General features: G+C 39.5%; 1 protein-coding gene across 3 annotated transcripts; it reads left to right on the plus strand.

Moving 5' to 3' along the window:
* The first annotated feature begins 13,564 nt into the window (after positions 1-13,564).
* Positions 13,565-75,448, plus strand: FAR1 (fatty acyl-CoA reductase 1). 3 transcript variants are annotated; one of them, XM_004613583.3, is made up of 12 exons: positions 13,565-13,695; positions 38,477-38,672; positions 43,343-43,518; positions 49,985-50,164; positions 51,733-51,910; positions 54,105-54,149; positions 54,267-54,385; positions 55,756-55,823; positions 57,242-57,413; positions 65,991-66,120; positions 68,709-68,836; positions 71,751-75,448. In XM_004613583.3, exons 2-12 carry the CDS (start codon positions 38,484-38,486, stop codon positions 71,911-71,913), a joined length of 1,548 nt encoding a protein of 515 aa, XP_004613640.1. In that variant the 5' UTR covers positions 13,565-13,695; positions 38,477-38,483; the 3' UTR covers positions 71,914-75,448. The 3 variants fall into 3 exon arrangements, with proteins under 3 accessions (XP_004613640.1, XP_054997481.1, XP_054997483.1); XM_055141506.1 differs by lacking the exon at positions 57,242-57,413 and adding an exon at positions 57,689-57,860; XM_055141508.1 differs by lacking the exon at positions 13,565-13,695 and adding an exon at positions 15,784-15,876.
* Positions 75,449-144,179: the final 68,731 nt, after the last annotated feature.

A 144,179-nucleotide genomic window follows, 5' to 3' on the forward strand; every position in this document is an offset into this window, starting at 1 on the left:
TATAAAAATAATGCTCTGTATCACTTAAAATGGGGGAAATGCCAATCAAAATAACAATGAGATATCATCTCACATCAGTATGTCATCACATCATAAAGAACAAAAAACAACCTGTATTTGGCATGGATATGGGGAAAGAGAGATTCTTATTCACTGCTGGTGGGAATAACAACTAGCTCATCCCTTTTGGAAAGCAACTATGCCACTATAATCATGCTGGTTGAGCCCTTTTGGACATCAATATGGGCACTTGTCAAAAAACTGGGCATTGAGCTGTTAATTCCACTTCTTGTCATCTACCCCAAGGGCCCAAAAATTATAGTCAGAAAAATTATAGTCAGAAAAGACATTTGCACTCCTATGCTCATTGCAGCACTATTCAAAATAGCCAAAATCTGAAAACACAACTGTGCAGGAACAGATGACTGGATAAAGAAGATATGGCACTGAATATGAACCCTAATCTGAATTTGCAGGCTGTGAGCCAGAATTCATTTTGTTCATCCCCATCACCAGTTTCATATACATAATGGAATATTACTTGTCATTCAGGAAAGATGAAATCGTGCAACTTGCTGCTCTAGCTATATGGACAGATGTGTTAGAAGGAGAGGGTTAGGCACAGAATGATCTCTCTCATAAGTGGGACAAAAGGTAACAAAGTAGGGGTATAAAAACTTCCCAAAGGCAACAAAAGTTGAGAATTGATATTTAGTTTAGGAGTTTGTGGGGAGTTGTTTTTTCATTTGGGGGACAACACCCAGTGGTGCTCAGGGGTTATTCCTGGCTTTGTACTCAGGAATCACTCCTGGTGGGCTTGGGGAACCACATGAGATGCAGGAAATTGAGTCCAGGTTGACTGTGTGCAAGGCAAACACCCTATTTGCTGTATTAGCTCTCTGGTTTGAGAACTGGTATTTAGTAGGAAGGTTACCACAGGGAGAGTAGGTTTGTGAGAAACACTGGGACAGTGGTGGTGGGAAGTGAATATTGGGGGAGAGTGTGGTGCTAGAATCTTAAGTACATTAAACCCTATAATTAACAACATTGCAAGCCATGCTGCTTAAAATAAAATAAAATAAAATCATATTTTCCAGAAAACTATACATAATTAAAAGAGGTTGTGATATATATCTCTATCTATCTATCTATCTATCTATCCATCCATCCATCTATCTATCTATCTATCTATCTATCTATCTATCTATCTATCTATCTATCTACACACAATGGAATACTACTACTTGGCCTTAAGAAAAGATAAAATACTTTTTTTTTGCTTCAAGGTGAATAGAACTAGAGTGTGTTATGTTTAATGAAGTAAGTCAGAGGGAGGACAAATACTGGATAATATCACTCATATGTGTTATATAAACTATTTAGAAGCATGGGAATAAGGTTTCCAGATAATAAATCCTTGTTCTTTGATTACAGGCTGAAGTTACCAAGCACTAACCAAGCAGTGTGTCTGTGTGTATGTGGGTGGGGGGGTGTGGTGGGGGACTTTTGGAGGGCTTGGGATGGGAAAGAAGAGGTGGACTAGATAGAAGTGACATAATGACAGTAGTAGAGGATCTTTGGCACTGGTGGTATGAAGCTCAGTAATTTTATACATCAAAAACATAAACATGAACACTATCATAACAGTGGTACTTCAATTACAGTTTAAATTTTAATTATAAAAAAGGCAAGCATGTTGTAATTTTGATAATTTTGTAGGGCAGATGACCACAAAATTGACTGACTCTGGTTCAATCCTTGGTACCACATGTTCCCTCAAGCACCACCAGGACTCAAACTAGTAGTAGCTTGAGTACCACCTGGTTTATCCCCAGTCCCCCACCACTTACTGAGCCCCCCACCCTTGCCTCCATCTCCAGAAAAATAATTTTTTTTCAGGAAACTTCAGTCTATGCTTGTAAGGCTTTTGACTAGATTTGGTTCACTATAATATTATTGAAGATAAACTTACTCAGTCTACTTATTTAAATGTTAATTGCATGTAAATAAAGTGATAAAAATAGCTAGTGCTAGGCCCAAATAGCATCTCATGGAGTACTGAATCATCTAGACTGCTTGGCTGAGTAGCACTGGGAGTGGCCTCTAGACCTTCTGAACATTGTATGGCAAATGACCCGTCCTCCACTCCCCAAGTAGTTACTGTTGATTGTGTACTATATGAAAGGCACAGTGATAAACAATATACAAAACTATTTATTACTTTCAGTATCAGAAAGTGTTTCATTGGCAGTCAAGGGTAACTTGCCACTAATTAGGCAGTCATAGGAAAGTCACTTAAACGTCTTTTCATCTAAAAGTATTTATTTGTGAAAGGAGAGAGTGGGTGGGCAAATTATTGGGATCAGTTTTAAAATAGTGTGAATGTGGATAAATGTAAAGCATTTACAGCTGTTATTAAAACAATGGATGGATAAGAAATTTTAGAGGTCAATGATGTGCAATGTAAAGGTAAATGCTTTAGAATTAGACAAACTAGATTAGAATTTGCAACTCATGACTTAGTTATTTGCCTTTTGATAATTTAAAAAACTTCTTCTGTTAAAGTTCCTCATCTGTAAAATAGAGAACAGTATACCTGCCTAGTCATGAAGTTTAGAAATAATATCCATGAAATGTTTGACATATTAATACATCTTCACAAAATAGGTAGGTATTATTACTGATTATGGAAAATCTTTAATTAAATTATTACTATTTGGGTTTTGGGGCCATATGGCAGTGTTCAAGGCTTATTCCTGGCTCTGTGCTCAGGGATCACTTGTGGAGAGGTTCAGGGGATGACATGGGATGCTAGGGAACAGCCTCATGTAAACCTGGGTCAGCCTCATGCAAGGTAAGAATGCTACCCATTGTACTATCACTCTGGCCCCTCTTTCATTTTATTTTTTTCTCAAACTTTAACAAATACTTTACATGGTGTTTAACATGTCCCAGATATTGTTGTGCTTTAAAATCTTAACTGAGAGGCTGGAGAGATAGACCATTGGGTAGTGCTGACCCACATTACATTCCCGGCAGCACATTTGATCCCCCAAGCATTGCCAGGAGTAATTCCTGAATGAAGATTTTATTCTTGGGAAACTGAAGTACAGAGGTTAAATAACCTGTCACAATCATATACATAGTCTGTGGTGGTGGCCAGAATACTATATAGTTTAATTCTAGAGTTGGGGTTCCTAATCACTGTATTATATTCTCAAGCCAACCACTACCTATTTCATAAAGGAAAAAAACCTGTAACTGGCTGCTTGAAGAAATTTTCCAGAACAATCAAATGGCTCCGCACAGAGAGAAGCTAGTAGTATGTGTACTTTGCTCTAGAGAATGGAGACTGAGTCAACATAAGTTGTATTTCCTTAAAGAGCCATGCATTTATATATACTGTAAATATTTTATATGTGTAGGTGTGGTTTGCTATCTGAGGTCTTTACAAATGTTTCTAGGAGGAGGCCTTTTCCTAGAAGCCTAAGGGTGTTCTCAAAAAGCACTACCCAAAGAACAGGAAACAGATTAAGAAACAGTGGTTTTCATCTTGCTGGGTTAGAATGATAATGAACTAGTGATTATTTTGGGGGGCATCTGAAGCAATTCTATTATGAAAAAGGAGTAAATACCTAAGAAAGAAAAAAAGAAAGTTAATGAAGGACTGGAGCGATAGCACAGCGGATAGGGTGTTTGCCTTGCACACAGCCAATCTGGGTTCGATTCCTCTGTCCCTCTGGGAGACCCCGGCAAGCTACCGAGAGTGTCCTGCCTGCATGGCAGAGCCTGGACAGCTACCCATGGCGTATTCAATATGCCAAAAACAGTAACAAGTCTCACAATAGAGACGTTACTGGTGCCTGCTTGAGCAAATCAATGAATAACGGGATGACAGTGGTACAGTGCTACAATGAAGGAGGGGGGAGAGACTAATCTCCAAAGTTCTATGAGATATCCCTACCTAAAAATGAGACCCAAGCAACAATAATGTTACCCACACAAAAAAGGGCATAATGACCATTTATCTAGATGTGGGAAGAAATTGAACAATATGATGATTTGTCCATTTCACTATCATGCTTATAAAATTGACAACATAATATCTAAAGAAATGTTATAAACATATTCCCCTTCTTCCTATGAGCCAAGTAACACCAGGACATGTTTATCAGTCAACTATATTCTCAGTTGAAAATAGAGGGAAATAAAATATTACCTTTGTCTTCTAAGGGCTTGGGGACTGCATCCAAGTATTCAGTGGACACAGGCAGATTAACAGGAGAAAAACATACTAATTTATGTCAGCTTTATGTGACATGAGAGCTATTGAATGGAGGAGAAATGGAGGAGACATGAAGAAAGGGTAAACATACATATTTGGAGAGATATCACAGTAAGGAGCTTGCCTTGCATGTAGTTTACCAGTTTTGATCCTCAGAAATGCATATAGTACCCCGAGTGATCCTGGGCACCATGAGTAAGCCATGAGTAAGCCCTGAGTATTGCCAGGTGTGGCAAAAAACCAAAACAAACAAAAAAACTTCTAAAATAGGTTAAAAAAATAGGCAATTGTGGGAAAATAACTGAACTGTGTTGGGAGGCCAAGGGAAAATAATAATTATTCTTTTAAAAAGGTGATCCCCACAGGACTCACAGCAGACCTAGCCAGTCCTCAATCAGGCCTGTTTTGAGAGAGAATTCTGCCTATACCACACCAATCCTTCTGAGAAATCCTCACAAGGCATCTGTGGCTCCTTAAGTCAGTAAAGGCACTAGCCTGATAATGTGAACAGCAGCACCAGCTCCCTGAGACTACCCAGAACTTAGTGCTTAGCTTTCTTTGCTTAGCTTACCCTGAGTCCCATAAAGGACAGGAATATGGAAAAATGAAGGGAATTCAGATACATCACTGACTGTGGGCAAAAGTCCAGGAAAGTCCTTTAGCAAATCAGAATTTTTTTTTAACACTCTAAAGGATGAACTTTTAACTTTTTAACACTTTTAAGAACTTTTAAGGATTTCAGAGCAACAATGCTCTGATGCGCTTGATGAACTTTTAACACTTTTAACACCTTTTAGGATGATTTCAGAGCAACAATCTTCTTGATGCTAACAGGACAAAGTAAATTTTTGGAAGTAGATTCAATAAACTCAAATAAATATTAACTAAAAATAAAAATTCACTTAAATAGAATTGAAGTAGCTAAAGGATACAGTAGCAAGTCTCAGCAACAAAACAGAAGAAGCTGAAAATCAAATTGGTGACCTCTAAGACAAAGAACATCATCAATAAAGAAGAGATAATGAAAAAGAGATTCTTTAAAATGAAGAAAATTTAAGATACTCAATATGGAAAACAGCAAGAGGAACAACCTCTAAATTATAGAAATTCTAAAAGGAAAGAAAAGGGAGAAAGGAAAATGGCTGGTGGAAGAAATAAAAGCGGAAGAAAGAAAACCTTGTGTTACCAAAATTACAAGAACCAAAAAGAGAAATAGACAACCCGGCGAGAGAGGCTAAGCCTCAAATACAAGGGCAATAATATAAAATTAACATCATAATCCTCAAAGGAAACTCTATTAGCAAGATGGGAATATAATGTACTGAATGAAAATAATTCAATGTACTGAATGAAAATAATTTGCAACTAAGAATGGGAAAATATTACATGCTCATGTATTGAAAGAATTAATGTTGTTTAAATGACCATTCCACCCAAAGCAGTATACATATTTTATCCAATTCCCATCAAAATTCTGATACATTCTTTAAGGGCCTAGTACAAACACTATTAAAATTTGTATGGAATCATAAAGTCCCTAAAAAACCAAGTCATTCTGAAAAAAGTGAAGTTGGATGGTATTGCATTTCCTGACTTCAAATTATACTGTAATGTATTAGTAATAAAAATGGGGTAGCATATAAATAAAGATAGGCTTTCAGACCAATGGAACAGAAATGAGAGTCCAAAGATAAATGGTCAGATCTATGGACAATTAGTCTATGAAAAAGTGGTTAAGTATGTGAAGTGGAGCAATAAAAGAAAGACTTTAAAACGAATGATGTTGGGACTGGGAAAAAAGAGAGAGAAAGAAAGAAACTGGATCCATATCTCACACTATACATAAAATTTAAATCAAAATACATTAAAGACCTTGAGATTAGACTAGAAGTGATAAAATGTGTTGAGGAAAACAAAGGCAGAACTCTCAAGGAATAAGAGGTTAAATTAATAGTTATTAATGTTATCATAAAATGAAATATCCCTTTCAATTTATTTTATTAAATAGTTATGAAGACCTCTCAAGGTCTTCTGGACCTCGTTACTTATCATTAGTGATTTGATGTCATAGACAAAGACAAAAATAAACAAAAATAAACAAATAAACAAATACATCAAACTTAAGACTTTTTACATGGCAAATGAAAGTTGGGTTAAAATAAAAAGACAATTGAATAGAATATTGAACAGAATATTAAAATCCTATTGAATAGAATAAAATATTTGCACACTAGACATCAGATTAAGGGCTAATGTCTAAGATATATAAAACACAATCCTCAGCAAACAACAAAAATGCAAATAACCCCATCAAAAAATTGGGAGAGGAGATAAACAGACATTTCTATGAGAATATACAAAAGATAAGGCCAGTAGGCAATGAAAAAATATTTATTGCTATGTATTAGGGAGTTACAAATCAAAATGACGATGAGATATCATCTCAACACCAGTGAGAATGGCATATATTAAGAAGACTGAAAACAACCAAAGGGGCATAGTGAAACTGGGGCTCTGGTGAAAAAGGAACTCTCATCAACTGTTGGTTGAAATGTCATCTGGTTCAGTCTTTATGAAAAACAGTATAGAGATTTTTTTAAAACTGAAAATAGAGTCCCCACATGATACAGTAATTTCACTTATTAGCCTTTACTTCTCTAAACACAAACATAACGATTTGAAAAGTAATATGCACATCTATGCTTACTGTAGACCTTAATACAATAGCTAGGTTATGGAAACAACCAAAATGTGCAAAAAATTAAAGAAGTTAATGGTTGAAGACGTCGTGGTAAACACACACAATGAAATATACCCCAGCTACATAAAAAGACAAAATCTTACAGTTTGCTGCAAGTTGGATGAAAATGGAGGGTATAATGCTAAGCAAAATAAGTCAAAAGAAGAGGGGCAAATCCCAGTGGTTTGCATTCACCTGCGGCATACACAAACACAAGGTGAAGAAACAGCAGTATCTAATGATGACAAACCCATGGCCTTGAATTACAAAATTGAGATTACCAAGCAGAGAGGTGGGGAGAGGGTGGGTGTAGAAGAGAATGAAGAGGTAGACTGAAAGTAACATCAGGACACTGGTGCACTTTGGTGGCCTTGGCCACTTTGGTGGTTGGTGATGAGGTCCAATAATGGTATACATCAAAACCATAAATGTTATACCAGTACAAACATGTGGTCTAAACTATAAGTTAAAAATGGAAAAAATATTTTAACAAAGTCCTTCTGTACAGAATTATCTCAGCTTTGATTTGCCATTGAAGAAGTTTCTTTTCTCCTGATTCACATGGGAGTTTCTCTTTTTTTTTCCCTCCCCAGGAAGAAAAGAGAAGATAAGAATGCCTTTTGGGGGGACAGAGCAATAGTATAGCAGGTAGGGCACTTTCCCTGCATGCACTATTCCATATGGTTCTCCAAGCACCTCTAGGAGTAATTACTGAGTGCATTGCTAGGAGTAACCCCTGAGAACTACTGGATGTATCCCAAGAACCAAACACCAAAAGCAAGGAAGCAAGCAAACAAGCAAGCAAGCAAGCAAGCAAGTCTTTTCTGGCTTGCTCTTCAACTTCAAGTCCATGTTCTCCCTTGAACGTATTATATTGCTTGCTTGTCTCTCAAGGGTGTGAGGAGATATTTCACTGGTTTAGATTTGCATTCTACTAATAAGTGGTAGTGGGTGGACAATATTAGGAGGAAGATTTACTTGAGCTCTGAAGACAATGGAAGTTGAAACAACTAGAGCCCCTTGTGGTCTAGGATCTTTCATTAAGGTAGAATTCCTTGAGAGTTAGCAAGGTTGAACAAAGAGAATGCTGCAGGGTCACTTTGTGTATTTTATTTCTGGTCTGGTTACCTGACTGAAGCTAATGCTTTTATACCTGACTTTCAGAGAACAGAGAGGATATACTCACTGGTAACAAAGCTAAGTTTTCAAGACATAAAATAAATTGAAAGGGATATTTCATTTTATGATTTTTCTTCTTATAATAAATACAACAATAGACAGTGGCAAGAAAAAGTATAACACAACTTATGATCAACGACTACCCAACAAATTTACAAGAGCCATAATTCAAAGAACTAATTTGACAAACACTTTCTTGTCAATCTACATTCATAAATTGAAAATGATAAAACTTGTATTACTCCTTCTGCATCTGGCTTTCACAGGCAGAGATCTGAGAGACCAGAGTGATTTTTACCAGCTGACAAAAAGCTGGCTTATGTCCCAGAACCTCTTTATCTCAGCATTTGTCACAGATTTTAGTGGAGGCAAAATTTTGCCTTAAGGTTTTGATTGGGGGTGGGGGTTAAGAATTAAACTGGCAGTGTGGTAGTTAAACCAGTAGTTAAGAATTAAACTGGATGATAGTTCCAAGGGCTGGGACACAAGAGGCATTCATGAAGCCCTGAGCTGGGCCGTCACTCCATGATATGCCATCCTGAACACCACTGCATGTAACTCTGGAAGCCTCCAAGCACTGCCCTGGCATCCTTCAGCACCTCTGGACCAGAAGAGCACCACACAGGGCAGGCATTGAGTAGGAAGTAGATGGGGGGCATAAACATAGCTTGGGAGATCTACCACTCATCCACCAAAGAATTCAACTCAGGTAAGAAAGATTAACAGGAGAAAAATGCATAGATTATAATGTTTATATGACATGAGCACTCTTAGAAGATGGAGACACAAAGAAGTGGCACTTCGGTTTAGGGAAAACATCTCATGGAGTTTTATCTCCCCTTTCAGGGAAGAAAAGAGCAGATTTGAATGCACTTCTTGCATCTGCTCCCTTTTAAGTGTTTTAAGTACAAAATAAACTTTACGCCAAAACAGCAGATTTAGGAGTGGCCTATTCTACTATCTTTCAAGAACCAGAAGTCAGTGGTTAGCAAATCCAAGAACATAGTTCAATTTTTGTTCCACCTGGATTAAAACTGTTGAATAACTGAGTATCAGATGATTCACCTCCAAGTGAAAATCAACATTGCACAAATTTCTGAAGCACTCAGAAAAGTTTCTGGCGTTAGGTTTCACCTTCATTTTAGAGATTAGGCAATGAAGATACATGTGTGTACTTGCTCAAACTGTCAATTAGCTGATAGGCTACTGAAAATGTTAGAAAGTGAGAAGATTAAAAAAAAAGGTTTAAAGATATATTTAAAGCAGGTCAATTCTACTAATTCTGTATGTTATAATAGAGTATAGGGTAAGGTAGATATAACCAAACAAATTTCAGAGAATAACTGCCACTTGGATCTCTTGAACTGAGTTATCTGAAATTTCTATCCTGTAAAAGATAGCCTGTCTAATGCCTTTGAGATAGTTGTGATGGATTCTCCACAGAAACTACAAAGAAAGTTGTTTCCTGTAGTTTTGTCAAAACAAATGTAATGTGAAACAGTTCTTTTTAAATACTACACATTCTCCCTTGTCATGAAATCTATAAGGATAAAGCTCGTGAAAATTATTTCAAAAAAGGACATTCTGTGATAATTATTATGGGGAATATTAATAATTATAAAGGTAGGAAAAATGACTTGATAAGTATGTAAATAAATGTAGCATAGTAGAAAGAGTATGAAGCTTGTTATCAAATTCCGGACCTGGATTTCAATCTCACTTCTGCTTCTAAGAGCTATGTCACTTTAGCAAGCTGAATCTCAATAATATTCTTTTCTAAGAAACTAGAAAGAATAGATGAATACTTGCAGAGTTTCTGTGAAGACAGAATGAAGACTCTCATAAAAAACTGTTAAGATAGTGACAGAAAAAAATATATAAGTAGGAAAATAATGACATAGAAGTGTTTCTTCAGAGCAGAAAAGGATTTGCATAAACATAAATATTTGGCTGTACTTTTTTAGATAAATTAGAAAATTAAGGATTCACATATAACTGTAGCTACCCGTGTGCAGCATGTATTTTTGGTATTATTTATAGATATTTCTCATTAATATCAGGGATCTTTCTGTAAGCTGAAAGTTGTGCATTTTTTAATTTTAATTTTTTGGGGGGATGGCCACACCAGACATGCTCAGGGGTAACTCCTGCTTTTGCACTCAGGAATAATGCCTGATGGTGCTTAGGGAACCATATGGGATGCCAAGTGCCCTAATGCTCCAGCCCTTAATTGCACATTTTTTGACTTGGTATAATCTACCCTCATTATAGAACTATGCTTCTATGCAAGAAAAAAAATCATATCCAGGTGTTTCATATTTGAATAAAATTACAATATAGTTGATTTCAATACAGTCCATTTTTTAGGACTCTTGTTGATGACAGGAATGACATTTGAATGAAAAATTACTATTTTTGATGTTTATTAAATTTTATAGGTTAGACTTTTGACAAATTCTGTGGAGACTATTAAATCTCACTGTCATGTCATCCCGTTGCTCATCGATTTACTTGAGCGGGCGCCAGTAACGTCTCTCATTGTGAAACTTATTGGTACTGTGTTTGGCATGTCCAATATGCCACGGGTAGCTTGCCAGGCTCTGCCGTGCGGGCACAATACTCTTGGTAGCTTGCCAGGCTCTCCAAGAGAGGCAGAGGAATCGAACACAGGTTGGCCGCGTGAAAGGCGAATGCCCTACCACTGTGCTATCACTCCAGCCCATTAAATCTCACTTTTCTGTAATACTTGAACTCACTGAATTCACTTCAAGAATGATGGCACAGCACATGGGACTCAAGTCATTCAACAGGCCTTTTCCATGAGATTGTAACATACTGAAAATTGGATCTTTAATTTGTTTGTTTGCTTTTTGGGCTATACCCAGATATGCTAAGATCCTGACTTTGCACTTAGCCAGTTCAAGGAAACTTGTGTATGTGTGTGTGTTTCGGGGGGAAGGAGGTTTGGTTCTGGGGATTGAAATTGGGTTGGCTACATGACAGGCAAGTTCCTTATCCGTTGTTCTATTTCTCTGGCCCCATAATCTTTAATTTTAAGTCCTTCTCCTTAAGCTCACTATCTAGTGGATCTTTTCTAGAGATACAAGTTACATAGCCACTGTACTGAGTCAAATAAGGAGTCTTTATGCTCTAATTTCTAGTTTTGAAAATCATACTGTGCTCACTAGGCAATTATTTAATTTCTTCCTTTCTCTTCAGAAGTATTGATTTATGCTTTTATAGTTAAAAATCAAGATATTTAGACAATTGAAAGATCCCACAAAGAAAGTGTTCTTGATAAATAGTGCAAAATTGCATGTGAGATGCTTAGAATTCTTAGCAGTAGCTAACTTAAAGTTCCTGAGAAAAAGCCTCTAAATATAGGCTGAGCTAGAACCCTTTATTGTTTACCCTCATCTTGCATATTTGAAATTTGATTTGTGCTAGATTATCTACTACATGAGAGACTGTAGAAAACACCTCATTTATGTGCCTATTTCAGGGATAAATAAAGGCATTTATCTGAATTGGAACAATTATTTTAAGTTTTTTTTTTTGGTTATGGGCAACACCCAACAGGGCTCAAGGACTACTCAGGGCCAGCTCCTGGCAGTGCTGGATTGTGGTGGGTTGGGAATCACCTGGTGTAAAGGACTTAAGCCCAGGGCTCCTGTGTGCCAAGCATGTGTTCAGTCTGCTGAGCTAGCTCTCTGCCCAGTGAACAATTTAATGACTGAACTTAATGATTATGAATACTGTAATTTTTGTTTTACTGTTTGGAGCCCTTTCACGGGCTTGAATTTGGCAAAGAATTTGACAAGAATTTTATTGATTTATTTAGAAGTTTTTCATTTGATGCTGGCTATCTTAGAATTGTGTTACTAGACTGAGTTTCAGGAACACTCATTTTGCTTAACCTAGTGAAATGTGTCAACCCTCGGGGTAAGCAGCTGCGTGACCTTTTTGTTGTGTCCTCCTTGGGAAATGACTGTACTTGATCTTGGACTATGAGTTCCTCTGGGACGGAAACCATTATATTCAAAGGCAGGTCGCCTGGGTTCAGAATTGAGATGGCCACGTGTAGGAACCTAGGTACACTTCCGTAGTTTCCACTTGGGTGCAACATCAGCGGTGCTCTGGTGCTAGGCCCTGAGAGGTGACTGGCACAAAACAACGCCAGGCCCTGAAAGGAGCTTCAAGTTCCCAAAGAACAACCACAATGCCCATCTTCCTGACTCATCCTTAAAGCATCAGACCTATTCATGTATACAAGCCATCGTGCCAGGATGTTTCATTCTCTCACTTCTCCTCAATTCTCCCCCACTCCCATCAATTTTCTACAATTCATAGTCTTTGGCCATATCATAATAAAACTGAAGCCTGAGAACTTAGATCTAGACTCGTATCATTACAGAGGAATTCCCACAATCCTTGCATTATTTAGAAATGGGAGATCTTCTACACAAAGTACATTAAAAAGTGCACCTGGCTTGCTGGTGCGCTTTGACGACTCTATCTACATTTCGATACACAAGCCCCTGGAGCTACCACCCAAGTCCCCCCCTCCCACTTCCCCCCTCCCCCCAGTTCTCATCAGGGTTCCTTCGCGGGGCTTCAATCCCCACAGCGGTAATCATTACTCTTTCACCACGGGTTAAGTTTTGTACGGAGTTATTTTGGAGGGAGTGGGATTATTTAGCCGACAGTTCCTTGGGGGCGGGACAAGACGGCAGCACGGTTCCGTCCCTAAAGCGTTATCTCGGGGAGGTTCTGGGGTTCACAGAGCAACGGCTCCGTTCTCGCCGGCCCGAAGCAGCGTCGAAGCCGGGCCCGAGCAGGCCAAGTCGGAAACATGCCACAATGGCTGCCCCGCGGAGGGCCGCGCGGGTCTCAGACGTCCCATCTTCCTCACCTTTCCAGAGGACGCCCCAGCCGCGCGACTGGCAAGCCGGGCGTGGCGCTGGGCGCGGACCCGTCGGAACGCGAGCGGTCGTAGCGGCCAATGGGGGCGCTCCTGAGCGCAGGAGGGGGAGCGGGAGGGGAGGGGGGCCGCGAGTCATTTGGTTAAACTTTCCCCCGCGGGCCGGCCAGCCGCAGAGCCCACCCCCGCGATCCTCTCTCGGCCCTCCCATTGGCCGTTGGCGTCTCACCCGGCCCCGCTCCCGCCCGAATCGAGAAGCGGCGGTGCGGTGGGAGGCCGAAGCCGGGAGGAGGGCGAGAGCGGTCCTCGGGCAAGGGAGAGCGAGGCAGCCAATCAGAACAAGAGATAGAAAAGAGGCGCCACGCCAGCCAGTCATCTCCCTAGGTACGGGCCGGGGCCGGCTGACGTGAGTGTGGGCGGCAGCCAATGGGCGTGCCCCTGTCCCTCCGCTCTTCAGCAGCCGGTCGGGGGCGGTGGGAGAGCTAGTGAAGAGAGCGCGACGGCGGCGGCGGCGGCGGAGCCATCGCGGGACAGTGAGGGAGCCAGCGGGGCCGGAGCGTCTTCGTCTAGGTGAGAGGCGGCGGCTGTGTGACTGGGAGCGACGTGGGCCGCGACTGAGGGAAGTGGGGTTGGCCGGCGGGGCCGAGGCGGGGGCGACCCTCGCTGCCCCGCCCCCGCCCCCACCCTCGGCCTCCGGGAGCCGGGTGGTGCGCTTCAGCTCGGGGGCGTCTCGGAGCGGCCGGAGCGGGACGCAGTTGTCCCGAGGGCCCGCGAGCGCGCCCGGTAGGGTGGGGCCTGGTGTGTAGCCGCGGAGCCCGGGGGCGCCGCCCGGGGTGCGGAGGCCGCGGGAGTGGTGGCGAAGGTGGGGCGGGGTAGTTCGCCGCGGACCGGGCTCGGGTGCGCTTGAGGTTGGCAGCCCCCACCAGCCCCCGGCTGCCACGATTTGGGGGGTCTGGGGAGGAAGAAAGTGATGTTTGGGCCGAGGGTGATGCTGAGGAGAAAGGGGGTTGGGGCGCCGGTGCGGAGCCGGCGGAATGTTCCGATGGGCCTCGCGGATGGAGGTGGCGATCGGGAAAGGGTGGCAGGAAAGGGGCCGCGAGGGAAGGGCAGGACGGCAGGCTCGAGTTGGGAACGTTCCGCGGTGGGGGGCGACTGGGGACACACGGATCTGGGGCGGGGGGAGGCAGAAGAGGCACCTACGGAAACCGGAAGATGACTGAGTGGAGGTTCGGGGTGAGGTGTGGATGGAAGGCTGGCGGGCTCCGCGGGCGAGACGGGCGGCCAGGGAGCAGAAGCGGGCAGGGAGCGAACGGGTTTAGGTTCTTTTATGTGCGGTCGCAGAAGGGTGTGGATCTTTTATGAGTAATTAAGCAAGAGCCACTCTGTTCTGGTAGAGCCCGGAGAGTCGAATGTCTCCGCCAGCCAAGTTCACAGGCAGGTTTCCTGCTCGCTCGGGGCCGAACCCACAGCCTCGCCCCCTCTCTCTGTACCCCACTTGACAGCCACTTGTTTTGCCCCAGAAGTTGGCTTCTGATGGGGTGGCAGTTAACAACCGCTTAATTATTGAGCGTTTCAATAAAAAGGAAGGGCCAGGGATGTAGTTTGGTGGTCCAGTGTTTGCTTGCCTTGCATGTGTGAGGCCGTGGGTTCCATCCTGGAGTTTCTAACCACACACACACACACACACACACACACACACACACACACACACATTGGTGTTTAAACCACCGTCGGAAGATACTTTAGAAAATCTGCCCTACTAAACACACACACACACACACACACATTGGTGTTTAAACCAACGTCGGAAGGTACTTTAGAAAATCTGCCCTACTCAACACACACACACACACACACACACACACACACACATTGGTGTTTAAACCAACGTCGGAAGGTACTTTAGAAAATCTGCCCTACAGGGGAGTTTCTGGGCTGTGTAGTTCAGTATGTGTAATGTAGAATAAAGATGATGCAAGATGCAAGTAGCAGAAGTGAGCACTAATTCATAGTTGTACTCTTGCCATCCTTAGTTTCACCTATTTTGATAAAGAGTTTGTCCGCTATGCTTGGAAATTTTTTTTGATCTTGGATGGAGTTTTGTAGCTAAATAGATTGAGAGTTTCTCTTATGGGGAGGAGGGGGGGAAATGGGGCATGCTTGTATAACTGATACTACGTTTCTGTTTAAAGCTTTTGGGACATACCTAGGCTATATGCTCGGGGGTCACTCTTGGAGGTGCCACTGGAGAATCATGCATTGCCAGGGATGGGGAGGTGGGTGGCTTTTGCATTCCAAGTGTGAACTCTAATTCTTTGAACCATCTTCCTGGCTCTGAAGCTTTTGGAAGTTTTATTTATAGAGTTTCTATAGAGGTTGAGGTTGAGAAATGGAGTAGGAAAGAAAGAGACCCACTATCACATTGTCACTCTGAATTCTTAATTTCTGTTTGAGGATATGAGGAAAGGGAAGAGTTAAGCACTTCTGGACAAGGCGTAGAAAACAGGAACCAAAGAAGGCTTTTTGTTGTCTAGGATGTTTGTTATGAAGTCAACAAAGCGTGATAGTTAACAAACCATTTTTGAGGATGTAGAAATAATTCTGTGCAAGTAATTTCTTGGTAATGCATTTCACTGATCACATTTTACTCTTAGTATAGCAGAATATCAAGTGCCAAGGTGCTGAAGTGATTCAGAGCAGAGGAATAATCCAAGTTGTATGAAGTTAATCAGGAAAGGTTACCTAGAGAAGGTGAGTTTTGAGCTGTCTTTTGAACAAGGAGTGGGATATGGATTATTGAAAGTTATGATGATTGCATTCTAGGATTTGGACATGCTTTGGACAACTTTTTGCAAGAAGGATTAAAGATCTGGAGGAAGATTTGAAGCTATAGAAATCAAGTTTATTTGTAGCTTAGTTGTTAAATGATGGTTTTATATTGTGACTAGGAGAGAAGAATTTGAATAGTTGATGAATTAGAGACAGCTAGAGGAAAGAGTACAAACATAGTTATGAGAATACAGTGAAGGAAAGTTGGTAGGAGAGATAGATTTTGTGTTTATATATCAGAAATAGTTTTGACTTTTGATAGAGCAGAATTTACTGTATGCAACTTTGTGCCAGATACTGTCTTGAGCTTTCCAAGCTTTACAATCCTTTGATGTCCCTATTATACAGGAGAGAGAACTGATAATTACAGAGATTTTATTTGTTCAGGGTTCACATAGCTGGTAAGTTGTAGGTAAAAATAGGTTGAATCAGTAAATATTAAATGAGCTTTATGCTCTTTCTGCTAAATGTTGCAGATTCATATTTGATAAGATCCAGAGGCCCAACCTGAGCCAATTTTCAGAGATTATCAGGATTAACAGACAAGAGCCAGTGAATAAAGAAAGGAAGATTGGTCAGACTTTTGTAGACACTGAGGAATATACTGCTCGTCTAGGGTAGAAAGAGGAAGTGGTGAGCAGTCAAATATGTAGCTGAAATACAAGACCCAAAATTGAGAGGAAGCTTTTATGCTAAGTAAGAAAAGAATCATGTAAATTTAATTTCAACAACCCCAGAATAATGATATTGAAATATAGGGTGGTAGTTGTGTTTAATCACAAGTGTTCTTTACAAATAATTTTGGTACAATTACCAAATTGGTTAATTTTGTAATTGTATCTTTCTTTGTAATACTTTAAGCTTTGCTGGTAAGACATGGGTATTTTAAAATTGATTTGTACTATTTTTTTTTCACTTTTCCCAATTAAAAAGAAATATTATTACTTATTCTTAATAGAAAAAACAATTTAAATAAAATTAATAGGAAATATATAGGGGGATTAGTTTGAACTATGTTTGAGGTGAGAGAAAAGATGATCTTCCGGTGCCTCTTTGGTAGTCATGTTACTATCTTGGGTGAAATGTTACTATCACTGGTGAAATGTATAGAAATCACATACTGAAAAATGACATTTGTTAATCTTAGGGTTCAGGTTTGTTAAATTTCCCAGGATTATGGGCCTCTGAAATGCTGTTTTTTTAGAGTTTATTAAATAAAGATTGACAAAATTACTAATACAATTGATTGACTTTAACTTTTTCATTATAATCTTCCCTCTTCCCACTCATTGCTTCTGTAGTTCCTCTCTTCAGTGAGTCTGTAATGGGCTTTAGAGGCACAATAAGGAAATACAAAAGTGCTGATTTCATATTTAACTAATTTAACTTAAGCTTTTTATTTTGTGGTTCTGATTAGAAAAAAGAAAAGACAGATTTGAAGAAAATTAGCTTTATCAAATAACTATTCTGGGGCAAACAAGATTTGCTTAACAATAGTACAAATTTATCCCAGTCTTTAACATGGAGGGAAGAATCTTTTAAGTCAAGAAAGGACCTAGATTTTAGTTTAATTTTGTTTGATCCATAGGATCATGGGATGTGTTCTATTGTGTTCTTTAAACAAATGATCCCATTTAATTCTAATAATTTTCTGAGGTCGATATTCAGTTTAACAGATGAAGAGAATGAGCCTCAGAAATTAGTCGTTTTCCAGAATTGGTAGAGGTAGCTGCAAGCTGAGCTTCAAACCATGCTTTAGCGAATGCAAAAACTCATGCTTATGAGATAAATGACAAGAGATGTATTATATACAAGTTTTAGAAAATGCCATATACATAGCCTTAGGTAGATAATTATTTCATTAGATGATGGGACCTTTGTTCTCTGTATTTATACAATATGACACTTGAAAAGATAGTTCTTCAATGATAGTGATTTTTGTATGTCTTAGATAGGGGTGCACTATGTTATATTTTGAGTAGTGATTCCCAAAGTGGTGATAACACTGCAGGGGGTGAAAGGTGGGTAACCGGAATCATTTCGGGGACTTATGCAATGGGGGATACATTGTATTTGTTCAATTAAAGAAGGTAGGTTTCGAGGGCATTGAATATTTTTTCTTTCTTTTTTCTGTAAAGAGGGCAGTTGGCCAAATAAGTTTGAAAGCTCTGCTTTAGTAGAGGACATGTTTTCATAGTTTTTGTTTAGTTTTTTTTGGGGGGGGCATACCTGGCTGTGCTCAAGACTTATCCCTGCCTCTATGCTTAGAGATCACTTCTGGGGGGTGTTGGGGGTCAATATGGGTTTCCAGGGATTGAATTTGGGCTTTCTGCATGCAAGGCAAGTGCCCTATCTGCTGTGCTATCTTTTTAACCCCTATTATAATATTTTTTGTGACCAAGATGTATTTTATATTTATATTTTTAAATATTAATGAAATAGATGCTACATCTTAAAGCTGGTTATATCTCAGAATTGAGGAAAAGTAATCTTTATGTGAAACTATTATAACAGTTTCCTATGTGCATTTTTTTCCTTGCCTTTCTTTGCTTAGCCTGTTATTTTTTTTAGTATAGCATACAATTAAAATATACATTAATAATAGTCATTTTTCTACTTAGTGAATGTTATGAGAAGAAAATAATTTAATGTAGAAAATTTACAATATACTGTGATATCAGTAGATCTGGGTTTTAATTTTTGTTTTGTTAGTAATGTGTTGTATAACTTGAGGCAACTCACTTCCCTTTATGAGCTTTAGTTTCCTCAATTGTAAAATGGAGGATGAAGGAAACTTTTAGCTTTGTTTACCACTAACTAACTACATTTCCTTTCTCTTTCAAGATGTGGATGCCTTACCAAGGAAGTAGCTCAAAGGGTTGGTGTGCATTTTTTGCTGGGAGAAGCAGAGTTTTTAAAGCACGGTATTATGGAAAATTGCCACTATAAAATTGTGATATTAAATATATTAACTTTTTTTGAGGGGTCCCACTGCTTTCAGTGCTTAGGGACCCTGTGGCATCAGGGATTGAATCCTGGGCTCCTGCATGCTATGTATTGGCTCCAGCTTTTTGAAACACCCATATAGCATATCAGAACATTTTATGAACAAATTCATACTTGGCTAATACTAGTATCTTTATGTTTAGTCATGGTAATAACTAAAAAAAGTCTAGGTTTTTGCTTCAAAATATAAAAGAGGTAGCAGAATTAGAAATGAAACAAAACTGAGAAGTTGATAATCGGTAAAGTTGGTGATACAGGTACCAGGAAGGTGATACAAAAAGCTGGAGCCAGTATATAGCATGCAGGAGCCTCAGGATTTTATCCCTGACACCACAGGGTCCCCAAGCACTGAAAGCAGTGGGACCCCTCAAAAAAAAAAAGTTAATATATTTAATATCACACTTTTAGAGTGGCAATTTACTGTAGTGAAGGGACAGCAAAATTGAGACTGGATATATGTATACAGTGTAACAGTCTCAGATGATCTATTAAAATTGGCAAGAGAGATTCTATGCAGGAAATGACACTTCTGAATGAAAGTAGCATTTTAGGCAGTGATCATGTGTAGAAAACACAGGTAGAAAAATTACATTTAGCTTTATACAGAGGCTTTGTTGTTGAGGCTGCTTATCCAGTGATGCTTGGGGCTTTCTCCTGGCCCTGTTCTTGGGGATCACTCATTCTAGTTAGTGCTTTGGGAACGCTCTGTGTTGCTGGGCATAAAACCAAGTAAGGTTGTGTACTTGGCAAGTTTTTAACCCTTGTGGTCACTCCAGTGCCCGGAGTTTTATCTGAATATATCTTTAAACTGCTACCAGATATTATTGACATACAGATCTTGCATCAGTACTGAAAAATAAGCCAACTGCTGTATTAGATTTAGGACCCACACTTTGTGAATTTTATTACTGTGTATGGAAAATTATTTAACATAGTCCACTATAAAATCTTCTAAATATGTGTTTTAATGTGTCTGTTTTGTTTTGTGTGTGAGAGAGATATCAGCTTTCAAGAATAAGTCATGGGATTTTATTCATTTTGGTATGTGGGAGGGTGTTTTTTGTTGTTTTTGTTCATTTTGCTTTTGGGCTCACCTAGCAGTGCTCAGGGCTTACTCCTGGCTCTGCACTCAGGAATCATGCCTGGTGGACTTTGGGTACCATTTGAGGTATCAGGGATTGAACCTGGGTTGGTTGCTTGCAAGGCAAGTACCCTACAATTCTATGACTCATCACATATCCTTGGGGGTCTGTAGAGTCTAGTATGATAATCCATTAAATGTATAGGCAGAAAGCATATTGCTAAGATTCAATTCAAATTTTTATCTGTGTTTGCTGCTCATCTTTTATAAACAGGTGTTTCATTAAATGATAAAATTATAAAACTCAATGCTTTAAATGCTTAATTTGAAAAAAATAGCCTTAACTGTTGGATTCTTGGTGGTGTTGGGGGCATTGGTGGTGTCAGCCAGTTTAACAAATATGTAGGAATGATTTTACAAAAGATTTTAGAATATAGTACTTTACATAATGACTGTTCTATGCTCTGAATGGGCAGAAAGTAGATAGGACTTGAGAATAGGGGCTGGAGAGATAGTACAGGGGTTAAGGAGCTTGCCTTACATACAGCTGACCCTGGTTAGGTTAGACTCTTAGTCTCCCAAGTACTTCTGGGAATGAAACCTGAGTGCAGAGTACAGAGTAAGCCCTGAGTACTGTTGGCATATCCCCCAAAATAAAAAGTCACCCCTTAAAAACGAGTCATGCTTTGCATGCAGAGGCCCCAGATTCCATCCCTGGCACCATGTGATCCCTGGAACAGCCTTGAGTATTCCTAGTTCTGTCTCCTCTGACCCTAAAGGGAATAAATAACATTTTTCTCCAGAAATAAAGAAGCCTCTTTTATCTTGTCTTATCCATACATCACTAAAATATGTGAAGGAAGGAGCTGATAAAGTACTTTGAGATTCACATTTGTCTTAAAATAACTTCAAAAGATGCTGCAGTGACTTAGAGATGTGTATTAGGCTAACAAAGGTTTGATTCATAGTGGAATCCCTGAAATTGTGATTTTTCTTTTTCAATCATTCATCTAGTTTGAAACATAGTCCTAAATAAATTTCTAGGAAATAGGTGGAGTTGAAATATTGTTGATTGCATTTAAGATATAGTTATCAAAGTGGCAGAATAAATGATTTAGTTGCTAATAATGACATTTGACTGTGCAGAGCAGAGTACAGACTGAATAGGTTAATACTGGGAGAATTGCTTTAGAGTGATAACCTTTGTGACCTGTTGGAGTTAATAATTCTCTGAAGTGTCTTTTTTTTCTGGAGGGGGGCACAGTGTTAATGCTCAGGGGTTATTCCTGGCTCCACATTTAGGAATCACTCCTGTTGATGTTTAGGACCATATAGGATGCTAGGGATTGAACCCAGGTTGGCTGGGTGCAAGGCAAGCACCTTACGTGTATGTATGGCTCCAGCCCTAATTCTCTGCAGTATGCCACTTGGAAATAGCTTATTCAGATTAATCATAATAGGTATATTGATTTGAGAAGTAGAAGAGGATTTAGCCGTCAATGGATTGACTTCCCCTTTGTTTAATCTGCTAATGATTAGAGGAATTAATTGGCTGAAGATTAAGTGGTTAGAGGCATTATAGACAGTTTAGATAATCATTGCTTGGCTTGATTTTTAAATGTCCGTTGCTCTTATTTGTTTGGGCTCTTTTTTAATTCTGGGTCTCAGGCTTTTTGTTCTTGTGTTGGTACTAAGATTTGACAGGTGTAGAGCAAATGCTGTACTGCTGTATCCTGATTTGGATCTCAGTTTCTGGAGAAGGAAGTATCTTGACTGATTTTTTTTTTTTTTTTTTTTTTTGCTATATGACTTTGTTTCTCAATCAATGAATTAATAAAAAATTTCTTGAATTTGTATTCTGTGTTTCTTTACTGTATTCACTCTCACCCCATTGTTAGCACAATCAGCCTTTACCTGGATTATTGGGGTAAACTTGAGACTAATTTAAGTTAGTTTCACTTTGGAAAGATACTAAGAATCCAAAATAATCATTGGACATCATAACTAACTTTCTGAGCTGATTCCTATCAGACAACACTTAGTTGCAAGCTTTGTTTAGAGTATCGGCATTGTTTCAAAAAGAAATTAGTAAATTTATTTTGAGGCTTTTTAAAATAGCGTTTCAGCGTTTAGTTTGCTTACACATTAATGGGAGTGCTACATTCGAAACCAGAGACCCGAAGAATCAGTGATACCCACATGCAGAGAAGTTATTCAATAAAAGGCTTTGATTCTGAGATCTTAACCAACATTTCTGGTATGGGGCCAAGAAGACCTGCCCCTACATTAGTGATTCCAAATTTTGGTATAAGTCCTTAGAAGAGTGACACTCAGATCTGTTTTAAATCTTGCTTTTAACTGGATCATTCTTTAGTTCAATTTCCACTTTCTAGTAGAATAAGAACTGTGACGATATTAGTATTTGGGGGAGACAGATTTTGATTATGGATAGTTCCAACTTGAATTATAGGACAGAAAATACTTGTCTTAAAATTCTTGGATAGCTATAGGCCTCAGACCCTAGCAGTACAATTATACAAAGAATTCTACTGGTTAAGTAAAATGCTAAAATAATAAAGTTCCACTAATGGTGATTTTTTTTGGGGAGGCCAAAAAAATCAAGCAGTGCTAAGGAGGCCTGGATTGGGGTGGGATGGGGAGGCCCATTCAGACTGGGGAGATGCTTCAATCTGATGTTCTTAGTCTGTGGTGTCACAGATTATCAGGGTCACCCCTGTGGTGGTGTAATACCCAGCAATGCTTGGAGGACCATAGGTGCTGGAGATTGAACCAGGACTATGTTTGGGGTACCATAGGTTGTCTGGTATTGAGTTTACCTCACACATAGGTTGGGCTTTAACCCCTTAAATTTTAAGCTTCAACTCTCTGGTCCCCAACTAATGGTAATTTTAAATGGAAGAATAGTAGTGGGGTTGGAGTGATAGCACAGTGGGGAGGGCGTTTGCCTTGCATGTGGCCCACCCAGGTTCGAATCCCAGCATCCCATATGGTCCCCCGAGCACTGCCAGGGGGACTCATGCACTCAGTAATTCCTGAGTGCATGAGTCAGGAGTAACCCCAGTGCGTCACTGGGTGTGACCAAAAAGCAAAAAAAAAAAAGAGAGAGAGAAGAATAGTAGTAATAATTGAAAACCATGACTAGGTAAGACAACACAATTCACAGCAAGTGTCCCTCTGGAAAATTTACAGTATTCTAGTTTTTGAGCATGTTCATGGTAGAAACTTTGCAGCATTGATAGTTGCAGTTACTATTTATTATATATAAATTGGAATTTTGGGTCCATGTGAATAACATGCTCTTTTTTTGCTTTGTTTTAGTATTTGCACCATACCTATCAGTGTTCAAGAATAACTCCCAGTAGTGCTCAGGGGACTAAGTAGTGTTGGGGATCAAACCTGTTCCTCCTATATGGGCAGTAGCCCTTTGAGCTGTCTTTTCAGCCCTTATCTTTGCAATTCTTTAATAACTGGCTTAGTAGTTTATTTATAAGTAGTCATGCGGATTGAAGGAAGGTCATGCTTTCTAAACATTTGTAGTCTATGGGAGGTTTGCCCATTTTCTGAGAATTATTACCTTACAGGACTGATAAGGTGATCACTGAGCTTTTCAAGATTATTGCTTCTCTGGTTTAAATTGTGTAGAGCTGGACTTGAATTAGGTTCAGTGGGTTTCTTTACCACAGGACATTTTGTAGGCTTTGATATGTTAATATACTCTGTTAATCTCCTGATTGAGGATACAGTTTCCCAGCCTTATTTATCACTTTGAAAAATACCTTAGAGAACGGTAGTCTGTTTTCAGGGTTCACTGCTGAGAACAGATTCAGAAGGCTGTATAAGAAAGTGACCCAGGAGAAACAGAGGAAATACAGACTACAGCAGGAGCTCATATTTCTGTTGTTAAGAGCTTTTAGTTATTTGCTAAGTGTAGACTTTAAGAAGTCTACACTCTTTTAATTGTAGAACTGCATCTGCTTCTACAGTAGTGAAATGTTAAGTTAATTAATCTTCATTAATAGACTTTGGTAATTTTAAATTAGACTGCATGAATAGTAACTTTTTAAAGTCCTTTTTGGCTAAATCTTTGGTCTTCATTTGTTCAGTATAAAATTTTTTGTTGACATTGTTTTATTGCATAATTTTAAATATTTTTATATTAGTATTTAGGTATAGAGTCAGATGCACACATTTCATGATTTTTAAGCAAAACAAAATATTTCCATTTTCTCTATTATATTGGAAAAGTTTGAGAAACACTATCTTTGTAATATCCATGAAAATACTAGTATTGCTTTTGTATATTAATACTATATACTATATTTCACCTTCCTGAGATTGAAAGCATTTGGTTAAAAATTCATGTCTTAACTTGAAATATTTTAATTCAGGTATGTAGTAACTAGCACAGTAGTTTATGTATAGAAAAAAAATTACCTATGACTAATGAAACTTTAAAAAAAAAAACTGGTTTCCTCCAGAATAGAATTGAATACATGTTTTTGCAAGTAGTGAGATCAGTGTATTTGCTACCAACCCATGTTAATAAGAGCACTGCTCTTCTGTTGGCTTTATAGTTGAAGTTACCCCATTGACACAGGCCTTCAGAACAGAAACAAAGAAAAATTTCCTGAAAATTTAAAATTTTCTTGTTAAAAATATAATTTAAATATATTTAGTAATAAAATTAAATGATTTAAATAATGTGTTTAATGATAAAAGTTTTAAGTTTTAGAATTAATGTTTCCTTCCTAATGGATGAGAGTGTGACTTCTAACAATGTCTATTTGATTTTTTTAAGTAGTCAAAGGAATTATGAGTGTTTTTGTCTTAATATCTAGTATTTTCCAGGATAATGAGTTCTTTGGAGGCATTTAAACTCTATTACAGTGCTACACTTGTGGAGCATAACTATACAAAAATAGTTATGTAGGTCTTGAAAACAAGTGAATTCATTGAGATTTTTTACTACCAAGAAGTACCTTGGACATTGGGGAAAATAGGATACAGAGAGTTAAATATTGGTATATCAGTGTCTGTGTAGGCAAACAGAGTGGCCATTATGAGGCTTCAATGGGTGCTTATACCAGGGTTGGACACTGGCATCTTTTATTGAAAAAAAGAAATGTTAACCCAAGTAGCTGGCGTTATTCTTTTGTTTCTGGAAAAATGCCTTATAAGCCTTAATTTGCGAAAAGGGCAAAAAAGAATCCACTATTATTATCATCAATTGGCAACAGTAAATAATTTGTTCATTTAGAATTTGCATCTTGATCCTTTTGTTTATGATTTGCTTTTAGATTTGTCCTTTCATTTTGAGATTTAAAACATTAAATATTTCATTATTTTAAAGATATAGTAGCAAAAGAGTTTGGAAGACAGTTCAGAGTTTGGCATGCATGTTTTGCTTTTGGGAACCTAGGGCTTAATTCCCAGCATCTCATGTGCTCCATGAGAAACTTGCAAGCACCACCCAGTGTGGTTCGAAAAGGAGAAGAATTAGTAGAAAAGATACTAGCCCATTGGTTCCCAGTATGATACCTCTAGATGGGAATCTCTCAATACCTAAAAGGGATACATATCCACTCTTCTCTCTCTCTCTCTCTCTCTCTCTCTCTCTCTCTCTCTCTCTCTCTCTCTCTCAACCTATAAACTGAAGACTCTGTGATCTAATTAAAATGAATTAACCTACTTTGGTCGCTGTATCAAATTCAAGTGGTAACTGGTAAAAGTTTATAGTTAATTTGAACTAGGTAAGATGGCATTTTTATTCATCAAATAAGATTATTTGTGTGTAAAATATACCAAAGTTATGAGGCCCATGCTTTCCAAAGGAGTTTGAATGGCTAAGAATAGGTAGTAAGCAACTTTTTCTTGGCTCTGTGAAAAGGGTTCAACATGGATTCAATCATTAAAGTCTACTAAAGAATAATAAACAGTTACTTCACCATGTTCTTGTGGCAGATTGTGTTTTCTAAGGATTGCTGTAATATATGTATTTCCTGTTTCACATGTTCTTCCAGTGTTATCTTGACACTTCTCAATCTGAGATGGGGTTTATGCTTTGCCTCTCCTCTACCCTCCTTGCTTGAATTTGGGTGGTCTCAAACAGTAGAGTTCCACTATGTGAATTACAAGGAAAAGTTAGAAAAGATGAGGGAGTTACTAGCTTGCTAGAGTATTGGCCTTTTTCTTTTGTTTTGGCTACACCTAGCAGTTTTAGATGGCTCTTTTATTTCAGAGAATGAACTTAGTGCCCCCTACATTCAAAGCTTGTGCTCTAACCCTTTGTGCTTCAACTTGGTTCAGCCCTTCACAAATTCCTAATTTATTGTGAAGAATAAAATTATCATTATTTTAAGAACAAATTTCAGAGTGATTGTTTCATAATGATAATCAAAACACTACTTTTCTGAATCTGCTAATATATACTGAGATTTGACAGATTGTTTTGTCCTATTAATCTTTGGAAAAGCTGTTCTTAATTATTTAGTAGGTTGTATTTGATAACAAAACTGACTTGTGTGTTAGAGTTCATGATATACTTGCTATGGTACGAACCTTTGGGAAGCCTTTGTTCTGTATCTTAATTTTAGTTATTTTGATATTAAGCTTTCTCTTTATTTCCTTGGACTGCTATATCCAAGTACCACAAACTGACTTAATTTAGTAGAAATTTATTCTCTTGACAGTTTGGAGACAAGAAGCAGAAAAATCTAGGTGTCAGAAACACCATACTTCATTTAAAATCTGTCAGGAGGTTGCCTTTTATTTTTGTTTTGTTTGGGGTTGGTTTGGTTTGGTAAGCCGTAGCTGTGCTCAGGACCTGCTTCGGGCTCTGTACTCAGGGATCACTTCTGGCTGTGCTCATACCATAATGTGGGTCCTGGGGATCAAACTCTGCTTCTGGGGGTCATCTTTTATAGCTTTTTTCCCCTGGTACTTTTAGTGGTATTTGGTTTATAATTACATAACTTTAATATCTTGTTTTGTTGTCACATGGTGTTCTCCCTGTGGAACTTTCTTCTCATGGCCCTCTTAGGAGGATGCTCAGGATGTGGGATTAGAAAGCCAGCCTAATTCAGTGTGACATCATTTACATCATTTACCCTCTTCAGCTATCCTTTTTTTCCAAATAAGGCCACATTCAGAAGTTTTGAGAGTTAGGATTTCAACATATATTTTTAGGGAATAAGAATTCAATTCTTAACAAGCCCAAAGGGAGGTTAGTGTAATTATGTTTTAACCATTTGTGCATATTTTACTCCAGATTAGATGTGAATATGGTTTTTAATCAGTGCCCATGCTGCTGTATATTTTCATTGTTAATTCCCTTTCCCTCCAGTATACATGTATTTTATAATTTTATGAAAAATTATTTTTTTTTTCTGCATCACACCCGGTGATAATGCACTCAGAAATTACTCCTGTTGGTGCTTGGGGGACATACGGGATGCCTGGGATTGAACCCTGGTCAGCCACATACAAGGCAAACGCCCTACGTCCTGTGCTGTCAGTCCAGGCCAAAAGTTTTAATGATTTTAATTTTTAAAAAATTATTTGTTTAGGGGCTGGAGAGATAGCACAGCGGGTAGGGCGTTTGCCTTGCACGCGGCCGACCCGGGTTCAAATCCCAGCATCCCATATGGTCCCCTGAGCACAGCCAGGGGTAATTCCTGAGTGCAGAGCCAGGAGTAACCCCTGTGCATCGCCAGGTGTGACCCAAAAAGCAAAAAAAAAAAAAAAAAAAATTATTTGTTTATTTATATATATATTTATTTTTTAATTGAGTCACTGTGAGAACAGTTACAGGGCTTTTAGGATCGAGTCTCAGTCATACTATGCTCAAACACCCATCCTTTCACCAGTGCACATGTTCCACCACGAATAACCCCAGCATACCCCCTCTCTCACTCCCCTTCTGCCTGTGTGGCAGATGATTATCACTACTCTTTCCTTACTTTGATTACATTCAATTTTCGACAGGAAACTCACTATCGTTATTTGGTGTTTTACCCCCAACAGTCAGACCTGTCTGAATGACATCATTAGATTGTATGTTTTCTATTGTTGGTAACAAAGAGCATATGATGTTGCATGGTCCCGAAAGCGGCGCCCAGATTTGGAATTCTGGTATTAAGTCCGGAGGTATTTCTGCCAGCAGCCGCTGCATTCTGAGATTGGTTTCTGTGGTGCTGGGATCATGGCTGTTCAGGAGCGGAGGAGCTGTTCATGGGAGACCACTCAGGGTCTCATTTGGGCAGGAGGCAGGGCCAGTTCTGCCTCCCCCATCGCAAGATTCCCCATGCATCCCGTCCCATCACTGCAAACTCCTACCTCTCTGTCTAATTGGTTCTGAACGGTGGCGGTCGCCATGCTGTCGCATGGGGGAAAAGGCCGAGGGACAGAAACCCTTCCCCTCCCTGGGCTGCATGGGGCCATAGCTTAGTTCAGAGTCCAGGAGCAGCTGCTGCATTCTGAGATTGGTTTATGTGCCTCTGGGATAATGGATGCTCAGGAGTGGCAGATCCATTCCAGAAGATATATTTTTGTATATCAGGAAAGGTCTTGGTTTGGAGATGTCCAGTCCCACATACCTGAGCCGTGTTAGTAGAAGCTCAGTGTCGCCGGGGCTCCATCTGGAGAAGGCGTGCTGGCTGTTGTGTTGTTGGCCCCATCTGGGGTCCGGAGCATTCTCCAGCTTGCGGTGCTGCCGGAATGGCCCTTTAATAATTTTTAATTGTTTTGGTTCATTGATTCCTTTGGGAATTTGATAAAAGCAGTGAATTTTTCTTCTAGGAAAATGTTTTCCATGTATGCATGGAAATGTACACTTGTTCATGTAAACATTCTTTAAACACAGAGTTTGTATTCTGAATTAATTTCTGTTTGTTAAAGATAACTGAATCACTGTTTCCCTTTAATTTTTTTTTTTCTTTTTGGGTTACACCCCGCGTTGCACAGTGGTTACTCCTGGCTCATGCACTCAGGAATTACTCCTGGTAGTGCTCCAGGAACCATCCAGGGGAGCAGGAAGAAGAGGGAAAGGAAGAAGCTATATATGTGTAGGGTTTCCTCATGTTCATGCGACACAGTGCAGCTCTGTGGAAAATTTTTGTATTTATGTGATAGTATGATAATGTGTTTCTCTGTGTGTGTGTGTGTGTGTGTGTGTGTGTGTGTGTGTGTGGGTGCGCATGCACGCGTGTACGCACATGCATATGTGTATTTATCGCCTTTTGTTTCAAGTAAATTGTAAAGCACATCATGCTTTTCTCTGGAGAGTAATCTTGGTCTGTTGAGACTTGTGCATATAGACCTTTATGTCTTGCCACGGGGTATAATCAGTTTTTGACCTTTTGATTGTTATTTAAAGATATTTTTGAACAAGATAGTGGTCGAGGGTTTATAAGAGTTATAGAATTATAGTTTTTCTTCACTTCTGTTTTTTTCTCTAAAATAATCCTGTCCAAACCTCACTCCTGAACATCTTACTGGCATTTGGTTTTTAAAATGCAGAATTTTTTTCACATACCTTGAAAAGGATATAGCTAATGTTTTCTTTTTCATTAGCCTCTGACATGTCTATGTTTTTGGAAGCTTGTATTTGTTGGTTTGTTTTTGAAGTTGTATCAAACAAATATTTATTATCTATTTTGTAATGTTATCTACACAGTAGCTCTAGTAGTAGTGAAACCACCGACAATGGATTTTTACACTATACAGGTTTCTCACTGATGTCTTTCTCACTTGTATTTCATTTTTCTGATGCAGTTATACTACGATAAAAATATACCAGGTTTTTTTTTCTTAATTATCTAATGACATTCAGTACTACTATAAATACACACAAATCATTACACACAAATTTTAGAATAGCTGCTAGATAAACTTTAAAAAATGAAATTGTAGGTACAAAGATAATAGATCATTTAAAATTGGTATATAATGCCATTTTGCATATCCCCTAATTTATAGCTTTATGTTAAGAGACTAGATTCCCTGGGTTCACTTTCTTTTTGTTTTGTTACAGATTTTAGTTTTGTTTTGGTCTTGTAAGCCTCATAACTGAAAAAATGTATTTTATAGTTTAATTTGTTTCTTTCAGGGAGGGTTAGATTGAGCATCATTAAAACTAGCTAAATCATTTTTAATTTTTCCTGTTTACTTCTCTTTGTCTTTTGCCCATCTAAACAAATGTTTGTCATTTTATTATTAGATTGCAATATTCTCTGTTAACATAAATTTGTCTTTTATATTTGATACCATATACTTTAAAAAAATCATTTCTAACATTGTTAGAATTATGTTAATGTAAAATGAGGCGATTGCATGTGTATACTCATGCATGCGGAAGTAGGATTATTTATTTTTTCACTGAAGTATAATTGACATAAACATTAGTTTCAGGTGTACAGTGATTTAATATTTGTACCTATTATGAAATCATCATAGTAAGTCTGTTAAAAGTTTTCATGATACAGATCAAATTTTTTCTTGTGATGAGAACTTTTAATATCTCTCAGCATTTTTTAGGTAAGCAATTTCAGGATTCTGCTATATTTCCTTCCCTAATAATAAAAATTATAATAAAAAATTAAAACAATTATGCTACTTCCCTTCACAAGTTTGCTCTATTGTGATGATATAATACAGGGGTTATCCTTGACTTTGGTGATCACAGTCTTGGTGTAGTGCTTGAAAGGGGTCACACACATGTAGCTATGCTCATATGCATTCAGGTTGTAGTGCTAACTTATGGTCACATTTTTGGCAATAGTGCTTGCACATTGCACATTCTTTTGTGGTTCTGTGGGTTCCAGATAGCAGAACTACTGGACTGCACGTGGTACATTGTGGGCTGTGTAAAAACACAAAAAAGAAAAAAGAAAGGGGCGAGGAGGGGCGCACCTCACCGCACTGGGCACTGGGCTCCCGCCACCCAAGTTTGGTAGTCTCCAGCAGCTTCCCCCCACCCCGGGGAGATTGATGGCGATGATGAGGCAGGCGAAGAAAGGAACGGAGCCAGGCTGGTTGGTCTCAGTTGCAGTTTATTTCATTCCCATCTCCATTCTCCTCTGATTCTCCTCCTGCTTCTTCCTCCCCCATCCTACTTCATTCTCTTTCTCCTCTGGATCTGGATCTTGGTCTAGCTTCTCCAGATCTGGCCCTGGGACTCGCACTAGGACTCGTACTGGGACTGGCCCTGGGACTGGCCCTGGGACTCGCTGGCACTCGCCCCCAACCCACTCTCACAGCCTAGTTAAATCCCCCAGCATGAGGGGTTGGGGCTTACACATAGGTGTGGTCACAATCGATGGGTAAAGTTCTTTCCCTCAGGGGATGCTTCTACTAGGACACCCGCCCAAGAGTGGAATCCCATGGGTGTGTTTCTCCTCTCCTTGTCCAACTAACATATAAGTATTCATATTAATCATTTTGTATGGACATAGGAAGAGATGCATTAAGCTTATAGAATTGCTGTCCTGGGGTCATCTTTGATCTCAGACTACAGTGCTCAGGCCAGATTAGTCTTTCCTATCCCTAGCAGGGTCCTAGTCTCATCATTGCTTTTGGTCATGACATGTCCATGACCAAGCTCTTAACATATAGTTAAGCATTAGGCGCTTTGGCCAGGCCCATCTCGATGCCAGGGTAGCACACAACTCACTGCTTGCCCTGGGTCCGTCCCGTCCGTCAGGACCCTGCTTTTGGGGGTGCTAGAAAGTAAGGGCAGCTGAGGCTTAAGTCAAGAAAGCAGATGCCCGGGAGTGAATAATATTTGAAGCCAATTAAATCCCATGTTACCAAAGCATATTAACAATTGTCTTTCTTTGTCCATACAAAAAGGACATTGTTTTAAAGTAAACTATTCAAAAGACATAAGAGAGGAGAAAGACAATATTAATTTACAATACAAGTTCACTGTCCTAGCAAGATCTGACCTTACAAATTAACAGTCTGATTAGGGCAAGAGCTGAATAACTAGTTGGGGAAGGGAGCATAGAGGTGATTACATATAGACAAAGGAGTGGGAGTGACTCGGGAGCACCTTGATGGGCGTGACTGATATAACTAAGCTCCTAGTGGCAAGGGGAGCAGGACATACCTATGTAGTCTAGAATTGTTTAGAGATTATTACCAGATAAGCCCAAACTCTGTGGCAAGGGAGAAAGGACAAACCAGTGATATCTTACAGTGGGCAGCATTAGCAGTCAAACTCATGGTGTCATTCTTTTTTGAGGGGAGGATACTTGGGCCATACCTGTGGTGCCATAACTGGAGGTGTTTGGGGGTCAATGCTGCGTCAGGGATTGTGCCAGGACCAGCTGCATTTAAGACTATCATCTGAACCATATAGCCTCATTCTTGCAAGGCTTATGCAATTTTTGTCATTGAGATGTACCTTCACACCCCACTTCTCCCTCCTCTGTAGCATAGTACTATTAACTATACATTAGTCCCCATGACTTTTTTGTTTTTTAAATTGTTTTTGGTCCACAGTTGTGCTCAGGAAACTCGGAGCTCAAGAGTGATTCCTGGCAATGCTTGGGGCATCATGTGGTACCATCCGGAATCAAACCAGGGACATCTGCATGTAGGGCAAGTGCCTACTATTTCCCTGGCCACCATGACTGACTTATTTTATAGCTGGACATTTGTACTGGCTATTAACCTTGCTTAGGAACACCAGGACTATGGGTGAACTAGAAGTGGGGTGAGTGGGCCTAGTTGTGTGATTTAGAATGATTCTTAGCACCTCTTAGGAACTTTGAGAAATGGAAAATCTTAAGCTTATCCTAATCTTTTTTTTTATTAGTTTATTTTTAATTAGGGAGTCATCGTGAGGGTACAGTTACAGATCCATACATCTTTGTGCTTATGTTTCCCCCATACAAAGTTCGATAACCCATCCATTCACCAGTGCCCATTCTCCACCACCAGTAAACCCAACATCCCTCCCCCCTATCCTAATCTTTTGAATCAGAAACTGTTTAACAGTCTCTCGTTCATTTGTGTTTTTAATAAAATTTGGAAAGCAGTAGTGGGCACCTGATCTGAAAGATGGTTACATCTCAGAGTGGGCATAAAAACCGATCATTGAAACAGAAGAGGGATGGTGGGCTTATGGGATTCTAAATTGGACACATTAAAACCTTTGAAGTGTTGGATTTGGTACCTGAATGAACTAGAGACAGGGAGGCCTTGGATATGGCTTTATTGCTGGAATGTTTTCTTCCCCGAGAGTTGCAGAAGATCCAGAATTCATTAGGGTTGAAATAGTATTTTCAAATAAAAGCTTAAAGTTTAAGGACAGGTTCAGAGGTGAGGAAATTGGCTAGAGCTAGTTCAGGCAGGACTAGTAGAGTTCAGTTTGAATGTAAGACTCATTGTGAAAAGAGAGAGAGAGTGAGGGGAGAGGGAGGGAAGGAGGGAGGGAGAGAGAGTGGTAGGGGGTGGGGTTGGGGTGAGAGGGAAACTGGAACCACGGGGGGGGTGGTGGTGGTGGAAGGTATATTGGTAAAGGGACAGGTGTTAGAACATTATATGACTCAAATCCAGTCATGAACAACTTTGTAAATGTGTATGTCACTGTGATTCAATTAAAAAAATAAATGGAAAAAAATACTCATTGGGAAAATACTGCAACTGGGACAGTACTTCTGGTTTATGCCAGAGGTCCAGAGACTTTCTGGAAAGGGCCAGATAGTATTTCAGAAATAGTGGGCCATAAAGCCTTTATTGTGGCTACTCAACTCTCCTGTTGGAGTATAAATTCAAGTATGGGTGATTAACCAAGCTGAACATGGCTGTGTTTCAATAAAATTTTATTTGTTAAAATAGATACTTATCCCAGGGCCATAGTTCATCATCTTGTGGCCTAGGAACATACATGAGAATAGGAATAAACTAGCTTTTTGAACTGCTGGATGCTTTTAGAAGCTTATCTCTACTACATAATAGATTCTAGATTTAAGGCAGAGGACTATTCTATATATCTTGTATTGCTGGGGAAATCAGTGTTATAAAGCTCTATTAGATCTCTCCTCCTTGTATAGTGACTGAATGGGGGTTTAAGTTCTAAAGGTAGATCGAATGGCTGTTTTTGTTTGTTTGGGGGCAGCACCCAGTGGTGCTTATGGAACACTTGTATAATGTTTGGGAGGCCATATGTGGAGCCTGGTATCAAACTTGGGTCATCTGTGTACAAGGCAAGTACCCCACATACGAGGCAAGTGTGCTATTTGCTGTATGCTCTGGTCTCTCCAGTGGTTGTTTTAATCCTGTTGTACTACGTCATTTTACCTTGCAAATATGTTAGGTATTATTTTTCAGTTTGGTTTTCAGGAAACCTTTCTTAAATCAACCGTGACAATAAAAATTGGAGAGGCTCTTAGAACCATTTAAAACTGATTCTGAACTCTAGAAAAGGTGTTTTAAAGACATCTTTTGGAGGGTTATTCTCCACCCTCCCCAACCCCCCCCCCCCGCCCCCAGTCAGCAGTTTTTGACTTTGTACTCAAGATGACCATATGTGGTGCTGGGAATTTGAACCAAGGTTGACAGGATTCAAGACAAGACTTTAATCCCTCTACTTTTTTTCTGGCCTGACAGTTGAACAACTTTTAAGGGCTAAACAACCTTTAGATGGATCAAGAAGGGCAGGAGCTCATACCTTGTATCTGCAATGCCTTGATCAGCGCTCAGCCCGGAGTTTGATCCCTTACGCCTTTTGTTCTACCAAGTACTGCTGGTGGACCACTGCTGACCACTGCCAGGGTGACCAAGATAGTACCCAGCTCTGGGCCCTAGCAATATGGCATTGCTGTACTGCAATGCTAGGCTGAAATGACAGACCTGCATAGCCAGGCAGAGTATTGCTGGAAATTGTCCTTATTAGTGTGTGGGAGCTGCCCACTCCAAAAATAATTTAATCAGTGATATTATAGAGTGAATGCTCTCTAAAATTATACTGAACTTAAGAAATAGAAGATATTAGATTTGCAGAAGACCCATTTAGTGCCTTTTCCTTCCTTTTCAGAACTACTATCCTCTGATACCTAGGTTAGTTTTCTTTTATTTGACTTTCATACAAATGGGATCACATTGAGTATATTACTTTTAGCATCTTGGGTTTTTTGGCTAATATTTGACAGCTACTTAAGTTTCACTGCTACGTTGGATTTTTTTTGTTGTTAGAATAGACCATTGTTACTATTACTATTAATGAATATTTGAGGTTTTCTTTTAGGAAGTTTCATTTTAGGATATTAAATTATAATACTACTTTGAACCTAGTTTTTCACTTTTTGGTGTTTGTTAGTATTGTCAAATGGTTTCTCCAAGGTGATTGTTTACATTTCTGCTATACTGAAAGTATTGGAAGAGCTATATTTTTCCTACACCATCATCTACAAGTTTGAGGGCTCTAAAACTTGGGGAGAGGAAAATGGCATTATCTGGGCCTATTGCTCCTAATAAATAAAACAGCCTGAGTCTGTTGTCTGATTTCCTGTTTCAGGAAGCTTTTGCAGACTTGCTAAGCCCTATTTTCAGACAGTCGGTATAAGTAATTGTGTATAGGTAGACATATCTTATTGCTTTATCATACCCCTGGGTTTCATTAAAGTCTGCTGCTGCTATAACCATTAATTCTTTAACAAATGAAAAATGGGCATATGTGAGTATAGTAATATCTAGTCCAAAAGCTATAGACCTTATTTTGAATAGAAGGATTTTTCTTTCCCTTAGTCTAAAAATTACACTTATAGGGGCTGGAGAGAGAGTACAGCAGGTAAGGTTCTTGCCTTGTATAGGGCCAAACTAGGTTCCACCCCACACTCACTATGGTCTCCCAAGCCCCACTGGGATTGTCCTTGAGCACAGAGCCAGGAGTAAGCCTTGAGCACAGCTGTGTGTAGCCTGCCCCCACCCCCACCACTCCAATAAACAAAAATTAACACTCATAAGTAGATGATTTTTTTTAAGGAAAGAACTATTAAAATATTTTGTATTAAAATATTTCTAGCTGCTAAGAGGCCATACTGACTGGCAAGGAAGTAAAGGGAAGATGAATAAGGAAATGTATTTTCATGCCAAACCTTTTCTGAGTTCTATATTTAATCCTCACAATATGAAATGATGAGGTTTGGGGTGTAGATTGGCACAAATCCTCTACAGAACCTACCATACTAGTAAGTAAACTCACCATTTGGCCAGCTTTACTTGGCCCATGGGTTTTCTGTACATTGTGGCATTGGTTATTGAAAGACTTGTTTCCACAAAGGAAGGGCCTACCGTATTTAGTAGAAGTGGTTAATAGCAGGGCCTGATTTCATACAATACTAATAATAGCTTTGCTGGAGATTTTGTTATAACCCATGCAGGAAAAACTTCTACCAGAGGTACCTGGTAGTGCTTTGAAAATTAAACTGATAACAATTTTTAATGATAGAAATGTTGTATCTGTCTCATATATGTGCATATATATATATAATATGCACACAAAACATGCATTAGGGCCTCACAGATAAAGTGAAAACCCAAAAAGAGCTTTATATGCTGCTTTGATAAAGGGTGTTAAGTTTTTTAGACAAAGAAAAAGTAAACATATGGGGATATTAATGGAAAATAAGGGTTATTTTGGTTAGGTTTATTTGTATTGGCTCACCTGGTACCAACTTTACATCTTCAAAAATCTTGGAGATTTCTCATTATCACAATCTTTGTTTCTCTGAAGTTTCTGGCTTTAGTCAGATCAGGAAGACTGATCTCAGAAGACAGAATTCTGTATCTGTTTATTCTGAATTGCCTTAAACTCAGTATTATGTCCAGGTGACATTGTAGGTTACATATTCTGATTACCTGTGCCAAAGTACACAAAATACACTATTTTTCAAAGGTAGTTAAATCCAATACATATTTTCAAAATGGTTGGATTTTGGTAGGTGACAGTGACAGCTCTCCTGTATTGAGTTCTCCTCACCTACCTGAAAAGAGTTTTTCTTCAAACGGGATTACTGATTGAGAGTACAATATGTGTTTGTTTTTAAATGCCAGTAGCAGCCATATAGATCTAGGACGTAAAGTTTATTCACTGGCCTTTTTCTCTCCCTTCCCGTCCCCACCCCGCCCCCCCCGACAATTTTTCTTTATCTTCTCTCTCACATCCATTGTGGGTATTTGGAACAATCTTCAGCCCTACTTCTCTTGTCCTTAGCACCTGTGTTGGACGCTCTTCTTGAGTAGATCTGGATACTATGCCTGGGAGCCAGAGTTTATTCAGGAAGTAAGACTGTTTGGGTTCTGCTGTTCTGTGAACAATCTTTTAATGACCTTGATTTTTATGTTTTAATCCTGCTTTTTGATTCTGAGTTTGGCCTTTTCTGTTTGGGGATTGGGACAGCTCTTGCCTCCTTACAGTTCTACGCTTATTTTTGCTTGGGCTGTTCTAGTAATTCATTCTCTTTCTTTTCCTTTGCTTTCTCTGCTTGTTAATGGGGCTGTTATTTTCAAATTGTTAAATTTAAAATTTTATTTTTTAAGTTATGAACATTTTGGACATAAAACTGATGTTGTGTATACTTCTAATTTAAAACAAATGCAATTGAAACTTCTTAACCTCTCTTCTGGTTGTATTGCACTTCCTCTCATGCATCCATTAATATGGTGTGTATCTAAACAATAAGCATTGTCTTGAATGTAAGCTTTGAAATACTGCATGAATTCTGCATTCCCCATACCCCTTCCCAATTCATCATGGATCTTTTGTTTTAGTATAATTTCTTTTCTACTGTACCAGTGAAATTTGGATAGGAGGCTATCAGCCTGTGTATTTCTTACTATGACTTTTTTAAAGGGAAATTTAATCTCTAGTCTTTTGGCTGAATTGCCACTACAAACAAGTAGGGGAAGGAACTTGAAGTAAGTTATTACCTTTTCTTGTTTCAACTGGTGGTGATACAGTGTCTATGACACCTATTACATTACACAAGTTAAGCAATTGAGTCTTGTTTCTGACCTCTATTTGGTGTTATAAATCCCTTTGTAGACATAGAAACACCGTTCATTCATGTTTGAGATTTCACTGAGGCTTAAATAAAGATTTGGGCTTTTCTTGCTGGAAGGAATTTTTAGAGGCTAATACAAACTACTAAAGAAATATTCATATCCAGAGAAGGTGAATGACTTTCTAAGGTGAGCCAGTGGGAAAAATACAAGTATTAGAAATTATTGCAGTTCCCTCCATCTTAAGTGAAGGTTAGAGACTCTTTGCTAACATTTAACTTTGATTTTTCCTGTCTTTTAAAATACTTATTTAGGTATTTAGAGGTCTTTAGTATGTAAGAGTAAGCATAAATCTTCTGATACTTATTTGCTGTTGTTGTTTTTTTTTTTTCCTTTTTTTTTTTTTAGGATCAAAATGGTTTCAATCCCAGAATACTATGAAGGCAAGAATGTACTCATAACCGGAGCTACTGGTTTCCTAGGGAAGGTACTTCTGGAAAAGCTGCTAAGATCTTGTCCAAAAGTGAATTCAGTGTTTGTTTTGGTGAGGCAGAAATCTGGACAGACACCCCAGGAACGAGTGGAGGAACTCATTAGTTGCAAGGTAAGTGTGGAAATGAGCTTTAGAAGGAAAGAAAAAAGTGCTTGTGTTGTAATCATCAGTAGCATAATGTATTTCTTCAGTATTTTGAAAAAATAGGTAAAAATACTTCAGATTGGCAATAAATTGAAAATACTTCTTATCAATTGGAGATAAAAGCTTTCCTTTTTGATGAGAAAAACTGACAAATTTTAAGTAATTCAGTGGTAGTAGTTAACAATTTTAGAATATTTTATGTAGGACATTAATAACTGCCTGATATTTTAAATAATCTTAGTGATTCTAATTAAATTATAATAAGAGATTTTATGCTTGAATCACATTTTAAAAGTTGTCAACAAAATGAGCCTGAAGTGATTGCACAGCAGGTAAGGCATTTAAAAAAGTGCCTTGCACATGGCTGACCTGGGTTCTATCCCAACATGTCGTAAGCCCCTCCCCCCCAGCACTGCTAGGAATGGTTCCTGAGTGCAAAACCAGGAATAATCCATGAGTATTTTTGAATATGGTGCCCCACTAAAAACAAAACCAGATAAAATTTGTAGTCACTGATTATTTCTTACAGCAGTATTAAGATGTAACAAAGTCATGTATTCCTATATGAATAAATAACAGGATGACAAAGAAATGATAAGTACTATGAAATATGACAGATTTTGAACCTTTAGAAAAATATTACTAGGGAAAAAATGGACCTGGACTTAAATTATTTCACAGAAGTTTTTGTTTTTGTTTTTCAGTCTTCTATTTCCTTTTTTAGAAAAAACATAACAAAAAAATTGAGATTCTGTAATTCACACTACTGTTAATGATGGTACGGAACCCAACACCAAACCCATCACTAAATCAGCTTTCAGATTTTCTCAAAATGAGTAGATTTATCTTACCTTCATTAATACTGTTTTATATGGTGTTAAATGTATATTTTTAGTTATTAAGAAGGTGTCACGTAATTTATAGCCCTCTAGAATATCTCTGACATTTAAAAAATAGATACAAGGGTATAGATGTGGCTTAGCAGTTAAGTACATGCATTGCATGTCTGAAAATCTTGGTCCTATCCTCAAAATAGGTAAATACTGTAAAGTAAATGTTTTTTTAAAAAAGCCTTTACTCCAGAATTGGAATGGTGTATGAATGAAACCATCATTAGCAATATTATAAATCACAGTACCCCAATTAAGATTAAAAAACCTGGAAACCACTGAGTCATTCTGAACTTTCAAAGAATTGCTGAAAAGTGCCGTAAGATATGATGATCAGTTATAGGTTAGCAATTCCTTAGAGTTAATAAATAATAGGTATGGTTTGTATTGGTCTGTTTCGATCTTCAGTGGAAATCCATAATAGTGATTAATGTTTATTGAGTACTAGAAAAGGGAAAAGGTTGAATTTGAGATTTAACTTTGAAGTAGCATTATCAGTGTTGTTGGTTGGAAATGTCTGTTTTACAATCTCAGGTCCTTCCTATAAATGTTCAATGTAGTCCCGTAATACTGAATTAATATTTTTTTATTTTTTAGAACAATGTGTTTTGTCTGTTTAATTACCCTTTTGTATTATATTTAACCAGCTTGAGGCAATCGCCATTTTTGTTTTCTTAATATCTTGAAAGTGCCTGGTTCATATAAAGTACTTAGTGAGTATTTTAGTAGTTAAACTATGCATTAGCATTGAAGCTGCTAGCTAACAGTTGTGGAGGGGAAAACTGTTTGAGGCTAAAAGTCATCTAAGATGGTTTAAGTGGGCACTATATAGGTTGTAAAGGTTTTTCCCATAGATTAAAAATTGCAAGTAGCACTGCCTTCCCGTTGTTCATCGATTTACTCTAGTGGGCACCAGTAGCATATCCATTGTGAGACTTGTTACTATTTTTGGCATATTGAATACACCACAGGTAATTTGCCAGGCTCTGCCGTGTGGGCAGAATGCTCTTGGTAGCTTGCTGGGCTCTATGAGATGGAGAGAGGAATCGAACCCTGGTTGACCACATGTAAGGCAAAGGCCCTACCCAAACTTTAATCAATGTAAAGTCAAAGGCTAATAGAGAAGTAATCTGGAGTAGAATCTAAGTTCCTTTATAAAAATTGAGATTAAAACTTAAAGTTGAGTTACAAAAACTTAAATTTGACTTAGAGTTCATTATAATCATCCTGGGAACTGATTCTTTTTATTTATTTTTTTAATAAAAATTTTATTTTATTAAATCACCGTGTGGAAGATTACAATGCTTTCAGGCTTAGGTCTCAGTTATACAATGCTGAAACAACCATCCCTTCACCAGTGCCCATATACCACCACCACCAAAAAAAAAAAACCCACACAGTACACCTCCCATCCTGCCCCCCACCCCCTACCTTGTAACTGATAAGTTTCATTTTACTTTTTGTTTACTTTGGTTACATTCAATATTTCAACACAAACCTCACTATTGTTGTTAGGAGTACCCCACTAGATTCAGACCTACTGTGAAGACAAATGAGGTCATGCGGCCGCTACCGCGTGAATTGAATTTCTGTACTTTAACACTAAGTCCAGGGAGATTTCTTCCAGGTATTGGATCATTGCAGGCTTGAAAACCCAATCTGTGATCGTCTTAATATGGCGGACACCGTGCCCTTCATCCCCGGAGAGAAAGAGGCGAGAGAGAGAGAGAGAGAGAGAAATACCTTTCCCCTCCTGGGCGGGCACGGGGCCGAGGCTTAGTTCTCAGGCTGGAGACATTCTGCGAGGAGTTGCTGGGAACTGATTCTTTAGTTAAATTTATTCTTGCAAGTATGCCAAGCAATATTGAATCATCTGATTAAAATAACATCACTGGGGGCAGGAGAGAGATAGCACAGCAGGTAGGGCATTTGCCTTGCACATGGCCGACCCGGGTTCGATTCCCAGCATCCCATATGGGCTCCCGAGCACCGCCAGGAGTAGTTCCTGAGTGCAAAGCCAGGAGTAACCCCTGACCATTGCCGGGTGTGACCCAAAAAGCAAAAAATAAAATAACATCACTGTATCACTGTCATCCCCTTGCTCATCGATTTGCTCAAGCAGGCACCAGTAACATCTCCATTGTGAGATTTGTTACTGTTTTGGGGATATCAAATATGCCACGGGTAGCTTGCCACTCTGCCGTGCATAAAATAACAGGCATAGCGTATTTCTCAATTTTGTGCTGTTTCCAGTCTGCATCTTTTGGGGGTGGGATTGAGGCCATATCCAGCTGTGCTCAGGGTTTTCTCCTGACTCTGCCTTCAGAGATTACTCATGGTGGGACTTGCAGGACATTTGAGTAACTGGGGATCAAACTTGGGTCGGCTACATGCAAAGCAGGAGCCTATCTCACTGTATTATCTTTCTGGTACCCTTTTTTTTTTTTTGCTTTTTTTCCCTTTTTGGTGGGGAATGACTGTACTCAGGACTGTACTTCTGGTTCTAAGTTTAAGGGTTACTCCTCGTCGGGATGAGGGGGCCATATGCACTCTTGGGGATTGTGCCAGGGTTGACTGAGTGCAGGGCAAGGGCTTTACCCTGTACTGTCTACCCTACACCCCCCCTTCCAGTCTGCATTTTTATCAGCTTTTTTTAATCTTTAATATATTCAGTTTTAAAAAATTTAAGATTCTGTTGGAATATGAATCATGGTAATTTACTCAAGTAATGCCATAAATTAAGGTCTTAAATTTTGTTTGTTTGTTTTTGCTTTTTGGGTCACACTCGGTGATGCACAGGGCTTATTCCTGGCTCTACACTCAGGAATTACCCCTGGCGGTGCTCAGGGGACCATATGGGATGCTGGGAATTGAACCTGGGTTGACTGCGTGCAAGGCAAACGCCCCCTACCCTCTGTGCTGTCGCTTCAGCCCCTTAAGGTCTTAAATTTAGAAATATGAATAATTTTCAACATTGTTCTGATCTGTACTGCTTAGGTTTATCTGAGGAATAATATGGTGTGATTAACAGATATGGACAGTTCTGTTTAACTTGACAGAGTACTAGCTCTCTGTCCTTAGCAAGTTATTTAATTTTCTTGTATTTCAGAATCATAATGTGTAAAATGGGGATTAATAAGGTGGGTCTCCTATGTTGTATTCTATTCAGAATAATAGCAATTAAGAATAACAAGGGGCAGAAAAGATAGTACAGGGGTTAAAACACTTGCCTTGGGTCCTGCTGACCCCAGTGCAAATCCCAGGCTCCTCATATGCCCTCTGAACAGTGCCAGGGTCCCTTCTGAGCACAGAGTTAGAAATAGCAAAATAGCCCCATGAATATAATCATGTGTGCCCCTAACTCTGCCCACCACTCACACCCCCATTAATTAAAGTTGCTTTTAAAAAAAAACCCACAACAGGGGACTGGAGTGATAGTACAACGGGTAGGGTGTTTGCCTTGCACGCGGCCGACCTGGGTTCAATTCCCAGCATTCCATATGGTCCCCTGAGCACCACCAGGAGTAATTCCTAAGTGCATGAACCAGGAGTAACCCCTGAGCATTAACCCAGGTGTGACCCAAAAAGAAAAAAAAAAAACAAAAAAACCAACCCACAACAACCTTAGATTGGCATACTTGAAGTTTTAAAAGTAGTGATCTTTATTGGGGGAAAGGGTTGGAGGGGGAGTGATAGTGGATTTTCAAAAGTTGAAAACTGCCCTAAAATATTTTTTTCCTTTGATAGCTCTTTGACAGATTGAGAGATGAAAATCCAGATTTTAGGGAGAAAATTATAGCAATCAACAGTGAACTCACCCAACCTAAACTGGCTCTTAGTGAAGAAGATAAAGAGATTATCATAGATTCTACCAATCTTATATTCCACTGTGCAGCTACAGTAAGGTTTAATGAAAATTTAAGGTAAGTAAAGGTACTTCTATGGTATTTGAACTTCAGAACATAGTTAAAAGATTTAATTTTAATTTTACTTATTTAAGTTGCTAAAGTGATCTGAAACTGCCTTGTGTTGTTTCTAGTTTTATTTTCTTATAGAGTGTTAAGAGAATACCCTGTATGGTATTTGTTTCTGCTAGTTAAACAGCATTGAGTAGCTAGTATTTTTATTGAAGGAAGTTATCATGAATTTTTAATTTTGTTTTGTTTGGGGAGTCCACATCTAGCAATGATCAGGGCTATTCCTGGCTCTGCATTCAGGGATAATGCCTGGTAATGCTCAGAGGATCATATGGGGTGCCAGGGATTGTACCCACTGTACTATATCCCAGTTGCTAGTTATCCTGAACTTTAGTATGGGATGGGTAAGAGGCAAGACATGGGAACTATAAACCAAAGGAAAAAAAGTTTACATTTGGTTGGAATATGCCTTAAAAACTAATGGTTCTCCTTACACCCTCCCTATTCTCCATAAACTTCTCCAATCAGAAGTTTATGCCCTAGCAATTTTATTTTTCTATTTGATTTCTCTTTCCCTCTCGGAGAGCTGGGCAAGTTACCAAGAGTATCCCGCCTGCATTGCAGTCTGGCAAACTACCCGTGGCGGATTTGATATGCCAAAAACAGTAACAACAAGTCTCACAGTGGAGACGTTACTGGTGCCCGCTCGAGCAAATGGATGAGCAGCGGGACGACAGTGCTACAGTGCTATTTGATGCATACCCACCAGAAAAGAAAAAGAAATTCAGCTAAAATTTGCTGAGTAAGGCAAAATAGCATAAATTTAGATTGTACCTTACCTTTATTTTAATACTTGCTCAGTTTGGAAGCTGGTCAGAGGGATAGTACAGGGATTCAGGCACATGCCTATATAAGGCCTGTCCCATTTCAGTTCTTGGCACTGTGTGGCCCCCCGAGGCAAGCACTGCTGGATGCAGCCCAGCAGTCCAACCAAGAGAAAGTGGATAATCCCTAGCACCACACAGCCTGAGCAGCACCATGTTCTCAGTCTCTTACATTGAGCTGTGGGCCCAATTGACCACAAATCACTGGGAGGTGGTGGCCCAGTGCTGGTTTCACTATTAATTTTTTAAAAATGTTTGAAATTGAGAACTTACATGCAGTTTGCTGCAATGTAGATGGATCTGGAGAGTAATTATGTTGAATGAAAACAATTCAGAGGGAGAGTAGCACTCAGAATGATCTGTCTCGTGGATTGTAAAGAAATCTCATAGGGGAATATCAAATGCTCACTAGCAATTGAAAGGAAGAGCAGAAGAACTGGTCTTCAGTGGAAGCTTTACACTGGGACAGGGGTGGGGATGGTTAGTTAGGGAAGGGAACACTGAGACAATTGGGAAGTGTAAAAGTGCCTGCCACAGAGACAGGCTGGTGGGGGCAGGAGGGAAACTGGGGACATTGGTGGAGAGTACTGGACACTGGCGAGGGAATTGGTGTTGCAACAGTATACGCCTGAAACTTAATCATAAATACCTTTGTAACTTTGTAATTCACAGTTGCTCATTAAAAAAAGAAAATAAAATTAAGTATTTATTGTAAAGGGCTTTGAGGTTATTTTCCATTTAGTGTGGAAGTATAAACTTTAATTGATATAAATGTGATAGTTCAGCATCACGCAATTACAATATGCTTTGCCTATTTTCTCAGTGAAGGCATTGTACCAGTCCATTATGTTTCTGATACAGTGCTTTGTAGTTTTCAAGGTACTTACTATTTTTTTTTTTAATAGAATTACCATGCACTGTAGCATTGTCTTTCCGTTGCTCATCCATTTGCTTGAGTGGGCACCAGTAACGTCTCCATTGTGAGACTTGTTACTGTTTTTGGCATATCCAGTGCACCACGAGTAGCTTGCCGGTCTCTGCTGTGCGAGTGGGATACTCTCAGTAGCTTGCCAGGCTCTCCAAGAGGGACGGAGGAATCAAACCCGGGTCGGCTGCTTGCAAGGCAAATGCCCAACCCGCTGTGCTATCGCTCCAGTTGATTGACTTTCAGGAACATAAGTACCAATACCAGCCTTTTCACCAGTGTCTCATTATTTTTTGTTTCTGTTATCCACATTAATATTACCGGCAAATTAATTTCATATTTGAAATGAGGTAGTTTTTAATCATTTATTATTTGGTAATGATTTAGTTCTGTGTAGTCATTATATGTTCATATATTGAAATCTTATTAGAATGTGTACTTTCATTTTTATAAAATTATGCACGTGTGTATTTGTGTGTTTAAGGTTGAATATTTGCCGATTATATCTTTGGACAGTGTTATTACTGATAGGTTTTTAATATCCAGTGATTAGCCTAACAGATCCTTCTCTCCTCTGGAAATAGTGTTTTTCCCATAATTCTAGATTCATTAATTATTTTCATAACCAAAAGGAAAGAGTAGCCCAAAAAATCCCCAAAAAACCAAAAATGGTTTTCAAGGAAAAAAATGATAGTGGATAATTGTGATATAATCTTTGGATTAAGGGGGACATTGATTTAGACATTGTAAATTAGAATAAAACTCTTCAAGGTAACTGTTTGAGGAGAACCAGAGTATCATAATGTGACTACAACTTTCTCCCTCTTTCTGTTTCCTTCAGGAGTAGGTAGTTTCCATTAATAAAAGAAAAATTATTATTATTATTATTATTATTTTACTAGGTAAGTCATAGTAGAAGGAATAGACAGGTTGAAATTTAATTATCATTTTCTGTCATGTCAAGGTGTGTATAGGACTTGCCTCATCTGAGGCAGGGCGTGTTTTCTGTGTTTTCTAGCTCAAGTTATTTCTTTTTTTTTTCAGTGACCCAGAAACAGTCTCCATCCTCAGAAACCTGTAACATAATATCTTTGTGTACTTCTTACTCAACACTCCTCTTCCTATCCCCATTGTTTTGCAAATGCAAAAGAAAATAGCACATTGCCTTACAAATACAGTTGCCTGTCAAGAAGACAGTGTCCCCTCTGTGAAATGTCTTATTTATTAGGTTTCCATTTGAATTTAAAATTCTCCCTTATTTGAAATAAAGAAGTAATAGATACACTCATGATTTTAATACCTACATCTGTTGATTTCATTCAGTTATTTTTCTTCTAGTATGTTTTGGTAAGCTTTCTGATACTACTTACAAGAGAAAATAAAACAAAGACATTTTTGCTTTAATGAACTCTTTTCAGCTGGTGATGGCCCAGAAGTTGTCCAGTCCTCAGGAAACGGTAACAAAATAGTCTTCCAAAACAGTACCCTCTCCATCCCCATTGTTTTACAGCATGATAGACATCAAAGCACTGCTTTACAGTTAAATGGAACAGATACTCCCTGAGACATTCTGACCTTTCTGTATTGAAAATATAAGAATTTTGGAAAGGTTAAATCTTTAAACTTTAACACAAAACTTTTTTTCCTTGCAACCTATTTTTAAACTAATACTGGTTTTCATAAAATATAAACAGAATTTAAAATTTTACTTACAGGAAACAACTTTTTAACTTTTTTTAGTTATAACTGTGATTATGATGTTTTTTAATAATGTTGTATAGCTTAATTTATAGATGTCCAATTAGTTTTAGCAAAATTAGGGAATTTTTACATTTCCTTTTTTTTTTTCTTCTTTTTGGGTCACACCCGGCAATGCACAGGGATTACTCCTGGCTCTGCGCTTAGGAATTACTCCTGGCAGTCCTCAGGGGACCATATGGGATGCTGGGAATCGAACCTGGGTCAGCCTCGGGCAAGGCAAATGCCCTACCCACTGTACTATTGCTCCAGTCCCTACATTTCCTTTTTAAAATATGTTTAAGAAATTAGGTTAGAACAATTTTTTTCCTCTGAGTTAGCATACCATAAAGTATAGTGTAATTACTAGCACTAGTGATACTGAATATTTCAGTTGTTTTTCTCTCAAATAAACTATAAAGAAAGAATTACAAAAGCTATTTACTTTCTCATTGGCTTCAGTAATATTTATTGAATTTTCAGGACTGAGATAGGCATAATGCTAAATGTACTTTTGTTTTATGATGTTATTTACTTGGAACAAATTTAAATTCTTTTGGGTATTCTGATTTCCAAATTTTTATATTTGAAGGGCAGAGTTCCCTCATATCACCAAAGCAGAACTGCAGTTGCATGTTCTCTAATACAATGTGTTTGGGGTTTTGGTGGGGGAGAGGGGTCGGGGTACCACACCTGGCAGTACTCAGTCCTTATTCCTGTCTTTGCATTAAGAGGATCATATGTGATACCAAGTATGGACCCTGATAGGCTGTATGCAAGAAAATACCTTACCTGCTGTACTGTCTCTCCAGGCCCTGGAACTATCTAATTCTTACACTGTCTACCTGGAGTTAGTATCAAGTTCCACAGGTTAGGAATTCAAGATGCAGCCCTCCCCACTTACAAATCAAATGTCCATCAGTATAGTTTGTAACTTGTTTATCTGACCAAGTAGAGGTATATCAGTTATTCTCATGATTTATAGTGCTCATAATCAACCATGTTCTCGTGACTCATAATCAGCTCTCTCTTTGGAGTTGATTAGTTTACTAGAGTAATTCACAGAACTCAAAAATGTAAACTTTAATAAAAATAATAACTACAGCCTTTGTCATGAAAGGTTCTAAGTCAAGAATACCCAGGTAGAAAAGATGTTTAGGACATGGTTTGGGGAAAGGAAAAGGAGTTTCTGTGTCCTTAGTGAGTGCTATTTTCCCTACAGTTCCATTCATTCATCAACTTGAAAGTATTCTCAGTGCCCTCCTCCTTTTGAGTTTGCGTTGAGTCTTCATTTCATTAACTTGATTAACATCATTGGTCACTGGTGATAGATTCACTTTCCAGACCCTTTTACTCTTGTTTGAAAGTTGAACTAGCATTAGTGATACTGAATATTTCAGTTGTTTTTCTTTCAAATAAACTATAAGCAAAGAATTACAAAAACCTGGAGAGACAGTACAGCCTGTAAGTTATTTTCTTGCATGCAGCCAATTGGGGTCCATACTTGGTACCACATATGATCCTATGAGTGCAGAGACAGGGATAAGAACTAAGTAGTGCCAGGTGTGACCCCCCCCAAAGCCCCTGCAAAAACATGATAACCTTTTAGCATCTCTGTTGCAAACCATAATGCCCAAAAGGAAAGAAAGGGTGGGGGAACGGGGGTGGGGGGGCAGGGCCAGGCCAGGTGGGAGGGAAACTAGGGACATTGGTGATGGGAATGTACACTGGTGAAGGGATAGGTGTTGGAACATTATATGACTGAAACCCAGTCATGAACAACTTTGAAACTTTCTATCTTGTGGTTCAAAGTTGGGTTTCCTGGCAATCAGTCCATCTTTTTAGGTACAATTCAGAATATTAAATTTATTAATATTAATATTTAAAAAGAAAAGAATTCCTTTATCACTGTCTATACTTAGGAAATTCCAAGGTCTCTGGGAGCTTTGAGCCAAGAACTTTGAATGAAAACTTAATGTATTTCTTACTCTGAATCACATTTTTAAAGCAGTATATATATATAGATAGTTTGAGGTCTGGCAATATACCTTGTAACCTATGTACCAAATTTTTTATAATACCTCTTTGAATTTTTAGGTAGTCTTTAAAAAAGTGTTTGAATTTATTGCTATAGAAGGACATATATGTAACTTTATAACATAATTATGTACATATTTATATAATAAAAAATTTATGTCAATGAAATACTACATTTTGGGACTTTTAGCTTTTTTACCCCATTACTGACTCCCTTAGCGTATTAAAATTAAGTAAAATTAAGTAACCATTCCAGTTTATTCTTGTGTTATACAGCCAAATCACAAAAACAGTATACATTAGAAAATCAATTATGCAAAGGAAATCTAACCTGACTTCAAACTGCATGTATTGGGGTCCCAGGGATAATACAGGGTGTATTACCTTATACAGTGCTTACCTTGCACTCTGGTTGACCCCAGTTTGATTCCTGGTACTGTAGATGGTCTGTGCCAGGAGTGAGCCCTGAGCATAGAGACAGGAGTAAACACAAGAGTCAGTATTCCCAGAGCACCACTTCGTGTGGCCCCTGCCCCCAAATGTTTTTTTTTTAATTCAAAAAAAATTTTATTTTTGCTTTCTGGGTCACACCAAATGTTTTTTTAAATGTATGTATAAAAGCAAAAGACTGACGTTATATGTGTATTTCTGGATAATTAAAATGTTGAATTTTTATCTTTTTAAAATCTGAATATAGAGTTTATTTCATCAGTAAATCTTTTAAGACAATGATACAATGGATCTTCATATTGAAATAAAACATGCAAAGTCAGCTGAGGAACAGTTGTAAAACAGCAACCTATGTTCTTGTCTGTCTGTAATGGAATTGTTTTTTTAAATATGAAATAAGTGATGTAATTCCCAATTTTTTATTGTCACTTTTTCACAGAGATGCTGTTCAGTTAAATGTGATTGCTACACGACAACTTATTCTCCTTGCACAGCAAATGAAAAATTTGGAAGTATTTATGCATGTATCAACAGCATATGCTTACTGCAATCGAAAACATATTGATGAAGTGGTCTATCCACCCCCTGTGGATCCCAAGAAGCTGATTGATTCTTTAGAGTATGTTTGTTTAAAATTTATGTACTTTTGCAACATCTTGAATCTCAAGTTTATAGTACTTGATCTATTTTTAAGTAGAGAAGGTGATATAAAAGATCCCTTTTCTGTCCTTTGGTGATTTTCAGTCTCTTCCTTTCTACTTCTCCACCCACCCACAATTACATACACATTTATATTCCATAGTCAGCAAATTATTTTATATTTGCTCACTCTTTTTGTCATACCCATTTATATCTAAATGACTATTGAAGTTATTATGGAACTTTTACTTTTGATCAAGTGTGAGGGCTGGAGGAAGAACTCTGAACGACTTATTCCATGATATCAGGGCCTCTAATATTTAGGAAATTACTTCTAGTTACTAATATGCAGCTGATATCCATAGAGATTAATTGCCTACTCAAAAACAAGGTTCTAATTTATTACAAGATCACCCAGATCTTGTTTTGCTTCGTGGAGTATATTTACAGAGAAGCCATTAGTTACTAGTAAATCAGAGGGCCTTAGTTTTTTAATTGATACTCCTAGTATTATTTCTGTTTTTAGAACTAGGACTCTATAAGCAATTACTGTATGAAAAGTATTTGTGAAGATTTGATGTATAGCGAATAAGTGAAATATGTTTATACTGTGGCCAAGATTTAATTTGCTTCAGCAGTGCTTTTTTATCAAGTGAAGCAGACAGGCTCAGAGAAAAAACAAAAAGGGCATTATTTTCTTTATAGATTAATTATGGAAGCATTCCAGTCAGCCAACATATCTTCATATATTTGTAAATACTTTCATAATATTTCTTTTTCTTTTTAAAATTTGTTCCCTCTTTTTTCCCCCTTTATTATTTTTCCTTTTTTTTGTTGTTTTCCATTAGCTCTCCATTCTTCCAGAAATGTTACCCACTCAAGTCAAATTATTTTCCTCCCAAGAGTGCTGCATAGTGTTCATAGCTGCCTCTAATTTTTTTCTTAAAATGAGCAATAGGTCTTTTATGCTAATTATTTTGAGGGAGCAGACAAATTGTTAAAAATGAATGAAAATACACTAATATACTTTCAGGGTGATTCCCTGGTTTGTTTCCCGATCCCATTTTATTTAACAGTCCCAAAAATCTGCCTCATTTTCCTCATAAATTAGTAAGCCAATGTACTTAAAAAGAGTAAGAGGACTGTAGAAATAGTACAGAGGTTAAAGTACTTGCCTTGTGTGGTGACAATCCTGGTTTAATCCCGGCACTGCCGGAATAAGCCCTGTGTACCAGTAAGATACACAGGGCACTAGGGTACACTAGCTATCACCTAGATGCTAAGAGAAGATAAATTAATTCATATCAGCTTTTGATACTTATTATATGAGTTATGAAAGAACTTGGTTTTTAGACTTTTCTTGCAGTATAGAAGATGTGAACCTGGAGTTGAAATTTAATGAAATGAAGACTGATTTATGTTCTGTAGTAAAATTTGGCAAATCATTTGAGTCAGAGCAGTAGATGTGTTTGAATGTGCAAAGTTAAGTGACTTTTCATTTTATGGTGAAGCATCTGAAAATAGTTCCATATGCAATTTGTTTACCAGGTGGATGGATGATGGCCTCGTAAATGATATCACACCAAAATTGATAGGAGACAGACCCAATACATACATATACACGAAAGCATTAGCCGAATATGTTGTACAACAAGAAGGTGCAAAGCTAAATGTGGCAATTGTAAGGCCATCAATTGTTGGTGCCAGTTGGAAAGAACCATTTCCAGTAAGTTAAAAATTTTTATAAATAGTTGGAATTGGGAATTTTAAGTCACAATTTTAAGAATGTGTTGGCAGTTGTTTAAAAGCAGGTGTTATTTACTAAACATGACTTACTATGATAAAGCTGTTTCAGTTTATAGAAGAGACTTTTTTGGTACATTTATTTTTAGTATATATAGAATTGCAGATCAAAAGTGTAAAAGCCTTTATTGAAAGGTAAGTTAAAAGTTCTGAAGTTTTGAATGGAAGGACAGCGTTTCCTCTCTTTCAAGTTCATAGACACTTACTGCACTTTTTAAAAAAATATTATTTTTTTATTTTTTGAAGTTTAGGTAGCATACTACAATAGTGTTAAAATTTATGATATTGATATACATGCATCTTCACCATCACCAAAGTGTCCAAGACTACTCAGCACTGTGCCACATCACCCCAAGTCTGCCCTTTTTTCCAACCCTTTTTCCCTTTACCCACTGCTTGGTTTCTTAGTTCTCAGTCACAGGCTGAGAGTATGTCCTCATTCAGTATTGTCTTTTCTTTGTTTTTATGTATCAGTACAACACATATAAGTGAGATCATCTGTAATTGCCCTTCTCCTTTGGACAGTTTTTGCTCAAAAGCCCATCAGGTCCATCGTAATTGTAGCAAGCTGCAAGAATTCATTTTTTCTTACAGTAGCTGCATAGTATTCCATTGTGTGTGTATATCACTTCTTTATTGGATACCACTAATAAATATTTTAAAATTAAGAAATTGTGTGGACTCTGATACGTCAATATTGACTTTTAAAATTATTTTCTCATTTTTCTTGTTGAAGTGAAGGGAACAGAAGTGAAAATATTCTGCATCTTATTTTATTGACATTTTAGTGCCTGGAAGATGCCTCTTTATATATACAAACCACAGGCCAAGAAGATACAAGCAATTTCTGCGATAATTTTCTATAGAAAATCAGGGTGAAGTATTTTACAAATCTCTAGAATAAGTGAAAATTAACAAATAAATTGACTCAGGAAAAACCGAGGTCTGCCTCTCTGATGGTAACGAGAATAGCATGTTTTGTTGCTTTGACAATCTGTTCTCTTTTATTCAGTAAATTTGAAGATTTCACTATTTCCCCTAAACTGCTGGATATTAGATCAGTAAATAGCAAAAGATAAAATAAACAAGTTTAGTAAACATATTTAGTAGATACAAGAATTTTTTATTGCAATCCTCTGTAGAAAATTGCATGACAGTTTCTTAGAAGAGAAAAAGTAGAATTCTCTTATGACCCAGCAATTCCACTTCTTGGCATTTGCCCCTCAAACCACAAAAACATTAATTCAAAAAGATATATGAATACTCATGTTCATTGCAGCACTTCACACAGTAGCTATTATGTAGAAACAACCCAGATATCCAGTGACAGATGAATATATAAAGAAATTGTGGTATATATGCACAATGGAATACTATTGCTGGTTTAAAAAATAGATGAAATCATGCAGCTTACTTCATTATGGATGTAACCATAGGGTGTTATGTTGAGCAAAGTTAAGTCAGAGGGAAGAGGTCAGATACCAGATGATCTCACTCATCTGTGGAATAGACAAGAAAATAGACAAAGCCAATTACCAAGCAGTGATGGGAAATGGGGGCAAATGGTAGATTGGACTTAGATGTACTTTGATGGTGGTGGAATGCAGTAATTTTGTACATAGATGTCACAAACTTTAAAACTGTTGTTAATCACCTAAACTGTAATGAATGTTTCTTAAAAAATTCTCTTTGCAGAGAGAGAACAGAATAGGTAATTCTTTGAAAATTATTTAGCTGTTTGCTATTCTTTAGGAAGACTGCTTCTCTTTGGGATGTGGATATTATTAACTGCTAGTTTTTTTTTTTTAATAAACTACCAAATATATAAATTAGATTTATTTATTTATTTATTTATTTTTGCTTTTTGGGTCACACCCAGCGATGCTCAGGGGTTACTCCTGGCTTTGCACTCAGGAATTGCTCCTGGCAGTGCTTGGGGGACCATATGGGATGCCGGGGATCGAACCCAGGTCAGCCGAGTGCAAGGCAAACGCCCTACCCGCTGTGCTATCGCTCCGGCCCCTATAAATTAGATTTTATGGTATATTTATTAAATTTTAGTTAAAAATCTCTAGTGTTATATTTCTAAATAAGTTTTTATTTTCTTTTTGGATTAGGGATGGATTGATAACTTTAATGGACCAAGTGGTCTTTTTATTGCGGTAAGTAAACATTTAGCTATATCTTAATATTCTTATTTTTTTGTTTCCTATATATCTTTGTATATGTTAAATATGCAAAGGATATACATTAAGCTATTGTTTTTAATTTCAATAAAGGCAGGGAAAGGAATTCTTCGAACAATGCGTGCCTCCAACAATGCCCTTGCAGATCTCGTTCCTGTGGATGTAGTTGTCAACACAAGTCTTGCAGCAGCCTGGTATTCCGGAATTAATAGGTATATGAGAGATAATGTTTCATTAAAGCTATAGTAACTCAGAAGATGGCTCACTGTAGTACTTGGTATTCTGGAACCCCAGGTTTTATCCTTGTCACGACATGATCCCCCGGGCATCACTGGAATTGAGCACTAAGCTGAGAGTAGCCCTACACCCCTAGAACCAGTGCTGTAGATTAACATAAATTGATTTCCTCAGACACATATTTCTCAGCATTCATTATTAATTCCTGTTGCAAAAAAATGGTTTGTAACAGTTTGCAGTTATCCCAAGTTTGAAATTTCATTTAAAAATCCTAAATTATTAATATCTCCCCAGGATGATTTTTTTAATTCAAACAAAATTTAGTATGAACTCAGCATATATAAAAGAGCTAAAATTCATAAATTGGCTTGTATATGTCAGGTATGGTACAATAAGGCAATAAAGTCTAATACTTCTCCAACTGAACTACTTCCTTTGCCAAATTACTAGTAGCATTACAGGTGACAACTTAGTTTTAAACTTTTTAGTGACTTTTTTTCCCAATCTGTCCTACTTTTGAAGGAAATATATATTACTGTATGAATATGTAGCTTCTGGTGAAGACAGGTATTCACTCTGTCATTAATTTTTTTGTTTGTTTTTGGGTCACACCTGGCGATGCACAGGGGTTACTCCTGGCTCTGCACTCAGGAATTACTCCTGGCGGTGCTCAGGAGACCATATGGGATGCTGGGATTTGAACCCGGGTCGGCCGCGTGCAAGGCAAATGCCCTACCCGCTATGCTATCACTCCAGCCCTAAGTCATTAATTTTTTTAAATTAAATCCTCTGAAAGGAAAATAATAGGGGAGAGTTTAGATTTTTTGTTATTTTCCTTATATTTGAAAATAGATACTCCTACTTATATAAGGAACAAAAATATTGAAAGAAAATGTACTTTGATAATTATTTGGTAGAGAAGAGGGGATTAAGGGTAGTAGTAAATAGTCATCAGATACAAAAATTAATCCTTGATGGGTAATTTTTGGGCTGGACCCATAGCACAGTGGGTAGGGCATTTTTCTTGCATGCGGCTGATCTGGATTCAATTCCTCCATCCCACTCAAAGAGCCCAGCAAACTACCGAGAGTATCCCTCCCACATGGCAGAGCCTGGCATGCCTACCCGTGGCATATTTGATATGCCAAAAACAGAAGTCTCACAATGGGGATGTTACTGGTACCCACTCGAGCAAATCAATGAACAACGGGATGATGTCCTACAGTGCTATGTATAATTTTTTAAAATAGTATGAAAAGGCATCCATCATCCTCAGAAGTGATAGGATTTACATTGGATAAGTTTGGTATCTTTTTGTGTTTTATCTTAATTTTTTGTCTTGCAGACCAAGAAACATCATGGTGTATAATTGCACAACAGGCAGCACTAATCCTTTCCACTGGGGTGAAGTTGGTATGATTTTACTTGTGTTTTTGAATGTCAGAATAAACATGAGAGAAGTAAGAATGTTCACTGAATTTTTATGTTAGAATAACCCATGAGATATTCAGGCTACCAGGTTACCAATTTATTCTTAATTTAATTACCATCTTATTATATCTACCAATGTTGCCTTTGTGTCACAAATTTTAAAATAGTCTTTTCCTTCTCACCTTTGACTGAATCTTACTGTTTTTCTGCTGTCAGCTACAGCAACCTTCATAGATAGTTGTAGTGTGGAAGCAATACCCTTTTTTCCCCTCACGAGCACAACCCTGTTGCTGTTTTTAGGCAACATTTTTAATAGCTACAAGAGTTGCTATATCACGGGAGAATAGCTAGTGGTCCCAAGAGTAATAAATGGTAGTAAGATATTTTGCCAGGATATTTTGTTATGTTTATTAATTTATATAAATTCACAGATTCATAGCAGGTAATATGAATGTTACTTGTTTTAAAATAGAAATAGTCTAACTGAAAGTCTACTATAGTACAATTATTATTTTTAATTTACTAGCTTATGTTTCAAATTTTAAGCAAAATACACACATGGCACTGATTTAATAAAAGGTCTTATTTTACCTCTAATTAGGCAATTTTTGTTACCCTTGTGACAGCTTTGAATTTTAATGTCATTTGTCCTTGGGGCTTTTTGTGGCATTTTAAATTCAAATATGATGATTAACCATACGAACATACGAGAGAAAATCCAGGGTGGTATTTTAATTTCATAATAATGATCTTGTTTTACAAATTTTAAAGCACTTAAATTAGCATTTTTTTGTAATTTTTTTGTTTCTAAGTTTAGTAAAATTCAAATTGAGCATTAACTTTTAGTGAATTATCTCAATATACATTTCCATTAAAGTATTAACATAGATAATAATAGATTTGATTGTGTTGACATTGCTTAACCTAAATTACAGCAGAAGTTAATTTTGGGTTGTTTTAAGCTTGTTGATGTGTGTTACTTTGATCAATTTAATTATTCATAAGCAAAGGATGATGATCTTCCTTTTCTTTTTAAAGTAAGTACAGTAATAAGAATCTGGAAAGAGGAACAGAAAGAAAGAAGCTATCATGAGAGGTGAAATAGAGAAAGTGACATTGTAAACTGACATAGGTAAAATATTAAAAGGATTTCTAAGTGAATTTTAGCCAAAATTCATTCATCTAATTAAAATCCACAAATAGTGGCAGTTCTGAAACCGCTTGAGTTCAGCAGTCTTAATGCCCACATTCTCTTAGCTACTTTAGAGAGTAGTTTTTCAAATAAGAGCACTCTGACATCTTTGGTAAATTATTTTGCTTTGTAAAAAACATGACTTTTTTTTTTCAAAACTTCATTACATGGTTATTATCAAAGCTGTTACACAACTTCTCTTCCTCAGAATATCATGTAATTTCCACTTTCAAGAGGAATCCTCTCGAACAGGCCTTCAGACGGCCCAATGTAAATCTAACCTCCAATCACCTTTTATATCATTACTGGATTGCTGTAAGCCATAAGGCCCCAGCACTCCTGTATGATACCTACCTCAGGATGACTGGAAGAAGCCCAAGGTAATGGTGACTAGCTCTGTCTTATCTGTTCCTCTGACTGTTAAACAACCCATGCTTACACTAAAATGCATATTAACTCTGTATTTGTTCTGCTTATGATAAGGCTTAATGGCCTTTTGTGAATGGAAGACTTTATCAGAAAAGCAAAGGTAGTGTTGTAATTCATTCTTGGATGATACGTTATTATCATGTACTGGTTTCTAGGTCTAAGTTTAGGTATTTTTTCTGAATAACAAATAACATTCAAAATGCTTTGACGCTTATTTTTCCTACAGGATATTATCTTATTCATTACTTCAAGATGAATCCTTTAAACCAAGTATTCAGGCGCCCCAATATTAAGCTCTGTTCCAACAACTTATTGCTTCATTATTGGAAGGGTGTCAGACATACAGTACCTGCATTATTGCTCGATCTTGCACTCAGGTTGACAGGTCAGAAACCGTGGTAAGAAGAATAGCAGTAAATACACTCTGTATTGGTAAGGTGGTGGAAGCTTGCTGGAGAGACAAAAAGTCGCTAGCATGAGCTTTACCTTTAGAATTACTAACCTGATTAATCACAATCACAATCAGGATGTTGGGGCATTTCTTAGAAATTGGGAGTATTTGGGGAGACTATGAATATCATTTACTAGACCCTTGATCCTCCAAAATCCCATGGTATAAGAAATGTCCAACGTCCAGGTCGTCATTGTTATTATAAGCTGAAATAGAGTCCTTCTGTCTTCCATAAAAACTTAGGGGTGAGTTTTACAGGGGATAAGGGTAAAATGTTTTCTTTGTGTGGATTGCGCAGTTTTATATGCAAAAACATAGGGTACATTTAGAAAATTACTTGAAATGTCTCAGGTGCCCATTCAGCTTATAATATGATAATTACAGTTTTTGACTAATTTCCCAGGTTGAGAATGTCATAGTTTTTAAAACAAACTTAATAAAAAATGAAAAGTTTATATTTTATAGTCTTTCTTTCTTCTACCTTTTCTTTTTTTTATTGAATCCCCACAAACTTGAAGTCCTTTTTCACCACACTTACAGTAAAAGATATACTACAAATGTTACTATAACATTTTAAAAAACTACATTGACATTATATGGAGCCTTTTGAGTGGAGAGTTAGGATTTGAGTATTAATGTAAAAAAGAAGATACTGCTGAACTTCCATCAGTTGCTCAAAAAAAATAAAAATGAGGTATTTTTCAGTTATAGTGTATCAGTGTCTGAGTTACAAGTAGGGATTTCCTGTGAATTCATTTGACTTTTCTTTCTGTTAGATATGGTAATATGTGAAAGGTGTTCAATTGAGCAACTTTAGGATAGGCAAAGAAAAAATTGAATAAAAGATCCAAAATCAATATAAATTATATTCAAGTTTTTCTAGAGTTATCTATAAAGCACAATACTTGTCATTGGCAGCATTCTTTTGTGACCAAAAGCAGGTGAATTTATAGGTGATGTTAATCCTTGCTCGATATTAATAAAGTTGTTGTAGGATAGGATACAGCAAAACTAGGTTAAAAAAAAAGGAGAGCAGATTAAATGTATCAAAGTACCTTAAGGTAAAGGAGCCTAGTAAGACTTTAAAAGTGAATGAATAGCCAAAGTTCATAAAGGATGTTGCTCCATAATGATCTGAAGCTTAGTGACTTAAAATAGAAACATTTTTATTATTCCTTCTAATTTATTCTTAACTCAGAACTAGGTATTTGAGGACAGTTTTAGCTTGGAAGATTTCCTGTGTGTGTGTGGTCAGATGGAGCTGAAAGGGGGCCTGTCATGGAATAGCTAGTATCATTGTCTTTCATATCATGGAAGTATGAGAATGAGTTCTTATATGAAGGAGAACCAATGATCTCTTCCAAAAAGTAGTGATAGGTAACTGAACTATTTGCAAGGCCAGTAACCTACCTCTGGAAGTCATGCAGCACTATTCTACCTCATTCTTTCAGCCACAAGTGAGTCACAAGTCCTTTAAGATTCAAGGAAAGTGAATAGAATCAAAGTGATGCTTGTAAGTAAGTAGGAAGAAAAGTATTGTTGCAGTCATTTTTAAAAATTCAGTATGCTATAGTCACATATTCTGTGACTTCTGGTCACAGCTATTTGTATTCCTTTTTCATGGAATGGACTCTTCCCTCATACCCCTCATCTCCTCAATCTCCATCTTCACCTGGGTTCAGTATTTGATCAGCTAAATCGTATACAATTGTGGATGAGACTTTTTAGAAGCGATTGTCCAAGTGTATAGTTCAAGTATTTATCTGAAAATTTGATAACTAAAGTAACAGATTATCTGCTGTTCTGCAATATAAATGGTAGAGAAGCATAGGAAAACAACTTTAAAATACTTCAGACTATTTTGTTAGGAAGGCTGGGGGTGTGCACAGGCAGGCAGAGCAATCCCTTGTCCATAACTGTTGTGAATTGAGGTTGTTTACGTGTTGATGGTTTCATAGAGCTTTTTTTTGACTCTTCTCTGAGACCCTTGACTTTGCTTTCTGAGCTATCCTCTTAATAAAAAATAGCCTGTGTTTGCAGTTGAGTAATCTACTTACCCCAATTCCTGTCCATAAATAGTTGGGAGTCCCCAAAGCAAAAGTTTGCAAACTTCCTGTGTAAAGGAAACTTATAAGATATTATAAATATCAAATACTAATTATGTATTCTATTTATATATTAAATATATTATAACTTTTGTTACAAATATTAATATTGTAAGCTTTGCATGCTATGTTTTTCTGTCATGATACTCAGCTTACCTGTTAAAAATTCCACCACCTTCCAACAACTTAACTTTGTAACAATACACAAAATGTAAATAATAGGTATTAATATTTCACTAGAATTTTATCCATATAGGTGAGTTTGGCACCTTTCTGTCTCTGTCACTTGAACATTAAAACCGGATTTCCCATTTATTTGTTTCTCTACTCTACTCCATTAGACCAGAGCCATATACACAAGATCTCTTTGAAACTTGCTCTTCTGTATCTTGGGGTTCCTTATGAAGTTGTTATGTGACAATACCCTTAAGTATTAGATCCTTAAATTTTTCTATCCTGACTCTTAAACAGTGGGTTTCAGTGAGATAGGTTTATAAGATCTGGAAAGAGCCATTTGTTTTTCTGAAAGGTTTCTGGGATACTACTTAAGATATTTTTGAGGTGTTAAAAAGAATCTTACATCCATATTCTGGATTTGAAGGAATTTTTATCTTGTTTTTTGACTGTGGGGGTTCAGGAGGTGGTTTTTTGTTTTGTTTTCATAACACTTAATTGTGCTCAGGGTGTACTCTTGATCCTGAGTTAAATCTGGTTGAACTCCTGATTGATCCTGAGTTCAATCAGGAATTGAACCCAGGTCTGCTACATGCAAGGCATGTGCCCTGCCCACCACCAACTTTTAGAAGGAAGTTCTTAAGGAATTCTTGGTTGCCATTCTTTTTCTTCAAATTCCACTCAAGTTTTTGTTTACTTTGGGAGGAAGAACAGGGGTCCACACTCAGCTGTGCTCAAGGCTTACTCCTGGGTCCTTGCTGAGGGATCACTCCTAGTGTTGCTCTGGGGAACATATGTGTTACTGGGGATCAAACCTGGGTCTGCTACATGCAAGGCAAGCACCCTACCTGTTGTACTATCCCTCTGGCTCCTCAAATACTTTGCTTTTAAAGATATCTTTATTCTCTTTGAGGAAAGTTTCCTGACTAAATAACTGTTAGCACACACTATTGCTAGAGCCAGTATTCCATGCTTTAGATTTTTATTCCTAAACCCTCACTTCCAGTACTAAGATCTGCTCACATTATCTGTGCTGCATAGCAAATAGTCTCAAATTTATGTGTTATCTTAGAATAATACCACTGTTATGTCTCAAAATTTCTATGGGTCAGGGATTATAGAAGGCTGGTTAAATGGTTTTGACTCCAGATCTTTCAGGGGGCTGAAGTCAGATAGGGACTGGAGCAGCTACCCTCAAGGGAAATGATAATGGCTAGGAGGATGCAGACTGAACAACTGGGATGGCCCAGCATATTTCTCTGTTGTGTAGTTTCAGAGTCTTCCCATGTGATCTTTTCACACGGGTTAGTTTGGGCTTCCTAACAGAATGGCAGCCTCAGGGGAGTTGGACATGGCAACTGAAGGCTTCAAGGGTGAGTATTCCAGTGAACAAGTCTTAAAAGCTCTATCACCTTTTCTAATCTCAACCTTGAAAGTCAGCAGTTTCACTTTCAATTTATTCTCTTGGTCATAACTACCCTCACCTTTTGATGTAAAAGATAGTCAAAGTGAAATTATAGGTGAGTGTATAAGATGAAAAATAATACTGTCATCTTTAGAAATTAGAATCTGCTCCAAATTGGAAGCATCAAATAAACAATCTGACCTGAGGTTTATACTTTCCAGGACTTTCTAAGTATCAAATAGGTCATTGTCCTCTGGGAACTAGGAGTGTCACCAGCAAGAGAGAAATTATTTTGGCAATTTTACAACTATTAAGTGCAAAGTAAAACTAAATATTATATGCTATTTAACTTGTTCAGCTATTTACTGAGAAAGTTATTGGACTTTGTATTGAGAAATGCTTTCATCTACATCAAACCAGTATTAGTCATGTCATGATAATGTCCATTTTAGTCATTTACATTCTGAATGTCAGATAAAAAAATCTGACTTGCTTTATATCTTGAATAATTTTAAAATTTCATACAAGTAATATTAAAATTTTTTTTTTGTTTAGTCACTGAAATTGCTAAGTTATTTATGTTTGGGTTTCAGGAATACAATGTTTCAACACCAATACCTTCACCAGTTTTCTTGACAACATTTTTCAAAAACATGCATCGTGTGTTGCTACTTACTAGTAACTGGAGACTAGGCATGCATGATAGCAATTATATATAGGAATGGTACAAGTTTTCTGTGATTAAATATGATAATACATGTTAATAGCAAAATAGTTAAGCTAAATTACTCTACCTTGAAATTTAGCAGATATTTTGTCATTGTTAAAATTGTCATATTAAGAAATACAAAAGGCACATGAAATAATTTTCTGCATCACTAATCATCAGGGAAATGCAAATCAAAACAACAATGAGATGTCATCTCACACCACAGAGATGTATCAAAAAGAAAAGGAATAATCAGTGCTTGTATGGATGCAGGGAGAAAGGGACTCTCATTCAACTGGTGGTGGGAATGTCGACTGGTCCCAGCCTTTCTGGAAAACAATATGGACATTCGTTAAAAATCTAGGAATTGAGCTTCCATTTGACCCAACAACTCCACTTCTTGGAATATATCCAAGGGCCCTAAAACAAAATGAAGAAATGAAGAAGGCATTTGCACCCTGTGTTTCTTTCAGCACTATCCACAGTAGTCAAAATCTGGAAACAACCCAAGTGTCCAAGAGTAGTTGATTGATTGGATAAAGAAACTATGGTACATATACACAGTGGAATATTACTCAGTCATAAGAAAAGATAAAGTCATGTAATTAGTTGCTCCATGGCGGGTCCTAGAAAGTATCATGCTGAGTGAAGTTAGAGAAAGTGACACAGAATGATCTCTTAGATGTGGGATATAAAGAAACATAAAGGAGAAATGACAAATACCCGGAGACAGTGCAAACAAAGAACACGAGAACTGTTCTTTCCAAGTAGGAAACATGTCAAAACATCCATGGTGAAGGGAAGCATTAAACTGGGAAGAGAAAGTGGTGCTGAAAGGTGGTAAAGTGCTATATATGAAACCTATCAGTAACAGTACTGTAAACCAGTATAAAAGTATATGTGTGTGTGTCTGTGTGTATTAAAGTGTGTGTATATATAGAGTCATAGAAACAGACTGACTGGAGGGAGGCAAATGGGGTGGGGGTATTGGTATTGGGAATTGGACACTGGTGAAGGGGATAGGCGTTGTAAAATTGTATGCCTGAACAACTTTGTAATTTATGGTGACTAAGAAATAATTTGTCTAATGTGGCATATTTGAGTGCTAGGGAGATAGTTTAAGAACTACAGTATATGCTTTGCATGTGGAAGCGCCAGGTTTAACCCCTGGGACTATGTGATCCATTGAGTACCAAGCTGGAAGTAGTCCTCTCCCCAATCATTGTACCAGGCATAATAGCCCCTGGGTACATTAATAACCACTAGGTACAGGTGTAACCCTCTCCCCCAAAAACCAAGATTGTTTTAATGCTCTCCCACTCCTCAATATTTAATTTTAGCTTAGTTCTGACCTCTTTGAACTTGCCCTATTGGTGAGGGGTGAATTTGGGGGCCTTCCAAGCAGTGCTCAGGGGACACTCCAAGCAACACTCAGTCAGCTAGGCTACAATGGTTTAATGTTTCAGCTCAGTGATGCTGTGTCTACCTTGGTAGTATTCTGTGGCCACCAGGGCCACACCCACATTTAGGGCTGTCTGAGGTAGTAATTGAAGGTCTTGTGGTGCCAAGGTTTGAACTTATGTCATGTCCTTGGCACATGACACTGATTGCTGAGCTATTTCCCCAGCCCATGAATTGCACTTCTTTATATGTGTGATTCTTGGTGAAGGGTGATTTTGTCCATTTAGTGAACACTTAATAACATTTGAATATTTCTTGTCAAACCTGGAGAGAGATTCTAGTGGGTGTAGAGTGAATATGCCACCTACAGTGCTACTCCAACAAAGAATCATCTGACCTAAACTATAGGAATGAAGCTGAGACTGCTTTTGCCAGATCATTTCACATGATCATTAAGGTTTTTCCTTACTCTAAGAGGGAAAAGATGGGCTCAAGTGGCACAACACATGCAGTTCTAGGATTTGTCCCAAGGACCATATTGTCTACTGAGCACTGCTAGGTGTGGCCTTGGTGGCCCCTCCACCCCACCTCCAAAGATCTTGCTTTACTCTAAAGGATTGTGTTCTTTTGCAGGTTTTCAGAATATAGAATAATTATTTAGAACATAGTTGGCAGTATAATCCCCATCATCTGCTTTTGGGGGATATGTTTAACCAGAGTGATGGTACAAATATTTAAGTTTCTTTTTATCCCATAGTACTCAGCCTAGTAACTTTTGTCACTTGATAAAAAATTTGTGAGCTTTACAATTAAACATAGCCTTTGAAATTGTCTTTCCCCTCCAGTATTTTTGTGTATTATTTTTGAACGACTGAATTTTTGGTTGGTTTTAGGATTAACTGTCACTTGAATAAATTAGAAGATAAGACTACTTGAAAGTTAGTGTAAAAAGGCAGAAAAACTTCAGTAAGACATGTTGCTTATGTTAATCAACAACGTGTATGTATTCAAGTGTACATCTGGGTGTTACAGTAGATACTGATTTATAATGACAAACCATATCTTTTTGTTATCCCTCCTGCCTCCCCCCCAATACTTTCTATCTAGATGAATTTTCCTGCCGAATATATAGTGTTTGATTCCCAATAATTTTTTTGGTATTTAATGCAGGTTTTATTTTAGAACTTTATTTTTTGCATGAATTACAGCTTTTCTTTCATAGATATGTTTTCTTTCATTTTGAATTAAGTGTTTCTTAAATATATGAATGTTTTAAAATTGCTTAGCTGATGTTGTTTTGATTACCCCTCACCCACACCACTCAACTTCCAGTGTTCTCATTTTGTCTCATTTTCACTACGTGTAAAGGCTAACTTTGGGTTTTTCTAAAGTGCCTTGTAATGCTGATTCTTATTGTGGGAATATAAATAGAATCCTTCTAAAGTATTTCTCTGTAAAGTATTTTTCTTTTGTCAGAGTTAGAAAGTTTGGGTTTATTTGTTTCAGAAACACTTTTTCCTACTTAGGTAATTATCATCGCATAGATGTTACTGCTTGGGGGATAGGTAGTGTTTTGAGATCAATGACTTATAGTGATTCATGACTTATAAAATGATAGATTTTAAAATTGAGGTCTAACATTTTAAAAATAAACAAGTACTAAACTTCCCTATTTCTATAAGAATATGGAAGATTTGATGAGGTGAGCAAATATATTGAATTTCTATTTCAGAAAGCCTTCAGCCTGAGTCATTGATTTCATGGCACATCCAGACAATCAATGGTGGTACCTGTCAGCATAAGAGAGAAATTGTTATATATATGTATATATGCATATGCGTGTATATGTATATATATATGGTAGTCAGATAGTTCATTAAATTAAAACGAATATTTCTGTATACATGACTTTATGTTGTTGAGATAATATAACACTACATAGAAAATCTTAATAAATGGAGCTAAAAAAAAGTAAGGGAATACTACTTGAGAATATTCCTTTTAGTTCCCACTGTTAAAAATTTTTATCTTAAAGTATCATATTTCCTTTGAAAATTATTTTATCAGCAGTCCTCTCCTTAGGCAGCACTAAATTTACTGCTGTATGACATCTCCCCTCATTTTGGATATAAGATGCAGAAATATTCTTATTCTGGTTTGGTACTCTTGTTGAATTACATATTAAGATTGTACTGTTAATGCCTCAATATGGTACTCTGGGTAGTGATGACTTTTTTATCTTGTCTGCAAAATATGGATCTGTTTATTTTTCTTGTAATACAGGATGATGAAAACAATAACCCGTCTTCACAAAGCTATGGTGTTTCTTGAGTATTTCACAAGTAATTCTTGGGTCTGGAATACTGACAATGTCAATATGTTAATGAATCAACTAAATCCTGAAGATAAAAAGGCGAGTATTTCCTGTTTCATTTAGAAAATAAGTAGTAGACTGATGCATATTTAGAGACTTGAAGTAGTTATTTTGTGCAATTTTTGTTCAATATATAATCTCATCAGAACACCAATCATGATTATTGGTGGTAAAATGAAGTTACTTTAATTTAGAATTTATAATGTAAAAAAAATTATGTGTTTGAGAGTGGCAGAGATATTTTCATAGTCATTGAAAAGTTGGTTCTTTTCTCTCCTCTAATACCAGACTCAAAGAGAATTTTGACCTTTTTATTTATTCATTCCCACTGCCTCCCCCCATACATATGTTGTGTTTTGAGCAAAACCTATCAGAAGTAGTTTTACATCTCTTTTTACATTCTACATTTTGTGCTTTGTTTAAACAAGCTGTGTTCTTTTTAAGGTCACTATAGGTGCTTTTTAAAAAGCTTAAATGAAGCATTATCTATAGAGCCTCTTCCTTTAATATTTAGAACCTTTGAGGTAATTTTAACTGTGATTGCTACCCCACACTGGCAATATCGTTATATATTACTTTATTTAATTTTATTTTCTTAGTGAAGAAGATAATTTTTATTGAATAAAACTTGCTTAGAAAGACGTGAGAATAGAGAAAGAGGGGAAGTGTGTTCAAGAGGGAACACAGGCTTCTCCTGTGAAAATAAGCAAAGAAACCTAGAGACAAGCAAGCAAGATACATGTTCAAGGGAGAACGTGGACTTGAAGAACAAGTATAATGTAGAACTTTATACATTAAAGTATTATGCAATACTTTAGTTCTTAGATTATTTTGTTCAGTTTTATTTAGATTTATGTAAAGTATTTGCTTTCGTTCTGTGCTCTCAGATCTCTTTAGGATCATTTTCTTTCTGCTTGAAGTATAAAGTATATCCAGAATATCAGAATATTATTCCATAGGGAAACTATTTGTAGTGAACTGTTTTCTTTCTTTCCCCCTACCTTGACTTAAGCACCTTTAAATAAGTGTGTTTAAATGGATTTATCAAAAAATAGTTTAATAAAAGAAAATTGTTTTATCTCACAGTGGTGAGCATTGTCTGAGGCATTTCTAAGCGCCTTGTTGCTATAGTCTTCTGTGTTAATTGTTTTAGTTTACTGCACTTAGTGGGCTTCTATGCTACTTTCACATATAACTTGCTGTGCTCCTTCCTACTGGGCTGTTAGTATTGTGGAATTTGGAGGTGTTCCATGACCACGCACCCCAGGAGCTTTAGAACTGGATGATTCTTTGGCTTGATGTCTCTTGGGATTAATCTTGAAGACTTGATGCAGGGTCCTTTATATGGGGTGTGGGATCTGCCCTTCTCCCAAGAGGACCCAGGATTTTCAACCCAAGACTGATGTACCTAGGAGTTGCATCGGCCTGGCATCTCTTTTTAGATTGTGAAACTGAGCTCTTTTATATGCAAGAGGCTATGGGGTGTAAGTGCAGCTGTTGGGACTTTAGTGGGGCAGGAACTTGGTTCCACTCCCTCTTGAGAGGGCGCCAGTTTTCAGCCCAAAGACTGGTGTACCTGGGAGTTACATTTGTTTGGGATCTCTTCCGAGATTAGATTTACAAACTCTTATTTTTGTCTGACCTGCCATCTGTTTCACCCTTGTTTCTATAATATGATACTAACATGTCAATGATAATCTTTTTGTGGCATTGCTTTTTTTTTTTTTTTTGGTGCTTTACCTGTGGACACTCTCCACTCTCCTCAGCCATACAGATTTAGAGTATTCTATTATTTCTGCATGACTTAAGTCCCCATGTTTTCTGTTTTTCTCCCTATCAATGTGTGTTGTGGGTTAATTTTTTAATTTTGACACTGAAAATACAAATTTTCATTTTTTTACCTTTTTTTAGAAATACTATATAAGACCACTTAGGGGGGACCAAAGCTTTATAGTCAGCTGCCTTATTTGCACAGTCTTTAAAGCTGGTGTCATTTACCAGGATCTCAAATTGAAAGATTGTGGCTTCTGATAATTAGTGTTTACTGAAGTGGGCCGTACCATCTCTAGCTCCTGGGGCCATTACTGGAATGGTCCAGTGGAGGGTTGTAGAAGTTTCTAGTGCAATTAGCAAGGGCAGGGAGCGTATTTTCTGTTTATTCGCTTAAAGAAGGTAGATTTCCACGGAAGCACAGTAGGGTTTTTTAAATTTACTTTTCTCAAAAGGCAATGATAGGTGATATAAGTTTGAGAACCTCTTTGCTAATTTCTTATTTTCTCCCATAATTTTTCTCCTTCATTTTTTTCCACCCAGTGCATAACACATACTGCTCTTTAAGACAGTATTTACTCAAGTGAAGAAAAAGAAACTCCCCTCAGGCCCTCTTTGAGTTTTTGCCTCCTATATAAATAGTAACTCTCTTGATTTATAATACCAAATATTTGTTTTATTCACTTTAACTTTATACACATGATTTCATACTGTATTTTTTATTCTTTTGTTAATACAGATTTAAAGAATTCGATTAAGTAGACATTTTGAATTCTGAAAATTTTTAGATAGACATTGTGAAAAAAATTACCCTAAAAAGTGACCTTTACTCTATCTTTTTTTTTTTATTATTGTAGACCTTTAATATTGATGTTCGGCAATTACATTGGGCAGAATATATAGAGAATTACTGCATGGGAACTAAAAAATATGTATTGAATGAAGAAATGTCTGGCCTCCCAGCAGCCAGAAAACATCTGAACAAGTAAGTTTAACATATGTTTATATTTCATCTTTATTAAATATTAAGGTACTTTTTTGGATAAGCTGGTATATTGCTATGTCACTGTCATCCCATTGCTTATCGATTTGCTCGAGCGGGCACCAGTAATATCTCATTGTGAGACTTATTTGTTACTGTTTTCGGCATATCCAATACGCCACAGGTAGCTTGCCAGGCTCTGCCGTGCGGGCTTGAAACTCTCGATACCATGCTGGGCTCTCCAAGAGGGGCAGAGGAATCGAACATAGGTTGGCCTCGTGAAAGGCGAACACCCTACCGCTGTGCTATCGCTATACTTTGGAGTTGGAGCTACAATTTAGCTAAAGATAGTTGAAACTTTTATCTTTATCATCTTTATCAAGAAGCTCAGGTTAAATTTAGTTCTAGAAGACACTTATCTTTTTATTGCTACTAAAACTAAACATATTAGAAAATAAAAAATAAGAGTTCATTAAATATTTTTTGTGAGGTACACTCTGAGGTGCTCATAGCACTCTTCGCAATGCAGTGCTCTGGAGCTGTTCCTGGCAGTACTCAATACAGACAACCATGCAGTTCCAGGGATTGAACTTAGTACTCCTACATGCAAAGCATGCACTCCAGCCCTTGATCCATTTTCCCAGAATCTTCAAGTTTTGTTTTCTTCTTGACTATACTCAAAAATATTTTTTTAATCACTAGTATTTCACATTTAATTCTTTCAAATAATTTCTTTTCTTTTTTCTTTTTTTTTTTTATTAAATCACCATGTGGAAAGTTACAAAGTTCTCAGGTTTATGTCTCAGTTATACAATATTCAAACACCCATCCCTTCACCAGTGCCCATATTCCACCACCAAAAACCCCAGTATTATACCCCCCGCCCCCACCCCCTACCCCCTACTGTATAACTAATGAATTTCACTTCATTTTCTCTTTACCTTGATTACATTCCATATTTCAACACAAAACTCACTATAGTTGTTGGAGTTTCCACCCAAGAGAGACAGACCTACTACCAAGGAAGCATCTGATAATTAGTTTTCCATTGCTGGGAATGAAGAGATATGTAGCCCCACTGCTACAAGTACATAACTCTTTTTTTTTCTTTTTCCTTTTCCCTTTTTTTTTCCCCCTCATCCCCCTTCCTGCGCCTCAAAGTATGGTGTACGCCACGCCGCGTCGGCCAGCGTGGGGCTTTTGCTTAGTTCACAGTCCAGAGAGGTGGCTGCTACATTAATAACCTTCAATATTTCAACAAAAACTTACTGTTATTATTTGGAGTTTCCCCCCCAAGTCAGACCTGTTCAAAAGGAATCGTTTCACATTGCTGACAATTATAAATGTTAAATGTTAAGGGTTTGGATTTCTGTATAAAGTCCAGGGAAAATTCTGCCAGAAATTGCATAGCCCAGCTCACAGTCCCAGTGCATTGCTTTAAGAAGTCTCTGGAATCAAAGTCTTTAGGCGCAGAGGGTCCTCAAAAATATTTTTAAAAGAGGTAAAATAAGGTCATACTACAAAGAATATTTTCTTTGTAAAATAGTTACATTTATTCCCTTAGATTCTTTATAAAAGTAATACTTCCTGATTGGAGGAAAAAACCCTTCAGAAAATAGAAGAAGAAAAATTATTGTTAATTCAGAATTCAAACACAAAGTTAATTTTAACAGTAACTAGTTCTTATTTAAAACATTTTTATTGGGGTACCAGGGTTTACAATACATAAAGTTAATGGTATCAGTCACATGCTCAAAAGTCAGGTGAACAATCAATAGAAGAACTTACATATATAAAGAAAAGCCCAGTATATTCATAGCAGATTTATCAAACGAACCAGAAGAGAACAGAGAAGTATAATACAAAAGCTCAATGAAATGAACAACTAACCATGAATATTCTATCCAGCTAGATTATCATTCAGATTTGAAGAATGATACAGAGTTTCATGGACAGACAAAAGCTTAGGGAGTTAATAGCCTCGAAACTAGTTTTGCAAGAAATGTCAAAGAACAGGACAAACATTAGTGTCTCTAAAATGTTTGCTGAACATGATGGCTGCTTGGTGCCTATGTTACAAACCATAACACCCAAAAGGAGAGAGAGAGTAAGAGGGAATGTGTCTGCCACAGAGGCAGGGTGTGGGAAGGGGTGGGGGTGACAGGAGGGACATTGGTAGTGGAGAATGGGCACTGGTGGAGGGATGGGTATTCAAACATTGTTTGTTTGAAATGTAATCACGAAAATTTGTAAGTCTATAACTATCTCACGATGATTAATTAAAATAAAAAGAATTTTAAAAATATTAAAAAATAAAGTGTCGATAGAATGATGTATACATCAAAGATTCCTTTTATATTAGATGGGAAGCTCTGGGAGTAGTACAGAGGGCATGTTTGCTTTACCTACAATACACTTACTTCTTAGGATGGTATTGGGCACTCGGAGGGATACTCAATAATGCTTGTTGAGTGAACAAATTTTCATTCCCAATATACTGTTATAATTTTTTTATGTGTGTGGAGGTCTACTATATTATGTAGTAGACTGCTATCTAGAGTCTGAATAGTCAGGTTTGTGTTTTGCTAAGTTTCTAACTTAAAAGTTCTCAATTTTAAGGGACTGGAGCAATAGTACAGTGGGTAGGGTGCTTGCCTTGCATGCAGCTGACCCAGGTTCAATTCCCAGCATCCCATATGGTCTCACGAGCACCACCAGGAGTAATTCCTGAGTGCAAAGCCAGGAGTAACCCCTGAGCATTGCCGGGTGTGACCTAAAAAGCCAAAAAAGTAAAGAAGTTTGAAATTTTTAAATAAATACATATTTGAACTTTGATTAGATTAAAAACTAACCATTGTTTTGTTATGCCATCAGACATATTTAAGGAAATCTTATAAGTTTTTTATTTACTTTCCAGGTTGAGGAACATTCGTTACGGTTTCAATACTATCCTTGTGATCCTGATCTGGCGCATTTTTATTGCAAGATCACAGATGGCAAGAAATATCTGGTACTTTGTGGTTAGTCTGTGTTACAAGTTTCTGTCATACTTCCGAGCATCCAGCACTATGAGATACTGAAGAGAAGAATTAAGCATTAGAACATCTATGTATATGGTGGTCTGAATGAACAAATGTAAAATGTACTGAAATCATCTCACCTTTTGTCAAGACATTAAACCATCTTAGATCAGAGTGTGAAATAAATTATGGTACATTTTATGTAACATTTTAATGTTATCCTCATAAAACTTAATGAATACACTGTAATAATGCCAGCTCAAATCTACAGTAGCCACAAAAACCATAACTTAACATTTTGATCCCTGGGGAGAGGGGTGGGGAGAGGTAGGAATGGGGTAGTAGGAGCACTGACCAGTTTAACTGTGCAATTCTGGAACCATATTAATTAAAATATGCCTTAAAGTTGTGCATTTCTAATTCTGATATTTAGTGCAATGGAAAACATTTATTTGGACAGGAATGGTAGCTAAGTTGGTTGATATTTTGTTCTTCAGTGTTTGACTTTTTTTTTTTTTGCATTGAAGTGGATTTTATTTTTGTTAAAATTACAGCCAAACTATTTTTACATCAGTCCTGTAAGTTATTGAACTGTCTCTCAGACACGAAAGACATTCTGTAATTTTTCTTTTCCAATAAGAGATTTGTATATTATTTTTCTGTAAGCTGTCTTTTGCTTTCGTAATCAGAAGTCCGTTGCAACTCTAAAGTTCTACTGAATCTAAATGGTTTTGAAGATCCTTAAAAATATATACTGTAATTTGAAAGAAAATGTTATGAAATTCAGTAAGATTGTTAGTGCAAAAAAATAAAAGGAATACATTGTTCCCACATTATGACCAGTCGAAAAATAGTCTTGTGAGATTTTTGGATTTTTTAAGCTAAAGAATTTCTTGAGATTTTTGTGGGGATGTGACTCATCATACTTGTGTGTTCCTCCCTCTTGAAAAGCTTATGATTTGTTATCAGTAAAAACTGAAAGTGCATTATTATGGAAGAATGTATTTGCAGATTGTCATAACATTTGTCATGTGTGTAAACACATACTAATTTTTGACCTTGAGAGCTGAATTCCTTTAAGAGAAAAATACATAACATGATGTGTATAAAATTAAATAAAGGAATTTATTTACATACCACATAAAGTAGCAATCTGTTGAATGAGTTTGAAAATATCATTTATTTTTTCTGCATGTGGTTTTAGCTGTAGAAAAGAAATAAACTATAGAAACATGTAATAGCAACAGATTAATGTATATTTTAATGATACATTGTAGTTCCCTTTAACCCTGTGTAGTAGTTAATTCTCCTTACTGTTTTAAAATACATTTGATTTAATAGATTGATCAGCATAACATTCTAATTTAGCTGATCAAGTTGTACTATATATAAGTCAGCATTGTTATCTTGAATATGTTCAGTGAGGTCAATTCACAATACAAAAAGTTACATAGAATTTTGTCTTCAAATATCAATTTAAATGCAGTGTATAAGAAGTTTATTTTGTTAATGTGAGAAAAACTAAATGTAAAGGAAATCACCTTCTTCCATGCAGGTGTAATGTTGGAAAGGAAAAATGCTGCTTCCTTGTCGAAGCCAGATTTTCTGTAGTAAAACATTTAAACATTATTTTGAAATAAATATGTAATAAATATATAGAGATATAAAAGTTCTTTGGCTCATGATGCTAGTCTCTGGTCTAGGACCATACCTTGTTTAAGGTGTGAGAGACTGTGACGAGTGTCGATAATGGATTAAATGATGCCTTTGATTTTAAATTGGTCTACATAATTAACTATAGATGCTCTATGCATTGAGTATTCCATCTCTTTAAATATATTTCCATAATGTTTTAAAAACATGCTCACATTTGTTTGATTTTTATACTTTTGCTGAATATATCTAGAATTAGATGAATTGCCTTTATGTCTTGCAAAAAAATCAGGTACAACTTTGATAGGCATATGAAGTACATAGGAGTATGTCTTCTCAGCTGTGTCATTATTTTTGTAACTCAATTTAAAGAAATAGTAACTGGGAGGGTGCTGAGGCCATTGAATTTTGTTTTGTTTGTTAAATCTAATGAATAAAGTACTATGTCATACTGGAGTCTTGCAGTTCGAAAATTAATATGAAAAGTATGAGGGATTGTTAATCTTTATGAACTAGACTCTAAATTCAAAGATTTTGCAAACTTTTGCTTGTGTCATTCACTAAATATGATTTTAGTTCTTTTTGATTATATTTTCTACTCAAGCTCAATTTTAACAGAATAGGCTATTAAATAAATTTAACATTTCATTTGACTCGTTTGATAAAGCTGTATTGTATAAATTTTTTGTTTTGTCCCCCCCTCTGTTCACTCTGGATTCCTACAATTCTGGCATCTGTAGACGTCAATGTTGACATCATTGTGAATATATTGATATTTGATTTGGTAACATTAATGTGTCTTAAAACAACGCACGTGTATAGCAGTGCATTCTTTGTCTTAAGGATGGTATAAAATAAGCATTGTTTGAATTTATTTGTGCTTGGAATCAGGGAGGAAAACCTTTTTTGTGTTTTTTTAGGAACTAGTTTAAGGGCTTTTTGTTTTAAATGTAAGTTGGTAATCTTTTATAAAAAGCAAATTCAAGCATTATAGGGTGTCTTTGTAAATCAGAAAGTAATAAATGAAACCCTACATTTCCGTTACAGAATTTGTTGTATTTTCCTATATTCTGAAAATTACTCTGAGGTTACTTATAAGATAATGTCTTTGGGATTATAGGAAGCTGTTGTCATTTATACTTACTATCTTTTTTTATGGTATATTCATTATATCTTAATTTTATTTAATTCCAGTTTTTCCAATAGCATTTTAATAATTGAAAGTTAGGGTAAACATTTTTGTTAAGGTGTTATATTTGTGTATTTAGCTAGGATGAGGTGAATTTTTTATTTTCTGTACCAGGAGACTGCCAGATCCAAAGGCTGTCTCAACATTGAATTTATAGCTACAGTTTTACTCACTTACTCAGTTAGTATAAGAGATCATTCATTAGTAATACAGATTAACTAGGATAAAAAAGAGCATCATTCCCCAGCAGTGCTGGACTAAAGCACTGAGTCAATCAGGCCTGTCTGGCTGGACTATATATCACTGGAAGTGGTCCCTAGCCCCCTGAGTACTGTTTGAGAGGTGCCCCACATCACCCAACAAATGGCTATCAGGCTGTAAACAAGGGAATGTAAATGGTTTTCCAAACATGCTTCCAGCCTGATTCTAAACCGTAACTTGAAACGATTAACTTGACTTGCTCCTTTTTGAGGAAAACTCAACCGTTCGTGTGAGAATCTAGGAAAGGAAAGTTTGCTGCACAATTTGATATTAAAACTAACAATCTGATGAAAGAAATATTTTCTTACTGAACTTAGTTTTTGTCTTAAAGCATTTTCTATTCATGAATGTGTTTTTTTTTTTATGGTGGTATCTTAGCATATTTCTCTGCTACCCTTAAGATTCCTAAATAAGTCATCTTTGTCAATTCAGCATAGTTGTGCAAAATTGTTAAATAATTCTTTTTTAAATTAAAGACAAATTTGAGTAACACTAAGTTTGATGTGCTGCTTTGAAAGTTAATGAGTCTAAAGTTCATTTATTAGGACTGAGATATAGCTCAGCATTAGCTATATCTCAGCATGAGGTTTTGCCTTGCATGTATAAAGGATTGATCCCTGGGACCACAAATAAAATAAAACGTACTTAGAAAAATATAAGTGTGAGTTTAGTATTTTACTGTGGATCTGAACTCAGAGTAGGGCTTTAATTGTTTCATTGCAAATCATAGACAATAATTTGTTGTTGTTGCTGTTGTTTTGGAGCTATATCTAGCAGTTCTTAGGATTTACTGCTGGCTCTGCAGTCAGGGATCACTCCTGGAAGGCTCTGGGGACCATAGGGAATGCTGGGGATAGAACTTGGGTTGGCTGTGTGAAATGCAAGTGCCATTTCCTCTGTACTATCATTCCAGCCCCTCCACAGATAATACTTTTATTTATAAGGAAAAGAGGCAATGGAGATTTTTTGAATTTATTAAAGTATATATTTATACAAGTATGTATAAATATATATTCTTATTTTTTAAGTGTTTACACAGATTAAACTTTGTTAAACATTAAACTTCATTTTCTTTTTAACCATTCTTATTGAGGTACCAGGATATATAATACCGTTAAATATACTTTTTCTTGCATACATCATTTCAACACCATATCCATCATCTAGAGAACTGACTTCCTCCACCAGTAATCCAAGGGCCCATTGCAACCTCCCTTCCCATATAAACTCAGTTCTATAGACTAAATCTCTAGTTCTGATGATTTTGGCCATTTTTTCCCCCTCTATGTTTCTTTTTTATTTCACGGATGGGAAAGAGTTTTTGTTTGTTTGTTTTCTTTAATTGTGGAGTTTAGTTTCAGCTAAATTCCACAAAAATTGTAAAACAATGATGAGTTGGTAAAATATTTCTGAAATATGGTATCTTTACAGGTACATACATTTTTTAAATTTATTCTGTGCTAATGGATTTTAAAATTTATACAAAATAGATATGTCCTACAAATGTAGAATTTAGTAAGAGTATTAAGAAAAATCTGAATTGGCCTAAAAATAGTATGAAAGTGTATCTTATTCTAAGGAAGCGGATATTGGCCTTATGTTAGAAAATACAGATAATGGTTAAGTTTTTGCATTAATTGATGAAAGAACATAATAAAAATCTCTGAATGTAAAAACACTGGCATGACATAGAATATTCAATATAAATGAAACATTAATTCATTATTGAAAATGTATCAAATCCCTTTTTAAAATTTTTTTTAATTTTATTTTTTTATTGAATCACCATGTGGAAAGTTACAAAAATTTCAGGTTTAAGTCTCAATTATACAATGCTCAAACACCCACCCCTTCACCAGTGCACATATTCCACCACCAAGAATCACGATATACCTCCCCCCTTCCCCCCACCTCCCCAGCCCCGCACCCCGCATGTGTAACTGGTAAATTTCAATTTACTTTCACTTTACTTAAAAAATTTTTTTTTTTTTATTGAATCACTATGTGAAAAGTTACAAAGCTTTCAGGCTCAAGTCTCAGTTATACAATGATCAAACACCCATCCCTTCATCGCTTCACCACTGCACATGTTCCACCAACAAGAACCCCAGTATACCTCCCATCCCACCCCCACCCCTTCCCCCCCACCTGTGTGGCTGATTTTCACTTTACTTTCTCTTTACTTTGATTACATTCAGTATTTCAACAGAAAACTCAATATTATTATTTGGAATTTTCCCCCAACAATCAGAGATGCTGAGAATGAAGAGTATATGAGATCGTGCGGTCGCAAAAGCGGCCACGCAGTTTTGGATTTCTGGTATTTTAGTAATTAAGTCCAGAGCAATTTCTGCCAGAAATCGCATCATTGCAAGTTCGTACCTCTGTATAGTGGGCCTTATAAGATGGCGGTTGCCGCGCCGCCGCTGGGGAAAGGAGAGACAGACAGAGAAACCTTTCCCCTCCTGGGGCGGCATGGGGCTGTAGCTTAGTTCACAGTCTAGAGGCATTTCTGCAAGAAGCCTCTGGGTGCCGAAAGTAGTTAGTTGGCCTCCGAAATCATGAGCTTTCAGGAATGGAGGGGCCGCTCATGTGCGGCTGTTCGGGATCACATCTGGGTGGAGAGCAGCGAAAATGTATCAAATTCCTTGGGAAGCTAGAAGTAGATCTCTCTTAATCTAGTAGAGGGCAGCCATAAATGAATGTCATACTCGGTGCCAAGTGCTGAGAAGTTTGTCTTTAGAAAAAAATTTTTTTGGACTACATGGCACTGCTCAGGGGTAACTCCTGGCTCTGCATTCAGGAATTACTCCTGTGGGTGGCCAGGGGACCATCTGGGATGCCGGGGATCAAACCTTGGTTAGCGGCATGCAAGGAAAATACCCCACCCACTGTAATATGCTCTGGTCCTCTTAAAGGTTATTTGACATTTCTTTCAAAACTGTTGTCAAGGCTATGAATTGCCTAAGCAGTTGCCTATCCGTGAAGCTCTGGATAACTCCTCCTAATCTGAATGATAAATCTAGCTGGATAGCATATTTTAGGTGACATGTTTATTTCATTGAGTTTTTTTTACTATATCTCTCTATTCTCTTCTGAACCATAAAATCTTATTTGATAAATCTGTGAATCTTACAGGGTTTTTCATTTTTCTTTTATTTTGTGCTCCCACCCTGTGCTGCTTATTCCTGTCTCCACACTTAGGAATTACTCATGGCAGGCTCAGGGGATCGTATGGGGTGCTAGGGATCTAACATGGGCCTACTGCATTTAGGGCAAACACCGTATTCTTTGTACTATTGCTCCAGGCCCCGAACTTTACTTTTTTGATCTCGCTGTTTTAAGTATATTGTCTCTATCTTTGACTGTTGTCATTCCTTAGTACACTGTTTCTTGGAGTTATTCTCTTTTGAGTCTATTTTGGGCCTCTTAGATTGGGCCTCTTGGATTGGGTGCCTATATTCTTCAACTCAGGAAAATTCTTATCTATGATTTCTTTTTAGTTCATCAAATTCTCCTTTCTGTTCTTCAGACTCTGATATTTTTATATTGTTCCTCTTGAACTCATCCCATAGTTCTTGGATGTGCTCTTCATTTCTTATCACACTTCTCCCCCACCACCAATTTTTTTGTTGTTTTCTAGAGGTTTACTCTATCCCATTGTGAAACTCCTTATCTTTCCCTCAGCTGCTGTTATTTTGCTGCTCAAACTTACTGAGTTTTTCTTTTTTCTGTTTGGGGCCCACCCCTAGCTGTGCTCATGGGACCATATGGGGTGCCAGGGATCCAACCCTGATCAGCCGTGTGCAAGACAAGCATCATACCAACTATGCTCTCTCTCCAGCCCTGAATTTCTGTCATTTATTTGAGTTCATTAGATATCACTATGGTGTCACTAAAGTCATTCTCAGAGTTGGTTGGTAATGTTTGAGCTTCTGTGTTACTGTTTCACACTCGCTGAGCTTGGTGGAATTCTGTGTCTTCCCCACTGACTTTATTGTGCTCCTGCTGTGCTGAGGGTGAATCTTTGTTGATAACTCCCCCCATGCCTCCCCCTTCCTTTCCCCCCCCCCCACACACACCTCCCCAGAGTCTCTGAGGGATTAGGTTGCTCTTTTCCTTCTGCCTGTCTTCACCAGGTGACAGGAAGTGTAACTGTGAGCAATGTGAGATTTGATATATGCATATGTATCTGTAGAGCTGACATTCATATGCATGGCTATACATACAGGACCCCTTGCTTTAGGAAAGCAAGTCCAGTTTCAGGAGATGTGGAGCTGAGCCTACTGATAAAGAGAGGTCATGTGTGGAAGTTCCTAGACTTAGCTGCGAGGGAGGAAAATACGCCTCTAATTCCAATACACCTCTAGTTCCAAATTATTTGATACACAAATAATTATGATGCACACAATCCTAAATCCTAAAGGGTAGGCAGTATGCCTTGTTTAGATCTGGCCCACTGAGCAATTATGTGAAATAATTGTATCAATAAACCACATGGAATCTCAGTAGACCAGACCAAACAAGACATACTGCCTACCCTTTAGGATTTTATGACTTTACAGGTAAGTAAACATAATTTTAAAACAACATGTGAAGAAAGAAAACAATACTGAAAACCAAGGAGAGTGATTTACAATTTAGTGGTCCAGGAAAAACTATATGTAAACATAATCTGAGGTGTGTTGTTAACATGCCTCCCCCTCCCACACACACAACACACACACACACACACACACACCCTCCCAGAGTCTCTGAGGGATTAGGTTGTTCTTTTCCTTCTGCCTGTCTTCACCAGGTGACAGGAAGTGTAACTGTGAGCAATGTGAGATTTGATATATGCATATGTATCAGTAGAGCTGATATATGCATATGCATGGCTATACATGCAGGGCCATACAGACTTAGTTTTAAGTCTAATTGGAAGAGATAATGGGATAATTAGCTTTTGAAGCATGGGAGGGGGGTTGGGGGAAGCATGTGTAAAGACTGGCAAGTGTCAGGATAACAGGAAATAAATGAATAGGGAAAAAGTCGAGTGAGGGAGTGAGGCAGCTGATGATTTTGCCTGCTTAGAATACACTGGACTATAGATTGATTGTTAATGAAAACTCAAAATACAGAAACAGCTATACCTAGTCATTGCACATCCAATTTCAATTAAATATGAGTGATGTTGGATTTACAATGAACTGACGACCTGTATTTTCTAAGTAAAGTCTGCATATAAAGAAATAAATCTGCGAATGTAGTGTCACTAATTCCTTTTGGGTGAGAGACTGGGTTTGAGCCACACCCAGCTGTCCTCAGGGTTTATTCCTGACTCTCCTTAGAGATCATATGTGATACTAAGATACACAAACCAGGGTCATTGTTGTGCAAGGCATGCACTTAACCCCTGCACTATCACTATCACTAAGAGTTTATGTTTGTGGTTTTGGTTTTTGAACCACACCTGGCTATGCTTAGGGCTTACTCCTGGCTCTATGCTCAGGTGTCACGAAAGTTAAAGAGCCTGGTCTTCATGACAGACCAATATGATGCAAAAGGATTACAATGCTAAAAGCAAGATTTTAAAAGTTCCTATTGAACAAAATACGTAAAGTAATATAAAACAAAATATTACATAAAAAGTCCTGCCCTATAGTGGCAGACTCATAAGTATACTCAGTAGCTTTGAGTATAATTTAAAGTCACAGTACAGGGGCTGGAGCGATAGCACAGCGGGTAGGGTGTTTGCCTTGCACGCGGCCGACCAGGGTTCTAATCCCAGCATCCCATATGGTCCCCTGAGCACCGCCAGGGGTAATTCCTGAGTGAAGAGCCAGGAGTAACCCCTGTGCATCGCCAGGTGTGACCCAAAAACCAAAAAAAAAAATAATAATAAAGTCACAGTACATTCTATAACCCTGGAAGAATGCATTTTCATTTCTTTATGTTACCTTTTATTTCTTCTAATAGTGATTTCTAGTTTTCATTAGATAAGCACCTTTAAAATTAATTGAGATTCTGTGGTTTACAATGGTTTCTCATGCATGTAAGTTCAACACCACACCCCCATCACCAGTGTACCCCTTTCCCCTCCCAAGGGCACCTCGCAAATCCCCTCCAACTCAATTGCGTGGATAAGTTCTCCCATTATTTTGCCTCTTTGTCACTATCTTGCTGTGTATCTTTTAATTCCCACATATGAGAGAGAGCTCTGTGTCTGTCCCCTTCTTCCTGATGAACTTCATTCAGCATAATATCCTCTAGTTCCATTCATGTTGCTGCAAATTGCATGATTTTGTTCTTAGAACTGCATAGTATTCCACTGTGAATATATACTATCACTTCTTTATCCTCTGTAGTTGGGCTTTTGGGTTGTTTCCATATCTTGGCTATTGTCACTGTCACTGTCAGTGTCATCCTGTTGTTCGTCGATTTACTCAAGCGGGCACCAGTAATGTCTCTATTATACTCAACCCTGAGATTTTAGCAGCCTCTCCTTACTCGTCTTTCCCAACGATTGGAGGCTCTTTCAGGGTCAGGGGAATGAAACTTATTGTACAAATTGTAACAATGAACATAGGTGTGCATGTATTTTTTATTATTATTGGTTTTGTGTTTGGGGGATAGATGCCAAGAAGTGATATCACTGGATTAAATGGTAATTCTGTTCCAATTCTTTTGATAGACCTTTCCATGTCTTTTGGATATTGCTTTCCAAAGCTAAATAGAGAAAATCCCCACCAACAGTGGTTGATTCTTTTCTCACCACAGTCCCACCTCACTGGTTGTTTCCAGACTTTTGGATATGTCTGGAAACTGTTTTTTGTTCATGCCTAGGTACTTGACTTTTTTTTTCTTTTTGGGTCACACCCAGCAGTGCACAGGGGTTACTCCTGGCTCTGCACTCAGGAATTACTCCTGGCGGTGCTGGGGGACCATATGGGATGCTGGGAATCGAACCCGGATCGGCCGCATGCAAGGCAAACACCCTACCCGCTGTGCTATCACTCCAGCCCCCTAGGTACTTGAATTTTTTTTTTTTTTTTTGCTTTTTGGGTCACACCCAGCGATGCACAGGGGTTACTCCTGGCTCTGCACTCAGGAATTACCCCTGGCGGTGCTCAGGGGACCATATGGGATGCTGGGAATCGAACCCGGGTCGGCCGCGTGCAAGGCAAACGCCCTACCCGCTGTGCTATTGCTCCAGCCCCGGTACTTGATTTTTGACATAATTATATGTGGGATTTTTTTTCTCTTACCTCATTACATATAAAAATCAACTGATTTTTGTGTTAGGGTTTTATAGCCTATTACTTTATAGTTTCTACTTTCTGTTAATTTTTGGGCAGAGTTGAGTATAATCTTGTATCCATGAATAGTGATAGCTTGACTTCTTTTCCAATTTGAATCCCATTAATGTCTAAAACTTGCCTAATTGCTGTAGCAGAGACTTTCAATATGATGTTGAAAAATAATGGTGATTGTGGGCATTCTTGTCTGTGTCTGATCTTATTGGAAAGGCTTTCAGTTTTTCTCCATTAATGATGTTAGTTGTAGGTTAATTACGTATAACCTGTGCCATATTGAGGAAAGTTCCTTCTATCATTTTTATTGAGTTTTTAATCATAAGAGTATTAATCTTGTCAAAGACTTTTATATCAGATGGAAAGACCTGGAGAGTATCATGCTGAGTGAAGTTAGCCAGACAGAGAGAGGCTGACACAAAATTATCTCTGTTATATGGGGGATAAAAAGAAGCATAATACCCAAAGAATATCCAAAGACAATGGAAACAAAGAACATGAGAACTCTATTCAGTAGGAAACATGTCACTTTGAGGGAGTTGGGGGATAGGATAGGGAATGCCTATGGTGAAGGGAAGCATTCAATCAGAGGAGGAGGAAGAAGAGGAGGTGGTGCAGAAAGATGGTAAAATGTAGCACTGTAGCACTGTCATCCCGTTGTTCATCGATTTGCTTGAGCGGGCACCAGTAACATATCCATTGTTAGACTTCTTGTTACTATTTTTGGCATATCGAATACGCCACGGGGAGCTTGCCAGGCTCTGCCATGTGGGCGGGATACTCTCGGTAGCTTGCTGGGCTCTCTGAGAGGGACAGAGGAATCAAACTTGGGTCGGCCACGTGTAAGGCAAACGCCCTACCCACTGCGCTATTGCTCCAGTCCAAAATGTTATGTATGAAACCTTATCAGCAGCAGTACTATAAATTATAGAGCATGATACATAAATATATATGTCTATGTATGCAAAAATATATAGCACTTCTCATAGACTGGTGGGTGGGAAGCAAATGGTGTTGGGGGGATATAGGTGGAGGGAAATGGCATTGGTGAAGGGATCAGTGTAGAAATAATGAATAATTTTGTAATTTTATGGTGACTAAATTTTTTAAAGGCTTTCTTTTATCTCGATTATGATCATATGATTTTCATCTTTTAAGGATGTGGTATATAATGTAGTATAGTGTAGCAGACACAATAAATCAATCAGTCACATTTATTTGCATCATCCTTGCATCCCTACAATAAATTCCAATAAATTCCACTCAACATAGCCTTTTAAGACATCGTGGAATTCAGTTCTCTAAGATTTTGTTGAAGATCTCTTTGCATCTTGCTCATCAGAGATATTGAGGTTTTTTTTCCTTTTTTTTTTTTTTTTTTTTTTTTTTTTTAGTGATGCCTGTTTTTGGTATCAAGATAATGTTGTCTTAATAAAAACTGGAAGAATTCCTGCTTCTTCAACTTTCCCAAGGAACCTAATATTAGGAAGTATACCTTTCTGGGGCTGGAGCGATAGCACAGTGGTAGGGCGTTCGCCTTTCACGCTTCCACGCGACGGACCCGTGTTCAATTCCTCCGCCCTCTCTATTCCCTCTTTCCTCAGTTTAAGATGCTCTTACCCCAAATATCCACAAGACTGTGCTCTCTAAACTTCTTTCATGCTTCTGTGCAGATATCTTTTTGTTTTGTTAAGAACCTATTAATGACTATATTTCATATAAAGGGCTGGAGCGATAGCACAGCGGTTGGGCGTTCGCCTTTCACGCAGCTGACCCGAGTTCGATTCCTCCGCCCCTCTCGGAGAACCCGGCAAGCTACCGAGAGAGAGTATTGAGCCCGCGCCGCAGAGCCTGGCAAGCTACCCGTGCTTATTGGATATGCCAAAAACAGTAACAATAAGTCTCTCAATGAGAGACGTTACTGATGCTTGCTCGAACAAATCGATGAGCAACGGGATGACAGTGACAGTGACAGTGGTTGTTAGTTGTAACGTGTCCCTTTTCATTTTTTATCTGATTTTTCATCCTTGATGGCAATTCTAGCTAAGGGTTTTTCAATCTTTATTTTTTAGGAAAAAAACAACTCTTGATTTCATTGATTTTTTTCCCCTATAAAATCAATTTTCATTAGTTTTTATTATTTACCTCCTATTTCAACCTTCCTTTGTTGTTCTGTTTCTCATATCATAAAATGTGAGGTTACGTTATTCATTTGAGGCTTTTTATATTTCCCAAAGAATGCTTTGGTATTTCCTTTCAGAACAGATTGTGCTTTATATGTTGCTCATGTCTTTATTTTCATTTGTTTTCAGTAATAATCTTGTTTCTTATTTCCCCTTTCACTCACTGGTTGCTTAGTAGTATGTGTTTTGCTTTCACGTATTAATTAGAGTTTTCCACGGTATTTTTTTTTATAATTTATTTCCACCTTTAACACATTGTGATCTGAGAGGTACTTACTATGGTATCTATTTTTTTAATTTTGTGGACAGTTGCTTTTGTGTTTCAGCATGTGTTGTATACAGCAGAAAGCCCCGTGTACACAAGAGAAGAGTGTTTCCAGATTTGGGGGGTATGCAAGAGGATGAAAGACTTGTGTTTGTCTATGATGCCCACCCCTTACACTTCTTTTTTTAAAGACAAAGTTTCTTATGGACAGTTTTGTTTAGTTGACCTGTCCAATCATGAGAGGGAAGTGTTAAAATCCGAATCTATTGAACTGTCATTTATACCTTTTTTAGATATGTTAGTAATATTTTATATATTTTGATACTCCATTGTTTGGTGCCTGCATATTAATGAGTATTAAGTCTTGGTTTCTAGATCCCTTGGTCATTATATAATGTCTATCTTTGTCGCTCTAGCCATTTAAAATTTGAGGTCTATTTTATCTAATATAACTATGGCCACCAGCTCTTCTTAGATATTGTTTTTAACTATATAATTATTTTCCAGCCTTTTTACTTTGAATGTGTGTTACTATGAGAGCTCAAGTGTGTTTCTGTAAAAAGCAGAAGATTGGATTCAGTTTTCTGATCCATCCGGCCACTCTGCCTTTTGACTGAATTCAAACTATTGGCATTAAGCCAAATTAATGATACTAAGGAATTTATTGTAGTATTTATTTATTTAGTTAGTTAGTTAGCTAGTTAGTTAGTTGCTTTTTAAGTCACATCTGGCAATGCACAGGAGTTACTCCTGGCTTTGCACTCAGGAATTACTCCTGGCAGTGCTCAGGGGACCATATGGGATGTTGAGAATTCAACCTGGGTTGGCTGCGTGCAAGGGAAACACCCTACCCACTGTGCTATTGATCCAGCCCCTATTGTAGTCTTTTTAGTATGGCTTTGTGAAATTTGTCCTTTTCACCCCTTTCATTTTCTTCCCTCTACTTTATCGCTTCATTTTATGCAGAGGTCAGGTTTTATTTGTCTTTTCTTGATTGTGTTAAGTATGTTTGTCTTGAAGTTACCTCTGGTGTTTTTTTCTTTTTAATTTTATTGAATCACTGTGAGATAGTTATAAGCTTTCATGTTTGAGTTGCAATCTCACAATGATTAAACACCCATCCCTCCACCAGTGCACATTCCCCACCACCAATATCCCCGGTATGCCCCTCCCCCTGCCTCTATGGCAGACAATATTCCCCATACTCTCTCTCTACTTTTGGGCATTATAGCTTGCAACACAGACTCTTAGAGGTCATGTTTGGTCCATTATCTACTTTCGGCATACATCTCCCATCCTGATTGATTCCTCCGGCTATTATTTTCTTAGTGATCCCTTCTCTATTCCATCTGCCTTCTCCCCTCTGCTCATGAAATAGTCTTCCAGCTATGGGGCAATCCCAGGCCCTTGTATCTACTGTCCTTGGGTGTCATCCTCATGTTATGCTACCCTCACTCCACAAATGAGTGCAGTCCCTCTATGTCTGTCCCTCTCTTTCTGACTCATTTCACTTAGCATGATACTCTCCATGTTTATCCATTTATAAGCAAATTTCATGACTTCATCTCTCCTAACAACTGCATAGTATTCCATTGTGTAGATGTACCAAAGTTTCTTTAACCAGTCACCTGTTTTAGGGCACTCAGATTGTTTCCATATTTTGGCTATTGTGAACAGTGCTGCAATAAATATATAGGTACAGATGTCATTTCTACTGTGCTTTTTTGCATCCTCGGGATATACCTTTGGTGTTTTGAGTCTTATTCTTAATAATTTAAAAGCAAGTGAGCTTCAAATTCAGTTCATTGTATTAGACTCTAGTTTTACTCTTTTTTTTCCCCCTACATTTGCTTTTAGTATCACACTATCTCCAAGTAAGTGGTTTTGTTTTGCTTTTTTTTTTTTTTTGCTTTTTGGGTCAGACCTGGCAATGCACAGGGGTTACTCCTGGCTCATGCACTCAGGAATTACTCCTGGCGGTGCTTGGGGGACCATATGGGATGCTGGGAATTGAACCTGGGCCGGCCGTGTGCAAGTCAAATGTCCTACCTGCTGTGCTATCTCTCCAGCCCCTGTTTTCCTTTTATAGAAAATTATTTGATGCTGCTTGTAGGACTAGTTCAGTGGCCAGAAACTTATTTTGCTCTTTGTGAAATTCTTTGTGTCAGTTTTTCAAATTTTAATGGTAACTTTGTAGGATAAAGTGTTCTTGTTTAGATTTTGTTTCAGTGTGTTGGCAGTGTCATCCTATTTCCACTCAGCCTGTAGGTTTCATTTTATAAATCTGCCATGAGTCTTATGAGATTTTTCTTATATGTCATTTTTTTTTTTGCTTTTGTCTTGCTGCTCTCAGCGTTCTCTCTTTGGCTCTTGCCATTTTAATTACATTGTGTCTTGCTATTCTTCTATTTGAGCGACTTTGGAACCCTTTGCATTTTTTGGGGATCCTAGTATATTATTTGCTTCTCAGGTTTGGAAAGTTCTCAGCTATAATTTCTTCAATAATTCTTCCCTAGTATCTTCCATCTTCTTTCTGAACTGCTAAAATGTGAACATTATTCCTCTGAAAATTATCCCATAAATCCCGTAGTTTCCTCACTTTTCATAATTATTTTTTCCTTCTGTTCTTTAATGATGCTTTCATGTATCTTATCCTCGAATTCTGTGATTTGTTTCTTTGACTTCTGCCATTCTGCTGCTGAGACCATCTATTGTGGTTGTTCTCCTACTATGTTCTTCAGTTCTGTGGTATCTAATGACGGTTTCTCATCCTTCTCTTTCCATGATGGAACTCTCTTCTATTGCTTTGCTCAGTTCCTTGAACATCCTTAACCATAGTCACTTTGAAGTCTTCATAAAGGAGTTTAGATAGCTCACATGTGCTCAGAGACCTTCACAGGCTTTTGTTTTCATCCATGAATGCAGGTGAGTTACTCTGCTTTCTTTGTTTTTTCTTGTGCACTGTGAGGGCTAGGGGTGAGGATCTGGTTTTGTCCCGAGTATAGGGTTCAGTCAGCCCCTAGTGATGGGTACTGAGGTTGCTTGGTTGCTCCAGACTACTGCTTGGAATTTGAATCCACAGCTACTACGTCAGCTGTATCCCGAAAGACTGACAGAGTAGTGCTGTCTCCCAATGTTCTCAGTTGCTGGGGCCTCACCATGGCCATTTTATAAATTTGGGCAGAAGTGCACAATAGAACCTGTTTTCCTTTGTCCTTGGAGAAAATATCCTTCTGATTCAGAGTGAATGCCTGCATTCAGCCAGATGCATTGTGAGGGTGGGGGCAGGGACAGCTTTTGTTTTCTCCTGAGACAAACAATGTCAGCCTCCACTGCTTTGCCATCAGCTTAGAACGGTTGTGGGTTGCTTTCCTGATCTGCTTGCCAGGGCCACAAATGTCATGGCCTGCTATAATTGCCAGTCCTGGACATTTTGTCTTAAGTCTTGCCTCCTACTATGCTTTTGGGAGAGTAGTGCTTTTAGTAGTAGAAAATACAGGGCTTGGGCCACATCCAGCAGTGCTCAGGATTATTCCTGGGACCATTCCTGGTGGTGTGCAGAGGATTATATGCAGTGCCAGAGAGCAAAGGTGGTTGGCCACATCTAAAGCAAATGCCTTTACCTGCACCTTCCCAGTCTACGGTGCTATCTCTGCATTTCTTAGGGTAGAGTTTTTAAAAGACCAGTGCACAGATATTCATTCTGCTGCTTCCTTTTCCCCTGGCAAGTTCTGTGCCTCTGCTATTTCGCCCCTTTCCTGCTCCCTGGCATCTCCTTCTCCTCCCCTTCTCCCTACCCCTCCTCCTCCTCTGCAGCGTTCAGGACTTACTAAATGGATGTAATCAAAACCAGGAATCAAAACCAGGTCAGCAGTGTGCAAGGCAGATGCCTTACCTAGTGTAGTACAGTCCAGGTCCAGAGTCATGGTTTTATTAGCTCTGCTACTCTGCCAGGAGGATCTGGAACTGTGCATTTCTGTGCACATCCTCTGTTCACATCCATCCATGTGGAATCTGTCAGTCATTCTGTTTATGAATGTGTTTTTTGCTTGGAGGACCCTGCACAATCTCAAATGGGCTTCCTTTTCCACCATCTTGGTCCCACTGTCATTGTGCTTTGTTCCCTCACTTCTTAAACTGTAGGTTATATGAATAAAAAAGATCATGTGAGTTTTTAAAAGTTTGCTCTAAAACACATTTTTTTCTCTCTTTTTTGTTTTTGGTTTTTGGGCCACCCAGCTGTACTCAGGATTCTGCTGGAGGTGTTTGGGGGGATGCTGGGAATTAAACCCGCAGAGTCAGCCACATGCAAGCAAGCACTCTACCAACTGTACTATCCCCTTGCCCCCTCCTGCACCTCTCAACACATTTCTGTGCTGGAGAGATAGCGAAACAGGTTGAGTGCATGTTTGTATGGAGGAGGCCCACGTTTGATCTCTGAGCACTGCCCAGATACAACCCCACAAAAAAAAAAAAATAAAGGGGCTGGAGCGATAGCACAGCAGGTAGGGCGTTTGCCTTGCATGCAGCTGACCCAGGTTTGTTTGATTCCCAGCATCCCATATGTTTCCCCCCCTCCCGAGCACTGCCAGGAGTAATTCCTGAGTGCAGAGCCAGGAGTGACCCCTGGGCATCAATGGGTGTAACCCAAAAAGCAATAAATAAATAAATAAAAATTAAAGCAAAATACATTTCTTTATGATATCAGTATGTTTGATTTGAATATACATATTTTATATACCTGGGGGAGTCACATAAAAATATCTTAGGCAGAAGGGGGTCACAAGTGGAAAAAGTTTTAAGTCCTGCATTCTTTCATATTTTCAAAGTTTCATTGTGCCTAGATTTCTTTTTAATGTGTTTCTTAACCAAAAGTTCTTTTTGGTTTTTGGGTCACACCCTGTGGTGCTGAGAGTAAACTGCTCAATGCCTTGGAGTCACTCCCAGCAATACTCAGGGGAACACATGATGCCGGGGATCAAACCAAGTCTTCTGTCTTGCAAAGCAAGTGCAATAACCCTTTGAAATATATCCTCAGTGTCCCCATATATTTTATTTATTTATTTAGTTAGTTATAAGTGTAGGAGTAGTGCTATTTATTCAGCCATTGGTTATGTTGTTTGAATTGGGCATGAACTCCATGTTACTTTTTTAAAAAAAAATTGAATCACCGTGAGATACAATTATAAAGGTTTGATGTTCAAGATTCAGCTGTACAATGATTGAACACCCATGCCTCCACTAGTGCACACTTTCCACCACCATGTCCCCAGAATATCCCCCTCCCCACCCCCCATCCCAGTCCTCACCCTGCCTCCATGGCAGGCAATTTCCCCAATACTCTTTACTTTGGGGCATTATGTTTTGCTTGAATTTTCCCACCACCATTCAAGCCTGTCTGCCAGGGGCAGATGCTAAATCATTTATTGTTCATTTTTAATATCTGGGGTGGCTCAGCTACATACTTCTGGAATCCTAGATTGTTGGGTTTCAGAGACATTTCTGTGGGGCAGTAATCCATTTTGGGATTCAATTGGGAGTCTCTGGACCATGCGGCATGGCGATTTAGTCCTGGAACCTGCATACCTGGCTCTTGCTTGTGGAAGCTCTTGGTCACCGGATTCCATCTGGAGTAGGCAGAGAGAGTATACCTGCTCCATCTGGGGTACCCCGGTGAAATTGGCTTGGTATGGGGCCCAGAGAGATTTCTGGCTCTGTGGTGTCTTCTGGGACTCTCTGTTGTGTCTCTGGACCAGGGCTATTATGCGCTAAGGTGGCACCCAGAGGCACATTGTGCTCTGACAGCCAGGCCGACAAATGGGTAGGGAGCCAGGGAGAGACAGCCTGGTGCCTCTGTCACCATGTGGCATGGAGATTTAGTCCTGGAACCCGAATACCTGGGTCTTGTTCATGGAAGCTCTTGGTTGCCAGGATTCCATCTGGAGTAGGCAGGGAGATTGCATCTGCACTGCTTGGGGTGCCCCGATGAAATTGGCTCTGCATGGGGCCCAGAGAGATCTCTGCTCTGTGGTGTCTTCTGGACTCACTGCTGTGTCTCTGGTTTTTGATCTCTTTCGAGATTTATTTATGGTTCTCTGAAGCAAGACCAGTAATAGAGTTTACAGAATGGTGCTGGAGTTGTTTTGTGGGGGTAACTGCCAGTGCTTTCATGTGTATTGGGAAGTGGGGGGAGGTAGCCTATCCCAACTCCATGAAAGCTTGGAGATTTCAGTCACAAAACCCGCATACCTGAATTTTCAGCAGATTATATCTTGGTGAGGTCTGTCCTGAGATGGTGGAGTCAGGCAGGGGTATGGCAGCGATTTTGGATTGTGGAAGCAAGTGGCTGCTGGGACCTTTTCTTGGGCAGGCATAGGCCAACCTGCCCTCCTCCAATTTACCCCAGTCTGTTCAGCCATGTGTGGGATAACTGTGACTTTTGGTCTCTTTCAAGATTAACTATGGTTTTTGGTCTCTTTCGAGATTTATCTATGGGTCTCTGAGATAAGGCCAATAAATGAGCTTAGATAGCTGAGCTAGAGGTGGTTTGTGGGCATAGCTCCCACAAACCTAACTTTTGGCTGTTTAATTTCTTGGTAAACTTGGTTCCAAGTTGTTGGAGTCCGGCCAAAGGCACAGTGGCAATTTGGGGGTGTCAGGAAGCCTGAAGTCACCATCAGGCTGCTGATGCACTCGCCCCACAGGTACAGGTTGACCTGTTGGCGGCATCATACCCCCCAACATATATTTTTAAGCTAACTTACTGATTAAGTGCATAGTGAAACAAATGCATTAAAAATGTGTTTTTAAGTGCCAGAGTAATAGTATAGTGGGTAGGATACTCGCCTTGCCTATGGCTAGCTTGGTTTTGATCCTCAGCACCCCATATGATTCCCTAAGCCCTACCAGGAGTGAACCCTGAGCACAGAGTAAGGAATCTGCTCTCGTACTGTTGAGTGTGACCCCAAAACAAATCCAAAAAAATGTCTTTAATAAAGTGAAGATGCATTCTTCTGGGGTTTTAGACTCCAGATCTGAGATGGAATTTTTCTCTTGATTATAGAATAACAACTTGGCAGGCTACAACGGCTTTTGAAGTTATCCAGATATTTGTGTGTTAGGATTTGGTGAACTTGGTAAAATATATTTGATTCTGTACTTAATCATTTTTTAGTCTTTTCCTGGAGGCTGTGCCAACCTTGAGCTTCTGTTTGTGCAGCCATGTAGTCATAGTCTTCTAGTTAGTAGTTTTCTCTTGAATAACCCTATAGTGCTCATTTATTTTATTTTATTTTTTAATTTAATTTTATTTTTTAAATTTATTTTTTAATAAGTGAATCACCATGAGGGTACAGTTACAGATTTATACATTTTTGTGCTCATGTTTCCCTCATACAAAGTTCGAGAACCCATCCCTTCACCAGTGCCCATTCTCCACCACAAATAAACTAAGAAGCCCCCCAACCCCCCCAATCCCATCTCTCCCCACCCCACCCTGCCACTGTGGCAGGGTATTCCCTTTTGTTCTATCTCTCTAATTAGGTGTTGTGGTTTGCAATAAAGATGCTGAGTGGCCATTGTGTTCAGTCTCTAGTCTACATTCAGCATGCATCACCCTTCCCCCGCATGGCTTCCAACCACATTTTACTTGGTGTTCCCTTCTCTATCTGAATTGCCTTCTCCCCAGAATGTGGGGCCAGCTTCCAAGCCATGGAGTCAACCTCCTGGCACTTATTTCTACTATTCCTGGGTCCTAGTCTCCCACTCTGTTATTCTATATTCCACAGATGAGTGCTATCTTTCTATGTCTATCTCTCTCTTTCTGACTCATTTCACTTAGCATGATACTTTCCATGCTGATCCACTTATATGCAAAGTTCATGACCTCACTTTTTCTAATAGCTGCATAGTATTCCATTGTATAGATGTACCAAAGTTTCTTCAACCAGTCGTCTGTTCTAGGGCATTCGGGTTTTTTCCAGATTCTGGCTATTGTAAACAGTGCTGCGATGAACATATAAGTGCAGGTGTCATTTCGACTATACTTTTTTGCTTCTCTGGGATATATTCCCAGCAGTGGTATTACTGGGTCAAATGGGAGCTCAGTTTCTAATTTTTTGAGAATCGTCCATATTGTTTTCCAAAAGGGCTGAATCAGTCGGCATTCCCACCAGCAGTGTAGAAGGGTCCCTTTCTCTCCACATCCTCTCCAACAGTGGTTGCTTTTGTTCTTTTGGATATGTGCCAGTCTCTGTGGTGTGAGGTGGTATCTCATGGTTGTTTTGATCTGCATCTTCCTGATGATTAGTGATGTAGAACACTTTTTCATGTGCCTTTTGGCCATTCATATCTCTTCCTTGGGAAAGTTTCTGTTCATTTCTTTGCCCCATTTTCTGATGGGGTTGGATGTTTTCTTCTTGTAGAGTTCAACCAGTGCTTTATATACTCTTGATATCAACCCCTTATCTGATGGGTATTGTGTAAATATCCTTTCCCATTCTGTAGATTGTCTTTGTATTCTGGTCATTGTATCTTTTGCGGTACAGAAGCTTTTTAGTTTAATGTAGTCCCATTTGTTTATCTCTGTTTTCATTTGGTTGGCCAGTTGCATGTCATCTTTGAAGATACCTTTAACTTCAATATCGTGGAGGGTTTTGCCGACCTTGTCTTCAATGTACCTTATGGTTTGTGGTCTGATATTGAGGTCTTTAATCCATTTTGATCTGACTTTTGTGCATGGTGTCAGGTCGAAGTCTAAGCCCATTCTTTAGCGTGTGGTTGTCCAGTTGTGCCAGCACCATTTGTTAAAGAGGCTTTCCTTGCTCCATTTTATATTTCTTGCTCCCTTATCAAAGATTAGATGATCATACATTTGGGGTTGTGTGTAGGGATATTCCACCCTGTTCCATTGGTCTGCGGGTCTGCCTTTGTTCCAATACCATGTTGTTTTAATTGTTACCGCTTTGTAGTAAAGTTTGAGGTTGGGGAGGGTGATGCCTCCCATCGTCTTTTTCCCAAGAATTGTTTTAGCTATCCGTGGACGTTTGTTGTTCCATATGAATTTTAGGATTGCTTCATCCGTTTCTTTGAAGAATGTCATGGGTATCCTTATAGAGATCGCGTTGAATCTGTATAATGCTTTGGGGAGTATTGCCATTTTGACAATATTGATTCTCCCTATCCATGAGCAGGGTATATGTTTCCATTTCCTCATGTCCTCTTTTATTTCATGGAGTAGCGTTTTATAGTTTTCTTTGTAGAGGTCTTTTACTTCCTTGGTTAAGCTGATTCCGAGGTACTTGATTTTCTGGGGCATGATTGTGAATGGGATTGCTTTTTTCATGTCCCTTTCCTTTCTCTCATTGTTTGTATATAGGAAGGTCATGGATTTTTGGGTATTGATTTTGTAGCCTGCAATTTTACTGTATAGGTCTATTGTTTCTAAGAGTTTCTTAGTAGAGGCTTTAGGCTTCTCTAGATATAGTATCATTTTATCTGCAAATAGTGAGAATTTGATTTCTTCCTTTCCTATCTGGATGCCCTTAATCTCTTTTTCTTGTCTAACAGCTATCGCAAGTACTTCTAGTACTATATTGAAGAGAAGTGGTGAGAGTGGGCATCCTTGTCTTGTCCCTGATCTTAGAGGAAAGTCCCTTAGTTTTTCCCCATTGAGGATAATGCTTGCCGTAGGCTTGTGGTAGATGACTTCGACTATCTTGAGGAAAGTTCCTCCAAAACCCATTTTGGTGAGGGTTTTCATCATGAACGGATGTTGCATCTTGTCAAATGCTTTCTCTGCATCTATTGATATGATCGTATGGTTTTTATCTTTACTTTTGTTGATATGATGGATTATGTTGATTGATTTCCGAATGTTAAACCATCCTTGCATCCTCGGGATGAATCCCACTTGATCATAATGTATGATCTTCTTGATGAGTTGTTGGATCCTATTTGCTAATATTTTGTTGAGGATCTTCACATCGGTGTTCATCAGGGATATTGGTCTATAATTTTCTTTCTTAGTGGTGTCTTTGTTTGCTTTTGGTTGTGTGTTTCATAGAAACTGGGAGAGTTCCTGGTTTTTCAATTTCCTGGAAAAGCTTGAGGAGAACTGGCAACAGGTCTTCTTTAAATGTTTGGAAGAATTCTCCAGTGAATCCATCTGGGCGTGGGCTTTTGTGTTTGGGGAGATTCTTGATTACAGTTTCAATTTCCTTAACATTAATGGGTCTATTCAGGTATTCCAAGTCTTCTTTGTTCAGTCTTGGCAGATTGTAGGAATCAAGGAATTCATCCATTTCTTTTAGGTTCTCTTGTATTGTGGCGTATAGACCTTCAAAGTAGTCTCTAATGATCTTTTGAATCTCACTGGTTTCTGTTATGATGTCCCCCTTTTCATTTCTAATTAGATTTATTAGGGCTCTCTCTCTCTCTCTCTTTCTTTGTGAGTCTAGCTAGTGGTTTATCAATCTTATTATTTTTTCTCGAAGAACCAGCTCTTTGTTTCATTGATCTTTCGGATTGTTTTTTTGGTTTCCATGTCATTAATTTCTGCTCTAATTTTTATTATTTCTTTCCTTCGGTCTGGTTTGGGTTCCTTTTTCTGGCCCTTTTCTAAGGTCTTGAGCCGTGAAGTCAAGCTATCTATGTGGGCCCTTTCTTCCTTCCTGAGGAATACTTGGAGAGCTATAAAATTTCCCCTTAACATGGCCTTAGCTGCGTCCCATATGTTTTGGTAGCTCATGTCCTCATTCTCATTTGTTTCTAAGTATTTTTTGATTTCTTCTTTGATTTCTTCCTGACCCACTCATTGTTCAACATTGAGTTATTTAATTTAATTTCCAGGTGTTTGATTTGGTTCTCCGCGTCTGTGTGTGTTTAGCTTCTATCTTCAGCACATCGTGGTCTGAAAAGATGGTTGATACAATTTCTATTTTTCCTATTATATTGAGGTATGTTCTGGGGCCCAGTACATGGTCTATTTTGGAAAATGTTCCGTGTGCACTGGAAAAGAATGTGTATTCCTTCTTTTGGGGGTGTAAAGCCCTGTATAGGTCTATTAGGCCTCTCTAGTCAATTTCTTCTTTCAGAGTCAGTGTTTCCTTGCTGAGTTTTGTTCTTGTTGATCTATCCAGAGGAGATAAGGCGGTATTTAAGTCTCCGACTATTATTGTGCTCTTAGTGATGTCCTCTTTAAAGTCTGTTAGGAGTTGTTTTAAATATTTAGCCGGTCGTTCATTAGGTGCGTATACGTTTAAGAGTGTGATTTCCTCCTGTTGTACATTTCCCTTGATACATAGAAAATGACCTTCCCTGTCCCTTCTAATCTTTTTCAACCTGAAATGTATGTTGTCGGATACTAGGATGGCCACTCCAGCTTTTTTAAGGGAGTTGTTTGCTTGCAGGATTATTTTCTATCCTTTGACTTTAAGTCTATGTTTACTCTGTTTGTTCAGGTGTGTTTCTTGCAGGCAGCAGAATGTTGAGTTTAATTTCTGGATCCATTTTGCCACTCTGTGTCTCTTGATAGGTGCATTTAGGCCATTGACATAGAGAGTGATTATTGTGATGGGGTTTTGTGTCATCTTTCTGTGGGGTTTGTTGTTCTTACGGGGTTCCTTCTTGTCTTACAGTAGCCCCTTTAGACCTTCTTTTAAGTTTGGTTTTGAATCTATGAAGTTCCTGAGCTGTGGTTTATCTGAGAAATAGTGTATGGTTCCTTCAAGTTTGAGTGAGAGTTTAGCTGGATAAAGTATTCTTAGTGAGGCGTTCATTTCATTGAGTTTTTTCACTATGTCCTACCATTGTCTTCGGGCTCGGAGGGTTTCCTCTGACAGGTCTGCTGTAAATCTGAGGGGTGCTTTTTTGTATGTGATTTCCTTCTTTGACTTTGCTGCTTGCAGAATTGTGTCTCTATCCACAGCATTCGTCATTCTGACTATGATATGCCTTGGAGTCTTTTTATTTGGGTCTCTTTTTGCTGGCACTCTTCGGACTCCTTGTATCTGGATGCCTGCCTTCTCCAACTCTGGGAATTTCTTAGCAATGATGTCTTTGACTGTGTTTTTTTCATTGGGGTTACTGCTCTGTGCTTCTGGTACTCCAATGATTCTTATGTTTTTCCTCTTGAAGTCATCCCCAAGGACTCTGATTCGCTCTATAGCCACTTTGAGGTCTTTCACCATTATTTGTTGTTGTCTGTAAGCTTTCTGCAGCTCATCCTCAAGGTCGCTGATTCTGTCTCTGGCTGTAGTCATTCTACTGTTGAGGGCATCTACTGAAATTTTTAATTCATCTACCGATTCCTTTATTTGTGTGACTTCCGTTCGTAGCTTTGAAATTTCTGCTCTCATTTCTTCCTGCATTTTTTTGGTAGACCATTCCAGTGCTTCATTCATCTCCTACCTTAATTTATTGGATATCTGTTCCATGGATGCTTGGAGTACGTCGACTCTCCTCAAGATTTCCTCTCTGAATTCTTTATCTGAGAGGTCGTAGATGTGAGTAGCCTCTTTTGAGGTTTCTGGAATCTTTTCTTCTCTCTCTCTTCGTGGAGGGGATTTTTGCTGCTTCTTCATACTGTTATGGAAGAATAGAGTTGGAACTTTGTATTGTTTATTCCTATTCCCTCTTGCTGAGGAAAGGGTCGATATTAGGGAGCCAGGCGGGAAGATGGGGATCACAGGACTCGGGGCGGGGTGGCTGCTAAACGTCCGATGTCCGGGTGGCCGCGTGGAAGTATAGTGCTCATTTTTTTAATTAATTATTTTTATTTTTAAATGAATCACTGTGAGGTGCAGTTACAGACGTATAAATTTTTGTGCTTACGTTTCAGTCATACCATGGTCAAGTGCCCATCCCTCCACCAGTGCCCTCTCCACCACCAATGATCCCAGTATTCCTCCAATCTCCCAGATCTCCCCCCGAAACACACACACCTCTGTGGTGGGTGCATTCCCTTTTATAGTGCTCATTTTTGTATCTTGATTGTGTATGTAATATGGACTCTCAGAGTCTGCTTAATTCTTAGTATACCAACAAGGTAGACTGAGATTTCTCCAGTTGATTAAGAGCTGTGGTTTTCAACCTTTTTGTACATGGAAATTGGCATCAGCTGGTAGATTAGAGAGTGAAATCTGCTGTTGTAGATTATTTATCTTGGGAACCTCTCCTAACCTCAAAGCATGATGCAAGCACTTAAAAGTGTTGCTAATCTCAGAATGTTTTATTTGAGGAAATCTGAAATGATAAGGCTTCCTTTTCCTTACAATCACTCAATTATGTTGAAAATCCTTTTTTGTCTTCTCTGTGTGCTCTTCATTGGGGTAGGGCCTGTTTTTAAAGGTACCTGTCACTTAGAAATTTCCTCAATAAATGTTTTTATTTAATTGATATCATGTTTGTCCTTTCTTCTATAGGTCACAGGATTATTAAATTTCCTGCTCTTTTTCAGCAAAAATTTGCCAAAAGAAGTAAGCAGTTACACCAATAATCATTTTCTTCTCTTACCTAGTGGTGCTAACAAAACAGACCATACAAGTATCCCAAGTTTATCCACAACCGAAAAACTTTTACTCTGTATTTTATTCAACAAGCATTGACTTTGCATGAGAGAGGCCCAGGTTCAATTCCTGTGCTTCAGGCACTGCCAAGAACAGCCCCTGAGCACTGAACTCAGAGTAGCTCCTGAACACCACCAGGAACACCACCCCCAAAACAGACAAAAGCATTGATTCACTATTTGGTTACCCACCAATATAAAACCATAATAAATACTACTTTCAAATTTCTTAGCAGATTATGATCAAAGTATTCTGGCGCCTGTACTACCCCCAGAGATGATATTTATGAAGGCATTTATCCAAAGAAACCGAATTACTTATATTGAAGGCAACTGATTCCTATGTTGTGTGGTGAATTCATAGTGGTGTATCTTTTTTGTGTGTGTTGAGGGCGGGGGGTGCACACTAGTAGTTCTCAGGATTTAGTCCTGAGTTTGTGCTCAGGAATCACTCAGGGGACCATTTGCAATGTCAAAAGCCAAACGGTGGTCAGTCAAGAGGAAGGCAAGTACCTTTATCCCAGTACTATCTCTCTGGCTTCTGATGTGTGCTTTAAGTTAGAAAAACTGGGACTGGAACATTAGTATAGTGGTAGGGCATTTGCGTTGCAGGGGGCCAACCTGGGCTTCATCCTGAGCACCTCATATGGTACCCCAAGCTTGCCAAGAGTGATCCCCAAGTACCCGGAGTAAGCCCTGAGCACCACCAGGTGTGACCCCAAAATTTAAAAAATCGAGAGCAAAAGCAAAGAACAAAATAGAAGAAAAAGGAAAAACTAGTAAACTATAGATATACTTAAATCAGTCATATTAAAACTATTGGAAGGGTATGCTGATAGTCCAGTAGAATGGCTTAACAGAATTTTTTGATCTGGTTACAGCATCTCTCTGTTTCTGCAGTCTATCACATTCAGGGACACTACAGAGCAAATCAACAATTGAAAAAGTGTCAGTACTGTGATGTATTCAGAGACCCCCCTAAGCATAATCTCTTGAAGCACACAAAACCATCTATATCCAAAGGGAAACCTTTTTATCTGTTATAACATAGAAAAATAAATGCAAGGAAAGACATTGACTTGGTGCATTATAAAACCCTGGACGTTGGGGGGAGAGAGATAGTACAGGGGTTGAGGCACTTGCCTTGCACACGACTGACCCCAATTCAATTGCCAGGACTTTATGTGGTCCCCCAAGTACTAGAGGAGTGACCAATAGACACAGAGTTAAGAGTAAGCCCTAAGCACCATTTGGTGTGGCCCCAGCAACCCCTGCCCAAATACACACAACAAACAGCCTCATACTATGATTCTAGCATCATTTGTTTGAATTTCTACTGCTAGTTACCCCACATCCTGGTTTCATTGCTTCTTTGCCTTTAGTTTATAGTTCCTGACCACTCCTTTGCCTGGCAACTCCCATTTGATAGCTTCTTTTCCAGCTGCAGTTAACCTTACAGTTTATTTGGCATGCTTCTTTCAGGAAATGGAATGAATGCTTCTAGGAAAGTGATCCTGTCATATCCACACATAAAGATTTTAGAAATAAATTAGCAATGAAAGAGCAGTGTTGAAAGCAATTCTTACAGGATATTGCCTACTTGCCAATTTGACTCCAATTAAAAGAAAATTATTTAATCTCCATGACAATGTTCTAACATCTGTGCCACCAGTGTACATTTGCCTCTACCAATATCCTGTTTCCCTCTCTACCCACTCAGTCTGATACAATGACAGACACTATTCTTCTCTCTCTTCACCCTGTAGGATATTAACCCTAAGTGTTTTAGGCTTCACCAGTGAATTTCCCCCTTTCCTCCTCCCAGAGAAGCTTTCCATGCTCTTACTAGCATCCTCAATTCAGCTAAAGTCTATCTTTAATAGTAGAGATAAGGACCAGGAAGATTGTCCCACTACTTGCAAGCCGGCCTCACATGCTGGGGGAAAAGGCAGATGAGATAGAGAAGGGACCACGAAGTAAAGGATGCTTGGAGGGCTTGCTCGGGATGGGAGATTTGTGCTGAAAGTAGACTATAGACCGAACATGATGGCCACTAATACCTGTATCACAAACCATAACACTGAAAAGGAGAGAGAGAGAGAGAGAGAGAGAGAGAGAGAGAGAGAGAGAGAGAGAGAGAGAGAGAGAGAGAGAGAGAGAGAATGTGCCTGCCAGAGGCAGGGGGAGGGAGGTGGGGAAAAGACATGGGGTTGGTGTGGTGGGAGGGATACTGGGAACATTGGTGGTGTAGAATGGGCACTGGTGGAGGGATGGGTATTTGATCATAATATGACTGAAACGTAATCACGAAAGTTTGTAAATCTGTAACTGTACCTCATGGTGATTCATAAAAAAAATTTAAAAAGAATTTTTTTAAAGTCTATCTTTAACCTTTCCTTTGTGTTGGATAGTAACCGTAAGTGCTTTAGGTTTCATCAGTGACTTGCCCCTTTTCCACCTCCCACAGAAGCTTATCATGCTGTTGCTCGCCTCCCTAATTTACTTAAAGTTTATCTTTGACTTTCCTTTTTGTATTTTACTTTTCACTGTCACAGTTCCCCAAGTCAGTATAAGCCAAAACTTTCTGGTAATTCTGTGTTTTGTATTTGAAGTGCTGTGTATTGGTGCCTGCTTTTCTATTTCCCCAATAGCCATTTATATTTTACTACAGGGCAATTGTTCTTTGCTTACAGAGAAAGACCAATAATGCTATGCTCCTAATATTTGGGAGTTGATTGACTGAAATATATCTACTCTTGGGCATAATTGCTTGACTCAGGCTTCAGTTTCTGTAGTTCCTAACACCCCATAAGGGAGGTCCTGCTGTGGGACTGGGATGGACCCAGGGCGAGTGGCACAGCTACCCTGGTGTTGAAATGGCACAGCCTGAAAAAGCATAAATGCATGTTCTTCATGCAAGTTGTTAGGACTTAAGAGACAGGGCCCTTATGGGAAAGGACAGGCTGAGGACTTAGTCTGGGATTTACTGTAAAAGCCTTGCTTGCTCTCAGCCCAGAGAACTAAAGGCTGAGAACTAAGGACAAACTAAACTTACTATGTTTGTCCAAACAACTGCAAGTATTGATAACTTATACAACGAGAAGGATGTACTAGAGGGATACACTAGAGGGATGTACTAGAGGGATACATTGTAGATGTCCTGGGAGACAGAGTGTCTCCTTGAGTTAATCTCCCCAAGATAATTTTTTTTCCTCCAAATGTTTATCTATGTAGATCTCATATGTAAATGACCAGTCATGTATGTTCTTACCTCAACCCCCTCAGATGTTCTATAAGTATGCTAGCAGCTCTGCATTAAAGGGGCCATTTTCGCCATTAGGCTGTGGTCCCCCATCTGTCTGTCTCTGTGCTGGGCAGGCCTAGGTGAAAGGCTGGTCTGGGCCACCAAATGCAGATGTGGTGCAGCAGCACCCCCACATTTTACTTTGTGAACCACACACACACCCTCCTTTTTTTTTTTCTTTCCCTTTTAGGCACTGTAGTTTGCAATACTTTTACTGACAGGATATCATACATATCACTTTATCTCCTTTCAGCATCTAGTTATTGTCCAGCTCATTTCCAACAGTCATTCTTTTAGTGGTCCCTTCTCTGTCCTAACTGCAATCCCCTTGTGGCATGATTACTATTATGGACCAATCCTCCTGGCCCTTGTTTCTGTTGTCTTTGGGTATTGTTCACATACTATGAGTTTTGTTTTTATATCCCACAAATGAATGCAATAATTCTGTCTGTAATCATTTCACTCAGTATAATAATAATCTCCCACGTTCATTTGTGGAACAAATTTTGTGACTCAATTTTTCCTAACAGCTGCATAGTATTCCATTGTGTAGATATACCAAAACTTTTTATCCACTCATCTTTTCTCAGGCATTTGGATTGGTTCCAGATTCTGGCTATTGTGGATAGTGCTGCAATGATCACAGGAGTGCAGATGTCTTTTCAGCATTGTGTTTTTGTGCCCTGGAGTGTTATTACAGGAGCAGGGGCATTTGGAAGCTCAATTTCCAGTTTTTTGAGGACTGTCCATATTGTTTATCAAAAACGCTGAAACAATCTACTACCGGCAGTTAATGAGTCTTTTCTCTCTCCATCCGTGCCAACACTGGTTGTTCTTGTTCTTTTTGATGTGTGCCTGTCTCTGTGGTATGAAATGATATTTATTGTTATTTTGATTTCATCTCCCTGTTAACTGGTGATGTTGGGCCAAGTACAAGTGCCTTTTGGCCATATGTATTTCTTCTTTAGGAAATTCCTATTCTCTTCTTCCCATCCCTCCCCCACCCCTTCACAGTTTTTTAAAATAGGGTTGCGTGTTTTTCCTTTTTTCTTCTTGTAAAGTTATACCAGTGCCTTATATATCTTAGATATTAACCCAAGAGTGTTGGGTAAATAATTTCTCCCATTTTGTGGGCTGGCTTTGTATTTTGGTCATCATTTTCTTTGAGATGCAGAAGCTTCTTCTTTATTTTTGTTTTTGAAGCCTCTTAGTTTAGTGTAGTCTCATTTGTTTATCTTTGCTTCCATTTGCTTGGTTAGGTTTGTTTCATCATTGAAGATGCCTTTAGCTTCGATGTCCTGGAGAGTCCTGCCTATGTTTTCCTCTATATTCTTTATGGATTCAGGTCTGATATCAAGGTCTTTAATTCATTTTTATTTGACTTTTGTGCATGGCACTAGAAAGAGGTCTGAGTTCACTTTTTTTCAAATGACCAGTTTTCCCAGCACCACATGTTGAAGAGGCTTTCCTTACTCCACTTCATATTTCTTGCTCCTTTGTTGTAGATTAACTGATCATATACCTGTGGGTCTGTCTCATGATTTTCAAGCCTATTCCATTGGTCTGAGGATATGTCTTTACTCTAATTTTAGAGCTGTTTAATTATTACCACTTCGTAGTGCAATGAGTTAGATTGCATTTGTTAGTATTTTGTTGAATATCTTTGCATCTTTGTTCATTAGAGATACTGGCCTGTAACATTCTCTCTCTCTCTCTCTCTCTCTCTCTCTCTCTCTCTCTCTCTCTGTGGTGTGTGTATCTCTGTCTGCTTTTGGTATTAGGATGATGTTTGCTTCATAGAAACTGTTTGGAGTGTTTCTGTTTCCTCAATTTCCTGGAAGAGCCCAAGAAAGATTTGCAATAGGCCCTCTTTTAAAGGTTTGAAAGAATTCCCTAGTGAATCCATCTGGGTTTAAGCTTTTGTTTTGGGGAAGACTTTTGATTACCATTTCAATTTCCTCCGATAGTGATAGGGGCTATTCAGATATTACAAATCTTCTTGATTCAGACTTGTGAGATTATAAGAATTCAGGAATTTGCCCTTTGGACCCTGCTGCGGAGCGAGCATGATGGAAGAGCCCAAGGAAGCGCTCTTGGACTCCAAACAGCCCACTGAACTAATTCCGGCATGGGACCAGAGACCCCACGGTGCGCTGAAACAGTGGGAGCCGGGCATCCCCCAATTCTTTTAACCTCTCTTTCTCTCCACACCTCCCCCCTGAGCACAGCGCAGGATCCGCGGTTTTCCTGAGCGCAAAATGGAGACGCCGAGCCTCTCACTAGGCTTCTCCATCTTATGAGCACCATAAAAGGGTAAAAGTTTGTAGTGATGTTATTTCTGGTTGTACTTTCCCTGGACTTTATACAGAAACCCAAAACCGCGCGGCCGCTGTCGCGGCCGCGCGACCTAATGTCATCTTAGCATCAGCAATATGTAATATGTCCCTTTTTAATGGGTCGGACTTTTGTGGGAGATCCTAACAAGAATAGTAAGTCTGTTGCTGAAATATTGAAGGCAATCAAAGTGGTAGCCATCTCTCTAGACTGAACTAAGCTATATCCCCACGCCGGCTGAGAAGAAATATCCTTCTTTCTCGGGAAGAAACGCGGCGTGGTGTCAAACATAGTGTGACGTCCATTAAGCAAACAGACCTGGTGGCGTGGGAATGGGATATAAGGGGAAAAATTATGAACTCTACTAGTCTATCAACTAAGCCAGAGCCCCACGCCTGCCGACGACGGGAAATAACCATCCTTTTCGGTTTTTTTTTCCCTTGTCAGGCAGCGTGGCGATTACCAAACAGGCGTGAACTCGGTGGCGCGGGGCAAGGGGGAAAAAGAAAAGTTATGTAACAAACAGCGGGACTTAATATCTCTATATTCTTAGCAGTGGAGAACTATCAAATGCCTCCTTGGCAATAGGACTGCTTTCCTTTTTTGGGGGAAACCCCAACAATGGTAGTGAGTTGTGTGTTGAAACATGGAATGTAATCGAGATAAGGCATAAACGAAGTGGAACTTATCATGTACAAGGGTGGGGACTGGGGAGGTGGGAGGGGGTGGCAGGTATACTGGGGGGGTTGGTGATGGGAGATGGGCACTGGCGAAGGGAAGGGTGTTTGAGAATTGTATAACCGACATAATCCTGAGAACTATGTAACCCTCCACATGGTGATTCAATAAAATTATTTAAAAAAAAAAAAAAAAAAAAAAAAAAGAATTCAGGAATTTATCCATCACTGTTCAGAAGTGAGCTGTTTGATTTCCAGGTGTTGATTTAATTATCCATTTCTGTTTGTGATTAACTTCTATTTTCAGTGCATCATCATAGTCTGAGATATAGTTGATACAACTTCTGTCCTCTTGGTTTTATGGAGGTATATTTGTAGTCTAGTATGTGGTCTATCTTGTAGAATGGCCTATGAGAAGAGTGTATTCAGCTTTGGGGAATGAAAGGCCCTGCATATAATCTACTAACTCCCTGTCATCCATTTCTTCCTTCAAAGCTAGTATTTTTTTTTTTTTGCTAAATTTTAGTTTTGTTGATCTATCAAGAGGTGACAGAGTACTGTTGAAACCTCCAATTACTATTGTGTTGCTAGTAATGCCCTCCTTGAAATCTATTAGCAATTGTTTTAAGTAACTTGCTGATCCCTTTTTGGGTGCATATATGTTTAGGAATGTAATTTCTTCCCTTGATTATTAAGAAATGACTCATGCTGTTTCTTTCTTTTTTTTTTTTTTTTTGCTTTTTGGGTCACACCCAGCGATGCTCAGGGATTACTCCTGGCTTTGCACTCAGGAATTACTCCTGGCGGTGCTTGGGGGACCATATGGGATACCGGGGATAGAACCTGGGTCGGCCGCGTGCAAGGCAAACGCCCTACCCACTGTGCTATCGCTCCGGCTCCTCATGCTGTTTCTTATAATCTTTGCAGCCTGAAAGCTATGTCATCTGAAACTAGTGTGACCACCCAGGCCTTTTTGAGGGAGTTTTCTTGAAGCATTGTCTTTTAATATTTGACTTTGAGTCTCTGTTTGCTCTAATGATTCAAACATGTTTCTTGCAGGCAGCATAATGTTAGATTCAATTTTTAAAGTCCATTTGCACTTAATTAGTGCAATTATATCATTGACATTGAGGGGGATTATTATCATGGAGTTTTGTGTTATTTTTCTGTAGTTTGATGTGCTTGTGGGGCTTGTCTTGCAGTAGCTCCTTGTTTTTCTTTTGAAATTGGCTTCAAATCTATGAAGTTCTTGAGCTGTTGTTTATCCATGAAGTTGTGTATTATTCCTTTAAATCTGAGTGAGAGTCTGGCTGGGTAAAGTATTCTTGGTGAGGCATTCTCATTTTTTTTTTTTTTTACAATATCCCACCATTGTCCTCAGGCCTAGAAGGTCTCATCTGCTGTAACCTTAGGGATGCTCCTTTGTATGTAACTTCCTCTTTTGATCTTACTGCTTTTTGTATTGTATCCCTATGGTTTTTGTCATTTTGAGTAGGATATGTCTTGGAGTCTTTTTATTTGGTTCTCTTTTAGCTGATACCCTTGAACTTCCTGGTTCTGGATGCCTGCACTTTCCAGCTCTAGGAGCTTTTCAGCAATGTCTTGGACTGTTACTTCTTCACTGGGGTTGCCTTCCTGAGCCTCCAGGATCCAATTATTCTTATGTTTTTCTTCTTAAACTCATGCCAAGGTTCTCTTACCTGCTGTTTGTTTGTTTATTTATTTGTTTATATATTTATTTTCACATCTGCTGTTGCTTGGAGGTTTTCTGTATCTCATCTTGGAGTTCATGGATTTTGCCCTCAACTTCGGTTATTTTATTGTGTTTTATTGGCCATTTGTTCCATTGTTTCTTTGAGTTCATTAAACATCCTTAACATTGTCTCTCTGAAATATTTTTTCAGAGAGATTATATAGGAGGATATTCCTGGTTGAGACTTCAGGGCTTCTATCTTTGTCCACTTCCTGTGGTGGGGTTCTGCACTGTTTTACCATGGTGCCTGTGTTAGTCTGGGAGTGAGTCTTTTCAACACACTATCAGTATCCCCATCACCACCACCAGAGAGGACTGGGGGGGAACCCAGTCAGTGATAATCTCTTCTTTCCCCATCAAAGATTTCCTTTCCAATTTGGTGTTCTTGTGTAATTATGTGGAATGTCTTGCTCTGGTTCAAGGAATACCCTCCTTGGCCAGAATTTACTGCTACTCTGTGATTAGGATTCTATTGTTTCTTGCTCCAACATCTTCTTTTGTGGAGTTTTGAGGCAATGTTTATTGGAGTAAGGGCTAATAACACTACTGACCTGTTGTTGTTGAAGTAGCCAGGTTGCCCTGGTGAAAGCTCAGTATGACAGGCCAAGGTGTAGGCCTTGTGGGATATGGAGGTGGTTATCCGGTGGCTGCATTAGGAAACTGTGCCCTCCCACTGGTTTGACCTGTTGGAGAAGCCAAGTGTTTGTGGTGTTCAGGGTCTCACCAGGTCCCACTGAGTGACTCACAGTCCCTCACCAGATTGCTCATGGAGAAGTTCCTTCCCACTAGGGCATTTGCACAGATAGGGAAGTTTGGGGGGCTCAGGAGGGCATCCATACTAGGCTGCCTGCTCAGGAAACCACCTGAATCCAATTTTTATGACTCCTCCTTATGTACACACAAATACTTTCTTTAAAACATATACATAATTGGGGGCCATACCCAGCAATGTTGGGGGCCACTCCTGGCAGTGTTTGGGACCACATGGCACACAGAACTGCACATGCATCGCATTTGCTCCAGCCCTTTGAGCCATATCTCTAGACCTATCCTTTTCTCTCATTTTATTTGTCAGATCATTCAGCAAATAAGATTTGCTATGAGAGAAGGAACATTGGGAGGGCAGGGTGAAGGTATGCATTCCCTGAAATGTAAAGAAATAGTGAAAATATAAGAAGGGCATGTCAAACATCATGGTTTTTAATTTTGTGGTGCCAAGGCTCAGACCCAGGGTCTCTTACAGGTGAGACCTATGCTTTTCCACTGAGTTACAGCCTCTGCCCCATTATGTTTATTTAATTCTTACTTTTTTTAAATATTGTATGGCACTTACTCTTTTGTTTATTGATTGATTGATTGATTGAATCACCGTGTAGAAAGTTACAAAGCTTTCAGGCTTAAGTCTCATTTATACAATGCTCGAACATCCATCCCTTCACCAGTGCACATATCCCACCACCAAGAACCACAGTTCCCCCCGACCCCCCCAACCCCACAGCCCCCAACCCCCCCCCCCGTGTAGCTGATAAATTTCACTTTACTTTCTCTTTACTTTGATTACATTTAATATTTCAACAAAAAACTCACTATTATTGTTTGGAGTTTCCCCCCACCCCCAATAATTCCTACTCTTGTTGGATGATTTTTCTGGGTTCCCATTTTTAGTTATTTGCCAGGTTTTTTTTTTTTGTTTTTTTTGGTTGTGACAGGGATGATTTTTTTTTTTAATTGAATCACCATGTGGAAAGTTACAAAGCTTTCAGGCTTAAGTGTCAGTTATACAATGCTCAAACACCCATCCCTTCAACAGTGCACATATTCCACCACCAGGAACCCCTGTATACCTCCCCCCACCCGCCCCCCAACCCCCGCTGTGTAGCTGATAAATTTCACTTTACTTTTCTCTTTACTTTGATTACATTCAATATTTCAACAAAAAACTCACTATTATTGTTTGGAATCTCTCCCCCCCCCCAAGTCAGACCTGTTGAAAAGGAAGAATTTGATAATTTGCTTTACATTGCTGACAATGAAGACATATGAGGTTTTGGATTTCTGTATTTTAGTAACTAAGTCCAGGGAAATTTCTGCTATAAATTGCATCACTGCAAGCTCGTACCTCCCTTTTGTGGTCGTCATAAAATGGCGGCCAGGGCTCAGTTCACAGTCTAGAGACATTTCTGCAAGAAGCTGCTGGTGCCCAAAGTAGTTTAGCTGGCCTCTGGGGCCATGGTCATGCAGCAGCAGAGAGGCCGCACATGTGCAGCTGCCAGGCTAATATCTTGGCAGAGTTGCCACAGTTTTTGAAGAATCAAGTCACAAGTTAATAAAGCCAAATGGAAAAGTCCCATCTCTCCTCATTAATGGAGATCCCTGTGCAACCTGCAAACTGCCACAAGCTCAAAATTAGTTCTAGGTAACCCCTGAACTAGGAACTCTTGCATTTGACCCATAATCAAATTAAGGTAAAATTTTAGATATAAAAGTTCACAGGACCAGGCAGAAAGAGAGAGAGAAAGTAGAGGTGGGTAAGGTGTTTTCCTTGTATCCTGCTGACTCTAATTCTATTCCTGGCATCATATACCAGAATTGCCAGGGGTCCCTCCTGAGCACTGTGGGATACCCATTCCCACCTCCCCCTAATTTTTTTTCCCCCAGGACCTACCCACAGTTTCTGACTGATTGGCTTAAGGAAGAAATCTAAGGAACTGAAGTCTTTATATTCTCTCACAGTGATTGTAAGGATGATTCAGTCTAGGCTTGCCCTCCCCTGAGGCAGAGATGTGCAGCAGGCGGCCTTGAGGATCTCCCAGATCCTTGGGTATAGCTGATCCTCACTCAGCTATAACACAGACCTTTATTTTTTTTTAATTTTTATCTTTTTTTGGTTTTGGGGTCACACCCAGCGATGCACAGGGGTTACTCCTGGCTCTTCACTCAGGAATTACCCCTGGCGTTGCTCAGGGGACCATATGGGATGCTGGGATTAGAACCCGGGTCGGCCGCGTGCAAGGCAAACGCCCTACCCGCTGTGCTATCGCTCCAGCCCCAATATAACACAGACCTTTAACACAGACCTCTCGTGTTAGAGATTTTACATATTTGGAAATCCAAGAACTCTGAGGCCTTTTCAAGGAACCTCTTACTATTCTGGAAAAACAAATTCCAGGTTTTTTTCTTTTTTTTTTTTCTCCAAATGAGACAAAGTAGATGACAGAAATGTGCAAAATTGCAGTTCTTCAGCATTTTCCAAAATCTTCCACTGCCATATCAGTAACACACTTTATGTTTGTTTTTGTAAATGAATACTTCTTGTCTGCATTTATGAAAGTTACAACATTTATTATTCCAGGATAATTACAAAGCTCCAAGTACTTCGAAAAGTGGCCACTTCCAATTTTTAAAAATACTACTATAATTACTTCCCTAAGAACAGAAAAACAAAATTATATAGAGAAAAAAATGCGTTAGATTTGCTGAGACAAGGTATGAATTAACTGCAATTACCAGCCATGTGAAAATGAGTGTCATTTTATCTCTCAGCTTGTTTCCACTCCTGTTAAGTATTACCTGGGTAAGGGGTTGTAAGGAATTAGTTAATGAATATTAATGACATGGTACATAGTAAGAATTCAGACATAGTAGGAGTTCAGTAACCATGCCTTCCAGATCACTAAAATGTCTACAGTATAAAACTGGACTAATTATGAACAAGTGCAAACCTAATTTATATTCTCAGATTTTTGCTGTGATTTCCCTACTTCAAATACTTCTATTGTATTTCTTCTTTTTGTTATTAAGGATATAAATGCACTTTGAATAACTACAAAATAAATCAATTCTCTCTTGGTTTCGCAGTGTTGATATTATCACTTTAATTGAGCCTCATCTCCATTGTGGCTTTTCTGAGACTATTGCTTCTCCCCACTGGGATAGAAAGAAGATTGTTTAAAACTTTCCCACGCTATGAAGCTGGAGTGGTAGTACAGAGAGTAGGATGTCTGCCTTGCACGCAGCCGACCTGGGTTCGATCGTTGGCATCACATATGATCTCCCGAGCACCACCAGGAATAATTCCTGAGTGCAGAGCCAGGAGTAAACCCTGAGCATTACCTAATGTGACCAAACCAAACAAAACAAAAAACAAAGCCTACAAAAAACAAACAAAAAAACACCTTTCCCTCACAGGAACAAAATTCTTATATTCATTTCTCCTGGGGCAAAGTTATTTTATGTAAATTAGGGTTTTATTACTTATTATAGTTTAGGTATTGCGGTTACAATAGAGTTGAAGTTTATAGTGTTGACATAGAAGTTACTGCATCTTGCCACCACTAAAGTGCCCGACTTTGCTACTGTTTTTCTTCTGTGGTAAAATCATTGTCATCCTCGTAAAACTCAGTTTCACAATGTTCACAAGATTACAGGTGCCCTTGGGTTCTTGCAACCTGGCCAAGTCTGCTGAAACCCAGATGGGGATTAGGAGACGGGCAGAATTCTATTCAAGGTGGCCAGTTCCAGAGCTCAGAGATGAGGGGCACATGTGTTTCACGTGCAAAGACTCTGTTTCAAGTCCCAGCACTGCATGGTTCCCCCAAGCACCATAAGGGATAGCCCTGGGGACCCCCATAGCACTGTTGGACCTGAGCACCACATTGCTGGAACTTTATGTGGTACCATCTAGCCTGCTTGGTGACTGTTGGGAGTGGCCCCGGGGCTCCAAAAGCTACTTGGAAAGTCGTAAAGTTAGTTAAAATGAAAAAAAAAAAAAGAGATTGAGTGTGGGACCAGAGTGGTAATAGAGGGGGTAGGGTGCTTGCCTTGAGCATGATCAAACAGGGTTTGAACCCAAGCACCCCCTGTGGTCCCCTGAGAGTTGCCAGCAGTAATTCCTGAGTGGAGAGCCAGATGTTACCCCTGAGCATCATTGGGTGTGGTCTAAAAGAATAAGATTGACTAGTTTCAAGCTAAGCTATTCCCACTAATTATTTTGGGATGACAGTGCTCCAGTGCTACATATTAAGATAAATTGCCCTCATTCTGTATCTCAAATGTGGGCAGCACGTTGTCTTCATAAGGTTGGGAAATTTTATTGCATGTGGATTGGATCCTATTTGGGTTCTAGGAACATGGAAGTTTCTCCCTTTTTAATTGAAAACAGAGAAGCCTAAAATGCATATCTCAGTTTTTTTCTGTTTATGTAACTTAGTCTTGAAGAAATTTATATTCTCTTAGCTCTATATTCCTTAGCACAAAGAAATAAAGCCACAGCACAATCAATGGCCTATAATTAGAAAAACCCCTTAAGCTATCTAGAAACAAACCCCACAAAAACAAAATGAAAGGAAAAATCATCCTACGCTCATAGAAATTAAAAACCTTCCTAGTTGAGGAAATTTCCTTTGGAATCAAGACTTCAGAGCTATTTCACTGAAAACTAAAAGTCACAAAAAATACACGTGTTTGGAAATTGTTCAGGTTGTCAGTTCTTAGTACTACATTTGGGTCTTGGATTTGTCAGATATTCCATACAACTTTCTCATTCTTCCTCAATTTCAAAGGAAAAAGCACCGTGTTTCACATGCTGCTGTCAGAGTTTCCTCCTTACAGCCAGGCTAAATGACTCTCCTCCCACCCCCTCTTTTTTTTTTCTTTTTTCACTTTTTAGGTCACACCCGGCTGTGCTCAGGGGTTGTTCTTGGCTCTGCACTCAGGAATCACTCCTGGCAGTGCTCAGGGGATCATATGGGATGCTGGGAATCGAACCCGGGTTGGCTGAGTGCAAGGCAAATGCCCTACCCACTGTACTATCTTGCTTTTAAGCTAATACATTCACAAAACAAAGCTGCCAGTTCCCTTTTGCCTTAGAATTTTGTAGTGATTTCTCAAGTTGAATTGCTGCTTGTGATTCAGTCTTCAGAGAGGATGCAGTGATACCTGAAAAAAAAATCTGTGTGTGGTGGTTTGTGGGTCACATCCAGTGGTGCTCAGGGACCACTCCCAACTGTGCTCAGGGGACCATGCAGTTGTTGGGGATTGAAGTTGAACTAGGGTCTTCTGCAGGCAAGGCAAGTGCCTTAACTTCTATATTATCTCTCTGGCCACTTCCTGGCTATTTTCTGTCTACAATGCCATTCTTGTATTTTCCATTTTCACTGTAAAAGCTGATTAGGTGTTCATTCTTCAAGAAACCTTTATCTAATTTACATCCCTCCTTTCTGTGCTTGCAACCTCAATGGCTTTGTTACTGTTGCATTGCAGAGACTTATATAAAAAATGTTTTAGTCTGGATTCTACTTGCAGGTGCTGATACATATCAGTATGGTGTATCTTTGTGGTAGTGTAACTTTGAGTGTATTTTTTGGGGAAAAATTAAGTGTGGGACTGGGAAAGCTGTAGAGAGAGGGCCAAATCTTACTGAAATTGATAGATTTGTTCGTGATTAGATGTCAAACACTCGGAGACCAGAAAGATAGACCAGCAGTTAGGGCACCTGCCCTGCACATAGTTGACTGGGTTCAATTCATAAGCACAGAGCTAGGCGTAATCCCTGATCATAGCCAGGTGTGACCCCAAAACAAAATAAAAACAGATGTCAGACACTTATTGGGAACTCTTGGGGCTATTTCAGTAATATAACAAGTTGAAGACTGAATTGAATTAATAGGTGCCCATCTGTATTTCTTGGCTGTTTAGGAAGGAGACATTGAGTATATTTTTTCAGTTGCCTCCCAACTAAAGATATGAGGTTATTCTTATTCATGTTCTGTGCTTTGGGGTTAAGCACAAGGCCTAATATAGAAGATGATGGATGGATGAATGGATACACGGATGGATGCATGGATGGGTGGATGGACAGACAGACAGACAGAATGGCTGAATCGAAACACTGTTCTGTTGACTCTATGCCTTCTGAATCCAGAGGACCTGAGGAGGCTGTGTAGGGCAGTCCCAGTAGCAATTAATCTCCCTTATTGCTTCATGCAGGATAATAGCCCTCTGGCATTCAGAGACTTGGCCCTCACCCAGGAAGAGGCACAGAAAAACAACTGGTGTCAGGTCTGTCTTGTGCGATGGCTCTGGTGGCTTTGAGCTCTGGGCCTCTCTGGAGCCCTGGGGAGAGAAGAGCCACTCTGTGGTGAGCTGCCTTCCCTGGCACAGGCTCCTTGTCCCTCAGGAAAAGGCCACTAAATCAATACATTCTTGAGTCGACAAGGCGCCACCTCAAAAGAGACGAATCATCGACAGAGGCAGCGCTTTCACAGTCCTGGAAGGGGACATCCAGCCCAAGCTGTGTTCTCCAGTACTTCTGGCCCACGGTTCTCCCAGCCCTTTTTCTGAACTTGGTGACGCTCGGGAGCGCTGTGGGCTTGGAGGCCTTGCACCCTCTCTCAGGGAGCCCACTGCCAGCCCCTCCTGCAGAGCGCGTCCTGATGGGTTGCTGGGAGAAAGCAGCCTGGTTTTATTGCCTGGGAGTTTCCTGACCCTGGGAACCTTTCCTCCCTTTTAAGAAACCCCCATTTCCTCCTGATTAACAGGAACAGGCTAGTGGCTGGAAAAGAACAAAGATTCTTTAGTGAGACAGACCAATGGTCTGGCTCTACCCTCAAAGCTCCTTGGGCAACTCAGTTACCTTTTTTTCACCCTCAATTTTCTCACCTGCAAAATGAGCGCCAGTGAAAATGAAAGGTCATCATCAAGACTTTTAAGTCGCTTGCTCAATCAATATTTGGGAGTTTCATCATGATCAGGCCAGCCTGGCAGAGCAGGGCAAAGCGGTCCTTCTTGGAACGCAGACCCTCAGGCAGACTCAAATCAAAGGTTCTGAAATCCGATCGATACAACACCCTGTTTGCACTTAATTTAAATGAATTCTAGAGAGCATCAAGGAATAAGAGTTTGCTTGTACCCAGCTGAATCATCAAGTCTTGGAAGTGAATTGAATTTCACAAGTGTTTTGTAAGTACCTACCTGTTTGTATGCAAACTTAGCCTGGAGTTTCAAAGGGAGGATGGCATCATTCTGGGGCCAGGGCCAGGACGACTGGGATCTGAGCAAGAGGGCCCAGAGGAGAGGGATGGGGACGGTTAACCCTGGGGAACCCCGCTGGGCAGCTTTTCCCTTTGAGCCCAACAGTGACACTGGCTTTCTGAAACCACAGGAGCCGTTCCCTGCACGCAAAAGGAATTCAGCAGCTCAAGTCACTGCAGGATGGCACAAGGCCCCTAGACCAGCCTTTAGACACCCCTCAGTTGGCTTTCCTTTATTTATTTTTATTTTTTATTTTTTGCTTTTTGGGTCACACCTGGCAATGCACAGTGGTTACTCTTGGCTCTGCCCTCAGGAATCACCACTAGCTGTGCTCCGAGGACCATATGGGATGCTGGGAATTGAACCCAGGTCGGCCGCGTACAAGGCAAACGCCCTACCCATTGGTACTATTGCTCCAGCCCCAGGCTTTCCTTTATTTTTCTGTGCACACTTCACTTTCCAGCTGCCACTTTCCCACCAGCACCAGCAGTTTCTCAACCAGGTGGGGATGACTCTTCTACAAATGTCAAAGGCTTCGTGATGCACAGTTTCCATGGTTTCCAACAGTCTCCCAGCTCTCCTGTTGTTAAGTGCCTCTTCAGTACTGACAGCCTTCCTGGACCTTTTGAGATGCTCTCTCCTCCTTTCTCCAGGACTCCAGCACTCTCTGGACTGGTCTGTTTCTCTGGCGGCCATAATGCCCTCCCCACCAAGTGAAGTTCTCAGAAAAGGCCAGCTCAGATATTCGAGTTCTGGAAGCAACTCCTTAGGTCCTGCAGATCATCACATTTGCTGCCCCTCCCTCTGACCCTGCAGGGATCTCCATTATTGGGCAAGAGTTTTGGTGATAACCCCCTAAAGGGCGGACTCATGCCTTGGAAGCTTTTTTGTACAGCCAGTATTCAGCTGAAGATGAACAAGCTGTTTTACCTGAAGAAGCAAGGCCCTGGCCTCGGGGGACTGGGAGGGACCGAAGCTTGGCTTCCACTGCCACCTGGCGGTGACCCAGCACTTGGCTTTGATGCAATGGAAAAAAGAAAAAGCACAACTGGGCCCAGGGCCAGTAGGCCCCAAGCCTCAGGAGGGTTGTGGTGATGCTCTGGCAGGAGTCAGGATATTATAGCAACGCTCATGATCATTATTACCGTGACAACCACTGTTTATGCAGCTATTTACAGTTTAAGTGCTTTTATTTCACACACACTGTTTTGCCAAATCACATTGCAACCTTGTGAAGTTAGCAGAGCAGCAATTATTCTTACTTTACAGATGGGTAAAGGGAGAGGAATACCAGTCAACAGCATAGACTCCTACTACAAACATAACATCTCTACCTCCAGTCTTCCCTTCATCTTAATTGTTGAGTGCTTAGTAAGTGCCAGGCAGTTCCTAATGGGATTTATACATGTCACAGAACAGAATTTTTGTCCCCAAAATTGGGTCATGGGCTAGAGCTAGAGCCATGTTTCCATGTATTTCAAGGCAGATTTTTTTTTCTATAGAAAAACAATGTAAACTGCATATGTAACTTCAGTTTTCAAGTAGCCACATTATTTTTTTTTTTTAAAATGAAAACCAAGTGAAATGAGTCAAAAAGAGAGAGACAGACATAGAAATATTGCACTCATCTGTGGAATATAAAGTAACAGATTGGGAGACTAACACCCAAGAATAGTAGAGATAAGTACTAGGAGGTTGGCTCCATGGCTTGGAAACTGGCCTCACATGCTGGAGGAAAAGGCAGCTCAGATAGAGAAGGGAATACCAGGCACAGTGTGGTTGGAGGACCCGCTGGGGATGGGAGATGCGAACTGAAAGTAGACTATAGATCAAACACGATGGCCACTCAATACCTCCATTGTGAACCACAACACTCAAAAGGAGAGAGAACAAAAGGGAATGCCCTGCCACAGAGGTGGGGTGGGGTAGGGGGGGATGAGGTGGGGGATGGGAGGGATACTGGGATCATCGGGGGTGGAGAATGGGCACTGGTGGAGGGATGGGTACTGGAGCATTGTATGACTGAAACACAAGCACGAAAGTTTGTAAGTCTGTAACTGTACCCTCACAGTGGTTCACTAATAAAAATAAGAACAAAAAATTAAATGAAAAAATGAGAGCCAGTAACATCAATTTTAATAAAATAATAATGACTCTGAAGAGATTCAGTCTAAGGGTTAAGGCACATACTTTGAATGCTGCTGACCCTAGTTTGACCCCCACAACACATAGTCTCCTGAGCATTGTTGGGTGCAATTCAGGGCACTCAGGCACCTGTGGTATGCCCAGGTAATCCCCAGCATTACAAGGTTCAAATAGCACTGTGTCTTGAGGTCTTACATGGAACTACTAGCCTGGTTGGTCAAGAACTTCTGGGAGGTTACCACTATTGGGAATATATTCCCGGGCCTCCCAAACACAGCAGAAATGCCATCTGAACATCTGTGTATATTGTAGCACTATTCACAATAGCCAGAATCTGGAAACAGCCTGAGTGTCTGAGAACAGATGACTGAGTAAACTATGATACATCTACACAATGGAATACTGTGCAAGTGCTAGGAAGAATGAAGTCATGAAGTTCTTTTTTTAATTAAAAAAATGTTATTGAATCACCGTGAGATACAGTTACAAAGCTTTCATGTATGAGATTCAGCCATATAATGATAGAACACACTTCCTCCACCAGTGCACACTTTGCACCACCAACGCCCCCAGTATCCCCCCACACCTCCATCCCTGCCTCTATGGCAGACAATTTCCCCAATACTCTCTCTCTACTTATTGTGCATTAAGTTTTGCCTAAATTTTCCCACCACCATTCAAGCCTGCCTGCTAGATAATTTATTTTCCATTACTCGTTTTGAATATCATGAGAGTTTGTACGGCCGTTTTGCGGTTGCGCGATTCTGGAATCCTACATCGTAAATGGTTGGGTTCCGGAAACATCTCTGCAAGGCCCATTTGGGGATACAATTGGAAGTCTCTGGACCAGGGCTGTTGGTGCGCTAAGATGACATCTGGCGGATGCTTTTGGGTGTGACAGCCAGGCTGAGGAGCGAGCGGAGAGCTCGGGTGGGACAGCCTGATGCCTCTGCCACCATGCAGTTTGGAGATTTTAGTCCTGGAACCCACATACCTGGACAATGCTTATGGAAGCTCTTCCATGTGGAGTAGGTGGGGAGACTGCACCTGTTCCATCTGGGGTGCCCCCTTAAAATTGACTTGGCATGGGGCCTGGGGGGATCTCTGGTGCTGTAGTGTCTTTGGGGACTTGCTGCTGTGTCAAAGTCATGAAGTTTGCCTATAATTGGGTGGACATGGAGAGTATTATTCTGAGTAAAATGAGTGAGAAGGAGAAAGACAGGTATAGAATGATTACACACATTTGTGGGATATGAAAAAAATAGTATGAGACTAATATTTTAAGGTCAGGAAAAACAGGGGCCAGGAGGAATAGTTAATGGTTGGAAGCTTGTCACAAGTATGTGTGGGGCAAAGGGCAGTTAGGATAAAGAAGGTTCTAGTATATCAATTGTAGATGTGATCACTCTTGCCAAGAACTCTTGAAAGTAGGTAAAGGGATATACATGATAAATTTCAGTATTAGTATTGCAAACCATAATGCCCAAGAAGAAAGTGTGTGTGTGTGTGTGTGTGTGTGTGTGTGTGTGTGTGTGTGTGTGTGTAAAAGAGAGAGGGAGAGCGAGAGGGGGAGAGAGAGATGGAGAGAGGGAGGGAGAGAGGGAGAGATTAAGGGAGAGAGAGAGCGAGAGGGAGGGAAAGAGAGAGAGAGAGAGAGAGGAGAGAGAGAGAGAGAGAGAGAGAAATAAAGTGCCTGTTATAGAGGCAGTCAGGGGGTGGAGGCAGGAGGGAAACTGGGGACATTGATGGTGGGAAATGTACACTGGTGATGGGACAGGTGTTAGAACATTATATGACTGAAACCCTCCATAAAAAGAATTTCTGGGAGGGACTCTGGAGTCATCTGAGTATTGTTTCCCAAAATGAGACATCTACTCAACATATAGAGAATATTTCTGTGATCTGGAAAGATAGTATAATTGAATAAGTTACTTGCCTTGCATGCTGCTAATGTGGATTTGATTCCCCATATTGCATACGTCCGCAAGCACCCCCAGGAGTTTTCCCTGAGCACAGAGCCAGGAGTAATCCCCAAGCACCAGCTCCTAACAAAATAAAAAATTAACCTAATAAATACTTTTTAAAAATGAGCTTGTTTATATTCAAATTGCTATGTTGTCACTCTTACAGCACATCTTGGTAAATCAGCCAAACTTCAATCTCTCATTAGCCACTTGTGATTGCCGTACTGGATACCAAGTTCTTTTGGTTTTTCCTTTTCAAAATTTTTTTGTTTGTTTTGAGGTTGATATCTGGTAGTGCTCAGGGTTTACTCTGGGTTCTATACTCAGGGATCATTCCTGGGAGTCTTGGGAAACCATATATCATTGGCTTGGGTCTAACCAGGGTTGGCCTCATGCAAGGCAAGCACCCTGCCTGCTGTACTATCATCCCTGGCTTCAGGCTTTTTTCTTTGAAAACAAATTTTATTTTGAGCCACACCTGGAAGTGTTCAGGATTTACTTCTGCCTCTTGTCAGAACTAACTCTTGGAGATACATGGGAGACCATATCTGGTGCTGGGAATTGAGCTTGAGTTGGCTACATGCAAGGCAAGTAAGTACCTTATACTTTGGTCCTTGAAGAATAAGTTCTAGAGAGAGGAGCTTGGTTTCTAGAAAGGCCTTGTTAATGGGAAGTCTCCAACCAGCTGTAAGTTTTTCCCACCATCAGAGTTTAGACCTGGTGGCTTTTTTCACTAGCATTGTTTTTTGCCTGAGAAATGCAATGTGGCGAGTGCTGCCAGGGCATCTTGTATTCGTAAACCTTTTGATTTTGAATTAATTTTGTGCATTCAGAAACTTTTTACACTGACCCCCACATAGGGTTGTAACCCACAGTTCAAGAAGCGAGTGTCTAGACCGGTGTTTCTCAGACTTTTTGAACTGTGACTTTCTCCTGACCTTATTTCCTTCCTGTTGCTTCCCTGTTCTGTTGGTTGGCCCTAAGTCTTGTGCTATGGCCCCACATTTATAAAATTTTTACCTGTGACCCCCTTAGAATATCTAGGGCCCTAGTTGAGAAATGAAGCTCTAGATTATTTTTTAAGAGGAGGTGGGGGGTTACAGGAAGAAAAGCAGGCATGGAAATTTAAACATCTAAGAAACTTAAATTAAGAAATTTGCAGAGGCATGAAGACCACCGTGAAGTGATAGCAGAGTGTGTAGGATATTTGCCTTGCACATAGATGACCCAGATTCAATCCCCAAAATTCCATGTGGTCCCCTGAGCACCAACCGGTAGCAATTCCTGAGTACAGAGCTAGGAATAATCCCTGAACAACACTGGGTGTGGCCCCAAAGCAAAAAATAATTAATCAAACTACAAAATTATTCATGATCTAGTTTTAGGCATATGAAGTTCCAACCCTATTCACCACTGCTTACCTCCTTCCACCAGTGTCCCCAATTTCCCTCCCAACCCCTTTGCTGCCTCTGTGGCAGGCACCTTTTCTTTTCTTTTCTTTTTTTTTTTTTAAGGCTCTGTGGTTTACAATACTGTTACTGATAGGGTATCAGGCTTATCACCTCAGTGTTTGAAAACAAAAGAGTTGTTGAGAGGGGTGATTTATTTCCTTTATCTATTGAAGAGAGGAGAATAATCCCTTTACACATTTAAGCCAGATAACTACAGTACAAAAGGTGAGTGAGGCCTGGTTAGTGCCAGAAGAAGCCAAGGAATGAGCCCAAGTAAAGTCACCCCTGATGTCAGAGCAAGGAGAGAAGGTCCCCAAATGAAGGTTGGCTGTGTAGAGCAAGAGACATATTCTCCATCAGACAATAATTTCATGTCCACAGTCGGTTGTCAAATGGCTCTGCTAGGTGGAAATATTTAGAGATCTTTGGAGGAATATATTCTATCAGGTTTTAAGGGAATAAGCTTCCTAAGGTCTAGTTATTTTTGCACCTCCTTTTTCTAGTTTTTATCTAGATCCAGGTCATATCAGTAATTACCGACAGGATGGGTCCTTGTCCAACCACGACAAATTATATTTGAAAGCAGAAAGGCGTATGAGTGTTATTATATTTATCCAGCAGTTTTATAGTTGTGTGTGTGTGTGTGAGAAAGACAGAGAGAATATCAATAATAAATGCTAGTTCTTCCAAGAGTAAAATCTTTTACAAAAGGTAAAAAGCATAATAGAGAAGGAAAAAAAATGTGTATCTTTTGGATATGCTGCTTCTATGAATCAGTTATTTTGAAGTAAATAAACAATTTGGTTTGTAACCCACACTATGTTGGGGACATCTTAGGCTGAAGATTTTCTTGAATGAATGGATGAATATCATTGTTTTCGCTTATTCACTGAGCCTAATATGTCAGTCTGTTCTCATGTTGCCAGGAAACAGAACCTGTGCTCTCTTGATGCATAGCATAGCATGGAGATCTACAGGCAAACTAATGTCAACAAGATGAAATAATGAGGACCTTAAAATATTAGAATCTAAACTAGAGGATATTTTATTGTGAAGGGGGAAAATGGGGTTGGGGGTCATACTATTTACTGGCCACAATTGACCTCACCTTTGTAATCGCACATGGTATTGCCAGAGTGAGTGAAAGGTCTGATTGAAATAGCACTGAATCTCATATCTTGACTGCTCTGAGTCCCATTTGCTTGCAAAGGAGTTTCAGATATTCTCAAGCTCATCTAGGTATTTCTGCTTACCTAGGTTCATGCTGAGTCCATGCATGCATTGTCCACTCCCTTTTATTTGCTGGGGGCCATGAGCATAGAAGTGCAAATGTCTTTCCGAAAATGAGGGGATTTTTTTGTCCCTAAAATGAATCTTTAATAAAATAAGTATTATGGTTACATTCACTCTCAACATTCCTTTTATTTTATAATTATTTTAAAAAATATTTATTTATTTTATAATTCACTTCACAATATTTGATTACAATTAATATTCAAACACCAATCCTACCACCATTACACCTTCCCACCACCAAATTCGAAATGTTTCCATCCCAAGCCCCAATTTCTGTCCCAAAACACAAGCGAAAGAATATATTTTGTATTGTTTGTTACGAAGAGCTGCTGAACATGCTTACAAAAGAGTGTTCATATAGAAAACAGTGTGAAAATTGTTCTATTTTGGCAGGAACCATTAAGACATTCTATGTGATATCACTAACATGCTATGATGTGAGCTTTGGTATATATGTCTGAAAATATTTATATAGGCATATATATATTTCCCTCTATGATTTTTTTCCTGCTGTTTGAACCCAATCAAATATGGTGTGGTAATTATGGAAAATGAGTAGGGAGAGAATATGTTCACTCATACGTGAGGCTCAGCCCAAGCATGTGGGAAGCGGCCTGGAGGGTGGCAGCGGTTGGGTTGTGGAGGTCGGCTGCTGGGGCCGGGTTCTGTGGGGCGGGAAGAGCTCTCACCTGCCCCCCTCCGGGGCGCCCCGAGTGAAAACAGCCTGGCACGGAGTCCGATGGCACGGTTATACGGGTCTCATTCTATGCTTCCTTCTGGGAGAAGCACTCAACATTCCTTTTAATTTTTCAAATTTATCCTGAAAATAAGTGGTCTTTATCCGAAGAGGTCACTGACTTTGCTAAAGGCCAAACAGACAGTGGTGGCAGAGGCAGGATTGGGAACCTCACCTGTCTTTATGCTTTTTCCGAAGAGCAAACACTGAGAACTCCTGACGATCGAATTCACATATGGAGATGAACAGTTAAAAGCAAATGTCCTAGAATCACTGCACTCATTTGTGGAATGTAAAATAACATAACAGGATGGATACTCGATCATTGTATGGCTGGAATCACCATCGCCCTCACCCTTCTAAAATCACGGTGTCCTTTCCTTAACCAGTCTCACTACTAGGATCAGTTAACTAAATTTTCCATGGAATATTTAAACTTATTTCCAGTTAATTCTCCATCTCCAAATCCCTATCGCTGGGTCTCCTACACCAGATTGGCCTCATTCGGGAATATCTTTTTTCACCTTAGAAAGGGGCACTTCCATAGGGGAGGACCTTCACTAGACCCCGATGGTCTCTTCCCTGCTGGGTCTGAAGAACCAGTTAGAAGCTTCCAGCTGTGGAAGCAGAGCTGAACCTGCAGAAATTCGCTGTAAACAGAGAGGAAATGTTACTGGGTTAAGCCCATGACAGAATATTCTAGTGCAAATTTGCAGAGTGCTATTATTTATTTCACTATTTATTTCCAAGAGCTTAATTTCAAAGAGGTCAAGTTCTGCCCTGGAGAGGAGATGGAGGGCAGCACAGATGAAAAAACTCATTAATCCTTACAGACATGCTGCCTTTCTATGGTCTAGAAAATTCAGTAACTCCCAGAATGTAAGGAGGAGAGAGTCTTTTTTTTTCCCCCCAAGTCTTCCTCTATTTTATTTTTATTAATTTTTTAAAAGTCTTTTTTAATCAAATCACCATGAACTACAGTTACAAAACTTTCATGTTTAAGTTTCAGTCATACGATGATCAAACACCCATCCCTCCACCACTGCACATTTTCCACCACCAATGTACATTGGTGTACCCCCTCCCCCATCCCACTCCTCCCCTAGCCTCTATGGCAGACAATTTTCCCCATACTCTCTACTTATGGGCATTATGGTTTGCAACACAGATAGTGAGAGGCCATCATGTTTGGTCCCTCATCTACTTTCAGCACACATCTCCCATCCCAAGCGATCGAAGCGGGGAGTCTTGATGCCTTGAAGGCTGAGTGCAGAGGGCAGGGAAGGGCACCCCGTGGTTGTCCAAGTGGGAACCAGATGAGCTCCTCTTGGAATTGTCTCAGAGCTGGGGCAGGACAGGACAATAAGAACAAGTCAGACTTTCATTGTTTTACTTTGAGGTGTCTCCCACATGCTGATACATAGAAGGACTCTTACCTATAAGCCCAAGGCATATATTCACAAACTTGGATGTCCTGTGGATGTGAATGAATGGATGCACCAGGCGGGCATGAGTTTGTCGATGTCCACATTTGCTATTCAAATGTAGTGAGTTTTATTGAAGTACCAGGAGGACTTAAGTCCCCACCACCCTGGGGTGCTGACATGAGGTCCCACTTCAATTAGCCTGACTGGGGCAATTCTTTGAGGTAGGACTTTCCCATGGAGGATGGGTGACATATTCTAATACGTGGATTCAGAATCTTTCTAGAACCTCCAAGTGTCATTAGTTTTCATCAAAATCATTTAAAATTACTTTAGAAAAAGAGGGTCTGGGATTTTTATGATTGGCAAAAGAAGCCAGAGATTTAAAAGGGTAGGAAAATACTGTGCTTGTGTTGGGAAGCCAGTAAGAACAGAAAAGGACTTGTTATATACATATATATGTATATGTATATGTATACACACACACATATATATATGTGTATATATATATATATATATATATATATCACTGTCATCCCATTCCTCATCGATTTGCTCAAGTGGACACCAGTAACATCTCCATTGTGAGACTTGTTGTTACCAGGCTCTGTCATGCAGGCGGGATACTCTCGGTAGCTTGCCGGGCTCTCTGAGAGGGATGGAGGAATCGAACCCAGGTCGGCCATGTGCAAGGCAAATGCCCTACCCGCTGTGCTATCGCTCCAGCCCATGTATATCTATATATATGTATGTATATATATATATATATATATATATAATTTTGTGTGTGTGCATGCATGTGTGCATGTTGGGGGCCATTCCTGCTGGTGATCAGTGGCTACTCCAAGTTTAGTGCTCAGGGCTACTCCAGGCAGTGCTTAGAGGACCATGTGTAATGTGGGACAGAAGTTGAAACTTCAGTGTGCAAAGCCTGCGCTCCAATCTGTTGGGTTATCTCTCGGGCCATTGTATTTTGCATCTGTGATGGAAGAATGTTGGTCAGGAGCAAATTGTTTCTAACATAGGGGAGGAAGCTGTTTGAAGAACTGTAACTGCCTCCTTCCTTGCTGATCAGATTTGACTGTGGGAACCACAACTGCATAGACTACACATGCTCAATACTGCGTGTGACCAGTGAGGTGCTGCCCAGATGAAGGAATCTTGGAGAGAGCAAGTGAAGGAAGAGGGGGAGGAGTGGGACACAGTAGCAGTCACACGGAAACTGCAGGTGAGAGTAGATGGAAGATGAGTTTTTTTTTTTAAATGACAAAATGGTAACTTACTGGGCTTTTCTTCCCTCTCGGAGAGCCCAGCAAGCTACCGAGAGTATCCCGCCCGCACAGCAGAGCCTGGCAAGCTACCCGTGGCGTATTGGATATGCCAAAAACAGTAACAACAAGTCTCACAATGGAGACGTTACTGGTGCCCGCTTGAGCAAATCGATGAACAGTGGGACGACAGTGTTACAGTGCTACGACAAAACCAAATCTATGACAGTTTCTCAGGTATTTAAAGCATGGCATTCTAAAACACAGAGTTGGCCTTGCTTTACCTGCCAGGATTGATGGGACAGAGTCAATTGTGGGCACATACGTGCATCCTGTCTCCATGGTGCTCACCTTTCCTGTCTGGTCCCTGGGAGCTCCAGAGGCTTACAGGTGCCCCCACAGAGGGATCCAGGTGGGTGGGTGCTGCTCTGTGCAGTCAACAAGCCCAGACAAGAAGTCTTTGCTAAGCTTCAAAGTCCTACTGCAGCCTCTTCCCTCTATCTGCCAAGCCTCAGAATTCTTTTCTGCTTTGCATGCTTTCCCTCACTCTGGTCTTTGGAATGCCGCACACTGTAAGACCAGTCAGCTCTGAGCTCTGTGTATTCTGGCCTTTGGATGCAAAAATCTATTCAGTCTTGTACCAGGCACAGGCCAGTTGGTTATCTCAGGCACAAATGTCTTTTCTTTCAGACACGGGGGAGGGGAAAATTGCCTTTTTATTTTTCTACAGCTGAGGAAGTGAGTCAGAATAAAGATCGTAATTTTACTGGGGAGGTAACTTTTTATTTTTCAAATGTGATATATGAATCTATTTTCTTTTCGGAGGCGGAACCTTCTTCTGAGCAGCTCATGGGGCCATGGGTCTTTCCTGGCCACCCTTGGCCCCTGCGATGCTGCTTGAGCCTTGCTGTGTGAGGGGTCACCAGGGTCACCTGCATGTCCAAGTGTGGTGCTTGTTCTTGCTGTCTGGGACCCTTGGTTTTGCAGTAGAGTTGTGTGATTAGTCATGTGTGCACCAGTACTGCAACTCTGACCCTAGTCATTACAATAACAACAGCAACATTAGGAGAGGTGGGGAGTAAACAGAAAGAAAGAAAGAAAGAAAGAAAGAAAGAAAGAAAGAAAGAAAGAAAGAAAGAAAGAAAGAAAGAGAGAGAGAGAGAGAGAAAGAAAGAAAGAAAGAAAGAAAGAAAGAAAGAAAGAAAGAAAGAAAGAAAGAAAGAAAGAAAGAAAGAAAGAAAGAAAGAGGGAGGGAGGGAGGGAAGAAAGATAGAAAAAAGAAGGAAAGAAAGGAAGGAAGGAAGGAAGGAAGGAAGGAAGGAAGGAAGGAAGGAAGGAAGGAAGGAAGGAAGGAAGGGAGGAAGGGAGGGAGGGACGAAAGAAAGAAAAAAGGAAAGAAAAAAATAGAAAGAAAACTCTAAATGTTCAAATTCTAAGTATTGGCTGTTTAGGGAGGGAAAAACCAGTGCTGTTGAGTCAAACAAACCACACAAACACACCAAACACACCAGAACGATTTTTTCTTGCTCCTGTAAGAACAGTCTCAGCTACACATTCATCAGTAACCCAAATCTCATGAATTACAAGGCAGGTGCTGGCACAGACCACTAGGGGCAGTCAGGATCTGGACCACGAGTCTCTCCTTTCCAGACACTGGACTATCTGTCCTATGGGAACCTCTCTTTCTTGAGCATACATGGTTTTGGTGGGTTGGTTTAATCTCTAAATCCAAGGCTCAGCCTATAGTCCTGGCCTGGCCAGCCGGAAACTCTCATCACTGAATGGACCACAGCAAAGTTGGGAACATGTGCAATCATGCTAGTGAAACAAGTCCTGGGCTTGTGGTTACAGGTTACAGGTTTTTGATTTTTTTGGTACAGGTGGAGATTTGGAGAGATGATACCCCAGGAAGTGTGACAAAAGTCCCATGGCCCCTATGGCAATTCTCAGCCAAATGGCTCAGTGATTCAATGCAAGGGCCCGAGGATGTAGTGCCGGAAATAACCTGGGTCACTCCAGTGGTACACATGGGGGCCTCCATGGTTGTACACGCAATGCTTGGGGGAACCATGTAATACTTGGGATCAAACCTACATGGCGGGGCGGTGAGAGAGAGAGAGAGAGAAAGTTTAAGTCTGAATCAGGAACTCCAGCTGAGCCTCAAGCCATGTCCCATTTGTGTTTTTCTTAGGTTAACAAAGATATTCTTTTCATCTGAAGCTTCAGAGCTTCAGTTTTTACCCCACCCACCTGGTAGTGCTCAGGATTTATTCATGGTGGGCTCGGGGGACTGTATATGGAGCAGGGATTGAACTCGGGTCAGCTGAGAGTAAGGCAAACATCCTACCTAAAAGCTTCAGTTTTGATGCTCTTACTAGTAAACAAAATAAGCCTGTCAAGTTTGGTAGTTCCTCAGACACACTTCTAATTTTGGCAAAAGTAAAAAAAACTTTCTTATTGATTGAGATGACTTACAATACTGTAAATCCCTTCCCCCAGTCCTCATTACGACTCCTTCTCAAATCCCCTACTCTCCACAAAACAGACAGACAGACAGACACACACACACAGACACACAGACAGACATACAGAGACACACACACAGACACACAGACACACAGACACACACACACACACACACCCTTGCCCATCTGTCAAGCCAGGGCTCCCAAGCCTTGAGTGGGCCCCTCAGTCGGGAGAGGGCCCGTCTGCGCACTTAACATTGAGGTGTAGGGAGACAGATGAGAGGACGCAGAGCTGGTGGATCCTTCCTTCTGGGAGGTATTAGGTGTGTTTTAGGGGAACAGCCCCCATTCATTCCGTTTTGCGCTAACACTCACATACTTGTGAGCTTAACAGAATGAGCTCAAATATGGTTGAGAAGTGGTTGTGGGGGGTGCGGTGGGGGGAGGGGGATGCCAGTGTCACGCTGACTGGTAAGTGAAGCTCCAAGCCTGTCAGAGATTCTGCGAGCAACCAGCCATCTACAGGGAGCTGGGAGGTAGGTTTGGGGAAGTTCTCACTTGCTGGCTGTTCAGTCACCCCAGCTGAGCATAATTTGCATTTTAGGATGGCTGCCTGCTCAGTGTTCCCGACCCTATGCATCACTTCTCTTTCGACTCAGAGGGAGAGAGTCTCTCTTACCTGTCTCCCTTCTCCAGCCCTTCCTGTTTTTGTTTACAAGCCACATTTTTGACTCTTTTGCAACAATTTTGGGGAGGTGTTTAAGTGACTTAACCCCTGTATTATTTCTTCAGTCAATTTTCCTTTCTTTCTTTTTTTGGTGTATGGCAGGAATTTTACTCAATTGGGAGCCAAATAATTGTCCTTAACCCTCTAGAGGAGTTTTTAAAAAATATTTTTAAATTAAATTTAAAAATTTAATATTTAATGTTTTTAATATTTAATTTAAAAATATTTTAAAATATTTTTTAAATTTTAAAAAATATTTAAAACTGTATTTTAAAAATATTTTAAATTTAATATTTGCTAGTTGGGTCACACCCAGCAATTCCCAGGGGCTACTCCTGGCTCTGCACTCAGGAATTATCCCTGGCAGTACTTGGGGGACCATATGGGATGCTGAGTATCGAATCTGGGTAAGCTGTGTGCAAAGCAAACGCCTTCCCCGCTGGACTATCGCTGCAGCCTCTCTACAGGAGTTTTTAATTGAGTTTATTAAATTCCTTTTGTTAATTCTCTGGTTGCAGTTTTCTATGTTTTAAACTATCTGCCTTAGCTTCATTTCCCTATGTCTTACTATTTTAAATTTGCAATTTTGCAAAAAGTATTTTTCTCCTTTCCCTCAGGAACATGTATATCTTGATATTTCAGTAACAGCTTTTTTAAAAAGAGCAGCATAACAGTCCGTGAATGTGTGGACTCAGACTCCATTGCTTTATTTTTTATTCATTTCCTCTTTTTAATACAATACCAACAATTCTTCTCATTTTGGGGTCTAATTTAACATTGAGTGACTTGAGTTTGATTCCGGAACATGACAGGCTTAAATCAGCAGCTTTTCTGGATCCCTGAATCCCCTTTTCAAACCTCAGAGATCTTGCTTGTGTTCTGCCCCTCAATATCCAGGAGGGATATTTAAGCGAAACGACAGACAGCAGACAGCAACAACACAGCATAAACAGATGCTGCATGCTGTAAAGGACGCAGGGTGCAGGCAGCTGGAAAATTGTGCTACAAAAATAAACACCCAGTTTCTGCAAATTGGGCAACTCTCATTAGCCCCGGGAAGCTCATTTTCATGGTTAAGTAGTTAAGCTACTGATTAAAGGCACAAGACCCTTTAGGCACCTGCATCTTCTTTCCCTTTCTGCTAATTTTACATTTTGGCCAGGAGATGGCGCACTTGCATGCAACTTGGCAGAGAAGGCCTTCAAGAACGAATCCACATCACCTTGCAGACGCTTCCTTCTTAAACTGAAAAATTGACTTGGATTTTCTGAGAGGGAGAAAATAATGTAATTTTAAAACCAGCGAGAGGCCGAGTTTCAAAGAACATAATCACACCACCTGTCAGGTTTTTTTTTTCATGTAGATTTTAAAATCCAATTAAACCTGTTTAGTGATAGAGATGGGCACATAACCCCAACGCTGCAGTAATACTTTGAAGTGAAAAAATAAGGCGTTTGAGGAAGAACTAGTTTGAGAGTTTACCCATTAGAATAAAAAGTTCTGGGTACACTGGTGTGTAGTAGGACTGTATTTAAGTCCTGTACACAAATGCCATATATAATGGTTATGCCACCCAGATATGCCTTTGCCTAGTTTTCGAAGACATACCAAGGGCTGGGGAAACCTAGAGGTGTTGAACCCATAAAATGTAACATTTAAACCCTGCCTTTTAGACAACTTGAACCTTTTAAGGGTTGATCCTAGAAGGTGGTGGGTTTGAGGTCTGAATCGAAAATTCAATTGTAGGTCTGAGAGAAAGATCATAAAACCAAATGCTACGAAACCCCTACCAAGGCTGGCCATGTACTTCGTGTGTGCGGTGCTGTGCACATGCATATGGTATCTCTGATCTTTACAAGAGCATCAAGAAGTGGTTACTCTTGTTATGTTTGTTTCATAGCAGAGGAAGTAGAGGCCTAAAGAGGCTAAATCACCCAGGGTTAAAGAGCAAGTGTTAACAACTAGGAAATGGTTCAGCTGGTTCCAGAAGTCACCCTCAGGACTACGATGCTAATCACCTCTAGAACTGCTCATCTCTTTTCTACTTGAAGCCTTGTGGAGGCCCCAGGAGACAGCTCAAGTGGTGAAGCAATGCCTGGCAAGCACAGGGCTGTGAGTTCAATCCCCAGCACCAGATGGCCTCTGGTTGCTCTGAAGTACCACCAGGGCTGAGGACTGAACTGTTAGGTCTACAGAACTAGGCTGAAAATTGCCTGGAGGAGCCCTCAAACTCTCCCCCAGGAAGAAGACCATCATGAAAGAAACCTAAACCAAACTGAGACTCTCCATGGCCCACAGATAAAAGCCAGATCTGGTACCTGAAACCCCAGTCTTTAATGAAATACCAGTTTGAGGCAAGAGTACCTGAGGGGTCTGGCAGTGATATCATCTAAGACCCTGTCTAAAGCAGGGCCCACCCCCCCCCCCCGTCATTGATGATTTTGAAGCACCTGCCCATTATGCACAGGCCTATGTCTATACATTATTCACAGATCTCTTTGTGAATCTAATCGTGGTGTAGTCTTAAAGCTATGTTTACCTCTAATTTGAAAGCAATCCATGACAACCCCTGATGACTCCTTCCTGCACCGAGGGAGTCCAGTGCAGCGTCCTGTTCTTCCTTTGCTGAGAATCCCTGTGCACACTCTGGAAACTGTCAGACCATCAGCTGGGGTCAGCTAGACCTGACTCCTCTGCTCTAATGCACAGATTCTCTCTTGTCGCGATCAGGAGCACTCAGATCTTGAGAGGCGTTGGGGCTGGTGTTGCCTTGCTGAACACGCAGTCCTTCCTTTCCCTGGGACAGAGAGGGACAGAGACTCCAAATGCTCTCTAACTTGGAAACAGAATCAAAGGGACGTGGGGACTGTAGGATGATCATGCCAAGTCTGGGGTGTTTCTCCTCGACACCGTGCCTGGCTGGTGGCTGCGGTGTGCTAGGGCTACTGGAACAGAACCCCACGCCTGAGACATGGACACTGCAGTATTTCACAGTTTGGGGCACTATGTGTCTCAGATCAAGGTGTTGGCGGGTTTGATTCCTCTAGGGGCATGAGAATAAATCCCCTTTATTTTTTAATTTTTAATTAAAAAATATTTTTTGATGAATCACTGTGGGGCACAGTTACAGACTTACAAACTTTCGTGCTTATGTTTCAGTCATACAATGATCGAGTACCCATTCCTTCACCAGGGCCCATTCTCCACCACCAATGATCCCGGTATCCCTCCCACCATTCCCACCCCATCCCCCCTCCACCCCGCCTCTGTGACAGGGCATTCCCTTTTGCTGTCTTTCCTTATGGGTGTTGTGGTTTGCAACAGAGGTACTGAATTGCCATCATTCAGTCTGTAGTCTACTTTCAGCACACATCTCCCATCCTGAGCGGGCCCTCCAACCACCCCATACTTCATGTTCCCTTCTCTATCTGAGCTGCCTTTTCCCCCAGCATGTGAGGCTGGCTTCCAAGCGATGGAGCAATCCTCCTGGTATTCATCTCTACTATTCTTGGGTGTAAGTCTACCATTCTGTTTCTTTATATTCCACAAATGAGTGCACTCTTTCTATGTCTGTCTCTCTCTTTCTGACTCATTTCACTTAACATGATGCTCTCCATGTAGATCCACTTATAAGCAAATTTCATGACTTCATTCTTTCTAATAGCTGCATAGTATTCCATTGTGTAGATGTACCAAAGTTTCTTTAACCAGTCATCTGTTCTTGGGCACTTGGGTTTTTTTCCAAATTCTGGCTGCTGTAAACAGTGCTGCAATGAACGTACAAGTGCAGATGTCATATTTACTATATTCTTTTTGTAACTCCGGGATATATTGCTGGGTCAAATGGGAGCTCAGTTTCTACTCTTTTGAGGATCATCCATAAATCCTCTTTATGTCTCCTCTCTAAGAGGTTGATGGTTTGATGCATATCTTTGAGGTTCTTGGCTTCACCCTGACATCTGCCGTTATATCTAAATGGCTCCTCTTGTGTGTATGCTCTTCACAAGCTATCCTCTTGACCAGGATGCTGGCCACATTGACTCAAGGGCTGACTGGCCTCATATATCTGTATGGTTCAGTATTGCCTCATTTAAATGAAGTGATCTGCAGAAACAACAATTTCCAAATCTGACTTACTGGGGCTGCAGAAACAACAATTTCCAAATCTGACTTACTGGGGCTTAGGACTTCAAGCTACATTTCCAGGGGGCACAATTGAACTCTAAATGGACAGTCTATGCTGAAGTTGACCTATGAGTCTCCCCTTTCTAAGCGTTATCTATAAATGACCATTTGTTCCTTTCTGACTTGCTTTAGGTTGGGGTTTGTGCGGCTCTTGGCGCTGCTATTTTGATCACATATTCTTTTTTTCTTTTTTCTTTTTGGGTCACACCGGTGACGCACAGGGGTTACTCCTGGCTCATGCACTCAGGAATTACTCCTGGCCATGCTCAGGGGACCATATGGGATGCTGGGATTGGAACCCGGGTCGGCTGCGTGCAAGGCAAACTCCTTACCCGCTGTGCTATTGCTTCAGCCCCCAGATATTCTTTGCTGATTGGTGAGAATGTTGCACATTCTCACTGGATGCCATTATCCACTCTGCCCCCTCCCTGCCCCCACCCAACACCTAACAGTCAAACCATGTCTATAGACATTGCCAAATGTTCCCTGAGGGTCAAATTTGCCCCCTAGAGAATCATTTATATCTGGTCACACGTTGCGGTGAGTTACTGCTGCACCTCAGGGCCCGCCTCATTCAGCTCCTGGGAACAGAACTCTTTGCTTTGCTTCACGGTAGGTCTAGTTTCAGTTTCCGGTCCCACCAGGCGGCCTTAGCTCTCAGTTCATATTCTCAGGGTTAGACAGTCCCCCCACCCCGGGAGTTCCTAAGGCTTTATGGCTCTTGGTTTTGTGTGGGTCCCTTGCACTAAAGCAAGACTGGGACCACCCTGAGGAAACTGGGTGCCTGGCACCCCAATACATTTGGCTAAATGAAGGCATTCCTGGAGGAGATCTCTCTTCTTCCCCCTTCCCTTTGTCACCAGCACAGCTTTTTAAAAAATAACAGCTCGACTGAGCTATAGTTCACGCACCATGCAATTCACCCATTTAACATGTATAATTTGATGATTTTTAGTATATACACAGACTTGTGCAATCATTATCATGATTAATTTTAGACCAATTTCATCAGCTTCATCCCCCAGATGTTATACTATCACTTTTCCAAACCCCCAACCCCCAACAGTCTCCAACTCTAAGGCAACTGATACTCTACTTTCTATGTGGACTGATTTTTCTATCCCTCAAATGAAAATAAAATCATACATTCTGAGTTAAGTGGCTTCTGCTGTTTAGTGTAACATTCTCAAGTGTCATCCATCCTGTAGCAGGATCAGTATTTCATTTATTTTTATTGCCAAATAATATTCCATTTTATGCATAGCATACATTCATTTATCCAGTAGTTGAGAGACATTTGGGTTATTTCCACTTTTTGACTTTATGGATATAAACTTATAAATATGGATGTTCATATGCTCTGAACATCCATGTAGGTTTTGTGTACCAGAAAACTGGGTCAGATGTTTAACCTTTTGAGAAACTGCCAAACTGTTTTCCAAAGCTGCTGTTCTATTCTACATTTTCATGGGCACAGGATGAGGGTTCTAATTTCTCTACATACTGACACTTGTTTTCTCTTTACTAGTATCTCAGTGGGTGTGAAGTGGTATCTTATGGTTCAAATTTATACTTTTTTGATGACTTTTAATGGTGTGACCATTTTATCAGTTTTTTTTAGCCACTTGTGTATCTTTGTAGAAATGTCATTAAGTTACTTACTTTGCTCATTTTAATTGTTATTTATCTTTTTATTATTTGATATATCTATTTCTTTTTTACATTTGAGAGACACAACTGGCTCTGCACAGAGATGACTCCTGGTGGAGCTTAGAGAATAAGTGGTGATGGGGGTTGAACCCAGGTTGGCAGTTTGCAAGCTGTGTGCATTACACTCTGCACTATATTTCTGATCACGGCAGAATCTCTGTGTGTTCTTTCAATGTTCTGGATGTGAATTCCATACATCAAATGTATAAAAATCCTTTCCTCATTCTATGTACTATCTTTTCACTTTCTTCACTGTGTCTTTTGATGTACAAAATAGTAAATGTGATCAATTCAAGTTGTTATATTTTGTTATTTATGTTTTTGGTGTCACCTGTATATTTTATATCGTATACTACCAGTGCCTTTAGCAGGCAGTACTGAAATTGTTGCTTTGACTTTTCCAGGACTCAAGGGTGAGAAGCGTAGAGAATGATCATGCATAACTAAATTCATATAAGCAGTAGTTATTCATGGTTTTTCTCATTATAGCCAAGCAGTTGAGGACAGGGGGATACAGGCTCTCCAGTCTGTCATCTGAGTGAACTCCTCTCACGGACACTATCACTGTGACCTTAAACAAATCTTAAACCATTCACCATGAGGAGACTTCATGGTCCTCATCTGTAAAATGGGAGCAATAGTAACCAATCAGTATTTTTTTGAGGATTAGCTTGGAAAAGCTTGGAAGGTAGTTGACACAGTCTCTGACACTTTATAACATGGTATGCAGCCATTGTAACCTTAGTTCTTGGAAGAGCAGAGATGGGGAAATGCTTGTTGAATCAATGACTCATGAATTCTCATGAAGGAGAACAACCAAAGCTCTATGTTTAGCTGTAAAGTGACTCCAGTCCTTGTGCTCAGAAAGCATGAACAGAAATACCTATTCTCTTAGAGAGGGGATCCTAAACTTCTTCACTTGCTGGGGTGGGGTTGCCCTTGGTGTAAGTTCTATCACAGAGTTTTCTCTAACTGCATCGCATATTTCTCCATCTTGGCAGGTCTGCTTACATCACTCCCTTCCCGGGACCTGAGGACAGCATCTTCTGCTGCTCTTGCTTAATTGTCTCCTAAAAATCCAAAGAAAGTGGATAATTGCTCCAGGAGGAAATACTGTGAGACTTTGGTTCTTACAGCTGGTTTTAAAGTAGCATCAGCATTTCTTACAAAATCTCCTAACTCAGGCTTTGCACATTCTTGGTCATTATTTCAGGAGGTTTGCTAAGAAATATGGAAAGTTACTTTCTTTCCCATAGTCAGAAGCTTCTTACCCTAAGCATACGTTATCTTCTTGCTTTATTTTAGTCTCTCTTGGGGGGTGGGGGTGGGGTTAAGCTTCAGTTTACTAGACATTGAGTTATGTCCATTTCTAAAGTTTTATTACTTGTTTATAATATTAAAGAGTTTCAGGATGTAGCTTTGATAGCTCGGTATGTGTTTAGAACTCACTATATCCATCACCCAAATTCCAGGGCCAAGAAGACCTTGCAACTCATTCCTCCATCCTCCCCCCTCTTCCTTCAATAACTGCCTTAATTTTAAATTAATTTCCAAGTGGAGGCAGATTCTGATGGATGTTACCAATGAGTAAAAGGCAAGGCATTTGAAACTCCAAAAAGAGCTAAGGGGGATGCACAACTAAGAACAAATATAAATAACTTCAGTTTATCCCCTCAAATACAGAAAAATATCAAGAAAATATCATTTGATCCAATGATTTCACTTCTGGGTATATAGCCCAAAGTTGTAAAACCAGGAACTGAACAGATATTTATATACCAGTGCTCACAACTCACAATTGCCAGAAAAAGGAAGCAATCCGGCGTCCTTAACTGGAGAGTTAGGAGTAGGACTCTTTAAATTGAAGAATGTGGTCTGTGCGCATCATGAAATACCATTGAAGGGAAGGACATCTGATTACAAGCTTCAGTCTGGATGAGCCTTGACACTGTGCTAAGTGAAATGAGTTAGTCACAGAGGATAAGGACTGCATGATTCCACAGACATGACTGTACTTGGCACAGTCAAATTCATGGGATACAGAAGTAGAACAGTACTGCCGGAGGCTGAAAGGTGGGGGGAATTTGGTAGCGTGTAATGGGCACAATCTTTATTTGACATAAGGAGGGGATGCATGGTAGTTCTGGGGCTGCAGTTTATTTATTTATTTATTTATTTATTTTTTATGGAGAGGGGTTTGGTGGAGTAGGTGGAGAAATAAGAACCTAGGTCTAGTGGACTACAATGTCAGAACTCAAAAGGGGAGACCTGTGCTATGCTCCAGTACTGTTGGGTGTATCAACCTCCACTGTAACCTGATACATGACTCTTAGGCAATGCGGCAGAGGAGAGAGAGAGCTGAGACTGACAATGAGGACACTTGCCTGCATGCAGCCTGTGGCCACGAGAGCCCACCTTCCTGTGGCACGTACATGGTCTTGATGTAGGCAGGTATAACAGGGAAAGGCCCTCTACAATGAAACCTAGGTCAACGAAATTTCTGGAAAGGAAAGTTCTAAGGCTGACCCAACTTGTGGAAACAGAAAGCAAGACCTAAGACCTTCAGCAGCAGACCCTAAGGAGATTGGACCCTCCCCATGAGGGAAATCCCTTGAATACCCTTGGACACTCCCTTAATCCCTTAACTTTACTGATTCAGCCCCGAGAAGATCCAGGAGGACCGAAGGTTAAGAAAAGGAGTTTCAAAGCCCACACCCAATTCTACTCACTTAGCAATAGACTCTTATCTAGAAGCTCCACGTGGAGGCAGGTTGAAAAAACTGTATAAAAGCCCACCATTTACCAAAGGGAGCGTGACACATATACTGCCCAAGATTGTGCTGCTTGCACCCACCTGGCCACACACATGTGGTGCCCGAGCACACGTGTTGCCCACATCTCCCCTCTTGAGACGTGTACTTTCATGCTTTCATATCTGATACTGGGATGATGTGTGTAGGGGCTCTCTGCCCTTGGAGATGCCCACGTTCTTCCTTGAGCGGTGTGTTACTCTCTTTCTCTCTTTTCCTCTCTCTCTCTCTCTCTCTCTCTCTCTCTCTCTCTCTCTCACACACACACACACACACACACACACACACACACACACACGCCCTCTCCCTCTACACCTTCAAAAACCATCCAAATAAAACCTGTTTTACTTCGCTGCTTGTCTACTCCTGAAATTCTTTTCTGTGAGGCGAGACAAGAACCCTGAAAACCCTGGGTAAGGCCTGGAACTGGCCTCTCCTTTCCTGCAAAGAGCAAATCCTCACTCCAACCTGAGTCCATGGCTCCCCCGGGAGATTGGGTGGTGGGGATTGACTCTCATGCCTGCAAGACCAAGCGGACTTCAGGAGTGGTGGGGCTGGTGGGGCTCAGGCCTGTGCTGAGCAGGGGCTCATCGCAGACTTTACCAGTCCTTGTCTTCCCAGTGGCACCTGGGTGGCAGAGGTGGATTAGGAGAAGGTGACCATCTTTCTCTCCTGATTCATGTGAGCCACCCATGGGTCCACCTACATCAGTGTGTGCACTGCAGTTTTAGATTTGGAAACAAAGTACGGGACACACACCAGCGTTTTGTCTCTAGTTCCATTTGTATGCCCCATCTTTGCATCAGGATTCAGCTCAGGCTCCCCTGGTATGAGGAAGCTCTATGGAACTGACCCAAGCTATATTCAGCCTCTACTCACCTCTTCAACTCACTCACAGCCTAAGAAAGAAACTGGTGGCCTTTCCCCTTAGGATAAATTCCTTTCTAGAAGACTGCCGGGCTCTTCCCGGGCCTCAGTAGATAGTACTCTCTAAGTCTAGTTGTATTTAGTTCCTAGGGCAAGTATCATTTAGCTTTGAGCAGAGCTCCTCCTCCCATATTTGTCTTTATGTCCAGCTATGCCCTTTGAGAAATAGGTTCATTTCTCACATTGAATACATTTTCCATCAGCTTTACTGTGAATGCAATTAAATGCTTTACCTTAGGTCCCTGCATTCTCAGCAGGGACATAGGACCTTAGAGGGGTAAAAATGGTCTTTGGTTATGTGCTTTATAAATAAAGCACAGATCTACATGTAGGCAGGCACATAGTATATCTGTGGTGATAAAATTTTATGGGAGGATGTTAGGAATAAAATACCTAATAAATACTTGGGGGGGACAGTAATGAAAAAATGTAAAGACTCTTAAGATCATAAGATAAAGAATTTATATACATTACAAATATACTTTCTACGTGATTATCCTTCTGTCTATGCTTACTACTATTATAAGATTGTGCAGCAGAATGTATTTGGACATCTATGTTGTTTTTGGAAACAGAAATTTCCCAAATAATTCTTTTAAAACTGGTTAGCATCATTGAATTTGAGAACTGTTTCCTAGATTGAAGAACTGAACAGATGAAAAGGATATTGAAATATCACAAAGAGAAGTAGCTTCTATAAGTAACTATTTCCCCTAAAAATTGGGAAATGGAGGAAAGATGTTGGGATCATGAGAATTTACAAGCTGGGACCTTACCTTGAAATTCTGGCGGAATTTCTCAGGATTCCACCCTCTCAGGAGAAGGCACTGCTCAGTGGGTCTCTTGCTTATAGCATGTGACCTGTAGAAGAGTCTTTTCTGAGCTGGGATTCCAGTCTCTCTGGAGGAGGTGCCAGGGACTGGAGTTATATAGTTCAAAGCATGTACAAGGAGAAGGGTTCTAAGAGTAGAAAACCAGAACCCCTGCTTTGGAATCATTATTGGAATCAAGAGCTGCTGCAGAGTAAAGAAATATTGCTGAGCCAATACTGATGAGAACAGGAAGCAAACAAAAGGAAAAAGGGTTCTGCTTTCCCTCATTCTGGTGGCCCCTGCTGGCATCCCTGATAGAGAAAACATAACCATGAGTGAGCTGACAAAGGAGAATGTTTTCCAGAGAGGCTCAGAAGAAGGACAACTGGAGTTGAAAAACAGAGGCTTCCTCACCATCATGAAGCTGGCTCTGTAAGTATTCTCAAATATGAGATCTCCTTTGGTGCTTATGGCACCCTGGGTGATGGAGGAATCCTTGACTGTTTTAGGGATGAGACTCAGAGACGGTAGCGAATAATAGTGGTTCTGAGCATGAGAACCTGCATCATCTCACTTTGTACGCATGGCTTATCTGGCTGCATCTGTTGAAGGTAAGCTTTTTTTTTTTTGAGATGACAGGTAGGGCATGATGAGGGAAAATAAAGAGGGAAGAAAGGAGAGAGTCAAGTGAGATGGCATAAGACTATGCCATAGGTACATGCAGATTACTGGCAAGTGGATCTGGGGTGGGGTCTGACTTGTTTCTTTACTAATAAATTTGGGAGGCCAGAATGACAGTACAGTACAGTGGGCAAGGTGCTTGCTTTGCATATGCTGATCCGGGTTCAATTCCCAGTACCTCATATGGTCCCCAGAACCTGCCAGAAATGACTCGAGAGCAGAGTCAGGAAGAAGCCTTGAGCACTGTTAGATGTGACCCCTTCAATTCTCCCCCCTCAAAATAATTATGAGAATGCTGATACTACCAGTTCCATGAACCTCACTTTGAATAACAAGGCTTCTACCAATAACATCTTCCCCCTCCTGCCAAACCCCAGCACGGTCATTGTGCCATTGACTCACCACTGGAACCACAGTGTCAAACTCAGTTATAACAGGAACCCCCAAGAGCTCATCCTTCCTTCTCTCCCCTTTCTCTGAAATTTTTCGTAGTTAAATCACCATATTAATTGATCACCTGGCAGGTCATTAAGGAAAACATGATTTCTGCCCCCACGTGACTCCATTCAATTAATGAAGCTGTCATTAGAGTCTATGAACGTGTCAAGAAAATGAGTTTCAGGTGTTGGATTATTTTGGCTCTGGAATCATTTCTATGTTTTTAATGAGTAATATTTATAACAGCATCACCTTTCTGCCCTATGAGGGGCTTACAGTTCAGCTTCTCTAAATAGTCTAACATCTTGGGGGTCAGCAGGATATTTACAGGAAGCAATTAACAACAGCTCATTGTTGTCTCTTTCCATTATCATGAGATCTGCTCATTGGGATTGTTTTCAGAGTAAAAGCATTTCTATGGGGACGAGGACACCACTGTAGCTTAGGAAAAGCGCTGACAACTTGGTAAAGGGACCCTGAGTGTTAAGTAGGGATCTCCCACTGCTGTTTGCTCAGAAAATGGGAAGCTGCAAGGAAGATTCATTTCTCCTTGTTCACACAGAACATTTATTTTATCAGCTCTGGTTAAAAGAAACATTTTATTCTAAGAAGTAAATGGGGCAAATTCATATTTTAAAATAATAACTGACGCAATGTTCTCCTGCGGTTTCACCCTCTGCCTTTTAATTCCTAATTTATCTCAAACGAGACCTCAGCATTCTTGACTCTCTGCTGGGTAGTTGTAGTAGAAGTGCAAAGAAAATGAAAATAATATTTGCTTTTTAAAAATTTGTTTTAAGTCTGACTTTAACGATAAGTTTGGAAAAATACTTAGAGAGAAGGTTTGTTTCCCATCACGCAGGGGAGCTAAAGGGGCCCATGTGCTTCCAGGATGCGCTTGGGAAGGATCGTTGCTCAGGGGTTGTATGAGAAAAGGCTTTGCTTTGTACCCCAGGGAGGAAGCAATAGAACCCAAGATAATGATCCCGCTTGGCATTCAGAGGGTTCCATCCTAGGAGTCATTTCTGGAGATTGCTGATAGATCTTTTAAAATAAGACTTCTCATTGTCTGTGTTTCCTGTGCCACTAGTTGGTTGTTTTTATTGTTGAATAACATGTGGTCGGATGAACCTGCACCCTCTATATTTATCCATTTACTTGTTGAAATTTGGGGTTATGTCTAGTTTGGCTTGTTTTTGTGGGGGTGCTCCCAAGTGGTGCTTAGGTGCTGGGGACCACTCCAGGTGATTCGTACCCAATTAGGTTCAGTGTGAGGGCCTGTGCACACAGCACTGCTTAGGCACTTTGGTGTTGGGGATTACCTTAGCCAACCTGGGGGTGCTCAAGGGACCTACCGGGCTATATATACCCTATTGGTGCTTGAGGATTCATGTAGCATGGAGGCTTCAACTGATGTTGGCCCTATGCAAGGTTCCTTACTATTTTTCATTTCATTTTGGGGGTGGGGGCAAAAAAAGGGGCACACCTAGATGTGCTAAGGCTTTTTCCTGTATGAACGGGGCTCAGAGGACCCTATGCCATGCTGGGGATCAAGCCTGGGGCAACTGAGTGCAAGACAAAGGGCTTATTTGCTGTACTATGTTCCTGGTCCATTATTGTTAATTTCTATTTAGTTTTGTAGTCTGTTATGACCTGAGCCCATACTCTATATAATTCCAAATTATTCTTTTTGCTTCTTGATATTATTTTGAGTATTTTTTATAATATATTTTGAACATAAACATTTGTGCAAAAGTAGAGTTAGATAAAATATGCTAACTTAATCTGGTTGGTATAAAAGCAAATGTGCAAATATTGATATTAAAAGAGGAGGTCACTGCCCATTATCTTCAAGGAACTTAACATGTTTATCTTCTCTCTGATTATAATAATACAAAATGGATTTTACCTTAAATTTTATTTATTTTATTACTTTTTTTGGTTGATGTTGTTCTTAGGCAACACCCAGAAATGTTCAGGGAATACCCTGGCCTGTGTTCAGGAAACCACAAAAACTGCTGGAGTTTGGGGTCTTCAAAACTCAATCTGGGTCTCCTACATGCAGCACTTGTGCTCCAATCCTTGGACTTATCTCCAATTTCCTAATTTTGCTCATCTCTTAGGAAGGGAAATATATACTGAAGAAACACCACAATCTTCTCCTGAAGTTGTATTTTACTCAGGGTATTATTCCAAATGGAAATTCTGAAAACCTACACATACCAGATTGGTCAGCATTTGGTATGAATTTCCACAACCATTAGTACTCTGTGTTGCAGCTTCTTGTGGAAGAATGCATGGTTATTCCGAGAAGGTCACTACTAGGACTCTGCAGGAAAAGGGGTCCTGAGGGGGACCCACATTTCAGATTCCCAGTGGGATTTTATACACAAACCACTTTATTCAACCTGAGTTCTTCCACTGCAGCTTCTTGGTCTGGGAAGTAGCTGGGTGCTTCAGGGTTCTGTTTGTGAACCTCTTCTCATACCACATAATCTCCCTGCAGAAATTATTCACAGTCATTGTCAATTAATATATGCTGCAATGGAATTTCCATCCTTATCTGAGACATCTTTCTTTAGTGCCAGATTCTAATGTTTAGCTCTTGCATCTGGACATCCCAACTGAGTTGACAGGCTTAAATGTTAACATTCAAAACCGAATGCATCATCTAGGGCATTTCTTACACTCCTCAGCATTTCTTCACATATTACTGCCAAATATTCCACTTTGCTTTGTTTCTGCCTCTAATTTTGGCTCTTCATCCATCTGTCATTCACATACTTTCAGTGATTGCGGGCGGCAATGCTCCCAAGTCTACAGAAAGAGGCCCAGGCTTGGCCAACGGTCCTGCCATGATCACCAGATGCTTGCGGGACGGTCTCCACTTCATGATCTTGTCATGTGACTTTGGCATTTTCCCTGCAAAATAAAAAGCATTTCTTACACTGGAGAAATATATTTTCCACCCTGATTTGCTTCTGGAAAAAAGTAAGGTAGAAGAAATTCGCTGCTAGTTTCAAACAGAGGCACAAGAGATCTTGAATATGTCCAGTTGCCTTGTGAGGGTTTAGCCTTCCCAACAGAACCTGAAGTAAACCTGTTGGTTCACAAGAAGAATGAGAGACATTGGGAATAGAGCCTTGCCCAGTCCAGCAAAAGCCCAGGGTATAATACATAACACGTAAACTCCAATTTTTTTGTGGTCAAAATTAATAATTGCTGTCTTAAGCTTCCTAGAGTTTTGAATACTACAAGAGATAACTGATTAAATTATCCAGACAACTGATCTAGAAAGAAGCATTCCAGTGGACTTCCTTGCTCTATTGGGCTGAATCTCTGCTTGGCTTTTATCTCTTCCCTTCCTTTTAGCAGTGTCATTACCTTCTTTCCTACCCTGGAAACAATGACAATGAACAATAATTAGGGCCATCAATTTGATGAATATCCTCAGGGAGTTGTCTCAACACATTCCCTACTAAAAAGAGCTCAGGCATAGAGTTCACAGAATTGGAGGAGGAGCAGCAAAGTCGAAGTGATGGGAGAACCCGACCAATCTCAATTTTCTGCAATGATAGCTAAGGGCGATGTGGAGTACAGTATGCAGTTCAAAACCTCTGCTGGTCTTTCATTCAAATACTAACCAGGCCTTTGCCATTCCTTCAAGTTTTGTTGGAGCATGTAATATGAAATAAATTTGTTATGTGCCATCCAAGGGGGCAGGGTGAGGTGGGGCTGTGTATGAGGGAAACTGGGGACATCCTTGGAGTGAAGGTAGTTTTGTGGTGGGATTGGTGTTGAAACATTGTATGCCTGAAACAACTCCATTATGAATAGCTTTGTAAATCACATTGTCTTAATAATTTTTTTAAAGAAAGAAAGAAGAAAAGGAATGAAGAAAGAAATGAAGAAATATAGCAAGGGAGCAATAACTGGCCAAAGACAACAGAATTAGAGAACCAATCTATAGAGCATAGATGGGGGTGGCTGGGAGTGGTCCTTGGGATGCTGATGGTGGGTATGGCGTTGTGAGAATGATGTATGCATGACAGGATATTTAACAGTATTGTGAAATCAGGGTACCTCAATAAAAATAAAATAATAAACAACAAACTCCCCAAACCTGGTACACATCATCTTGAGATTGGCCCACAATACCTCTGCTTTGGGACTTGACTAGCTTCAGGATGTTATTTTCTTCCTATATTAAATCTTGCTTGCTTTAATCTGCCAGGATAAGACTTCTGGAACTGGCTCTGTTAAAAATTTAGTCATTCTTTTGTGGTTTTCCAAGTTTTGTGGGGAGAAAAGATGACAGCAGTACCTTTACTTTTCCATGTTTACGCTGTTGAATATGTTTGTGTAAAAGTGTGAGTACACAGTATGCAAGTATTTGTGTGTTTCTGCACACACAGATGTGTTTTAGTCTCATTGTCTCCAGAAACATCCATGTATAGATACAGATATATGTTTACATATGTGCCAATTATATGTAGCCCACTAATATTTTTCATCCTATGTTTATTAGTAATGACATGTAATGATCTGCACGCTGACAAACACGCCACACACCTTGTGCATGGATGTGTACTCACGCACAGAAAGTACTGACCAGATCGACACAGTTGATGCAAGGAGCCCAGCCCTGCACCTGCCTGCATCTCTGGGCAGCAACTGTTGGTTCGCTCTTCTCCGTTTGGCACCGTTGCCACCCTCTTGCCACGATGAACCATTGAGCCTGGCAAGCTACCTGGGGCATATTCAATATGCTAAGAAAG

Source organism: Sorex araneus, chromosome 6 (assembly GCF_027595985.1).
Source record: "Sorex araneus isolate mSorAra2 chromosome 6, mSorAra2.pri, whole genome shotgun sequence".
NCBI lineage: Eukaryota > Metazoa > Chordata > Mammalia > Eulipotyphla > Soricidae > Sorex > Sorex araneus.

Coding starts and splice junctions, on each gene's coding strand:
- FAR1 (XM_004613583.3), top strand. CDS start 38,484: ATGGTTTCAATCCCAGAATACTATGAAGGCAAGAATGTACTCATAACC. Junction 54,150..54,266: donor CAAGTGGTCTTTTTATTGCG/GTAAGTAAACAT, acceptor ATTTCAATAAAG/GCAGGGAAAGGAATTCTTCG. Junction 55,824..57,241: donor TTTCCACTGGGGTGAAGTTG/GTATGATTTTAC, acceptor TCTCTTCCTCAG/AATATCATGTAATTTCCACT.